The 139469-nt window shown below is 35.8% G+C and overlaps 20 protein-coding genes and 6 pseudogenes across 28 annotated transcripts; 10 read left to right on the top strand and 16 right to left on the bottom strand.

The window, feature by feature from the left end:
• The window catches only part of LOC120178635, a 12832-nt pseudogene extending 10295 nt beyond the window's left edge, over positions 1-2537 (bottom strand).
• Positions 2538-3397: 860 nt separating this feature from the next.
• Positions 3398-11772, top strand: LOC120178634 (secretory carrier-associated membrane protein 1-like). The gene is made up of 12 exons (XM_039184431.1): positions 3398-3436; positions 4528-4632; positions 4741-4803; positions 4986-5019; positions 5110-5232; positions 5468-5530; positions 5626-5719; positions 5960-6005; positions 6099-6166; positions 11334-11382; positions 11529-11598; positions 11690-11772. The coding sequence occupies exons 1-12, from the start codon at positions 3398-3400 to the stop codon at positions 11770-11772; spliced, it is 837 nt and encodes a 278-aa protein (XP_039040362.1).
• A 2233-nt stretch (positions 11773-14005) lies between these two features.
• LOC120178639 lies at positions 14006-29380 on the top strand. Its single transcript, XM_039184433.1, has 5 exons — positions 14006-14242; positions 15475-15485; positions 26508-26518; positions 27661-27665; positions 29365-29380. Exon 1 carries the CDS (start codon positions 14026-14028, stop codon positions 14230-14232), a length of 207 nt encoding a protein of 68 aa, XP_039040364.1. The 5' UTR covers positions 14006-14025; the 3' UTR covers positions 14233-14242; positions 15475-15485; positions 26508-26518; positions 27661-27665; positions 29365-29380.
• Positions 18664-31951, top strand: LOC120178638 (vacuolar sorting protein 18-like). Its single transcript, XM_039184432.1, has 7 exons — positions 18664-18733; positions 19038-19265; positions 19491-19646; positions 19992-20115; positions 20230-20346; positions 20472-20490; positions 31612-31951. The coding sequence occupies exons 1-5, from the start codon at positions 18665-18667 to the stop codon at positions 20253-20255; spliced, it is 603 nt and encodes a 200-aa protein (XP_039040363.1). The 5' UTR covers position 18664; the 3' UTR covers positions 20256-20346; positions 20472-20490; positions 31612-31951.
• Positions 31952-32377: 426 nt separating this feature from the next.
• LOC120178633 (natterin-1-like) lies at positions 32378-33376 on the bottom strand. The gene has a single exon (XM_039184430.1). It carries the CDS (start codon positions 33374-33376, stop codon positions 32378-32380), a length of 999 nt encoding a protein of 332 aa, XP_039040361.1.
• A 2721-nt stretch (positions 33377-36097) lies between these two features.
• LOC120178597 lies at positions 36098-41979 on the top strand (annotated as a pseudogene).
• A 1845-nt stretch (positions 41980-43824) lies between these two features.
• Positions 43825-47302, top strand: LOC120178654 (histone-lysine N-methyltransferase ATXR2-like). 2 transcript variants are annotated; one of them, XM_039184454.1, is made up of 15 exons: positions 43826-44020; positions 44116-44191; positions 44272-44357; positions 44452-44789; positions 44872-44984; positions 45098-45129; positions 45287-45432; positions 45670-45757; positions 45873-45921; positions 46017-46071; positions 46231-46300; positions 46384-46453; positions 46642-46718; positions 46892-46945; positions 47033-47302. In XM_039184454.1, exons 1-15 carry the CDS (start codon positions 43937-43939, stop codon positions 47141-47143), a joined length of 1449 nt encoding a protein of 482 aa, XP_039040385.1. In that variant the 5' UTR covers positions 43826-43936; the 3' UTR covers positions 47144-47302. The 2 variants fall into 2 exon arrangements, 1 of the variants encoding a protein (XP_039040385.1); XR_005521531.1 differs by lacking the exon at positions 46231-46300 and having other exon boundaries at positions 43825-44020; positions 47033-47071.
• A 603-nt stretch (positions 47303-47905) lies between these two features.
• LOC120178656 (MAP3K epsilon protein kinase 1-like) lies at positions 47906-48916 on the bottom strand. The gene is made up of 3 exons (XM_039184455.1): positions 48486-48916; positions 48231-48345; positions 47906-48028 (listed from the first exon to the last, which is right to left on the bottom strand). Exons 1-3 carry the CDS (start codon positions 48701-48703, stop codon positions 47957-47959), a joined length of 405 nt encoding a protein of 134 aa, XP_039040386.1. The 5' UTR covers positions 48704-48916; the 3' UTR covers positions 47906-47956.
• A 1465-nt stretch (positions 48917-50381) lies between these two features.
• Positions 50382-54315, top strand: LOC120178653 (nucleolin 2-like). Of its 3 annotated transcripts, none has more exons than XM_039184451.1 (18): positions 50382-50580; positions 50702-50744; positions 50892-51061; positions 51257-51382; positions 51468-51578; positions 51660-51773; positions 51866-51964; positions 52076-52177; positions 52255-52362; positions 52479-52595; positions 52694-52762; positions 52863-52948; positions 53029-53146; positions 53240-53328; positions 53428-53518; positions 53603-53694; positions 53777-54096; positions 54191-54315. In XM_039184451.1, exons 1-18 carry the CDS (start codon positions 50548-50550, stop codon positions 54220-54222), a joined length of 1920 nt encoding a protein of 639 aa, XP_039040382.1. In that variant the 5' UTR covers positions 50382-50547; the 3' UTR covers positions 54223-54315. The 3 variants fall into 3 exon arrangements, with proteins under 3 accessions (XP_039040382.1, XP_039040383.1, XP_039040384.1); XM_039184452.1 differs by having other exon boundaries at positions 50383-50580; positions 52076-52166; positions 52253-52362; XM_039184453.1 differs by lacking the exons at positions 51660-51773; positions 51866-51964; positions 52076-52177 and having other exon boundaries at positions 50385-50580; positions 51468-51573; positions 52253-52362.
• A 256-nt stretch (positions 54316-54571) lies between these two features.
• LOC120178632 (endoglucanase 5-like) lies at positions 54572-57392 on the bottom strand. Its single transcript, XM_039184429.1, has 10 exons — positions 56973-57392; positions 56685-56885; positions 56512-56598; positions 56265-56429; positions 56031-56154; positions 55755-55918; positions 55248-55581; positions 55104-55148; positions 54952-55005; positions 54572-54861 (listed from the first exon to the last, which is right to left on the bottom strand). Exons 1-10 carry the CDS (start codon positions 57390-57392, stop codon positions 54572-54574), a joined length of 1884 nt encoding a protein of 627 aa, XP_039040360.1.
• Positions 57393-75169: 17777 nt separating this feature from the next.
• Positions 75170-75766, top strand: LOC120178631 (annotated as a pseudogene).
• A 1445-nt stretch (positions 75767-77211) lies between these two features.
• Positions 77212-79271, bottom strand: LOC120178630 (putative clathrin assembly protein At1g03050). Its single transcript, XM_039184428.1, has 2 exons — positions 78386-79271; positions 77212-78293 (listed from the first exon to the last, which is right to left on the bottom strand). Exons 1-2 carry the CDS (start codon positions 79026-79028, stop codon positions 77212-77214), a joined length of 1725 nt encoding a protein of 574 aa, XP_039040359.1. The 5' UTR covers positions 79029-79271.
• A 1507-nt stretch (positions 79272-80778) lies between these two features.
• On the top strand, positions 80779-82419 carry LOC120178660. The gene has a single exon (XM_039184461.1). The coding sequence runs from the start codon at positions 80915-80917 to the stop codon at positions 82193-82195; it is 1281 nt and encodes a 426-aa protein (XP_039040392.1). The 5' UTR covers positions 80779-80914; the 3' UTR covers positions 82196-82419.
• Positions 82420-83591: 1172 nt separating this feature from the next.
• LOC120178629 lies at positions 83592-84880 on the top strand (annotated as a pseudogene).
• Positions 84881-85865: 985 nt separating this feature from the next.
• On the bottom strand, positions 85866-89404 carry LOC120178628 (putative pumilio homolog 7, chloroplastic). Its single transcript, XM_039184426.1, has 6 exons — positions 88389-89404; positions 88024-88287; positions 87788-87950; positions 87303-87466; positions 86535-86793; positions 85866-86165 (listed from the first exon to the last, which is right to left on the bottom strand). The coding sequence occupies exons 1-6, from the start codon at positions 89402-89404 to the stop codon at positions 86058-86060; spliced, it is 1974 nt and encodes a 657-aa protein (XP_039040357.1). The 3' UTR covers positions 85866-86057.
• A 611-nt stretch (positions 89405-90015) lies between these two features.
• Positions 90016-91384, bottom strand: LOC120178627 (annotated as a pseudogene).
• Positions 91385-95074: 3690 nt separating this feature from the next.
• Positions 95075-96875, bottom strand: LOC120178596 (metacaspase-3-like). The gene is made up of 6 exons (XM_039184411.1): positions 96657-96875; positions 96329-96582; positions 95884-96214; positions 95683-95797; positions 95332-95484; positions 95075-95179 (listed from the first exon to the last, which is right to left on the bottom strand). The coding sequence occupies exons 1-6, from the start codon at positions 96788-96790 to the stop codon at positions 95120-95122; spliced, it is 1047 nt and encodes a 348-aa protein (XP_039040342.1). The 5' UTR covers positions 96791-96875; the 3' UTR covers positions 95075-95119.
• Positions 96876-99773: 2898 nt separating this feature from the next.
• LOC120178643 (metacaspase-1-like) lies at positions 99774-101730 on the bottom strand. Its single transcript, XM_039184439.1, has 5 exons — positions 101182-101730; positions 100648-100978; positions 100433-100544; positions 100165-100359; positions 99774-100040 (listed from the first exon to the last, which is right to left on the bottom strand). Exons 1-5 carry the CDS (start codon positions 101627-101629, stop codon positions 99981-99983), a joined length of 1146 nt encoding a protein of 381 aa, XP_039040370.1. The 5' UTR covers positions 101630-101730; the 3' UTR covers positions 99774-99980.
• A 9420-nt stretch (positions 101731-111150) lies between these two features.
• LOC120178625 (ankyrin-1-like) lies at positions 111151-112991 on the bottom strand. Its single transcript, XM_039184425.1, has 3 exons — positions 112490-112991; positions 111925-112412; positions 111151-111672 (listed from the first exon to the last, which is right to left on the bottom strand). Exons 1-3 carry the CDS (start codon positions 112989-112991, stop codon positions 111151-111153), a joined length of 1512 nt encoding a protein of 503 aa, XP_039040356.1.
• An 845-nt stretch (positions 112992-113836) lies between these two features.
• Positions 113837-115911, bottom strand: LOC120178624 (annotated as a pseudogene).
• A 761-nt stretch (positions 115912-116672) lies between these two features.
• LOC120178651 (chromatin-remodeling complex subunit ies6-like) lies at positions 116673-117696 on the bottom strand. The gene is made up of 3 exons (XM_039184449.1): positions 117445-117696; positions 117165-117232; positions 116673-116968 (listed from the first exon to the last, which is right to left on the bottom strand). Exons 1-3 carry the CDS (start codon positions 117614-117616, stop codon positions 116837-116839), a joined length of 372 nt encoding a protein of 123 aa, XP_039040380.1. The 5' UTR covers positions 117617-117696; the 3' UTR covers positions 116673-116836.
• A 1579-nt stretch (positions 117697-119275) lies between these two features.
• On the top strand, positions 119276-121092 carry LOC120178649 (phytolongin Phyl1.1-like). Of its 3 annotated transcripts, none has more exons than XM_039184447.1 (2): positions 119276-119472; positions 119842-121092. In XM_039184447.1, the coding sequence occupies exon 2, from the start codon at positions 120111-120113 to the stop codon at positions 120921-120923; it is 813 nt and encodes a 270-aa protein (XP_039040378.1). In that variant the 5' UTR covers positions 119276-119472; positions 119842-120110; the 3' UTR covers positions 120924-121092. The 3 variants fall into 3 exon arrangements, with proteins under 3 accessions (XP_039040378.1, XP_039040376.1, XP_039040375.1); XM_039184445.1 differs by having other exon boundaries at positions 119729-121092; XM_039184444.1 differs by having other exon boundaries at positions 119725-121092.
• A 194-nt stretch (positions 121093-121286) lies between these two features.
• On the bottom strand, positions 121287-123679 carry LOC120178650. Its single transcript, XM_039184448.1, has 2 exons — positions 121762-123679; positions 121287-121654 (listed from the first exon to the last, which is right to left on the bottom strand). Exon 1 carries the CDS (start codon positions 122390-122392, stop codon positions 121814-121816), a length of 579 nt encoding a protein of 192 aa, XP_039040379.1. The 5' UTR covers positions 122393-123679; the 3' UTR covers positions 121287-121654; positions 121762-121813.
• LOC120178623 lies at positions 122640-123588 on the bottom strand. The gene is made up of 2 exons (XM_039184424.1): positions 123348-123588; positions 122640-123292 (listed from the first exon to the last, which is right to left on the bottom strand). Exons 1-2 carry the CDS (start codon positions 123586-123588, stop codon positions 122640-122642), a joined length of 894 nt encoding a protein of 297 aa, XP_039040355.1.
• A 2157-nt stretch (positions 123680-125836) lies between the features above and the next one.
• LOC120178594 lies at positions 125837-127680 on the bottom strand. The gene has a single exon (XM_039184409.1). The coding sequence runs from the start codon at positions 127563-127565 to the stop codon at positions 126132-126134; it is 1434 nt and encodes a 477-aa protein (XP_039040340.1). The 5' UTR covers positions 127566-127680; the 3' UTR covers positions 125837-126131.
• A 1183-nt stretch (positions 127681-128863) lies between these two features.
• Positions 128864-138692, bottom strand: LOC120178658 (phosphatidylinositol glycan anchor biosynthesis class U protein-like). 4 transcript variants are annotated; one of them, XM_039184457.1, is made up of 14 exons: positions 138350-138692; positions 138208-138255; positions 138040-138100; positions 137907-137939; positions 137610-137734; positions 137332-137466; positions 131344-131420; positions 130980-131203; positions 130514-130570; positions 130266-130434; positions 129984-130041; positions 129818-129903; positions 129473-129529; positions 128864-129286 (listed from the first exon to the last, which is right to left on the bottom strand). In XM_039184457.1, the coding sequence occupies exons 1-14, from the start codon at positions 138501-138503 to the stop codon at positions 129167-129169; spliced, it is 1404 nt and encodes a 467-aa protein (XP_039040388.1). In that variant the 5' UTR covers positions 138504-138692; the 3' UTR covers positions 128864-129166. The 4 variants fall into 4 exon arrangements, with proteins under 4 accessions (XP_039040388.1, XP_039040390.1, XP_039040389.1 ...); XM_039184459.1 differs by having other exon boundaries at positions 137610-137714; positions 138350-138442; XM_039184458.1 differs by lacking the exon at positions 137907-137939.
• Between the last annotated feature and the right edge of the window lie 777 nt (positions 138693-139469).

The raw sequence follows: 139469 nt of genomic DNA, 5'->3' as shown, positions 1-139469 counted from the left end.
CCCGAATCAATGATCCATATATCTGTAAATATTTTTCTGCATTTCACGGTGGTTGACGCTTCACAACATAGAGCATCTCCATCATCTGAAGTGTTTGCGGTATTGCCTTGTGGATTGGAGTTTTTATTTAGACTCTAACAATCCTTCTTCAAGTTACCCTTCTTTCCACAGTTGTAGCACTTTAAATTCTTTTTGCTTATCGACTTCGATCTACCATGTTTGTGACTGCTACTTTGGCCATATTCTGTTGATCTCCCTCTCATCTTTGTCAACGCTTCTGCTTGTTGCAGATTTACTTTTATGTCTTCCTTGTTCTTGCGATGATTTTCTTCTTGTAGAACAGCAGTTGCAACGTCATCGAAGATTAGACTGGTGACATTACTGTTTGTAAAGTTGATGATGAGTTGATCATACGAATCAGGTAGACTTTGAAGTAGAAGTTCAGCCCATTCTTGTTCTCATATTGTACATCTTAAGGATGTAAGCTAAGAAAATAAAGTGTTCAGTGTGTTTAAGTGCTCCGTCACTGAAGTAGATTCTGGCATCCAGAGAGTGTACAATTTCCTCTTAAGAAAAATTTTATTGTGCAACGATGTGGCATCGTACAGTTTAGTGAGATGATCACATATCTCCTTAGTTATATTCTTCTCCTCGATGCTTGACAATACTTTATCTGTTAATGCTAGATGAAAGTTTGTCATAGCATTATCATCCATTTCGATCAAATTGTTATCATCTATAAAATCTATCGGCCTTTCACTGATAGTTGCTAGACAACCGTCTTTCCTCAGGATGGCATTCATCTTCAATTTCCACAATGAAAAATTTCTCCCATTGAACTTTTCAATATCAAATTTTGTTGCCATAGCTTCTATTACGGATAGCTCCCACTATTTCACTATCGTGAATAGTTCTCTGGAACCTTCAAAGAATGAGTAATAACTTCTTACTTTCTTATGTTGGATGATCCACCTTTTGGTGGCAACCACAAAGACAATAAGTAGATATTACACACTCTAATTTGGCTCTGATGCCAATTATTGCAGAAGACGACTATCGAATAGAGCAAAATTGCAACTGATAATTTGAGAAAATAAATATGAAAATAAAATAGACATAAATTTTATGTGGAAAACCCTAAATAGTATAGGGTAAAAACTACGGGCAACGATAGAAGAATTTCACTATGAGAAAATAAGAATTACAACTTCTCTCGATCCACCAAGGAGAAAACAATGATAATTCTCTCTCGATAAAAAGGAGAAAACAACTCTAAAAAAATCTCTAAATTCTCTAGTATTGAGAGAAAGCTAGAATGATTTAAGATGGTTTTGAAGCTAAATGAGCTAGGGTATTTATAGTTAAAGCTTAAGGACTAATCTTATAAATACCCTAAAGTACAATGACTAAATTATGATTTTATCATTATAAAAAAAATCAACAATTACAACCAATTGTTGACTCCACCATTCGGTGGAATTGTTTATTTTGTTTTCAACATTCAGTGGAAATCTTTTCCAACTTTCGGTGCAAGTTGGTTCATCGAAATTCAATTTTCAACAGATCTGAACACTAGTTATACTTCGAAATATAGATTTCCTCGGGCAAACCCTAAAGATAAGAGAATATTCACATAGTTTACCCTTTTTTCAGTTATTGTGATTCTTGATCATATTTTGTTTAATCAATTGATCAAAACTAACAGCATTAGAAGAAAATAACAAAAAAAAATTAAAAACATTAGAGATTAAAAGACCTATTAGAGTATAGGGATTAAATTTATAATTTATGCAAACTATATGGTTAGATAACATAATTTGACCTATCAGAATAACAAACTCCAATTTTTCAAAGAAAAAGGGGGTAAATTGAGTATTTAGTATCGAAGCTATCATTTTTACCCGTTTTAGCACATAAACTTAACGTGTTCAGTAACTAAATTATCAGTTTCGGTCTGTTTTAATATCTAAACTTTCAATCTTTTCAAAGCTTAACGTTAAATTTTGAACGAGGGTACTAAAATGAAATAAAAACTAATGTTTTTGACGATGAAGTACTAAAAAAAACAAATACTAAACTTTAAGTATTATTTTTAAAAATTAAAAGTTTAAATACTAAAAAAATCAAAACTAAAAGTTTAAGTATTAAATATATAATTTATCAAAACGGAAAAGCCATAATTGACTCGGAAATTTGCTTTCTCATAATTCACAAACCGAGTCTCAGTTTGCTATCTTAATAAAAACTCGATAAATTTAAACACTATAGCCGTTTAATTCTCGAAATTCCAAGCAGTACTCGTTCATCTCGGCGGTGTCCATCTCTTCGAGGATCCTCGCCTTTCTCTTCGCCGGGATCGGCGCCGTCAGCCCGAAGCTGATATAATGGCCGGAAACCGCGTTCAACGCCGAGTAAATCTCACGGAATGAAGCTCTCCCCAGCAAAGATTTCCCCCTCCTGTACTTCGCCACCCAGCTGTTCGACGTATCTCTGAGCCCCGCCACCGCCGCCGCCACGTTGGGGTCGTTCTTGTCCATGTTGATCGTGCTCCAAACCTTGCTGATGACGTCGGAGGTTTCTTTCACGTACTCCTCGTCTTCGGCGGCTAACGCTATGCAATAGAGCAAATTTAGTTAGTAATGTAATCCCTAATATTCCAAAATCCATGGAATCATTTAGACTATTTTTTAAATAAAAAAGTTAAAAGACTTAATTCATGAAATTAAAAATATAGAGACTAAAATTTAAAAGCACAAAGATTAAAGGACTGGTGGAATAGTTAAACCAAACAAAGACCAACATATATTCGTGGGTATACTTCGTATTTAGCATCTAAACTATCAATTTTAGTTCATTTTAGTATATAAAATTTTATTTTTTTTAAAAATCATACCTAACGTTTAGTTTTTGTTTCGTCCTAGTACCCGCCGATAAAAACTTAACGTGTTTAGTACTTAAACTATTAATTTTGGTCCGTTTTAGTACCTAAAGTTTCAAATATTTTCAAATTGTAACGTTAAATTTTGAACGGGTACTAAAGTGAAACAAAAACTATACTTTAGGTATAATTTTGAAAAATAAAATATTTAGGTACTAAAAAGGATCAAAATGAATAATTTAGGTTCTAAATGCATAATTTATCCTATATTCATAGCAAAGCAAGAACTAATTGGCCCAAAAATGAAGCCCGTTTCTCAACTATAATTTAAAATACCCAGCCGCGGCCCGCCAAATTTTCTCCGCCATATTTTCTCTACAAACAAAGAGAGACACTCTTCATTTCCAAAAATAAACTTAACATCAACCAATTCCTTCGAATCCGTCTCTCAATTTTTACTTTTTTTGTTTAATATAGTGTATCTGTTTCCAGTGTAAGTAATTTCATCTTTTTTATTCAATGAGCGCTTTCGATGAGGACGCCGTGAATCCTTTCTCAGTAAGCTCCGTAATCTCACGTATTGTTTACGAATCCGTAATCCGTGTATCTCACTTTCTATTAATTGAAACGACTGGTTGTGGATTTGAAAATGTGTTCATCTGTTTCCTTGTTCGAGAGATTTAGACAATCGGTTGGCCTAAGTGTTAGATCTGTTTCATTTCCGATGCCAGTATTTACTTTGTTTCGGGATGGAATTTATTGTGTTCCATGATGTAGTTCTAGTTCTAGTGGCGACTGTGTTTGTTCGGTGATGAGCTACGAATTGAAAGAAACTGAATGTTGAGAATCTCGTATTGCCGTTTTCAGAGCTGTTCGTTTTAAACATAGTCAAGTAATATGAATTTATGACTGAGTTTGTCCTGAGTAGAACAAGATAAATAAGAGTCATGGATCATGGATCGTTTTGGTGAATATTATGTACTTGTTTCCCTTAGGCTTGACTACAAGGAACTTTGACCTGGTATCTCCTGAAAATGGTGATTTAGCTTGTGGAGTTCTTGATTCTTTTTTGGCTCTCGGTCACCTGTGCGTTTCCATTTGGCTTTTTGCAGAATTCATCAGTTAGGAAAAGTGAGGCTGACAATTATGGTACAGTAAGTACATTTCCCTTACAAAAAGTTTGATACTGGTAGATAGAGTGTGGTTAACATATTGAGCTCTTATTTAGTTGTTTATGAGACTACAATGCATAGGTTGGTTGTGATGACTGGTTAAAGGCAATCGTTGGTTAACTCATGATGGTCATGCTTTGACTTGATGCTAATGAATATGGTAATGGAAATGCCTCGAACTTTTAGTGTTCTTACTCTTAGAATCTTAGTGGTGGTTGTTACTCTTAATAGTAACGATAGTAGTACCGAAATTCTTTTCTTACTTTTCAAAATTTGCAAAGGAACGCTTTTGGCGATGTTTCTTGCTGTGTGATTGTTTGACTGATTCTGGTGTGACTTTCTTACTTTCTTATCTGTGAACATACAGTTTTGCATGAGTTGTGTTTCTGTATGCATGATTTGGTGACCCTTTCTAGTGCTAACTATCTTGCTTGATCTTTTCTTATATATATGTATATATTTTTTAAAAAAATCTAGACTCTAGGTAGCGTTCCACCTGCTATATCAAGGCTTTCACCCCTTCCTCCTGAATCGTATGAACGTGGTGCACCAATAGATATTCCTCTTGATACTTCTGCCAAGGTTTCCTAAAATTTTCCAGATATTTAATAGTCTCTTATGCATCATGGTTCTAAACATCCTCTTTAAGCAAAAGAATCCCTTTCATCATTTTTGTCTCATCGGTTGTAGAGTTTAAAAGAAAAGGAGAAGGAACTTCGAGAAAAAGAGGCTGAACTGCAAAGCCTAGAAGAGGTGATTTCTTGTTATTTGTTTATTTATACATGAGCAAGACACTTCTCCAAAATAATTTAATTACTGGCACCTTGGCATTAAAATTCAAAACCATGTTTCTTTATATCAATTTAATTCAATATTTTAGTTTAAGTTATTTCTTTCTATGTGAATACTTGTAAAATATTTTAGTTTTCATGCAGGATCTGAGAAGGAAGGAGGAAGCACTTGCCCGATGTATGTTTTTCCTTTTGCTTTATTATTGAAGACTTAATGTGCTTGTGCATTATCTGAGTTCACCATATATTCTTGCCTTTGTCTTGCCAGCTGGAGTAGAAATAGAGGAGAAAAATTGGCCGCCATTCTTTCCTATTATTCATCACGACATTGCAAAGGAAATACCCATCCACCTGCAACATATGCAATATGTTGCTTTCACGACATTGCTAGGTGAACTAAGATTAAGGATTTCTACTTTGAAATAACTCAAATAAGTTCTGAAATCAATAGTTTAAGTGGGACTTTGCTTGGAATTAGTTTTGGATTCTTTTATTAGTTCAGCCCATCGTTCTCTGTTCTATGTTTTTCCTCTCTGCCTCTCTTTTTTCACATATAAACCTTAGGTGAGCCTTTTAGTTAAAATGACTGAATGCTAAATTGTTACGGTGCTCTATTACATCGACAGGTTTGCTTCTGTGCCTTACATGGAATGTAATAGCTGTTACTACAGCCTGGATCGAAGGACAAGGTGGAACCTGAAAGTCACTCATTTTAGTACCTACTCGTTATTGTTAATTTGGTGTTTCTAATCATATTATGAATGCATATATTCATTCATTCCAGGTCCAATAATTTGGTTACTTGCCATCATTTATTTGATAACTGGGGTTCCCGGAGCCTACTATGAGTGGTATTGGCCTCTATATCGTGCCATGAGGTACCACTTTTCGGTTATTCTATATCAGTTTCATATTTAAAGTTGCATCAATATTTGCTAAAAGAAATCTGTACTATCAGTCTATATTTACAGCAATCTTCTAAGTGTCTATAGCCTGGAACTCTTCAAAGATTTCACTTATGCTTCAGCCAATGTTTTGGAAATGCCACTTGCAGTACACACTTCGCTCACTCAATTTTTAGTATGATTTTATATAGTTATATTTCTGTTCGTTTACAGGACTGATAGTTCATTCAATTTCGGATGGTTTTTCTTGTTTTACTCGGTAAGCATACTGCTTTCTCACTGTAATTGTTGTTAGTAATCGAAAACAAGTCATAAATCCCCTCATTTCCGAATCTTTTGTTTTGATTTGCAGTTCCATGTCGCCTTTTGTGTCTTTTCTGCAGTTGCTCCTCCATTTTTTTTCAGGTGGAACTCTTTAACGTAAGTTAACCTTTTTCCTTCCTATGCAAGTCTGCTCGTCCGAACATTCGGCCACATTTCGTATTCTGTGGTTCTACACTCGTGGACTGATGTCATTATGGTGTGTTATTCTTTGTACATGGTGTTAGGAAAAATAAACCGAGTACAAGTAATTTCCCTATAACCAGATCAGTGAGAATGTGAAATAAAAGCGGAAAAATAATACCCGAAAATTGATAACGGAGTTCAGCCAATTGTGCTTACATCTCCGGGCTGCTGCAGATCTTTTACTAAGAGAGAAAATTTACAGGTGTTTACAAAACACTCACTACTCACAAGAAAGCTCTCTAGTATAGGAAGAAAGAAATGTTTTGGGATGATTTTGAAGCTAAATGGGTAAGGGTATTTATAGTAGAAACTTAGGGACTAATTTTTGAAAATACCCTAAAGTGCAATGACTAAAGTGAATTTACCCATTCCTATTTTCAACAAACATCTACCAAAATTTTACCAAACTTTGAAAAACATTTTTCAAAGAAACATTTACCAAACTTTGAAAAAACATTTTCCAAAGTTGGTTGCCAAACTTTGAAACTTTTAACAATCTCCCACTTGAAGACTGATTTTAATATGTCTTCACACCTCGATCAATGCAGCAGCATGTCTGGTCTTGTTATTCTAGCATGCCAACTGAAGCTGAACACAACTTCAGTTTGTCCGTAGTCACTGTCTTTGTCAACATGTCTGCCGGATTTTGAGCTCCACTAATCTTTTCAAGTTTCAAAATCCCATCTTCCAGAAGAGACCGGATAAAATGATATCTCAATTGTATGTGCTTTGTCCTGGAATGAAAAGACGGATTCTTTGCTAGATGGATAGCACTTTGACTGTCGCAATACAAGATATTGTTTTCTTGTTTCTTGCCTAACTCTTCCAAGAAACTTTGGAGCCAAACCATCTCCTTGCTGGCTTCCGTAACAGCGACATATTCTGCTTCAGTTGTAGAGAGAGCAACTATCTTCTGTAGTTGAGAAACCCAACTCACTGCAGTTCCTCCTAGAGTATAGACATACCATGTAGTGCTCCTTCTGATGTCGACATTTCCGGCTAAGTCAGCATCTACATAGCCTGTCAGTATCATATCTCCACCTTTGAAACAAAGTGCTTTGTTTGTGGTACCCCGAAGATATCTGAGGATCCATTTGACTGCTTCCCAGTGTACCTTGCCCGGATTATTCATGTACCTGCTAACAGCTCCCACTGCATGAGCAATATCTGGTCTGGTACAAACCATGGCATACATCAGACTTCCAATTGCTGAGGCATACGGCACCTTCACCATGTGTGCACGTTCTTCCTCCGTCTTTGGTGATTGGTCTTTGGAGAGTCTGAAATGAACACCTAAAGGTGTACTTACTGGTTTAGCATCTTGCATGTTGAACCTGGAGAGTACTTTGTTGATGTACTCAGCCTGCGATAACATCAAAGTCCCCGACTTTGTGTCTCTCTTGATCCTCATCCCAAGAATCTGCTTTGCAGCGCCCAGATCCTTCATAACAAACTGCTTCGACAATTTTTGCTTCAAGTTTATGATCTCTTGCATGTTTGAGCCTGCAACGAGCATGTCATCAACGTACAACAATAAAATAATGAAACTATTGTCGAACCTCTTGATGTAGCAACAATGATCTGCTTGGCATCTGGTAAAACCACTGCTACTCATGAAACTATCGAACTTCTTGTACCACTGTCTAGGAGCTTGTTTTAAACCATACAAGCTCTTCTTCAACCTGCATACCAGGTTTTTCTTGCCTGCCTCTATGAAGCCTTCTGGCTGCCTCATATAGATATCTTCCTCCAAATCACCATGAAGGAAAGCTGTCTTTACATCTAACTGTTCGAGATGTAAATTCTCCGCAGCTACAATTTTCAACACCAGTCTGATTGTAGACAGTTTTACGACTGGAGAGAAAATTTCATTGTAGTCAATACCTTCTTTTTGCTGAAAACCTTTGACAACCAATCTTGCTTTGTAGCGTTTTCTCCCATCAAGTTCTTCTTTGATCCTGTAAATCCACTTGTTATGGAGCGCTTTCTTGCCTGGTGGTAATTCAGCTAATTCCCACGTCTGATTTGACATAAGCGAGTCCATCTCATCTTTCATGGAAGACTTCCACTTGACTGAATCCTCCACCTGCATTGCTTCATCATAGCACTCTGGTTCACCATTGTCAGTCAGCAACAAATAGTGCAAAGAAGGCGAATACCGTTGGGTTGGTTTAGGAATTCTGGAGGAGCGTCTCAGTTCTGGTGTGTGTGGTTCTTCTTGAACTGCTTCAGGATTGATCTGAACATCATTTCCAGAAATATCCTCGAACTCAGCAAATTCCTTTGTTTCAGCTTCGGTATTACTTGATTCTGCGGTTGACCTATATTTGTACATCACATTTTCATTGAAAATGACGTCTCTGCTTCTGATGATCTTTCGATTTTCGTAGTCCCAAAACCGGTAACCGAACTCATCACCACCGTAACCAACAAAGACGCATTTGTTGGACTTGGCATCAAGTTTACTTCTTTCAGCAGAGTTTATGTGTACATAAGAAATACAACCAAACACTCTTAAGTGTGAAAGGTTTATTTCTTTCTTGCTCCAAGCTTCCTATGGTATTCCGCCATCCAAAGGAACTGAGGGCCCACGGTTGATCAGGTAAGCTGCAGTGTTGATAGCTTCAGCCCATAGAAATTTGGGCAATCCGGCATGTATCCTCATGCTTCTGGCACGTTCATTCAGAGTTCTGTTCATGCGCTCTGCTACGCCATTCTGCTGCGGTGTTATGGGAACTGTTGTCTCCATCTTGATCCCATTGTTTGCGCAGAAATCTCTGAAACTACTGTCTCTGTACTCTCCTCCATTGTCAGACCTCAACCGCTTGACTTTCAAACCAGTCTCATTTTCCACCATGGCCTTCCATTTTCTGAAGGTATCAAAGACTTCTGATTTCTTCTTCAGAAAATAAACCCACACCTTCCTTGTTGAATCATCGATGAAGGTGACATAATATAGTGAGCCTGCAAGAGATGGAACAGGGGATGGTCCCCATACATCAGTATGAACCAATTCTAACCTTTCTGCCTTGGGAGTCTTGCCAATCTTTGTAAAACTGACTTTCTTTTGTTTTCCAAAGATGCAATCCTCGCATAGTCCGACATCTACATTCTTTAGATCCGGCAGCTTCCCTTTTGACAGAAGTATCTTCATTCCTTTCTCGCTCATATGGCCGAGCCTTTGGTGCCATAGGTTTGATTTTCCATCAGCATCTGCTACTGCAATGATATTCTCTAAATTTGAGGTTACATAGAGAGTACCGGTCTTCTTACCACGAGCAATGACGAGTGCTCATTTGGTAATCTTCCATTCACAGCCTGAAAAAGTTGTACTATATCCTTCTCCATCAAGCTGCCCAACAGAAATCAGATTTCTTTTGAGGCCAGGAATATGTCTCACTCCTGTCAGCTTCCAGGTGGTATGGTTTGGCAGCTTTAGTCGGATGTCTCCTTTTCCGACGATCTTCAAGGTTTCATCATCAGCTAGATGAACCTTCCCAAAATCACCACTGACATAGTTCTCCATGATTTCTCGGCATGGGGTGGAGTGGAAAGATGCCCCTGAATCTAAGATCCATGATTCAATCGGACTGTTGACGCTTAAAATCATGGCATCACCTGTCTCCTCCGTCATGTTGGCAGATTCCTGTGCGCCGGTATTTTTCTTCGGTGCTCGGCAATCTCTTTTGAAGTGACCCTTTTTGCCGCAATTATAACAGGTAAAATCTTTATTTCATGTTCTTGATTTGCCCCTTCTAGATTTTGATCTGCCACGATTTGAATTTCTTTCTGAAGTTCTCCCTCTAGACTCCGTGTGTAAGGCTGAGGAGGTTGATGCTTCACCCGATTCTCTTCGTCGAATTTCTTCACTCAATACCAGATCCCGAACATCGTCGAATTTTAATTTGCTGTTTCCCGACGAACTGCTGACTGCTGTAACAGTAGCATTCCAACTGTCTGGTAAAGATAATAAGAGAATTAAAGCTCGAACTTCATCATCGAACTCAATTTCCACTGAACTCAACTGGGTTGTGATTGTGTTGAGTTCATTTAGGTGTTGTGCCACCGATGCCCCTTCCGCCATCCGCAAATTGAATAATCGCCTCATCAAATGAACTTTGTTTGAGGCCGATGGCTTCTCGTACATACTGGAGAGAGCCGCCATAAGACCCGCCGTGGTCTTTTCCTTTGCTATGTTAAAAGCAACATTGCGGGATAACGTCAGTCGGATAACTCCGAGGGCTTGTCTGTCGAGAAGAGCCCAATCTTCATCCTTCATGCCCTCTGGTTGCTTTCCTGAGAGAGGTTGATATAGATTTTTCTGGTACAAAAAATCTTCAATCTGCATCTTCCAAAAGCCAAAGTTTGCACCATCGAACTTTTCAATTTTCACATTCCCTTCGTCTGCAGCCATCGCTCCCACTCGAATCTGGCTTCGTTTGGATCGTTTCTGACAATTCTTGCGAATCACCGTGTATTAGAACACCACCGTCGACAAACTCGTATCGTCGACCGAATTTCACTATTCACGAAATTCACTATTCACATGAATAGTAATGAATAGTAACCTCGCAGAAAATTTGACAAAATTCACAACCAAAAGCTCTGATTACCAATTGTTAGGAAAAATAAACCGAGTACAAGTAATTTCCCTATAACCAGATTAGTGAGAATGCGAAATAAAAGCGGAAAAATAATACCCGAAAATTGATAACGGAGTTCAGCCAATTGTGCTTACGTCTCCGGGCTGCTGCAGATCTTTTACTAAGAGAGAAAATATACAGGTGTTTACAAAACACTCACTACTCACAAGAAAGCTCTATAGTATAGGAAGAAAGAAATGTTTTGGGATGATTTTGAAGCTAAATGGGTAAGGGTATTTATAGTAGAAACTTAGGGACTAATATTTGAAAATACCCTAAAGTGCAATGACTAAAGTGAATTTACCCATTCCTATTTTCAACAAACATCTACCAAAATTTTACCAAACTTTGAAAAACATTTTTCAAAGAAACATTTATCAAACTTTGAAAAAACATTTTCCAAAGTTGGTTGCCAAACTTTAAAACTTTTAACACAGGGGCATTATGCCTGCAATAAGCCTTTTCAGATATAGTGCATCAGCTGGGGTAAGTTCAATGCGGTTACGATGTTACGATGACATAATTTATGTTCAAGATCACGAATTTACAATGCATCCATGTGTAGAATTATACTGGAATACTTGTTCGTTGTATCTCCGAGTAAGGCTTGACATGTTCATGCTTCATTGCAGATATTCTACTTCATCGGTTTCGCATTCTTTTGCCTCGAATCGCTACTTAGTATCTGGTTATTCAGGTTCGGTAATCTGTAATCCCCTTTCTTTGATCACCTTTTTCATTCGAAACCGCTCGTCTTCGCTTATCGGTTCTTCTCTTTCGATTTCTCAGCAAGTTTTAATGTACTTCCGTCGTAGTGGTAAAGCCGCGGAAATAAAGCGCGAGGCTGCAAAGAAAGCCGTCGCGGCATCGCTATGATTCCAATCACCAGCAGCAGGCATTGCAGGTTGGCTTGAGTTTCTTCTACCATCACTTCGTTCACTTATTTGTTTATATTTTTGCACGAATCATCGGTTCCTTAATTGCCTATTCATTTCGTTGATATGTTCTTTGAACATAATATTTGATCAATGCATTGAGAAAAGCCGATTTCTTTTATCATGTTAACTTTTACACATACATACATATATATATATATATATATATATATATATAATTGTACACTTTGAGTGTGTACGGGTAGGGATAACAATTTAACTTTAAACTGACGAGTTTTGACTCGAACCAATTCAATAGGGTTAGATTTTTTTTAGAAAAAATCAGATCGATTCAGTTCAGGTCGAATTTTTTAAGGGAGTGAATCAGGTCGAGTCAGGTTCAGGTATAGGGTGAAAAAACTGCGACTTGACCGGGAGATAATAATGTAATTTTCTTAAAAACTTATTATTTTTAAATTAAGTGTTTATTTTATATCGGGCGAGTCAGGTCGGTTTAGATTTGAACTCTAAAAATTCTAATCGGATAGAAGATATATATTTTCCAGGTGAAGTCGGTTCGAATGGTTAAAGTAATGGTTGTTATTCTTAGATATCACGTGTTCGAACACCAACGACTACAACATAATGATTAAACATTCATTATCAAATTGTTGAAAGTATTTAAAATAAATACTATTTTATAAACACTTTCGCAATAAAAAAACATTATCCTCTTTGAATATTCATTAGTTTAATAAGATTTTATTAGTTTTACATGTATTGTTAAATATTGCTTCTTCTATTAATAGTTACATAAAAAACACCTAGTGTGAATAAATTTGTGCCGCCATTGAAATATATTCATACATGACGATGTATGTATACATTTCGGAATTCATAACTAAATTAAAACATTCCTTGAATTATATAATAGAAAAGTCATGTAGTTGGATGTTGATCGTTGTGACTTTAGATTCACTCTCGAAATTATGAATACATGGAATGTAGCTAATTTTCTATGTATTTGTTCTTGGTCAAAGGCATTTGAGGTATGGCACATTGAAAAAATATTTTTTTTTAAATTTAAATATTGTGTATATTATCCAATAACAACTACAAATTATTAAAAAAAACATATTATAAGTTTATAACCATTATGTTGATTGCAACTCCCAACTTATTGTTTTGTCTTTTCTAGTCACCAGGATCCAGCTACCAGTGTACACGTGTCAGAAACCCACATGAACTGTTCTTTCACACTTAAACATCCACCTATTCATAATATTAAATTCAATTTTATTAAGTTCAATTTGATTTTAATTGGATTGTTATTTAAATAATAGATGAATAAAACGATTTCAGTGATTAAAAAATTTATTATTATCCTTTGAGATTATAGATGACAAATGAGTAGGGTGAGTGCGGGTACCCCTTCCTCCATTCTCATACTCATCGAATATTTTTGTAATCACCACCTACTCATCCTCTAGGATAGGTACAAATTTAAATATCCATTTCTCAAATTCACGCGAGTATATTCTAAAATCCACCTCTACACTTACTACTTAATTGGATACTCATAACTCATTCTGTATCCGTTTCTATATGTCCATACTCGTTGATAGCAACCTCACAAATTACTTCACCAACTAAATATAAAACAAACACATCCATTAAAAATATAATAAAATACTCTATCATTGATTAAATTATAAGTCATGTCATATAAAATTTTAAAATTTAAAATGTGATCTTTAAAATTATACCTAAATTTATTATGGTTCAAATTTATAGGATGAGTAATTAGTGGACGGACGGATATAAAGCAAGTGGATGTGGGGCGTGCGGATGCGAGACGGATAAGGTCTCAAACTCATCAACTATCTACTGCCTACAACAAGTATGACTTTTTACATCAACACTCATCTCAATTAAGACAAGTGCGGTACGAAATCCACGAAGTTGTACATATTAGTCATCCTTATTAAATATCTCAAGTTTAAGTATCATGTATGTAAGAATATAAAAATTCATTGTCAAGATAATATCTTACATTTATTTCAAATTTATTGAAATAAATAATTTTTTAAATCAAATATATTAAAAAAATAAATATATTATATTACAACTGGCCCTTTCCCACGATCCTCTATTAAAAAACCTTCCTTCTTCTTTAAAGCTCCAACTGTTATTCAAAAAACACACACAGATTCACGCCAACTACCGAAACCAGAACTGCAGAACAACAACAGACATGGTGTTCTTTTGTTTTCTCGTTGATCAGACAAGGAAAGTGAGCACCAGTAAGCCGGCGGCGGGGATCTGCTCGCGGTGCGGCGGAGGAGCCAGCGTCGCCGACATGAAGACCGCCACCAGGTTTTGCTACGTCCCGTTTTACTGGAAATCTTGGAGGGCGATTATATGTACCTTCTGTGGAGCCATTCTTCGATCTTATCGGTAAAAAATTCGTAGGAGAAACAATTAAGATTTTGTTAACGGTAAATTACCTTAGTAGGAGAAGTTCGTTATTTGTAACATCTTCATTTTTACGATATTTGGTCTAATTTTTTATTATTTTTTATTTTATGGGATAATGATTTGGGATTAGACAAATTCAAATCAACTATTCAACGATTTATATAGTTGCAATTATGATGTTTAAGTAAATGGTTTCACATAAACTAAAACGATGAATATAATCAAAGATATAACTTCATAAAAGTTTGTAATTTCTATCTTTAAATTAATTTTAAGGATGTCAATTTAATCTGAATTTGACGGTTTCGACTCATTTTAACCCCCCTTGAACATATTTATAAAATATAGATTTGAGCCGGGTCGATATTATAAAAGGTGAGATTGAGTCGAGTTTGAATTAAAGGTAAAAATTCTTTGATAACCTCGAGATAATAATATAATTTTCTTTTATATATTTAAAGATAATTAGTATAATATTTCATTCTCTATAATTTTATTCAACTAGAATATTTTTTGTATTTATATCAGATCGATTCGAATACGTATTTTTATTCTAAAATTAGTAATGAGGTCTAGATTGGGTGAGAATTCTCAACTCAAATCCAATTAAATACAAGTAAATATTATACACCTCTCGAATCAAATTGATTGAAAATTTAACCTAATTCAACTCATTATAACCCCTAATCCACTGTAAATACAATAAGTTAATTTGTCATTGTTTCAGCATCTAACACCATCCTAACAACTGATTGATAATATATAAATATATATCCAAACAATATCATATATAAAGTTTTAAATTTAATAAATTAAAATAGGAGAATTGATTTTTTTTGATGAAATTTACGGGTAAACTTATTTATTTACTTTTACAGTGGTAAATGCTAGCGGTTGAGAAATTGAATACAGCACAACGGAGCCGTACAAAATTAAATAAATATTGGTGCAGGAGAACAGCAACAGAAGCTAAAAGCTTTTGAATTTTTGGAGTTATACAGCTAATTGACAGCGCCAGATTGTGTGTAGAGTAATTTACAGCTATTTATTTATTTATTGGGTTGGCTGTCCTCTCCACCTATTTATTTATTGGCTTGGTTGGTAAGATATTAGATTTTTTAAATAAAGATAAATAACTTAAATATGAACGATTGCGGATGGAACAAATTGGTTTGACATAGTATTTCTCGACTCTATAGTACTTGATCTAGATTAATTAATTAATAGATCAAAAATCAATAGTTATACAAAAAAAGTAATTAATTTAATCGAATCAATTCTATATTAAATGTAAAGTACATAAATGATCCCGAGTATAAGTAATATTTTATTAATTCTCTTAACTATTAAAAGATAAAATAATCACCTAACTACATAATTATGCTTTGTTAAGTAACTCGACTATTAAAATTTATAAAATAGTCACCCAACTATTCGTTATGTTTCAAATTCGCTCTTTCTCGTTAAAAATTGGCGATCTTCTAAGCTGGATGTTAACATGATGATTGGGATATAATAGTAATTTAAGATTATGTGATCATATTTTATTATATTACAGTCAGATACAATCAATTTTTAATCGAAAAATACGAGTTTGAAGCATAATAAATAGTTAGTTGAATGACTCAACAAAGAAACACTCTTTAATCGAATGATCATTTTATAACTTTTAATAGTCGAATAACTTAATATAGTGATATCCTATAATCGAAAGATCATTTGTATACTTTACCCTAATAGTAATTATTTAAATCATTTAATTTACTTTTAAATGTGGATTTTTTAAATATTTATCTAAAGTAGTTAAAAATAATAATATATGTTAAGTTGATGTTTTATTATTTAAAACTATTTTATATAACTCGATATTTATTATTTGAAGTTTATCATTATTCGACCTTTTTAAAAAATTAAAGATATAAAAATTTGTAAATAAAAAACAAATAATTGATTCTAAAAAACCTAGTTTTCTCTTGTTAGGGTATCAATTTTTTTTTTTTGTTAATTGGCAGTGACACCAACTTTAATGTTGGTTGTAGACCATCGATAATCTTTATTGTTTTTTCTTTTCTATACCGTATTTTTATTTTTTTATCTTTTAATTTTCAATAATCTGCCTGTGTTTTATGTTTTTCATCTGCCTTTATGACACGTTTTTTTTATGCTTTTTGGCATATTTTTCAGTTGTTGGCCATTTTTTAAGGGTTGATTTAACATCGTCACAACTGATCAATATACTCTTATATGATATCTTGTTGATATTCTCTGTTTTGGACCCTCAAATTGGATTTGAATACATGATTTATATTCGTAGATAGCTTTTCACGTTGCTCGAATCTGATTTGCAGTTTGTCGATGGTTTTTCAATAGTTTGATCCCCATTTTGTAGTTCGTTTGTTGATGCGATCATATCTGTTTGTATCTATCTTTGTTCAAATTTCTTGGTTATACTTAATTTTTCATTGTATGATCTTAAGTTGTTAGTTTTGTTTAAATGATTATAGAAAATTTTCTTAATTATGTGGTTAATTTACGATTGTGATTATAAATATTTATTATAATTTGAAATATTTCCTATTTAGAGAAAATTAGTTGGTTATATAAAAAAAGCTTATCATTATTCGAATAGTTTAAAAATGCAATGGAGTCAAGACTAGCTTCGAATAATGATAAACTTGAGTTTGTGCTCGATTCAATATTCGAAGCTCGATATTTTATCGGAGCTTCACCTAACATCAAAATATAAATTTGAGTTTGACTCGAATTCGATTAAATATAAATATTTAATTCAGAATATGATGGAGTTGTTTTGGAATCAAATTTGATTAAAATTAATTATTGACAAATTTAGTTATTTGTATTCGATTAAATTCGTTTGTATTTAAACTCAAATTTAAATTTGAATTAAATAGTTTTACATACAAATATTTAAAATATATATGATCTTAGACTGGCGAATTATTTAAATTAATATTATTATTTTTTTTCAAATGGAACTCTAATAACCTTTTGATCTCATTTACAATCTATCTATGGGTTTAGTTGGAGTTATAATTAATTCCTTTAGGCTTGGACCAACTTTTGGAATGGGTTTTGGGCTGCGGGCAATTGGTGGAAAAGTTAATATATATAGGGTAAATTACACGTTTAGTACTTAAATTATTAGTTTTAGCACTTAAACTTTTAAAATTTTTAAAACCATACTTAAAGTTTAGTTTTTGTTTCATTTTAGTACCTATGTTTAAAATTTAATGTTAAGTTTTAAAAAAATTTGAAAGTTCATATACTAAAACGAGCCAAAATTGATAGTTTAGGTACTAAACGCGATAAGTTTTTAACGATGGTGGTACTAAAATGAAACAAAATAAATTTTAGGTTTGATTTTAACAAAAATGAAAGTTTATGTACTAAAATGGATAAAAGTTTATAGTTAGGTAATAAATGGGTAATTTACCCTATGTATATAGCATAAAAATTGATTTTTTTATCTCTGCGTAAATTACAAATTTAGTAAGTGAACTTTACTCGCTTTCTTATTTCACTCATTGTACTTTAAGTCATTTCATTTTCCTCACTGAACTTAATATGTCGGTTTTTTGAGGGCAGAAGTGTAAACTTGCTGAGCTGAGTGATTTTTATTCTTTAATATGGTAACAATTTAGAGTGCTGAACAAACAATAATCTTCAGTCTGTATGCCTATGCATAAAACAAAACCCAACTAAAGCATCTGTAGATTCAAGTTTCTATGTATTAATACGACATACAGGGCAACACTACTCCATTATACACACACTTATCAGGCATTTGCATTTGACATTCATTGATAAACTAGCATGTTATCTGTTTTCAGGATGCTTTGATAACTTTTTTGTTAAGGAAGCTTGACAATCTTTCAAAGGATGACAAATGACAAATGCCAAATAACGATGATTTCCACATGGGTGACAGAACTGTTACCTGGACAAGGTTCCAGTTTTTCTTTTCCATGCATGAATTTAGATGAATATGATAACCTAGTTACTATCTAGCTTTTATATATATATATATATATATACTCTATGATATGCTAGTGGCTTTATAAAACTGAAATGTGGGACTAGCATCAGGTCAGAAGTGTAGAGGCTAGGTTTCTCAAACATTCCATTAATGACAATAAATGTACATGAGATAAGTTCCCAATATAAATGTTTCATATTTGTCATTTTCAGTTGATTATCTGCATTTTCTATTTTGCTCCGCCTTTATGTCATGAACAGTATTATCAATTATTTTTCTGATTTTGAACTTGATTAGTAATGAACAAAGTAACTTTGAAAATGCATCTACTTTTTGGGAAATTAATACTTTCCGTTACTTGCCTTGTGGATTGCACTGTTGTAAGAGGACAAAATTCTCCCCTGTTGTAAGAAAACGGATGCGTGGCTGCGTTCATATATATAACATGATGGCAATGCATGAGGAAGCTGTTGCTCTTGCTCTGCAGGTAATATTTCTGTCAATGTGTCTGATAGTTCCTTCATAACAATTTTTCTCAGACCATTTACATTCGAAATTGTGTTATTACTATGAGAATTTGAGTTAGAAATTATAGCATGCACTCAGACAAGTTAGGTATGTATTTGTTATTAGTATTACTACTATCATTTAATTTGCTATTTCCAAAATAAATGTTTGTAGCTTAAACATGTTATTTATATGTGTGATGTATAATGGTGGTATATTTGATCAAAAATAGTTCATCTGGATTTTACATCACATCGGTATTTATTCTATTTTTGGTTCTCTAGATTGATCCAGAGCTAGCAATGGCTGAAGCTGACAAGGTTGAAGATGACGAAGACTTGAGAAAGAAGCTTTGGCTAATGGTTGCCAAGCATGTTATTGAGCAGGAAAAGGGAACTAAAGGGGAGAATATAAGAAAGGCAATAGCATTTCTCAAGGAAACATATGGCCTACTAAAGATTGAAGACATATTGCCATTCTTTCCCGACTTTGCCTTAATCGATGACTTCAAGGTGGGATTCTGGCATTTTAGTTATATTAGTGCTTATATCTCTCTCTCACCTCAAATGGGGTTAGTTAGGCACAACATAACGCATGAACTTTAATGCCATGTTAAGCATCTGACCTAAAACCAATTGGTAATAGGTGAAGGGGGTTCAACTTTGAATATATGTAGGAGGCAATTAACATTTTCTTATGTACCTGTCAAATAATTTTTCTTTTATGCATGTACGTAGGAGGCAATTTGCTCCTCACTGGATGATTACAACAAGCAAATTGAGCAACTGAAGCAGGAGATGAATGATGCAACACACGGTGCAGACAACATTAGAAATGATATTAGTGCATTAGCTCAGAGATATGTTGTGGTTGACCGCGATGAGGATTGTGGGGTAATTGATTATCCTAATTCTTAGTTTCCTTTGAGAAGTTGATGGCATTCTTAGATTTAATTTTTCTGATATCTTAAATGGATTATGGAGGTAAAGCCTTCCGTGCTTCATTCAGTCTGCTCTAGCATTCTGCATTGTTTTACAAGAAGTCCGTGTAATGTTACGCACAGTGAGAGGGCTTGCTTTTACTTTGAGTGCCAAAAAATATTAATTTTATTGACAATTCCTTGGCTGATAGTTTAATTTACTTTCATGTTGGAAATATTATAATTTATTGGAAAACTCATATTCCTCAGCCTATGAATCAAATACCCCTTGATCAGTCGACTTCATCTGAATTATCAGGTCCGTAGGCGTAAAATTTTGGCCATTGACGGGGACTACAGAATGGCTAGCGGGTATACAGCTGTAGGGACGATGGCTCCTTTCTATGTCTTTCCTTGTGGACATGCATACCAATGTATCTCAAGTAAGTTGTTTGCCTATCATTCTTTCAGTTCTCATATGTTCATGTTTGCATGTTGGCCGAATATATCACGATTTTTGGTTGGTTAACCTTTTACGAGTAAAATTTGTATGGCAGGCGGAATACATACTGGATTTGCATAAGCAACTAACTTTACTTAGCGGCGAAGTCCGAAGGGAATCAAATGGTGGTATGACAAACGAAGCCATTACTAGCGTCAGCCCTACCGATAAGGTATACAGACATCACTTCCCTTGAATCTATAGCTTGTTTTTCGCTGGAAATTCATCCGCAGAATTACCGTAATAGTAGACCAAACTTGGTAGTTTAATTGAGATCTCTGTTTGATTCGTGGGCAGCTCCGATCCCAGTTAGATGATGCTGTTAAACTTGCAATATGAGAGAAATGAAAATTATTTTATTCCACACATGAATAAGTTTACAATCAGTGCTTATATATACATAGCTATTCAACTCTAACTGCTTAACTAACCCAAAACCGTTTCTAACTAATCAATAACAGAAAAAACAGATTACAAACTCAACACTCCCCCTCAAGTTGGATGTTGAAAAACATTTTCAACTCCTAACTTGGATAGCAAATAATTGTGCTGTTGATTTCCCAAAGCCTTTGTCATAATGTCTGCAAGCTGTTCATGTGTGAAAATATGTTCTGTCTGAATCAAACCTTCTTGTATTTTTTCTCTCACGAAATGACAGTCGATTTCAATATGCTTTGTCCTTTCATGATACACAGGGTTAGCTGCTATCTGAATTACAGCTTTGTTATCACAGTAAAGTTTCACAGGTTTCAAGCCTTTTATACTAAACTCTGCAAGTAAACCTTGCAGCCATACCAGCTCAGAAGTAACCACTGCCATAGCTCTATATTATGCTTCTGCTGAAGATCTAGCCACAACATTTTGTTTCTTTGATTTCCATGAAATCAGTGAGTCACAAATCTTGATACAGAAACCTGTCATAGATTTCTTTGACATTGGACATGATCCCCAATCTGAATCACAGTAGGCTGAAATTTGATGGCCTGAAGAAGACTTTAACAAAACTCCCTGTCCTGGTTTTTTCTTAACATACCTTACTACTCTTAAGGCTGCCTCCATGTGTGACCTTTTAGGATGCTGCATAAATTGACTAAGAAGGTTTACTGCATATGTAATGTCAGGTCTAGTATATGTCAAGTAAATCAGCTTTCCAATAAGCCTTTGGTAAACTGACTTTTCAACCTGATTATGTCCATCTTCATTAGTCTGCAGTACAACTCTATCATAATCTACAGTAGTCAGCTTCAGATTCTGCTCTAGAGGAGTATCAGCAGACTTTGCTTTCTCCAAACCAGTTTCCTTGATTAATTGGAGTGCATACTTCCTTTGATTCAAGAATATACCTTCCTTTGACCTCAAAACCTCGATTCCCAAAAAATATTTTAGCTCCCCCAAATCCTTCATCTTAAAATGGCTATTCAACATTTGTTTTAATTCAGCAATCAACTCATTACTATCACCTGTAATAACCAAATCATCAACATATACCAACAACAAAGCCATTTTACCTTGCTGCTTCTTGATGAACAATGAGTAGTCATATTTACTTTGAACATAGCCAGCCGAAACTAATGCTTCTGTTAACTTCAGATTCCACTGCCTGGAGGCCTGCTTAAGACCATATAATGATTTTTGCAGTCTACACACAACCTTCTCCCCCTGACTGCAAAAACCTTCTGGAAGCTGCATATAGACTTCCTCAGAGAGATCTCCTTGCAAAAAAACATTGAATACATCCATTTGCAACAGTGGCCGTTGGAAGATAGAAGCAAGAGCTAAAACGGTTCGAATGGTAACCATTTTGACCACAGGAGAAAAAGTATTAACAAAGTCAATTCCCTCCTTTTGATTATAACCTTTAGCAACCAAGCGAGCTTTATATCTCTCAACCTCACCTGATGCTTTGTACTTAACTCTATAAACCCACTTACATCCAATAGGAACTTTTCCTGGTGGTAATGGAACAAGAGACCAAGTTCTATTAGACTGCAATGCATGGATTTCCTCTTTCATTGCTTGAACCCAAAGTGGATTTTGAATAGCCTCAGAATAAGATTGAGGCTCAGAAATTTGAGAGATGGAAGACAAGAATACTTGAGTATGAATTGGTAAGTGAGAATAAGAAAGTTCACTGAAATTTGAGGAAGAAGACTGACAAGTGCAAACAAAATTGTTTAACCAAGTAGGAGGTTTTGAAACTCTAGAAGATTTCCTAGAAGGGACAGGTGCACTTATTGAAGCAGGAGACTGATCTGGAATTTGAGAAGTGTATTCTTCATCAACAAAACTCAACTCAGTAGGATTACTATGAAGGGAGCTAGAATGTGGAGAACTTGGAGTATTTAGAATCAAGAAGTCATCATCAGAAACAAAGGTAATAGATGGGAACAAAACAGGATCAGAACTATAAAAGGAAGAAGATGGGTGAAAAGGAAAGTGAGTTTCATGAAACTTAACATCCCTGCTAACGAATAATTTTTTAGAATCAAGGTTAAACAGTAAGTAACCCTTTTGGATTGGAGAGTATCCTAAAAAAATAGAAGCAAAAGCTCTAGCATCAAACTTATCATGAGGAGTAAGATTTGTGGCAAAACAGAGGCACCCAAATACTCTAAAATGGTCATAAGAATGAGGTTTATTGTATAGTAATTCAAAAGGAGTTTTCCAAGATAAGACTGAAGATGGCAACCTATTGATAATATAACAGGCAACTAACACACATTCTCCCCAAAACTTAAAAGGGACCCGAGACTGAAACCGAAGAGCCCGAGCAACTTCTAAAAGATGCCTATGTTTACGTTCGGCAACACCATTCTGTTGAGGAGTAAGTACACCCAAGACATCCTAGTGTAGTCATCTACAATAGTCAAGAAAAAACGTTGACCATCATGAGTAGAAATTCGATAAGGCCCCAACAAATCAATGTGAATTAATGTGAAGGGAGTAGTGGTCCTAGAATTGCTAATTGGAAATGAAAGCCTGGACTGTTGAGCTAAAGGACAGATAGAACAGTTTTGAACAGATTCCTGATGCAAATTGGCATTATGAAACATAAGTAATTTTTTTAATTGAGAAGCTGGAACATGTCCTAAACGAGCATGCCAAAGATTTGTTTTATTTGCATCAACAGATTTACAAGTGTTTAAAAAAATTTCAGAATTGACTAAAGGTTTACATGCATCAGCAGAAACAGAAAAAACAGAATTGGGAGGGAACCTGAGCATGTAAAGACCTCTAAATTCTTTACCAATCACTCTTATCATGCCATTGTAAAGATCCTGCAATATGCAAAGATCAGGATAGAAAAAAACAGCACATTTCAACTCATGAGCCAACTTTGAAACAGAAATGAGATTGTGAGTGAAGTGAGGCACATGAAGAACATTAGATAGGTGAAAACCATTAGGAAATCTAACAGATCCTATATGTGTGACAACAAGGGATTTTCCATTAGGTAATTGAATATATTTAACTGTGGATGTACAGGGCACAGGATCAATCATGCAGTTAAAGTCTGATAAAATATGGTCAGTTGCTCCAAAATCCATTCAATTGAATCATAAGCAAGAGAACAGAAAGTACCTGCCAAATTCACAGAGGAATTTGGAATAGAACTCGGAGCTGAAGCCTGATTCAGAAGCCCCAAAAGCTGCTGATATTGTTCAGTAGTGAAGACTGGTGGTGCTGGATTAATCACCTCACGATCAGAGTGAGCCACCATGGCAGCTGGAGAACCCTTCTTCTTGTTGAACTTGAAGTCAGGTGGAAAGCCAATAAGGCGATAGCAATTCTCCTTTTTATGGCCCTTCACCTTGCAGTGATCACAGGTTCCATTGAACCTTCGACGGCTGCCAGGAGCATTGGAGTTGCCAGAAGCATTGGAATATAATGTTGTAGTTTCCATGTAACACCCCCAACCCGTATCCGATCCGGATACGAGTCCGAAGTGTCACATTGACTTTTCAAACATTTATTCGTATAAAATAGTGAGTAATTTAAAAACTTTGATAACATTTAACTTATTCAAAACGTTTACAAAATATATATCAGAGTTCATACAATTTATGTCTTTAGACTACATGCCAACTACACTCTATATACAGTACATATATTTTCTGATCTGATATTTGGTAAGGAAAACTGACCTGTCTTGCTCCGCATTACTCTTTACTCTTCTCGAAACCTACGTGTGAAACAATCACACGCTAAGTCGAAGACTTAGTGAGGCATAACGACTTATAATGCACTTCATAACATATATCAATACATGCATGTTCTGTTCTATCATGTTATACCAATTCCATGCATTCTTCGTATCATATAAAATCATATCAGATTAATTACAGTAAATACATACATACACATAATTCATCATTAACAGTTTATCATGTAATCACATACTTTTATTGTTAACCTTTCAATCAAACACTGTACACACAACATCATATGGTTCACATAACACATTTCAAACCACTTATAGACCCATCGTATACATATCACATTCAGTATGCTTGTTTAATCACTTTATTAGCCCATGTACACTAGTGAGAACTTAAGGTATGTGAGTACATTGAGGTTGTGCACACATATGCTGTCACCACAGCTCGATCAATGTCCCGAAGGACCAGTCCATAGATTCCGAAGAACCTAGGTAATCAGTCCATATGTCCCGAAGGACATAGGTAAACAGTCCATATGTCTCGAAGAACATAGGTAAACAGTCCATATGTCCCGAAGAACATAGGTAAACCCTCGACCCTTGGCATGCCAACTATACCCCTAGCTCTCATATCATATAACATGGGCATTATCATTTATAACAGTTCACATTACTTATTCATATGCTTTCTCTTATAAACACATATCTTTCTTTTCAGTCACGTATCACATGTACGTGTAATCATTGATCTCATAATCACATGTTCCTTCTTTTCTGTCACATACCACATGTATGTGTAAACATATATCTAATATCATGTTGCATGTAATCACATAGATCTTATCTCATAACATATACTTGTTTTCACATATATATTTCATATCATTTCTTATACCATCACATAATCCATTTAACATACATAACATATCATGTAACATTATAATAGAAATACCTATAAGTCATATCACTTAGAGCACATAAAAGAACAGATCAATTCATATAATCAAGCATACATACATGCATATTTCACTCATGCCTTTAATCATGAATTCATGTGTAACACTTTAGGAAATAGACTCATCGCAAGTCTTATTCCCATCGCACATCGTATACTATTGAATATGCACTCACCTGGCCTCACTAGTCAATTCCAATCTCTTATCTTTCCCTTGATCGATCTTACTTGCCAAACGTTCCGGAATTTCTTTATGCGTAGAATCTACATAAATGTACATTTCGAGGTAATCATTAGATACCTGCACCTTTTAATTAGATACTAGCAACTTAAACGAACTTATTAAACCAATATTAACATTTTCCTTTAGGGGGGAATCGGTTCCCTACTAAGGGGGTATCGATTCCCTAATGACATTCTGGAAATGTTGTTCGTTTGAAGGGGTATCGGTTCCCCTTGAATGGGTACCGATTCCCCTTGCCCAGAAATCATATTTTCAACCCGAAAATTACTTCATTTCCACTTAAACACTTCATATATCATCCCCTTTTCATTCTTAACTCTAGTACACATACTTAAACCAATCTATATTCATTTATTTCATCTTAAACCTCAAAATCCTATCTTCCATATGAGATTCAAAAATCATACCAAATTTTCAATGTGTTCTAATTCCAATTCTAACACTTCATACTTCTTAATTTAACCCTTGACAAGTCAAATTCATCCTTAGAATTTCAAAAACCTTTCTATATCAAAATTTCATTTCTAATCTTTTAATAGAAATTCCTTTTTAATTCTCCCTTCTTGATGTTTTAAGTTTATATAAGCTTTCCTTAAGCTTATATAACCCCCAAAGATTCAAAACCAACTTATAAATTCCAGAAATTAACAGTTAAAAATCAAACTTACCTTTAAGCTGGAGCTACGAGAAGAAGAAGAAGAGAGCAAGAAGAAGGCTTCCAGAACTCTCCCAAAACCCACGTATATCACCTGTATTTAAAGGAAATACAAAATATCCTTTAAGCTGAAAAGACTAAATTGCCCCTTTAATTATCCATCTATGCTATTCAATCCATCATCAAAATTCTTTACTTAAATCCCAACACTTTTAACTTATTTCAAAATTGAGCACACAGTTTCCAAAATTTACATTTTAGTCACTGATCCGGCTTTTGGGGATGTTACAAATCTCCCCTCCTTATAAGAAAATTCGCCCTCGAATTTTCACTGAACATCTTAGTAAGAACATATCTTCTAATGTTCTTATGTTGCTTCTCTGACTTATTCTTTCTTGTCATCATCAGAAACTTACTTTTTAATCCTTTAGTTTTCCGACTATCTTTTTCGTTTATACCTTCATCTTCTGTTGTTTATCATATAAACAATAACCAGTAATACCAATCCATTGTTGTCTTTTCTCTCATTCGATTATGCATTTTTCCTTTGACCTTTCTAAAATTCCATATAATGTCACTCATCACGTTGACAGTAACATTCATCTCATCACTCTATATCAAAACTGTCCTCTGTACTTCTATATTTATCGTATCTGATTCTTTTAAATCAATCCCTTTCATTTCTTTACTCCTTATTCCTTATACATAAATCATATATTTCCTTTCATATTCACATACTCTTGTCTTATCACTTATACTCATCTTTATGTACCAATCTTCATTGCATCCTCATTACTCTGATAACCCATTTCTTATACATAACTTCATTCTTTATCATTTCTTATACTTGTATTTTCCTTCCTGAAGGTTCCATGCAAATACTTATCTCTGTTTCTACATCATAGCTATCTGCTCAGAATATACAACTATATTCAAATTCACATCATAATCAATTAACTCCACTATATCTTTCCTCCAATCTTATAACTCTAGCACCTTTACTCTGACAGCTAGATAATAACTTTTGTTCAGTCTAGGGCACAAGCCCTCTTATACCATCATATACATTCTTTCCAATCTAAATTATCTCAACATTCGCTTACTCAACTTATCAATTTCACCTCTATTCTCATACATCCTGAAATTTCTTTTACTCAAACTCAACATTCTGACTTCCTGTGTCCTATAATCTGATCATCGATATACATATTCTCAAACTCTTCTTATCAATCCTCAGCTTTACTTAAATATACAAATTCTTACTTCCTTTTCCTTTACTATACCACATTACTATGATCCAAATATGCAACTGTATCCAGATCCATTGCGGATTTGGTTATCATATCCTGACAATATCTTAAAATCTTATAATTCCAGTACATTTTTATCACATACTCTAGTTAGCCAATGCTAACTCTTTCCATCTTAACTGCAAACCCTTATCATAAACATAATATTGTTCATGCGCAATACTATCACTTCGTTTCAAACTCATAAGCTCTGACTTTATACATCTTATACACTTGTCACTGATGCACTTATCCTTGAGTTCTTCTATACGTACTCATCACGTCATTAGATATTTTTAACATTCTTATGGTGACACCTGTTCACCATATTCTATCTTATCCACATAATAACAAAACTACTCTATATCGTGTTTCCGATTCCAAACGATGAAAACTTTCTATCATTATTCAGATATGATTTCAGCTTTCTGAAATCAACTTTTGATCTTACTAGGCATTTCCTGAGGTGTCCGCTCTTCATCCTGCCTGGCCAGGGCAAGTGAATAACTATCACAATCAGGAATATCACCTTTCACTTACTTCGAAATTATCACGATCGGATTTTTACTGTATTAAACTATTCTTATTTTATTAGCAAGACAACGTATTCCTTACACTATCAGATCAGAAATTTTTCAATCTATGTTGGCATGTACACCTTTTATGACACTTTGGACTTCGGTTTATGCCGAGAATCGGCTAAACCTTAGCTCTGATATCATTAAATGTAACACCCCCAACCCGTATCCGATCCGGATACGAGTCTGAAGTGTCACATTGACTTTTCAAACATTTATTCGTATAAAATAGTGAGTAATTTAAAAACTTTGATAACATTTAACTTATTCAAAACGTTTACAAAATATATATCAGAGTTCATACAATTTATGTCTTTAGACTACATGCCAACTACACTCTATATACAGTACATATATTTTCTGATCTGACATTTGGTAAGGAAAACTGACCTGTCTTGCTCCGCATTACTCTTTACTCTTCTCGAAACCTACGTGTGAAACAATCACACGCTAAGTCGAAGACTTAGTGAGGCATAACGACTTATAATGCACTTCATAACATATATCAATACATGCATGTTCTGTTCTATCATGTTATACCAATTCCATGCATTCTTCGTATCATATAAAATCATATCAGATTAATTACAGTAAATACATACATACACATAATTCATCATTAACAGTTTATCATGTAATCACATACTTTTATTGTTAACCTTTTCAATCAAACACTGTACACACACAACATCATATGGTTCACATAACACATTTCAAACCACTTATAAACCCATCGTATACATATCACATTCAGTATGCTTGTTTAATCACTTATTAGCCCATGTACACTAGTGAGAACTTAAGGTATGTGAGTACATTGAGGTTGTGCACACATATGCTGTCACCACAGCTCGATCAATGTCCCGAAGGACCAGTCCATAGATTCCGAAGAACCTAGGTAATCAGTCCATATGTCCCGAAGGACATAGGTAAACAGTCCATATGTCCCGAAGAACATAGGTAAACAGTCCATATGTCCCGAAGAACATAGGTAAACCCTCGACCCTTGGCATGCCAACTATACCCCTAGCTCTCATATCATATAACATGGGCATTATCATTTATAACAGTTCACATTACTTATTCATATGCTTTCTCTTATAAACACATATCTTTTCTTTTCAGTCACGTATCACATGTACGTGTAATCATTGATCTCATAATCACATGTTCCTTCTTTTCTGTCACATACCACATGTATGTGTAAACATATATCTAATATCATATGTTGCATGTAATCACATAGATCTTATCTCATAACATATACTTGTTTTCACATATATATTTCATATCATTTCTTATACCATCACATAATCCATTTAACATACATAACATATCATGTAACATTATAATAGAAATACCTATAAGTCATATCACTTAGAGCACATAAAAGAACAGATCAATTCATATAATCAAGCATACATACATGCATATTTCACTCATGCCTTTAATCATGAATTCATGTGTAACACTTTAGGAAATAGACTCATCGCAAGTCTTATTTCCATCGCACATCGTATACTATTGAATATGCACTCACCTGGCCTCACTAGTCAATTCCAATCTCTTATCTTTCCCTTGATCGATCTTACTTGCCAAACGTTCCGGAATTTCTTTATGCGTAGAATCTACATAAATGTACATTTCGAGGTAATCATTAGATACCTACACCTTTTAATTAGATACTAGCAACTTAAACGAACTTATTAAACCAATATTAACATTTTCCTTTAGGGGGGAATCGGTTCCCTACTAAGGGGGTATCGATTCCCTAATGACATTCTGGAAATGTTGTTCGTTTGAAGGGGTATCGGTTCCCCTTGAATGGGTACCGATTCCCCTTGCCCAGAAATCATATTTTCAACCCGAAAATTACTCATTTCCACTTAAACACTTCATATATCATCCCCTTTTCATTCTTAACTCTAGTACACATACTTAAACCAATCTATATTCATTTATTTCATCTTAAACCTCAAAATCCTATCTTCCATATGAGATTCAAAAATCATACCAAATTTTCAATGTGTTCTAATTCCAATTCTAACACTTCATACTTCTTAATTTAACCCTTGACAAGTCAAATTCATCCTTAGAATTTCAAAAACCTTTCTATATCAAAATTTCATTTCTAATCTTTTAATAGAAATTCCTTTCTAATTCTCCCTTCTTGATGTTTTAAGTTTATATAAGCTTTCCTTAAGCTTATATAACCCCCAAAGATTCAAAACCAACTTATAAATTCCAGAAATTAACAGTTAAAAATCAAACTTACCTTTAAGCTGGAGCTACGAGAAGAAGAATAAGAGAGCAAGAAGAAGGCTTCCAGAACTCTCCCAAAACCCACGTATATCACCTGTATTTAAAGGAAATACAAAATATCCTTTAAGCTGAAAAGACTAAATTGCCCCTTTAATTATCCATCTATGCTATTCAATCCATCATCAAAATTCTTTACTTAAATCCCAACACTTTTAACTTATTTCAAAATTGAGCACACAGTTTCCAAAATTTACATTTTAGTCACTGATCCGGCTTTTGGGGATGTTACATTCCAGGAGAGGAACGACACCAGATAGCTGAAGGCGATGAGCTTCTTCTTGACTTATCATCGAGTAGGCACTGTTGACTGAAGGTAAGGGCTGCATCAACAACAGTTGGCTTCGAATAGCAGTATACGAATCGTTCAACCCCATCAAGAATTGGAATAACTTCTATTGAGCAACATGCCTTAAATTTGACTGAGCACTTGCACAGGTACAATTCGAAGACGGTACGAGTGCATCATACTCGTCCCATAGAAGCTTCAGCCGCGAGAAATACGCAGAAATGGACAGCTCACCTTGCACCATCGTTGCAATCTCACGATGAAGAAAAAAAATCCGTGAACCGTCGACCTTATCAAATCGTTCCTTGAGATCTGCCCAGACGAACGCGGCGCTTGAAGCGAAGACGATTCCAGCAGACAACTCCTTGCTCACAGAATTGAGGATCCATGAAAGCACAAGAGCGTTGCATCTATCCCATTGTGCTTGTAAAGGAGGTTGGAAATCGTCGCGGCAGCAAATTCCATCGACAAATCCTAATTTGTTTTTGGCGAGGAGCGCGATTCGCATCGATCGACTCCAGATGGTGTAGTTGTCTGGCCCAGAGAGTTGATGCGAAATCAAGATCGTGCCCGGAGTATCCGAAGGGTGAAGATACAGTGGATGATTGAAATCAACAAGCGTTTATTCTGTCATCGGAACCGTCGTTGAAGACATCCTGAAAATGACGAGGCTGTGGAAATGTGAAAGCGACGATGTTGTAGAGACGTGGAATGAGATGGAAAGGGAAAAAAACGAGCCCAAGTAGAAAACAGGCCCAACAGAAACGGACTAGCCTGATACCATGTTAAACTTGCAATATGAGAGAAATGAAAATTATTTTATTCCACACATGAATAAGTTTACAATCAGTGCTTATATATACATAGCTATTCAACTCTAACTGCTTAACTAACCCAAAACCGTTTCTAACTAATCAATAACAGAAAAAATAGATTACAAACTCAACAGATGCAGTGGCCAGTGAATGCCCATTTTGCGGCGAGTTAATGATCCGTGAAATCTCTTTGCCTTTCATCATGCCGGAGGATGCCCAGATGGTCAATTCATGGGAGATAAAACCACAAAACCTTGGAAACCAAAGAAGCTTTTCTTTGCCTGTATGATTGGATTATGTATGTCCATCGACATGTTCCGGTCCATCCGCACCGAGCCATCCTATGGCCGGTTATGTAGTTTTCGAGCCTTCTCAGCATCACTTGAGTCTCAATGGTTTGCTTATCTCGTGTAATTTATTCGTATTTATGTTTTTTCCCTTTCCCTTTTCGTATTTATTGTATTGGTTGCATTTCCTCCCATGGCCCTTTGTTTTCTGTTTTTCTTTGTGTTGCAAGTTTGGCCCTTTTGTTTTTCATTGACACACTATATTTATATCTAGGGTAAACTACTTCAAATACCACTTATTTTAAGTGCGGACTCGAAAATGTCACTGACGTTTTAATTTTGCCAATTTTAACGCTGACGTTTATGCAAAAATTCAAATACTTTTATAGTAAATATAGAGAAGAATAGTTATGGATGACAATTTTTCATTAGAAAGATAGTATTTATTCAAAAGCATAAAACATAAAGGTACTGTGCAGCATAGCACAATCAGGATGAACGAAACACAATGAGGATAAAAAAAGAGAGCAGAATTAAACAGCTGAGAATAACAAAACAGCAGGAAAACAACAAAAGCAAACACAATATCTTTCTTGTCGGAGGCCAATATGGATTAGAGTTTGGTGACCGGAGGAAGGTCCTCTGCTCTGGTCTCAAATTTATGGTTGTAGTAATTAGAACCAAAGTAGGTGCCACCCTGAACTTCAGTTAAGACCGGTCTCCCATCATAAAGAGTGTCCCTTTGCATGAATGAGAAAGGAATATCGCACAGACCTTTGGTTGCCACTAGATTAACCGTCACCTTAGTCATCGGCGGCACAATAACACTGTTCACAACTTCCAGATTGGTGCTTGTTTCGAAGCTCTTTCCCCACTCAACTCCTGATCGAACTTCAGCGGACATTTCGATGCTCCCATCGAAAATTAACGGAACACCAATCTCTATGGATGTCTTCATGCCCAAGGTTAGTGAAAAATCAGTCTTCCAGGAGCTAGTCTTAGTATCTGTATATGCAAGCTTAACGTCCAGAGTAGAGGATTGGTCGGTAAAGTTGGCGGCGGAATTCTGGGCCACAACCAGGACTGTTTGGTCGTAAACCCTGGCATTATTAAAATCATATATGACATCATAAATTTCCCTTGTCAGCACAGGCTCCTCCACCCTGATTCTGGCTGCTGTGGTAACAGAGGTGGCCATTGCACCAAGAGTATCGAGTCCTGGGACCCTCATGCAGAATTGTTTGTTGCCCAAGTTGATTAGGGCTATAGTCTCCTCGTCAACTTTGACAGGGCGAAACACGGTCCAGGAGTCGTCGGTGGTAGTGCCGTCGGAATCTGCCATGATGAACATTATTTCGTTTCTAAGGAATTTCCCTGTTTTAGACGATTTGATGCGAATATTTCCGTCATTGGTAGGGATAATCTCGAATGGCACGCTTGGTTCACCGATGTCATTAGCTCCGAACATCGCGGTAACGTCGTTGCCAAGGAACAGATACTTGTCGTTGTCTCCTTTAAAGGCAACGTGGCTGGGTAGAATCACAAATGATCTCCAATCAATAGTTGTGAAGACATCAGCGCCTTGATTATCAGTCTCCTTGTAGTTACACATCAAGGAGTGATCGAACTTCGGATTCCCCGATCCCCAGGAGCATACGTAGCATCCCCAGGATTGATTCTGAACTTGTTCAACGCAGGGTCCACAGGGATAAACTTGAACAGTGTGCACGACTCCTTGGATTGATCTTCCTCCTTCTCTTTGGCCGTTGCCCAGATCCAGGGTCCATCAGCGACGGAGGAAGATTCGATTCGTTGCCAATACATGTTGCTTTGACAACTTCTTATATGGACCAAACCTTTTGTGCTCGATCTCTCCACTCCAAGCTTTGCGTATGGGCTCGTAACGAGAGCTTCCATGAATCTCACAATCCCATCGGTGTTTCCGCCATCACGAATATAACTCAAGTAACCCACATCCTGGAAAGATTTGATGGCGATGAAATTAAATTCCATTTTGCTACCACCTTTGTTTATGAATGGATAACAAGTAATTTGCTCTCTAATTGCCGCTGTGCTTGCTTACCAAAACCTCCGCTATTTAGCCGTTCCATTTCTATCTTGGTGTAAATTACGTGTTTAGCACTTGAACTATCGGTTACGGTCTGTTTTAATATTTAAATTTTTTATTTTTCAGAACCATACCCAATGTTTAATTCTTATTTTATTTTAGTATATCGTCATTCAAAATTTAACGCGTTTAGCACCTCAAATTTATATTTTGAACATATCGAGTGTTTTCAGTAGTAAAAAATATTGTTCTTCTTTGAAGATTTGAGTTGATGTGTGTGAGTTGTTAATAGACTAAGAAATTATTAAAAAATATTATCTTATAATCGACTTAAATTATTTAAAAATTAATATTTTATATTAAAATTATTTAAATTTAAGAATTCCTGACGAAAGGGGGATTACTTTATTGCAATTGGAAAAGATAACATAAACTTCTAATTATGCAATTGGACAATTAAGAAAAGTGGAACATTATTTTAAGTGAAAGAAAGCGACATACCTTCCACATTCGGCCCAAATAAACAAAGATTAAAGATTTTTTCTCTCAATTGATGTGTAGTTTTTTATCTTTGTTGATCAAAACGATATTAATTTTAATATTGATTATCGATCGGTAATATTTTTTATCGTCGTCTTTTTTATATTTTATCTTTATTTTTTGTTTTTTGATTTTTAATAAGCCTACATATATGACATAGACATTTTCATTTACCTTTATGATATATTTTCTTCTGTATTTTGACATTTTTTGGTGTTGTAGTCGTTTCTTCATTTATCTTTTTTATAAGAATTGATTTGACATCATCACGGTTGATTAATATGACGCTTATCTGATATCTTGTTGATCTTCCCTACTTTGGACCATGAACGGAATAAAAATTTTATGTTATGAGGCGAATTAAAATTTCTGGGGGACAAAATAAATTTTTAATAGAAAATATATAGAAAAAATCTAAAATATATAACAATTTTAAATTTTCAGAGGATAACTGCCCCCACCAGTCCCCTCGGTCCATCCCTACTTTGAGTCGTCAGATTGGATTTGGATACTTGATTTTGCGTTGTGGTTAACTTTTCACGTTGCTCGAGTTTAATTTGTAATTTATTGGTAATCTTTCAGTAGTTTAATCTCTTTTGTGATTCGTTCATCGATGTAATCATATATATTTGTACTATCTTTGTTCAAATAGATAGAGATAATAAAAAAATCATCCTTTCATCACCTCTATAGTTCTTTCGAACTTCGTTCAAGTCTTATCCCATTCACCATCAGTCGATCAACTTGCCCGGCTTGTTATAGGAAACTACTGATTTATTTATTGTATTAGGTAGAAATTAGACGGCCAATGGAAACAAATTAAATGAATTTAATAAACTCATGAAATCAAAATCTAAATTAAAAATCCTCATTTATTAAAATCAAATTTGTTTGGTTGTTAGTGTTTTTGTGTGGAGTAGGAATAAATTTTCCCTGTGTCTTTTTTCATATAATAAATATTTTATTTTATTTTGGTCAACCTAACCTAACCTAACCCAAAAAATATTTATCCTCATCCGAATCCGACCCGATCTAAAAATTTTATATCCTTCATCCGACTCTGATTCGAGCCGAATTTTTAGAGTATATATCATATTCGACCCTACTCGGTATAAAATAAGGACTTAATTAAAAATACTAATAATTTTTTAAGGAAGTTATATTATTATCTTCAGGTCGGGTTAAAGTTTTTTTCACCTTCCACCCGAATATGATTCGACCTGACCTCACCCATTAGAAAACCAAACCTAAACCTGAATTTTAAAAAAAAATCCGACTATATCGAATTGGGTCGGGTCAAAACCCATCGGATTCGAATTATATTACCATCCCTAATGCCAATTCATGTGAGAGGCAAAGTCGGAATTTTAGTGTCAGGAGACCCCCAATGGATTAATAAGGATCAAAATAAAAATGTACGGACTAAATTAAAAAGATTATCAAATTCAAATATTTAAAGTTACTTTATCCCTTTAATTTACCCCCGCATCTAAGTATCTAACCTTTTCAATGGTAAGTAGATGCATGCATGCATTTCATTTTCTTTTCTAAACAAAAATGAAATTCCAATTTGACGTTGCAAATGTACTTTTGATTGATGGAATTAAATCATTAATTGGGGAATTAATTAAATAACAACGACAGATTACAGAATTTAAACATTGTTGATTTTCACAAATTAAATGCTCTCAAATTCTAATTTTTACCTTAAATACGAAACAAATATTTGCCATTTTGCTTCATTTCCCTCGTAATTCTCTCAAACAAACGCAGCTTCTGATTCGGGGATTTCTTGAGATCCCAAAATAGAAAGTCAAACTTTCAATCTCTGTGCACAATATTCAAAGTCATCATTATTTTGGTAGTGATTACTTTGTTTTTCTTTTTGAATAACTTCTGTTCCGGTCAGGTTTTCTTAGACTCTTTGAAACCGAAGAAGGAGAAAAACAAAACTTTCCCGGAAAATTTTTCTAGCGGATATCCTCCCGTGAAACAAACGGGAAGAATTCTTACAGTTTTTTAGGAACTGGGTATTTCTGGGCTCTTTGTTTGCTTTTGGGGCGAGTTTAAACTCCCTTGTACGGGTACACCATTGAAGGGGATTTTGATAGGTAAGGCAAAACATTTTAAACAAGGCTTTCATTTATTTTGTTATTCCTTGATTCCCTTTAGGCTTTATGAATTTAGCATGTTAATGTGTTTGGCTACATGCGTTGGGTGAAGCTGTAGGAATTTTATGTTTATTAATTTAATGTATCTGTTTACATGCGTAAGGTTTTCTGAATTTGATATTTTGTTGCATTAGCATAACCAGTTTATATAATAGCTAGATATTTCTGGTTAACTTGTTCTTGGAATAAATATTGAAGTTAAACTTGGATTTAATATCCTTAAATGGCGTGCTAGTGTCTATTGATTAATCAGGTAATGCTTCTTTTTATTTCTTTGTTTCCTTTCATATTTTGATGCAATATCATGTATTGCAGAACACTAGTGTAGCCTGAGGGGCTCTAATAGGTTTACCATATTCTACATACACCTATGTTTGGAGGTCCGGTTACAGTTCCTATCAATAGTCCGCATTTAAGGAGGTCCGGTAGCAGAGTAGTGATATCTGATCTAGGTACAAGAGCTCCATAAGCTCATGTTCATTGAAATCAAAGGCTATTATCGATTTAATTTTGCTGCATAGACCTAATATTTTGTAGAATAATGGTCAGGTGTAGAACCAGGAAATGTTGTGGAGAATAGTTACTCCCATCCCTTAGAGCTAAATGGATCGAAGAGTGCAAATATACCGTTGGTTACTGCTGCAAGTGTGCCTTCGCCTACGTTATTATGGAGACTCAAGGTTTGTTTTTAATGGTATTGTTGCTGTTAATTATCCATTTACTTTCTTTAAATAAATGTGAAGTGGTTGAATTCAAAGAACAATTTAATCCACAGTTAGAACTTGTAGTTTGTTCTTACTTCTATTTACAAGAAGGCAAAAATACTTGCATCTTTTGGTTATTTCTCAACTTTCTGGGATCCTAATCTATTTAGATATCCAGGTACTATTGTTCTTACTCTGGGGTTTCATCTGTGGTAAGGTTAGTCATAGTTTATATTCTACTCGTTTCAAGATATACAGTTTATATTTAATGTTAATAATGGTTGTATATAAGTGTTACAAGATTCAATCACGTTGCTTGCAAGTTCTCACCATGTACCAAAATATTGCAGACTGGATGGCAATCTGTAATGAGAATGAGTGCAGACTTACGGGACCTATTCCTGTACGAGGCATTTTTGTACTATAATCCTCTTCTTCTTGTGGTTAGTTAAAATAGTCTGACATATAATAAACTATGTTAATATATATATATACTTCATCTTGCACGTGTGTTCAATTGTATGTTTAAGAACCCTGTATAAAAAGTGATTATTTCTTTTGGTTTTGACGATATAGACTATAATGGTATGGCTTTGGGGAATCAATTTATGGGTCTTTTCCCGGTCTAATATCAATTATGCCAAAATTTTCAATCTCGATCAGAATCATCTTACTCATAGAGAAATATGGAAGGTAATTGAATTTGTCAACCTAGCATTAGGCCATCAGATCTTTTAATCAGATTGTCTATATGTGCTGATGGTTCTTATGCCCGTATCAGTTTATGGGTGAAATTTACTTGCTTGCCTTGTTTCGTCATGTCTTGTTTTTCAGCTAATGATATATCTACATAAGCTCAATTGTCTATTGGTACAATCAGTACTAATAGTGCTTCATAATTTTTCCCAAATAACTCTACAATGTTGATTGCAGTGTGCTACATGGATGACTATCATTGTTCCATCCAGTATGACAGCTTATCTTTATCTCTATTCTAATGGAGAAGTATCATTAGCTGCCTCCCAACCAGTGTAATAGATGCATCCTTTCTTTTTTGTATTACCACACGCTCTTGTTCCCAGCATGAATGACAAGTTGATTATCATCTTAGCATTTTCAGCATGAAGACAAATTACAAATAGTGCTTTCTTTGTGCTTTAATCACTATTAATATAGCCTACAAATAAAACTAATCCACATTTAAATGGTCATTCCCTATTTTTCCACCAAGCATGCTTATGAAAGATTTTAAACAAAACCTTTCCCTTTGCCATTTCTATTCTTCACTAAATTTTAAATGTTGTCTACTGCAGGTGCTTTTATATTTTGCAGTCGTTATGCTTTTTATATTCCCTTTCGACATCTTTTATTTTTCATCCCGATACTACTTGCTAAGGACTCTTTGGTGAATAGTTCTTCCATTACAGGTTTGGTATGCTTGTAATCTCTATGGACATTTGTGATAATTTTGCTAATGCCAATAACTTAATGAGCTGTTAATTCTCATGACATTTGGATGCATATACTCTCTATAATTGCTTTCTTCTGTTAAAACCTAACAAGTAATAATGTGATGAAGTTTATGTTCTATCTTTGAACTATATATCACTCATGGGTACTAGTATATAATTTGATGATTCTGATAAGCGAGTCAGGATTCATCTGTTTGAAGTTTAGTTGATTTCTGCATCATGTTTTTTCTTCTAAGAATAGTGATATGACATTCTTGAGTGTCAATCTCCATGTCTGCAACATAAACTCTTATAAGGATCCTTGATTGAACCTAATCTTGTGAAATCTTTTAACCTATTAGCACTTGATTCAGCTCGAATTTTATGTGTGAACTATGTTAATCTTTGTACCTACGAATCTATATCCTCATTGTACTGTACTGGACCATATTTATGAATATTATGAACTAACAGTCTTCTACTTTGGCCTTAGGCCTTATGTTCAGCCATGCATATTCAAACCACTACTAATATAGGGACACAATTCTTTTTTATATTTTATATCTTGCTTTGATACCTGTCTATATCCTGTATTTTAATCTTAATTTGATATGGTGAATGCAGACAATAACTTTTTCCGACTTCTTCTTGGCTGATATTTTGACCTCCATGGCAAAGGTATGGTTCCTAACTGAAGCATCTGTTTAAAACTAGGATGTTTTTATTGATAATATTTTTTCCATTGTCATTTTATCGCTGTTTTGAGCAGTGCTTAGAAATCAATAATGTTGCTTTTTCTGATAATTTTTCTAAACTTACTAAAGATTCAAGTATAATCAAATCGTGCAAAATAGTGCAATATGATACATGCTGTGCACTTGCTTGTAGTGATAAAAGGATTGATATGTTATTGTTGTATTTTCTGATAAGATGATGGCGCACCTTTGAAATTTGTTTCAAACTATGTAATGGTTTATGTTGTACGCATGGATTAATGAATTTTTGGTGGGACACATGACCACCTGTGTATAGAAAGGATGGTTAGCAAATAGATTTCTCTTCTTTTAGATAATTTACGGTTATAAACTTTGTGCAGGTGTTTTCTGATCTAGAGCGTTCCATTTGTAGAATGGTCCATCAACAGGTTTGTATATCAGTTTTAAAACTCAATGGATGCTTCATTCGTATAGATAGAAGTTAATGAGCCTTTAGAACCGTGATTATTTCTAAGCCATCACTCGACTTAACATCGTTGAAAACATGCTTGACCTACCTTTTAATTTGACTCAGAAAAGACTGTTGTTTTTTTGAAGCTTAACCTTCTTGTCTGAGTTGTCTCAGTCTTATCCTTGTACTAGTTGACGGAAACTAGCTGATATATAGGGCACCATTTTGATGGTTCTAATACATCCTAATTTGAAGAGATTTATGGTGACTGTTGGAATTGTACATGGTTTCTTGCAGAACTTACCTGAATTATCCTTTGCCTTATTTTTTTTTAAAAAGAAAAACTTATTTTCGAACTCGGGAAAGAAGCTTGAAAAATATGGTCATTGTAGTTATTTCACTTGTATATTTTCCTTCTGTCATCTTGAGGAATATTTTTCTGTGTGCATGCAGGTTGTCACCATTGCCTGGTTTGAGGCTGATTCTGTTTGCTGTAGTCACTCCATTGCAATCCCTTTGGTTCTTGTTTTGCCTTATCTGTTCCGATTTTTCCAATGTCTTCGACAATATTACAAGGATACCCATGAAAGATCATCACTTCTAAATGGCATGTCTCTTGAAACTTTCAATATAAGATCCTTAAATGTTTTCCCCCTTCACCACTGCTTTCCTCCGTATGTCATTAATTTTTGTTTTGAATTTATCATGTTTTTGGTGAGAATTTTGTTGTGGAACTGTCAAGCCTACACGAATTTGAAATGAAGAGAAGAAACAATGTAAAATGGGATCCCAAATGAAAGGCTGAAACTTTAACTCCCTAAGGAAAAAAGATCATATATACCGCTCAAGTTATGTACTTCTATAATCCTATATTACTGTTCGTTTTGTAGTTTCGGTATCATAGTATCTTCATTTTCTTATGTTGACAGCGTTAAAATATTCGACGGCAGTACCTGTGATTTTTCTTTCTGCCCTTAAATACCATGTCTTGCACGAAAGCTGGACAAATTTTTATCACCCTCTTTGGCTTCTTGCAAGTGTCTTGAACTCATTCTATTATTTTTTATTGGGATGTGGCACGGGATTGGGATTTCAGGTATGTAAATATATCCATGTTCGAAAATAAGTATCGAACACGGATACTTCATCAAAAATGAAGAGGCAGAACGACGTAGATTTGTTTAATGGTAAAATCACTTTACTTGTGTGGCTATTTAACTGATTTTTTCCCTGCTAACAGCTTTGCACGTATTTTCAAGTTCAATAGATCACCTATCTATGTTCATCTTTTACAAGGGCGAACATGGGTAAGCTACTACTATCCTATTAAAGCATTAAACTCAAAGCAATCCATTCATGATCTATGTTACTTCAATTCTTTGTTTTGTTTAAGTATTCGCATCCGGTATTCGTGTCTGATGCATATGTATAGGAATATGTTCTTCAAACATCTCCAAATATATGAAAAAACACCGACTATATCTGTGTCAGACACATGCATGAATCTGATACTCACACGTGAGTCCCGAGTAACATAGTTTATGTCTTAATCTAATCTTTGTAATCGAGCAGTCGAAAAGAGTATGGTTAGTTTATTGCATAACCGATATGGATATGAATACGAGGATATGATCCTCTCATATATAACAGTTGCCGGAGTCTAGATAACATAGATTCGAATTACTTCTGCACTTTACGGATTATCAGCACTTAAAGCTTGTATCTGTCCTGTCTTGACTCGAAATGGTCTAGGGTCGAGGAGCTCTATTCATTTTCGGGTTAGGTTTGGGTGCTTACATTCTGGTTGGAATGTTCTGTCTTGATCCATTGTCATCCCTACTTATACATTTCGAATTGCAGGTATACTTTTGGGTGATCGTAAGCAACTTTGTCCTACGGTGTACATGGACATACAAACTGTCGGCTCACCTCCGCAACAACTACCTCACGGTGTTCACCATTGCCGCGTTGGAGATTTTCCGGCGGTTCCAATGGATTTTCTTCCGCGTCGAAAACGAGTGGAATAAAATCAACTCCAGGCCAAGTATTAAGCTCTCCATGAATGATCCAAGCAATGATGAAGTTAAATTACTTTCTTATGTATAAATTATTGAATGGTTTAATCATTCAAAACACAAAGGTTTGATCGTTTATAATTTTTAAATTATAAAAGATAAAAGAAATTGATATTACTAATAATCATAATATATTTAGAATTGAATGTTGAATTTAAATTATAAATATGATTGACATTTTAAAATAAAATAGTGGATGTAATTCAATTATTTGATACATTAAATTTTAAAGGATAATATTATAAAAATGGGAAATTACAAATTTCATCACTAAATTTTACTCTCTCTCCTATTTTGTTCACTGAACTTTAAAAGTTTTTAATTCCTCATTGAATAGTATAACCGGTTTGAGAAAAAATTGGACGACTAGATTTTTTACCGGATTAAAAACCAGTTTGAAAAAAATCGGATAAAAAACCAGTTTTTATTCGGAAAAAAAATCCGGTTTGGGGTTTAAAAATCCGGTCTGAGGTTTAAAAAATTGGATGACCGGATTTTTTATCGGATTAAAAACCGGTTTTTTTTAAAAACCTGTTTTTTTCAAACCGAAACCGGTTACATCATCCGGCCCTCCAAACCGGTTATGATCCGAACCGATTTTTATATAAACCGGTTTTTTGGCTTTGTGAAAAAATCGGATCGATTTTTATCCGATCCGGATCGGATTTAAATCCGGCTATGTGCATCTCTAATTGAACTTAATACCTTGAGGGTTTTTTTATTGTCATTAAATAGTTAACGGTATTAAAACGATGTCGTTTTAAAAAAGAATTCACCATAACGATATTGTTTTACATCTATATAAAAATTCATTTATAATGCCGTTAGTGAGGAAATGACTAAGTGATCAAAAAAATCTAATGCATTAAGTTAGTGGGGAAATTGAAAAGATTTAAAGTATATTGTGTAAAATAAGTGAGAGAAAAGTTTAGTAACCAAAATTTTAATTTACCTATAAAAATATGAAGTGTTGATTAAATTTACATTTTAAAATATATTGTTTTGGGCTTAATAGTTTATTATCCATTTACTTTAGCCTAAAATTTCTTTTGGTCTCTATTTTTTTTTGTAATTTAGTCATTGAATCATTTTATCGTGAAAAACTAAGAAATAAGATATCTTTAGAAAAAAATAAAAATTCATAAAAATATTAAAAAATATTTAAAAATATATTTTTATGTTCATAATTTCTAGAACATATAATTAAAAGTTTTCAGTTTTTTATATTAGGGGTTGTTTGATAAAATAAAATGATTAAGCACTGAATGATTCAATGGCCTGAATGATTCAATGGCCTGAATGATTCAAAGGCTCTATATGAATTGACTCTGAATGTGATATGCTGTTTGATAATGGTTCTGAATGTACAATATGAATTATGAACATTTTCATTTTTATCTTCATATTGATTTATTATATTATAAGATATGATTGTTTAATAAGACAACATGTGAAAAAATATGTATTATGGTAAAATACCGGGTGCTTAATGGTTCAGAATGTACTTTAATGCTGAATCATTCAACAATGTTTTGCTGTTTCATTCAGCATAGTCTTCATTCAGAGGTGAGAATCAAACACGCTGAATGCTAAATAGTTCAGCCTTCAACGTTGAATGGTTTCATTTAACAGTAAACAAACGACCCCTTAATTTAATTTATAGTACATGAGGAAAGTATTAAGCTTAATTTTTTAGGGTAAATTATATGTTTAATACTTAAAATATCAGTTTTAGTCTATTTTGGTTCTTAAATTTTTAATGATATATATTAAAATGAAACAAAAACTAAATTTATAATTTACCTTTTTTTTTATATAAGATTAATATATTACAAAAATCCAGTTTATGCCCAAGAAAAAATAGCACGCACCGTAGTACCGAGGACATCCCCGCACCTGATTTTTCTGGCGCCGTCAAATATTAATCAGTGAGTCGACTTCTGTATCTCGAGCGGAGGCAGTAAAGCCGCAGCAGCGGCACAGCAAAAGCAAAGCAATGGAACTGATTTGCCCTATCGATCAACGCTGTTCTGATCAAATCGCCTCCCTTCTCCGGCCACCGTCTCCTCCCTTAGTCCAGGCAGTCACTCCACCTTCCCTTCATTTTCTCTTTTTTCCTTCTTCGTTTCTAGCTTATTCAGCTAAGTCCGTTTCTGTACGTTCATCAAAACGCAGGAGTATTTCGAGCAGCTTATTTCGAAACGCCGATGCCAAGGCATCAAAGTGAAACAAAACGGCGAATTTGGAAAAGGTACAATTTTTTATAATTTTTGTTTTGTTTTCCATTAATTACATTTATTCGAAGTTATAATTGCGTAATTTGCTCGGTAGGTGTGTTTGCCGAAACGGACTTTGAAGAAGAAGAACTCATTTTCAAGGATCAAATGCTCGTTGGAGCTCAGCATCCTTCGAACAAGGTTATTTTGATATATTCATTGTGTGTTTTTTCTTTCTTTATCTAATTCATGTTTAATTGCTTACTTTTTTTTTTCTTTCTTGACAAATTTTCAGATTGATTGTTTAGTTTGTAGTCACTGTTTCAAATTTATCGGTTCAATAGAGAAACAAATAGGACGAATACTGTATCTGAAAACACTTGGAATAGGAGTTTCTTCACATAATGGATGTGAAAGCAATTCATCTGATGAAGACGAAGTTGATCGCTTTGCTTATAATCTCCGTAGTGCGCAAAATGGAGCTTCTAGAAGTTCTAGTAGTACTATTCCTTTGCCTACAACGGCTGTTGAGTCCTTAATGAATGGTGAATTGGCATTGCCTTATTCCAACAAATTTCCCTTGCCTTATATCATTTCATGCCCCGGTGGATGTGAAGAAGCATTCTACTGTAGGTTAGTTAAAGTTGCTATATTTTATGTCACTAAAATTTTTAACCTTTTTAAGCTAACATTTCTTTTTCTTTGAATGACATAGCAAGTCGTGTGCGGAGGCTGATTGGGATTCGTTTCATTGCTTACTCTGTACTGGAGAGAAATCAGAGTCTTGTTCTAGAGAGGCACTTTTAAAGTTCATACAACATGCCAATGGTAAGTATTTTACATTATACAATATTAATGTTAATGAGCTTCCTGTTTACATGTGTCATTTCTTACTTAGTTCTATTTTTTACTTATTATAACCTGTATCTTTACTTTCTCAGAAACAAATGACATTTTCCTCCTGGCTGCCAAGGTAATAAAGCTGCTAACTTCTCCATTCTAGCTTTAGTTTTTGGTATGGCTTTAACTTTTCATTGGACTTTGGAGTACAAAGTAGGGTGATTTATATGTTCACTTTATCTTGAGTATCTACTATCTAGGGATATATTTCTTTGATTTCCATGTTGCAGGCAATTTCTTTCACCATATTAAGGTATCGGAAGTTCAAAGCATCTCATCTGAGCAAACAGGAGAAGATTGCATCTATTAACTCAGGAACTGATATGTCCTTACTTTTGGAGGCTTGGAAACCAATATCAATTGGACATAAGAGAAGGTAACTGTCATTGACATCAATTCCTATGTAATGCCTAGGATTCGATTTTCGCCGGTTTTGATACCTTGGATCTATAAATCCAGGAATAGGCATCTCCTCAATCATGTTTCTGTAATTTGAGAATTAAACTCTCCAGTGAATACTTTGTATTTGTATGGAAATAAATATTAGTTTTGGATTGGAAGGTATTTTGATACTTTGTACTTAAAAAGAAAACTACCGACTTTTCTTCCATAGGTGGTGGGACTGTATTTCCTTGCCAGATGACATTGATGTGTCTGATGAAGCGACATTTAGGGGGCAAATTCGGGAGCTTGCATTTACAGTAAGATTTCTTTGTATTGGTGATTCATGTAACATGCACATACTAGGCTGAATTAGTAGTCATTTTTTCTTCTCCTGAAAGTCTTACATTGACTGGTTATTTTGAACATTTTCAGTCACTTCAGCTCCTCAAGGAAGCCATTTTTGACAAGGAATGTGAGCCATGTATCCTATCTCCAAGCATCAATGTAATTAATGTTATTATTTTCTAAGCAATGTTGCTTTTAATTAATGAAAGTATAGTCCTTAATCTTATCAAGTATTCTCCCTTGAAATCTACGGGCAGATTATCGGCATGTTCGAGCTCAATAATCTGTAAGTTCCATTACACCTTTTTTATTTTTCGCATTGAAAGGACTTTGTGCAAGGTAAAAATCATAGTAGCAATTACATGATTTTTCCTTAAAAATAAACATGGAGCACATGTAATTTGCTCGGCTTTCAAGTAGTGATATGGAGTTCCCTCTGTAACAGTGACCTGGTTGTAGCATCTCCAGTGGAAGATTACTTTTTGTACATCGATGATCTTCCACCTCCTGAAAAGGTTAGAACTCATTCCCTTTTGATTGCCTAATAAATTTCTTTGGATTATGAATATCTTGTGTCATTTCCTTTCATTTGTGGCAGAAAGAAGCTGAGAAAATTACACAACCATATCTGGATTCTCTTGGTGAAGATTATTCCATTTGTTGCCAAGGTAAAACCCTCTTTGATTGAGATACTAAATAAAGTTTTCCGTTTTCTTATGCTTCCGGATATACTGAAAGTGTCCACTTTCAGCTGAATTCTATTTTTCCTCGATGCAATCAAGCTATGTTGCTCTGACTCTTCACTTTTCTTGGAGTATCAACGTATGACTCCCGTTTCTGGCTGCATTTTCTTTAGGTACCGCATTCTTTCCTTTACAGAGCTGCATGAACCATTCTTGCTGTCCTAATGCTAAAGCATTCAAGAGAGAAGAAGTACGTCTGTGCTATAATAATCTAATCGACTAGTAGATTGCTTGTTTTGGTTCTTACTAACATATAGGCTATTATATCAATTTTTAGCCTATATGTTTCCCATTTAATCTGCATGATGTCCATATACTATTTAATCTTCATTGGTCAATCTTCATTTATAATTCCGGTTCCAGGACAGAGACGGCCAAGCGACGATTGCCCTCCGACCTATTTGCAAGGGAGAGGAGGTAACTATTCCTTTCTCATCTTGTTTATTAAGAGTTGGCTGTAAAATCTAAATGAGAACCAAGATAACATATGAATGGTTCATTCAGGTGACAATTTCATACATAGACGAGGACCTTTCGTTCAAAGAGAGACAGGCGTTGCTTGCGGATTACGGTTTTAGATGCAGGTGCCCCAGGTGTTTGAATGAAGAATCCTAGACCCTAATCGACGTGTTGCCAAAATGACGAAGTTTACTGCCTTCAGCTTTAAACTAATCAATTTTTATTTGGATTTTGCTCTTGGAGTTGAGTTTTCAGAGGAACAAAATTATATAAATATATTTTCCAGCTAAGTAAAATTGACGTTTTGGATGTTAATATTTAATTGATAAATATTAGTAATTTTTTTTTATCAAACTATAATTTTAAATTTGGAATTTAATACCTATATCCAAATTTACTAATAAAAAGAATTTAGGATATGATCATTTATGTAATGTTCATTTTATATTAAAATTATTATCTAAATTCTTTTTGGTCCAATTTAAAAATGGGTAAAGTATGCAAATGGTCCCCGGTAAGATATTGCTCTTATTAAATTTTTTGTCTACTAGTTATAAGATGATATTCTGATTATAAAATTTTGTTTTATTGAGTCTTTTGACGACTATTAAAAATTAAAAAATAATTGTGATATGATAAAATATGATCTTAAAATTTTAAACAATTATCATATTTTAGTCGTCATGGTTATCCAATTTATTGTTGATTTTTTTAACAATAAAGTTGAGTGACAATTTTATAACTTTTAATAATTGAGAGACTCAACAAAATACCTCTATAGCTAGAAGATTATTTATGAGCCAAAAAGAAAAGGTTAAAAACAAGCCATTGCCTTCCTAAAGAATAGAACATATACATGAGACGGAATGAGTTGTTTTTTTCTACAAGACGGTGTTGATATGAAGGGCTTTGAGCAACGAAGTAGCAACACTTGACCTCCGGACCTCTGCCCGTCTCTCCGTTCCTCGATTAGATTCTGTAACTTATGCGGTAAATCGCCACGATTAATTGCTTCGGCCGCGGGTGGTGCTCGTAAACAGACTGCCAACACCAGAAAAGAATACTAGCCACTTTAATGATTAACAAAGGCAGAGTTTTTTGTTTGTTTAGAGGTCAGGAACGTGAACAATCTTAATGGGACCTCGTGAAACGAATTTATATCGAAGAATATGGAATCCATCGAATGGATGGTAAAGAAAGTAGATGGCAGACGGATTCTGACGAGGGAAAGGAGCGTACTGACCTTTATTAGTTTAAGTAGATTAAGGCGAGCAATGGCATCCTGGTGATCCAACCTTGAGATTAGAAGGGGCGTCAAACCGTTAACGGCTAATGTCGTGTTTATACGGGATGATTTCCTGCAATGCCGATTCGAACAGTAAAACGGATGAGGATGTTCTTGTATTGATACTTAACCATGAACAATCTAATCAACCGATACCGCAAACTCTTAAAAGGACCAAGAAAAGAACCAAAGAAGAGGTGTGGCATCTCGTACGTGGGGATTTTCAAGAATGGCTCCAATATGTGGACGAAGTGTTGCTCCGGACAACATTGGAAAAACCTCACCAATTTCTGGATTGCTTCCTTCTTCAGCAAAGCTTGCTCCACCTTGCGACTGTCATTGTCATGAACCAAGCAAACAGCGAGCGAGTCTAGTGCCGTCACGGACCAAAGCTCGTCATCGAGCAAACTCGTACGCATCCAATCTACCATGGGCCCTCAACTGTTCCCTTGAATTACGTGACGCATGAGCCATGTCGCACAGTAGCGGCAATGCATATTGTTTCAAGGGAGAATCCGACATGATAAAATTCATCAAATGTGGAATGATTCCATTTTATGCTGCTTGTTCCTGTCTCCTCTTATTTATCTTGCACAAGTTGAACAGAGCATTGAAGACCTTCAGAAGATAAAGATATTGTCAGAAAAATGTTGAAAGCAAGATGAATAACATAATTAATGACAAATATAGTATGCAAGTGGATGTTTGGACTGAAAGAGGGCAGCCGAGGATAGAATAATTAATGTTTCATATATATATTTTAAATAATTTGGGATGATTATAAGGTAGTATATGTTCAAAATTTTTCTTAGACATTGATAATACACCCTATAGACGCGGCTACTCGAACTCGGGTCGTCTAGCGAGAACAACACTCTCTTTTATTATTGAGATCACTCAATGAGTTCATAATAGGGCTGAGCAACGAAACCGAGAAAACCAATATGAACCCGACTATTCGGTTCGGGTTTTTCAATTTGTTGTTCGGTTTAAAAAAATAAATATCCAATTCAGTTTGATTTCAGTTTTTCTATATGAAAACCGTTTAAACCGAGTTAAAAATAAAAGAAAATAAGTACCCAAAACACATCTATTTTGAATTTATTATAAGATAAATTTAAATAAATAAAAAATATTAAAACTAACAATATTTTTTAATAAATTTAGATTTATATATTTGCACTCGACTTAAGCTTTAAATTTGAATTTTTTGAGGTTGAGTTGAAAAATAATGAACAATCAAAAACCGTCGAACCAAACCGAAAATCATGGTTTTTACACCATTCGGTTTCGGTTCCCATTTTCAGAAACCAACAAAGGGCGGTTCGATTCATATTTTAGTGAAAAACCGAACCGAAACGAATACACCCCTGGTTCATAATCCATGTTTCATGAATGAGAATAAAGGAACATAATTTGCAGAGTTGCAAGAAACCAGTACTTCAAAAGCAGAGAGCAATTGTTCACTAATTCAGCAAACGGACTTTAATTTGTAGCAGTTATGCACTCTAAAGAAGATCTTGGTAAAAAAGATAAGCTATTACACGAGTTCACATGATTTTTTAAGGCATGACACAAGAACCAGGTCTGTGAAGTCTCAAATAATCATGGTTGATAACTAGCAGACTAGATATACCAAATTTCATGGTAAATGCATCATTAGGCATAATGGCCAAGGGTGAGAAGGCATACTCATGAAATTAACCGATTTGATATTAACTTGACCAGAAACAATTGATCCGATGTTAACCTAATCGAAAATCATTCGATTTGATTTTGAATCGATTTAATATCCGATCTGAATTAAATTTTCATTAACCCATACTATGTTTGATCTGACTTAACCGAACCTAAATCAAATATAAATTAGAATCAGATGATCCAATCTGATCTGATCTGATCCGAATGATCCGAATGACCTGATTGGCATCACTAGATTTTTTGGACAGTCCACCATGAGGGTCTGTTGAAGAGGGTATCGACTGCTGAGGATGTCACACGTGCAAATTCTCCCGCTACAGTTTGCGAACATGCAAAAACCCTAACGCGCGTTCTTTCGCAAATTGCAGAAAGCGTTCTGCGTACCGCTAAACACCAAAACGCTATATTCTCTCAACCGCCTCCTCTCACTCAGAACCCTAAAACCGAACTCTAAAAATATCTCAAGAGTAGGGTTTTGCGAGTCTTCTGCACCAAGCAGCCGTCTCTCTTTAGTATCTCTCAAAGCCCATAAAAGTTCACAACTCACCTCTCAAATCTCTCCTACTCTCATCCTATGGGGAAATCAAGCAAGAAATCAACCCCCAAAGTACTCTTTTTTCTTTCATCATTCTTTTTAAAAATAAAGTTTTGATTTTTATGGATTATTTTTTCCTTTAAGCTCTTTATTTTGGGTTTAATTGTGTTCTTTTTTTCTTTGTCCTTTGCAGGTTGAAGTAGCTGCTGATGCAGTTCCTCAGTCCGGAAAGAAAGGTAGATTTTTTTGTATTATTTTTTGGGTTTTAAATTTTCAATCTTTTTTCATTGTGTGAGAGCTGCTTTTTGTATGGTTTTGTTTTTTCTTTTCTGTTTATGAAACTATGGGTTTTGATTTTTCATCCCTTTTATGGTTCTTTATAGGCAAGAGAGAAGCTGAAGAGACTCCTGAGAAATTAGTGGCTACAAAAAAGCAGAAGAAAAACGATGGGGTAGCACAAGCTGTTGTAAAGGCCAAGGTTGAAGCACAGACCCAGAAGAAGAAGAAAGACGAAACCAGTAGTTCTTCCGATGACTCTTCTGAATCTGAAGATGTATGCTAAAACCAACTACTGTTGTACTTGTGATTCTGCATTTGTTGTTTTTGTTTCGATATGCTGATTGTTCTCTTTTCATTTCATGCTTGATTTTCTGTTGGTTTCTTGTCGTGTTTTGAATATTTCTTGATAGTTAACTGTAAAATAAAGCATCCTCTGTTTTGCCTGATTTTTGTTATTTATTTTCTTTAGGAACCTGCCCCTGCAAAGAAACAGCCGGTTATCGCCAAGAATGGCTCGGTGCCTGCTAAGACAGCAAAACAAGCTAGAAGTTCGGATTCTTCAGACTCTAGTAGCGAGGAAGATTCATCTGCTGAAGTGTGTATTATTCTCTTGCTTGTAACTTATGTATGGTTGCATAGATAATATATGGTTCTTCATGTTCATTGTGTTGTTTTTCCAGGAAGCTCCTGCTCAGAGTAAAAAACCTGCTGTTGCTGAAAAAGCCTCTGCTCCGGCTGCCAAGACGGTGAAAGCTGATAGTAGTTCCGATGAGGATTCTGATGAGGATGATGTGAGTATTGAGGCAAATACTAGATCTAACACTAGAATTACTAGAAAATCTCGACTTTATTGTTGTTAAATTTTGATTTAGGAGCCTGCTGCAAAAACCAATGTGGCCGCAGATGCCAAAAATGGTGCTGCACCTGTTAAAAATGATAAGGCCTCCAGTAGTTCGGATGAAGATAGCAGCTCAGATGAAGATGAAGTAAGTGCTAGATTGTTGAATGATGTTCCTTTTCAATTTGATTTGGAGCTTTCGTGATCGTAAGTTACAAATATACTGTTTTGCATATGCAGGAAAAACCAAAGTCTGCTGCTAAGAAAGCACCTACTGTTGTTATGAAAAAGGAATCCAGTGATAGTTCGGAAAGTGATACCTCTTCGGATGAAGATGATGTGAGTGTTGGGATGTCAGAAATGTTCAAATAAATGATTTCTTTGAACCTTATGACCAAACATGAGAAGATTTGGTTTATAATTTTGCTAACCGGATGTATACAAATGCAGAAACCTGCTCCAAAGGCTGCTTTGCCCACAGCTGCTGCAAAGACTAAAACTGCATCCAGTGATAGCAGCTCTGAGGAGGATTCGGATGACGATTCCGATGAGGTGATACCTTATTCATAAATTTCTCTCTCCATTTTATCTTGTTCATATTTGTTATTGACTCTGTTGATCTGCCCTAGGATGATAAGAAAGCAACTATTGTGAAGAAAGCGGCTCCTCCTCCTGCCAAGAAGGTTGAGGAATCCAGTAGTGATGACTCTGATGATAGCGAGTCTGAGGATGAAGAGGTGTGCTTTAACTTTGAATTCAATAAACTAGCAGTTTCAGTTTATTTGTGGTACTTCTATTTTTTGTATTTGTTTATCAAGGGGTTTCTTTTGTTTTTTTCCTATAAATTTTCCAGCCTAAGGTTGCTTCAAAGGCCAAAGTCCTCAAAAAAGAAAGCAGTGGTGAAGAAGAATCTGAGGAGTCATCATCAGATGATGAGGAAAGTGATGAAGAAAAAGCTCCAAAGAAGAAGGTACATCATCTTAGGAACTGATTTTCTGTACATGCTTTTGGAAGCTTGATGTGATGATTGCCTGATGTAGTTATTTACTTCTATTATGTTAAAATCAGGATACAGATGTGGAAATGGTTGATGCTTCAACACCTGCCAAGCAGGATTTGAAGTCTACTAAGAATGCTGTAAGTTCATTTCCCTTTGACTTTCGTTCGGAAGTCACCTCAATCTTGTTATTTTGATATTTTGTCAAGCTGGTTGGATCTGATCAGAACTTTTCTGCAGCCCCAAACTCCTGCTACTCCTGAAGCTCCAGGATCAAAGACACTGTTTGTGGGAAACTTATCTTTTCAAGTTGAAGAAGCTGATGTGTATGTTTAGGTTCTGTGGTACCCTTTAATTGATTTTTATACATATAAATATTTTCATCTTTTCTGTTCTTATATTGTAGGAAAAATTTCTTCAAAGATGCTGGTGAAGTTGTTGAAGTTCGTTTTTCCTCCGACCATGAAGGTAACTTTAAGGGCTATGGACATGTTGAATTTGCTACTGCTGAGGCTGCACAAAAGGTAGATTTTGTCGACTCAGTTTCTAATCTAACATGGATGTCAGATGGATAAGCTAAATCTTTTATATGTTTTCTGCAATGATCTCTTTTGCAGGCTCTACAATTGAATGGTGAGTATTTGCTGAATCGTGCTGTTAGACTTGATTTGGCTCGTGAAAGGGGTGCATATACACCTTACAGCGGGTAATTTCCCTACCTCACTATGGGAATTGGTGCATATATTTATCTCTTTTGGTCCCTTGATCTAGTTTAGTTGGATTAATGTGTTCAACTGATTTGCAGCAATGAAAACAATTCATTCCAGAAAGGTGGGAAAAGTCGATCTCAAACAATATTTGTCAGAGGATTTGATCAATCTCTCGATGAGTACGAGGTTAGTGGTTTGCTTTAAGTAATTTTTTGTTGCTCTTCCTGTCCTAGTTTTCATTTATATCTATTTTGTCCGAAATGTTTCCAGATTAAGAATTCCTTGCAAGAGCACTTCGGTTCTTGCGGTGAGATTTCTAGAGTGGCTGTACCAACAGATAGAGAAACCGGTGCTATCAAAGGGTTAGTATCTTGGAGTTTTGATACATTGGAAGTATTCTTGTGATTTTTAGTGGTATATCTGATCATATGCAATCTATTGCAGTTTTGCTTACATGGATTTCAAGGATGAGGATAGTTTGAACAAAGCTCTAGAACTTAATGGATCGAAACTTAATGATTATTCCTTGACTGTGGATGAGGCAAAACCGAAAGGTGACTTTGGTGGTGGTCCAGGCAGTGGAAGAGGTGGAAGGAGTGGTGGCTGGAGTGGTGGAAGGGATAGTGGTGGCCGTGGTGGTCGCGGTGGACGTGGAGGAAGGGACGGTGGCCGAGGTGGCAGACGTGGAGGTGGTCGATTTGGTGGTGGCAGAGGCGGACGTGGAACACCTTATAATAAGCCAAACCTTGCTGCTGCTGGCACAGGTACTTTTTTATACTTGTGCTTTCCTTTTTGTATTTATTTCTAGTTTCTTTTTATCTAAGAGATAATTTATTAATTAACTAATTTTGATTGCAGGAAAGAAGACCACTTTTAACAATGATGATTAAGCAAGTGTGGAAGTTGTTCCCAGGGACCCCTATGTTTAAATGTTTTTTGTTTAGATTATTAAACTCTTGATTATCATGTCGAATTTCTCACAATTTTAGAGCCTTGTTTAGTTACCAGTATTTTTTCACAATATTAAGTGCCTTGTTTGTTAAGTTACCAGAATTTTGCCTACGTTTATCAATTTTTGCAAGTGAAAGAAAACTTCAAATTTGTTTGTCTATCTGGAAATGTTGCAATCATCGGTTCTTTCTTTAATCACTTTGAAAATTGTAAATAAAGTATTCTTTGATCTCCCAAAAATTAATAATTTGATCTTGGTCCAATTTTGCCTTTGGCCTCTAGGTAGAATCAAAGGTATTGGTAGCTCAGCAATGAAACCTTGGCTTGGGGTCCCTCCTGAACGTAAACAAAACTGTAGTCGGAGTCCGGTTTCAGCACCCTAAGCCATTGTGGAAGCTCGTAGGTATTTTTAGCTGTTGTCGGCGACAGCCCCCATATTGGCCCCGTCAGTTCTTGAACCATCAATTTAACGTCGGTTATCGGCTTTTGCGAGGTGTTCTTCATCGTCACCTTGTGTCGATAGTATGTCGTCTTCCCCACGTTCCACTTGCTGGTTATGGAGTGAACGAATCGAACTGACTCACCTGAACAATTGCAAACGGATGATTGAGAATAAGAGAGTGTTACGGATGTTAAGATTTGAATATCAAGAGCAAGGGATGGTGCTCGTTTATTACCTGATGATACCGGGCTAGGCACCGGCATTTGCAGGCGATGGTATGCTGCTGGATTTAAAATATGAACTTTGATTAGATGAAATTGGAGAAGAAAAGGGAAATGTTGTTTAGATTAAGAGAAAAAGGAAAATCCTTTTGCGTACTTTGTGTTGGTTGGTTATTTGTTGTTGTTCCTTTATGGTTCAGTTCTGTAAGAATTCAAGTTAAAAACGATGTAGATGAGATATTTTGTGGTCATAAACTATTTGAACTATGTTTGATCCTTGTCGAGTTCATATCGTTCTTACTTGTATTTCCGTGTAGGCTTTCGAGCTTAGATAAGACTCCGACCAGAGGAGCAGAGGCAGAAATTGTAGGCTCGGTTTGCTCATAATTTGAACGTTCATCATCAAAATTATCGTTCCAGTCGGGCCCTCCGACTAAAGCTCCGTGTATTACATTTGAATCCGCTTCAGGACGGCGATACCAGGCATCAAACCCTTGGACGCAGCTCACTGGCGATGGAAGAATCGATATCGAGGCGATGGATGCTCCTCTGTGGTGGACGTGGGTCGGATATTTCTGTCCGTAGCCAACCATGTAGCTCATTGACTTGGGATTTTTGCCTAGAATGTAATCAGCCTGTGCAACAAATACAAGCAATATTAGGGCCTATACATGTAGTTAGTGTATTCGATGTTTCTGGTCATATATATTTGGACATGCGTCAAATATAGTGCCGGATACTCGAACTTGACCGTGTTTTAAGGAAGTCGACGTGAACCAATTGAGTTAAATCTTGGGTTTAGAATTACCTGCGACTTGACGAAATCGAGGATGTCGTGAGATTGAACTTGACCGTCGGGACAAGTGAGTTTGGCATTTGCAGCAGAGAGAGAATCAGAATAAACAGCAAGAAGAAATGAAGCAGCTGAGGCATATTGCATATTGTTCCATTCATGCACATACATCAAACCTCCTGGTAACCAAATACGTGAGCAGTCAAAATTAAGATTACGAGTCTTAGTACAGTTAGCATTGTTGTTATTGCAACATTCGGAAATACGAGTTCTCATCGAACAAATACGAACCAGGGGTCAGTTCGACGTTGTAGCCATTGTTCTTTTGCATGCAAGCACAAGCGAAGTAATCTGCTTTGGCCTGATATTGCTTCAATGTCGATGCGTACGCACTGCCTTTTTTCTCCATTAATACCTGCCATGGCAGCACTGATCTTTAGACGATTGAGTAATCGTTTATATGTTTGGAAGTCTGAGGATAAGGGAACGGTTGTAGATGTTAAGATTCGAATAATCTTATTTTACCTTAGAAAGAAGGATTTGCACACCAGCATACTTGTTGTCCCAAGAGAACTCTTTGACAGCCAAACCAGTTCCACCCATGTATGCACCATTGTCCACAACATACTTCAGATATTGCTCCTCTCCGGTTGCTTGGAATAGCCATGCCGCAGCCCACAATAGTTCATCCTTCAAACAAAAACAAATAAAACTCGATGAGAAAAAACCGATTTTCGTGCCTATAAATGATCATGGATTCTCTATTACTTACCGAATAGCCCGATGATTTATAAAATTGCTTAGCACTCGGGATGGAATCGTCGTATAGACCTCTATATCGATCCGCGAACGAGAAAAGCTGCAAAGTATAAAGATCTAAAAGTCAAAGAAAATCCAGGTTTGTTTCTGGGAATAGAATTGTTAAGATCAATAGATGTTCTTTACCTGTTTGGCATGAACAAGGAGGAGATCAGAGTAAGAAGAGTTGTAAGGCTCGAAAGCCATTGACGATGCAGCCAAAGCAGCAGCAGTTTCACCCGCAAGGTCCGAGCCGGGATGGTCCTGGTCGAGCTTGAAAGCGGTTCTTGGAGTCGTCATGTCCTCGGCTCGCTCCCAACAGTAGTGATCGGAGTTCCCATCGCCAACCTGCTCAAATCGTACAACATAAATTAAATATCCTACGTCGTTTGATTAATTGTACGACATCCGAATCCGAGCAACATAGATTCGAACCTGTCCCCAAAGAACATTAGGCTGAGTGTGAGCCTTGATGAAGTAGTCAGTGCCCCATCTGATTGCCCACAAAGCATGTCCCATCTGGTTTAAACCGGTAATCTCCTTCCTATATTCAATAGTTCCCCATGCAAGCATTGTCACACTATACGCCATTGGCAGCCCAAACTTCACATGATCCCCTGCATCATAGTACCCTCCTACCAAATCCACATTTCGAAGAGACCCGTCTCCGAGGCCGGAATCGCCCCGCCACTTGACACGGCGGTCCGACGGTAGCTTACCGGACCTCTGTGCCTCGAGAAACATGAAGGTCTTGTCGAGAGCTTCACCGTAGTTGGACTCGTCCGTCGCCGTCGCTGTCGTAACGGTAAGTAATCCGACTAGAACAAGGCAAACAGCAAAGTTTAAGGTTTTCATGATTGCCTCAAAATTGAGATGCACAAAGCATAGCTGGGAACATGGGTTGTTTTATAGGAAAATATGTCTGAAAATCTGTGTGAGATTTGGTTACGTGGTGTCGGGTGATAGTGGTAGGCTTCACGTTTTAATTCCTATATTTTCTAACAAATCAAGTAGAGCTTCTCACGTCGAATATTATAGGTTTTTATTTGTTATATTTAAAAGTCGACAAATAATAAATTAGTTTATGATTCATTGGGAACATCCTGAGTCCCTGACCGTCCGATCGTTAGTGATAGTAAAGCCAACATCCGATCATTGTATTTTAATTTGATTTTACTAATAGAAATGAATTACAAATACTAAAATTTAAAATTTAAGATATTGATTGTATTGTAATTGAGGTTGAGTAAATTGGATTGGCTAATTTATTTAAGGATAACTACATATTTTTTTTATCTAAACTATCAGTTTTGGTCAGATTTAATACTTAAATTTTTAATTTAAAAAAAATCATACTTAATGTTTAGTTTCATTTCATTTTAGTACCTGTCACTAAAATTTAACATGTTTAATACCTAAACTATCAATTTTGGTTATTTTACTATTTAAAATTTCATTTTTTTAAACTTAACGTTAAATTTTAAACGGGAATACTAAAATGAAATAAAAATTAACGGCAAACACTAAAATGAAATAAAAACTAAACTTACGTATGATTATGAAAAATTATTAATATAATCGAGAAAAGACATGACATGAGAAAAGAGCAATACACTCATGTAATTTTAGTTGTTTTACATGCCGACCCATAAAAGGATGTTGAAAATACCCTTTTCTTCGTAAAAAAACAATTAATATATACATAAATATAAAAATATATTTGAATTGGCAATATATATATCTGAGTAGAGATCAAATTAAGATCAAAAGAGTGAAAGAAATAAATTATTTATGTTTAAAATAATAATTTTTTTGATATTTAAGATAAAATTTAATAAAATAAAAATATAATTTTATTTAAATTTAAATGGATAGAGACTTTGACATAATTTTTTAAGAAAAATAAGAACCTCCCTCACTCTATATGTACCTTTGTTCATGTATTTGAGATTTCAAATTTAAGTTCCATAAAATATATTCTAGATTTATAGAACTTTTATCATGGTGTTTAGCTACTAAAATGAAATTTCAATAATATTTATCATATTTAGCTTATAGTTTAATGTTAAGTGATTGGAAGTTATTTTTAAATGGTAGATAATATATAGATATAAAATAATATAAACGTAGCAAAAAAGATCAAAATATAATTTAGTAAATGAATTTTTTTATGATTAGAGATTTATAGTCTAGCATGGAAGAATATTTTAAAAAATAGAAATAGTTAGTCCGAATATTTTATTGTTATTAATATAAAAATAATTTAAAATGAAAAATGAAATGGTTCGTCGAAATAACATGTACTTTATACATTGCATATCGGTCTATGGAAATCTTTCAATCTTTCCTATATGGATATCTTATCTGTATCTTATTGTTTCCATTAGTTCCACCATTGTTGATGCAATCAAATATCATGTTATCCCTGCTAGAATAACTTGTGACCATGAGCTATTAACCAATGTTAGTGCCAACGAGCAGCCTACGTGCTCGGTTATTTCTCCGGCCACTATGTCTCTGACATGTAGTCGAACTATAACACCTGCAACCGTTGCAGCCATCATTGGAATTCCCCATGTGTCACCCTTTAGTTGAAAGAAAATAAAGGAAAGTAAATTGGGGAAAATATTTTATTTAAAAGCATTTTATTTTTATTTTCATTTAAAAATATATGTTTTATGTTAAAATTTATTTAAAAATATGACTAAATTGAGAGAATATGTAAATAACAAGGATCAAATGTCTGATTATATCAACTATCACTTCATATATTATGTTAGTTGTTAATATCAGTTAACCCGTAATAACCACGTCTTAATTAAATAAAAACGAAGTGATTATATATTAATTAAATAAATGAAGATGATCATATCTTATCTATTTTGAAATCAGTGACCAAATATACAAAACACAAATGTAAATGATTTTTCATGTAGTTAACCCACTAATTTAATTAAAATAGAATAATAAATAATTTGCGACACGTACACGGTTGTGTTATACCGTTTGAAGCGGGGGGTGCCACCTGTTTTCTCATGCAAATAAGATTGCATGTATGTATATATATATTATACTTTCACTTGTGAACATTATTAAGTAGCAATGGATTTGAAGGAAACAAAGAAGAAAGTGAATATAATGAAACCTAAGGGAAGCGGCGTCGCTTGTGACGAGACTTGCGGCTGCCCTTCGCCATGTCCCGGTAGTGTCGTTTGCCGGTACTCTCTCTCCCCTGTCTTTTCTATTGGTGTACATGTTTTGGATATAAAATGTTCAGAATATATATATATATATATATATATATATATATATATATATATATTTATTTATTTGTGCAGGTGTGCGACGGGTGATACATCGGAAATGGACGGCACACGATCACTGCAGCTGTAACCCTTGCACGTGTGACAACTGTTAGATTTGGCTTGAAATTAAGTTAACACGTTGGAAATTTCATCTTGGTTGGTGGCAAACTTATTGGAAATTTCATCTTGGTTGGTGGTCAAACTTTGAACATGAGAATTTCATATTTGGTGGCCAACTTGTACACATTGGAAAATTCATTGGTAGGTGGCCAACTTATTTTTCATGTTTGATCCCTAAAATATTAGGTTATTTATAAGTTTAGTCCTTAAAACTCAACTGTAAATAGGCCTAAGTATTTCATTAGAAATCATCCCAAAAACAAGTTCTCTCTTCTTCTTGTATTATTCATTCTCCCACTTTGAGAATTCTAAATAATTTCATTTGTTGTAATATTGGCGATATAGTGAAGTTATCATCCGGTGTGGTTCGCGAGGAGTAGACGATATTCTCGTCGAACCTCGTAAATTTGGTGTGTTCTCTCCTTTATTGTTTTTATTCGATTTTTTTCCATTGTGTTTCAATATTCAATAGTTTGACAGGTTTATCCGCTGTGCAACATTTGGTGGTTTTGATCTTGACATTTTAGGTCAATTTTGAAATTACGTTCGTGTGGGAAATAACCCGATTTCCCCAACAATTGACATCAGAGCTTCGGTTGAGGTTATCCTGGTTGTTCCGTTGCTGAAAAGATACAGTTCATGCTTTTGAATATTGTTCGTTGGAATTAAAATGCCAAAATAAAGATCAGTTGAGACATCAAGCTCTTCATCTGGACCGGTGAGGATGATGATGTCAAATGCAAATTTCTCAGTGGAGTTGTTCGATGGATCCGGTCATTTTGGAATGTGGCAAGGCGAGGTGTTAGACGCTTTATTCCAACAAGGTCTAGACATCGCCATTGAGGAAGAAAAACCCGAATATATGGAGGAGAAAGAATGAGGAACAATTAATTGTTTGGCGTGCAACACGATTCAATCTTGTCTTTCCAGGGAGCAGAAGTATGGCTACAAGAACGAGACTTCTACAAGTAAGATGTGGAAAGCATTGGAGGAAAAATTCCTAAAGAAAAGCTCTCAGAATCGTCTCCACATGAAGAAAAGATTGTTCAGATTTGATTATCAACCAGACACCAGTATGAATGAACACATCACTGCATTTAATCAGCTAGTGGCAGACTTATTGGGCATGGATGAAACCTTCAAAGATGAAGATTTGGCCTTGATGTTGTTGTCATCTCTTCCAGATGAATTTGAGCACCTTGAGACAACGCTACTTCATGGTAAGGATAATGTTACCCTTAAAGATGTAACTGCTGCTTTGTATAGTTATGAGCTTAGGAAGAAAACCAAGAAGGAGAGCAAGTACGAAGCAGCGGAGGCTATGGTGGCAAAAGGTCACTCAAAAAGTCAAAAGCCAAAGTGGAGAGGGAGATCAAAGTCGAAGTCCAGACTGGGAAAAGATGAATGTGCCTTTTGTCATGAGAAAGGCCATTGGAAGAAAGATTGTCCGAAGCTGATGAAGAAAGGAAAAGTTGCTCCAGATGCATGTGTTCTGGGAAAGAAGAAGAGAGTGAAGTTTGGCACCACTATACATAAAACAAAAGGTATTGTGGATTATATTCACTCAGATGTATGGGGTCTTTCAAAGACATCGTCTTTGGGAGAAAACCATTATTTTGTAACTTTTGTAGATGACTTTTCCAGAAGAGTTTGGGTGTATCTGATGAAGTCTAAAGATAAAGTGCTTCAAATTTTCCTGAAATGGAAAAATATGATCGAGAACCAGACCGGTACAAAGATCAAATGTCTTAGGACGGACAATGGAGGGGAATATAAAAGTGACCCATTCTTTGACGTTTGCCATGAGTATGGTATTGTTTGACACTTCACTGTTAGAAATACACTACAACAGAATGGGGTGACAGAGCGTATGAATCGAACACTATTGGAGAAAGTTCGATGTATATTGTCTAATGCTGGGTTAGGCAAGACATTTTGGGCTGAGGCTGTGACATATGCTGGCCATCTCATCAATCGTCTGCCATTATCATCGATAGGAGGAAAAACACCATTGGAGGTATGGTCTGGAAAACCTTCTACTGATTATGATTCCTTACATGTATTTGGATCCACTGCTTATTATCATGTGAAGGAATCCAAGCTTGATCCGAGAGAAAAAAAGGCTTTCTTTATGGGAATCACCCATGGAGCGAAGGGATTCCGCCTTTGGTGTTTAGACACCAAGAAGATAATTTGTGGCAGAGATGTTACCTTTGATGAATCTGCCCTAATAAAGAAGGTAACAAATGAAGCTGTCCAGACAAGTAGTACTCCGCAGCAGGTGGAGCATACTCCAAAACAGGTGGAGTTTCAGCAGACGATGATCCCAGAAGTTGATGCAGCTGATTCTTTAACTCCAATAGAAGAATCAGAAGATGAAGAGGTTCAAACCCAAGAACCATTGGAGACACCAGAACCACTTGCAGTTACAAGGCCAAGAAGATAAATTCGTAGACCTGCTCGATTTGTTAATATGGTGGCCTATGCTCTTCCAGTTGTTGATGATGATATCCCTATCAGTTACCAAGAAGCAATACAAAGCTTGGAAAGTGATAAGTGGAAAACTGTCATGGATGAAGAAATGCAATCTCTCCAAAAGAACAACACTTGGAAACTGTCTCAATTACCGAAAGGTAAAAGAGCAATTGGATGTAAGTGGGTATTTGCAAAAAAGATGGATCTCATAGCAAGAAAGATGTTCGCTACAAGGCACGGTTGGTAGCTAAATGCTACTATCAAAAGGAGGGAATCAACTACAATAAAGTATTTTCCCATGTTGTAAAGCATTCATCCATTAGAATATTGTTGGCCTTGGTAGCACAGTTGAATTTGGAGCTAGCTCAACTTGATGTAAAGACGACTTTCTTGCACGGTGATTTAGAAGAGGAGATCTATATGACTCAGCCAGAAGGATATAAAGATAGTGGTTGTGAGAAATGGGTTTGTAAGCTGAACAAATCGCTATATGGATTGAAGCAATCTCCGAGGCAGTGGTACAAACGATTTAATAGCTTTATGAGGAGGCAAAAGTACACTAGAAGCAAATATGATCATTGTGTGTATTTACAAAAGCTCAAAGATGGATCTTTCATTTATCTTCTCTTGTACGTTGACAATATGCTGATCGCTTCGAAGAGTCAAAAGGAGATAGACAAATTAAAGGCTCTGTTGAATCAAGAGTTTGAGATGAAAGATCTAGGTGAGGCCAAGAAGATTCTTGGTATGGAGATATGCAGAGATAGACAGAGAGGGAAGCTTTGTTTAACACAGAAGCAGTATCTGAGAAAGGTATTACAATGTTTTGGCATGAATGAAAATACCAAACATGTAAGTATCCCACTGCTTCTCATTTGAAACTTAGTTCTCAATTATCTCCTAAAACTAACGAAGAACGAGAGTATATGGCAAAAGTTCCATATACTAATGCAGTTGGGAGCTTGATGTATGCAATGGTGTGTACACATCCTGACATTTCACAAGCACTTGAAGTTGTGAGCAGGTACATGCATGATCCTGGAGAAGAACACTGGCGAGCTGTTAAATGGATTCTACGGTATCTCCAACAAACCGTGGATGTTGGTTTAGTTTTTGAACAGGATTAAGCACTTGGTCAATGTGTGGTTGAATATGTTGATTCTGATTATGCTGGTGATTTGGATAAGCGTCGATCAACTACTGGGTATTTGTTTACTCTTGTTAAAGCACAGTAAGTTGGAAGTCTACATTGCAATCTACGGTGGCCCTGTCTACTACAGAGGCATAATACATGGCAGTTGCAGAGGCTGTAAAGGAAGCAATTTGGCTTAACGGGTTGATGGAAGACTTGGGAGTTGTTCAAAGTCACATTAGTCTCTATTGTGACAGTCAGAGCACTATTCACTTAGCAAAAAATCAAGTCTACCATTCAAGGACTAAGCATATCGACGTGAGGTATCACTTTGTGCGGGAGATCTTTGAAGAAAGAAAGATTCTACTTCAGAAAATTGTGACATCAGAAAATCCTGCAGATATGATGACCAAGGTGGTAACAGTAATCAAGTTCAATCATTGTTTGAACTTGATTAACATCCTGAAAGTATGAACACCTTCGGGTGTGTGGCGCTTGTGAGCGCTATTAGAGGCACTACAAATTTGGGGAGTTGAAGAAGTTGAGTAGGCTTGGTAATTTCAAGCCAAGGTGGAGATTTGTTAGATTTGGCTTGAAATTAAGTTGGCAAGTTGGAAATTTCATCTTGGTTGGTGGCCAAACTTTGAAAATGGGTATTTCATATTTGGTGGCTAACTTGTACACATTGGAAAATTCATTGGTAGGTGGCCAACTTATTTTTCATGTTTGATCCCTAAAATATTAGGTTATTTTATAAGTTTAGTTCTTAAAACTCAACTATAAATAGGCCTAAGTATTTCATTAGAAATCATCCCAAAAACAAGTTCTCTCTTTCTCTTGTATTATTCATTCTCCCACTTTGAGAATTCTAAAGAATTTCATTTGTTGTAATATTGGCGATATAGTGAAGTTATCATCCGGTGTAGTGTCCGAGGAGTAGACGATATTCTCGTCGAACCTCGTAAATTTGGTATGTTCTCTCCTTTATTGTTTTTATTCGGTTTTTTCCACTGTGTTTCAATATTCAATAGTTTGACAGGTTTATCCGCTGTGCAATCTTTGGTGGTTTTGATCTTGACATTTTAGGTCAATTTTAAAACTACGTTCGTGTGAGAAATAACCCGATTTCCCCAACAACAACGCCGTAGCTGGTGGCGGTGGCAGTGTTGGCAAGGCGTTTTGCAAGTGTGGGGATGGTTGTACTTGTGCTACTTGCTCCACTTGATGCGTCCATCCTTTTTGTATTCACTTGATGTTTTTATGGTGTAAACTTGGTTTGAGGTTTGTGTTTTCTTGTAAAGTGTAACAAAATGCAAAATCCATGACGATATGATTATAATTTACACTTTTCACTTGACACCTTCCATTCGATCCAAATCTGAATTCTCATTCGATCCAAATCCGGCTTGTCTTTTCAAGATCGAATTCAAATTCGACCACAAATAATTTATTTATTAAAAATATTAGTTTTATTCAATAAAGAAAAGGATTTAATTGAAAATATTTAGATAATTATCTCTAAAAATACAAGGTAAAATTATAATTTTTTGAGTTAAATATAATAATTTTTACTCTAAAACCAAACTCGATACGAACATAGTTTCTAAAAAAATTTCGATTCAATCCAAAGAATTTGATCCGTTCGGATTAAATCAAGTTCAAACCATCGGGTTCGAGTCCGTGCCCGTCCCTAGTTGCAAAATGTAAAAGTTCATTGTTGGTTGCAAAACATGTTGATGCAGCTAAGGACAACTGAATTTGATTATTTTAAAAAATTAATCTTTAAATTTTTAAACGTTTTGTGATTATAATAAAGTTTCATTGAATTTTTAGCTTAACAGATGGCTTTGTACAACTTTAGATGTATCCTTACATTGGAGGTGCATCTTGCAATGTCATTATATCGTACATGTTCTTGGGAAGTGCTTAATAATCCCTTTCTCTAATTCTTCTTCTCTATTAATGCAGCACTGCCATTGCGACCAAGGGGAAGAAACCCATCTCGATAACTTTTTCGTCCTGTTCCGGGGAAAGTGCTACATCGAAAACCTTGTCGAGACCGGCGCTTTGGAAGACTTCTTTCATATGTCCGTCCGTCCTTTTCATCTCATCAATACCGACAGCGGCCGAAGCATGAGCTGACACCTCGAGACTCATGGTAGCATCTCCCGCAGAGATTCTATACTCTTGAACGAATGCAGCAAGCCGCGACATAATCTCGGGGGACGATGCTATTTTCTTCACGACATCCGGCTTTATCAATCTGGCGTTTACCATGGACATCATGGGGAGGAAGAAACTGAATTCGATAGCCTCTTCTTCTTCTCTCGGGGAAAGTGCTACATCGAGAGCTCTCACGTTCAGACTGGCACTTCCAAAGGCTTCCTGGACGTGTTCGCACATCTTCTGTATCGCACCGGCATCTACATCGGCTAATGTAGAAGTTATCCCCTTCGAATTCACCGTAACATCTCCGAAAACGCATTTATACGCTTGAATAGCTCTTGCTAGCCACAACTTGATCTCAAGGGATGATGCTATTCTCTTCACAACATCGGGTTTTACTAATCCCGCCTCAAGAAATCTGGATTCAATAGATTTTTCTTCTTCTTCTTCTTCTTTCGGAGAAAGTGCTACATTGAGAATCTTATTGTTCCGAAGGGCACTTTCGATTGCTGTTTGGATATCTACAGCACCTATGCTTTTTATATCACCAGTATTTATATCGATCAATGTAGAACCTGTCTCCTTCGCACTCTCGACACAATCTCCTATAAAACTTAACCCATTAACCCGTTTATAACGAGATCATCGGTTCGTTCATCGTGTCCTACCACAAATTGGATTGAAAGCACCAGAGCCAATTGACATACAACTAAACTCATATGTGCCATCCTTTTATTTTTTTTTTAAAGGTTAAGCTAAAAAACAATAAGTTTTGGCTGTTGCAGCATATGAATGGGACTGAATCGAAATTTAAAGAGTTTAAAATAAGATATTTGCGGCTAATTTAAGGGTTTGTTAATAAATTTCATAATGGCCATACACTTTATTCTCAGAATAGATAAGAAAATAAATAAGGAACCATAATTCTGTTTATTGGTTTTCTAAACTTCGATAATTTGACTAAAATAATTCTGATGATTTTAAAAAATTAACGACAGTGAATATTAATATGTTGATTGAGATATGATAAAATATGATATTAGAATCTCAAACGACTATCATATTTCAGTCAACATGTTAATATCCAGCTCAGACGATCATTAATTTTTCAATGATAAAGGACAAGTTTGGAACATATGAATAGGCGGGTGATTATTTTTGTAATTTTTAATAGTCGAATGGACTCGACAAAGCAACGCCCTACAGTCGAAGGATCATTTTGTAACTTTTAATAGTCAGATGACTCAAGAAAACAATGCCCTATAGTTATAGGACCATTTGTGTACTTTACCCTTTTGTTTTTATATAATCTTTAAATAAATAAAAGAACTAATATTAATCATCTAATTATTGAATACATGTTTAATAATATTTAAGGTAAATTATATCAATGGTCACTAAACTTTTAAGGCATTTTCACTTTGGTCATTGAACTTTTAAAACTTGTATTACAATCATTAAAATTTTAATTTATTTTCATTATGATCATTGTCACTAGTTGTTGTTAAGAAATACTGACATAATATGTTAAAAATTTATTCTAAAAACCTTAAGATTGAAAGGTTTTTTGACGAGGTTGAACTAGAGAAAAGAGAAAGAATAAGAGTAATAATATAGTGATCTATTCGACTGAAGAAACAACCGAACAACGACATAAACGACGAAAAAAAGGAAGGGGCAGTCATGTTGGAATTGATCGACGACCGCATTTTCTAATAGAAGCTAAACACAATGTAGATAATAAAAGTGAATTAAAAGTTTAGTGATTGTACTACAGGCTTTAAAAGTTCGATGATCAAAATAAAACTTGCTAAAACTCAGTGACTACCAATATAATTTATCCTAACATTTAGTTAAATATATTTGAACAATCCTAACATTATAGATAAATTCATTATCATTTCACTAGTTATCAATTATGAATAAAATTGAAAGAGTATTAGAATATACTTTGTAACAATTTTCATATTTATAGTTTCATATTTTCAATTCAATTTTTATTTAAATTAAATTTTAAATATTTTATGATCATTCCAATAATATTATCACATATAAATAACAAACAATAAAGCCTTCTCTACTATAAAGTCTAATGAGATACTAATGAACTTTCAATTTGATGTTTTTTTATTGAATTTTTAGCTTAAGGGATGGCTTTATACAGCTTTTAGATGTATTTGTACATTGGAGGTGCATCTTGTAATGTCATTATAGTACATGTTGTATAGGAAAGTGCTTCATGATCTCTTTGCTAATTCTTCTCCACTTTTAATCCAACATCTGCCATTGCGACCAAGGGTAAGAAACCAATCTCGATAAGTTTTTCGTCCTGTTCCGGGGAAAGTGCCACATGGGAAACCTTGTCGTCGAGACCGGTGCTCTGGAAGACTTCTTTCATTTGTGCTTCCACCTTTTTCATGTCCTTAATATCGACTTCGACCGAAGTAGGAGCTGCCCCCTCGAGACTCATGGCAGCATCTCCTGCAAAGCTTTTATACTCTTGAACGAATATAGCTAGCCGCGACGTAATCTCGGGGGATGATGCTATTTTCTTCACGACATCGGGCTTTATCAATCTGGCATTTACCATGGACATCATGGGGAGGAAGAAACTGAATTCGATGGCCTCTTCTTCTTCTTCCGGGGAAAGTGCCACATCGAGAGCTTTCGCCTTCAGATTGGCACTTCCGAAGGCTTCCATGACGTGTTCGCACATCTTTTCTATCGCATCGACATCTGCATCTGCTAATGTAGAGACTATACACTTGGAATTCAACGTAACATCTCTGACAACACTTTTATACACATGAATGACTCTAGCGAGCCACAACTGAATCTCGATGGACGATGCTATGTTCTTCACAACATCGGGTCTTACAAATCCCGCCTCAAGAAAACTAAATTCAATAGATTTCTCTTCTTCATCTTCTGGGGAAAGTTCTACACTGTGAATCTTACTTTTCCCAAAGGCTTTTTGGATATCTCTACCTATTCTTTTTAAATCATCAGAATTTATGTTAATCAATGCAGAATATCTCTCCTTCACCTCCCCAATGACATCTGTGTTAAAACCTAGACCATTGTCGTGTCCTATCTGTAACATCCCGAAATTCAGGGTCAGTGACTAAATTGCAAATTTTGAAAACTATGTGCTTGATTTCGAAATAAATTAAAAGTTCATGGATTTAGTAGTAAAGTTGGAAAATAACAAGGTGTTATGGTCTTTTCTAAGAGAAGATTTTTATTTTCCCTTTTTAAGGAAACCACGTGGGAAAGGAGAGAATTATCCAGAGTCTTCTTCTCCAGCTTCTTCTTCTCCCCGTAAGCCTCATTTAAAGGTGAGTTTAATTTCAGCTGTTTAATTCTTGGATTTATAAGTTGATTTTGATTCTTGGAGTATTATATAAGCTTAATGAAAGCTTATATAAGCTTTAAACATCAAGAATAGAGAATTAGAAAGGAAATGATATGAAGGGTGTAGAAATGAAATTTTGTTATAGAAAGGTTTTTGAAGTTCTAAAGATGGATTTGACTTGTCAAGGGTATAATTAAGAAGCTAGAAGCAATAGAATTGAATTTGGAGCATGTTGAAAATTTAGTGTAATTCTTGAATTACATATGGAGAATAGGATTTTGATGTTAAAGAGGTGATTAATGAATAGGAATGAGTTTGAATATGAGTATGTAAGTTAAAAATAAGAAAGGGGATGATATATGAAGTATTAAGTTGAAAAGAGTGGATTTTCGGGCATAAAAGAGGATTCTGGGCAGAGTGCATCGATGCACATTCATAGTGCATCGATGCATCAAGATTAAAACTCAAAAATTGTTTGAAGGTGTATCGATGCATTGGTAATGCATCGATGCACTCTTTTAAAATAGAAACATCGAATGCAATTAGTGCATCGATGCATAAGTCATGCATCGATGCATCCCTATAATAATACAACATCGAATGCATTTTATGCACCGATGCATCAGTAGTGCATCGATGCATACCTTCATTAAAAGATGAAATTGGCTTTTCTCTGAGCCTAAGGAGTGATAGTTTTGAATATATATCAATCAGTATACTGATAAGTATTAATGTATTATTATGTAGATATAGAATGAAAGCTTGTTCCGGAACAAACTAAGGATTAGGATTGATTCAAAACAACGAGGCCCAGGTGAGTGCAATTTAAATTGTACTTATGTACCAAATAAACATTGGCTTGCGATGAGCCATGGAGTCACTATGGTAAGAAAGACTCCTAAAAATGTTATTTGAATTGTGATTCTTATGTTTGCATGAGTGCATGAAAATGGGTACATATGTTATATGTATTGCATATGTTACATGAATTGAATGAATATGTTAGTGTGATAAGCTATGTGAACTGGTTTAAATAGTATATGTGATTATATAAGTTTATAATATAAATATGTGATATAAGACATAAGTAAAGAACTATATGATATTAGATAAGATAAACATATGCTATTATAATTGACTATAGGATCGCGAACTATGTAAAAATAGCAAGGACTTATGTGATAGCAAGAGAAAATGATATAAAATAGATGATATAGATATAAATGATAAGTTAAACGACATAGACATATGTGATTATATGAAAAAGAATATAAGTTATGTGATTATGAACATGTGGATATAGGTCTAGTTGAGGATATAATAACAAGATATAAATTACATGAGTTAAATATATGATAATTAGTATAACCAACTTATGAGATGAAATGAAAAGTGAGACAAGTTAAATAACATTGACCTATAGGACAATATGAAAATAATATATAAATTAGGAGACATTGACAGAAGTGATTATATGAACATGTAAGATAAGATATATGGGAAGAGTTATGGGCTTAAATGAACATATAATATATGAGTCATATAGTAAAGATCTATGAAGCTATAGGAAGATGTTATGGGAGTTATGTGATGATAAGTTATAAGATATATATAGGTAACAAGTTATGTGAAATTGAATTAAGTAAATATGAAACTAGGATATAAATAATGTGAGATAAGTTATAGGGCATTGATATACGAACTATATGAAAGTATGTACATGAATATATGTATAAGTTTATATGTTATTCTATGTGATATATGATGTATATATGAACATATGTGAATAAGATATGACATGTGTGTTTACATGAAAAATGAGAAATGATCTATGTGATTACATGTAATACGTGATTACATGCACTTGAGATAAAGGTTATATGATATGAGATGTATGTTCACACATACATATGGTATGTGAAAGAAGAAAAGGAACAAGTGATATGAAACATAAGAATAATGCCCATAGTATATGATATGAGAGATATAGGTATAGTTGGCATGCCAAGAGTCAAGGGTTCTACGTGGTCCTTCGGGACATGTATGTAATTATGTGGAACCTATATGTAGTACTTCGGTACACTTATTGGAGCCATTGTATTATGTATGTGGTTCTTAAGGAGTAGTCCTTCGGGACATAGTGGTCCTATGGGACATATACAGTGGTCCTTCGAGACATAGTGGTCCTACGGGATGAATATTGAACTAAGGTTCGGTGCCCCATGAGGGAATTGATACGAGCTGTGGTGACAGCATTAGTGCACAACCTCAATGTACTCACATACCTCTATTTTCAATAATATACATGGGCAATTGAAATACAAACTTTAAAGTGAAAGTGGTACAAGAAGGTAAGTTTCGTATGTGCATGATATGATTATATATGTTATCGTGTAATAGATACATGCATATTGAAATGTCATGATCAAATGTTTAGAATACATATCATCGGATGAAATGGGTATTGATTGGAAAAATGTATGATATTATATGATAGATATGTTAATGATAATGATAGTATTTGTACAGGTATGTGTTTTGTTATATGAAATGTTCGATGGTTTTTATTATATGTTTATATGCCTCACTAAGTCAACGACTTAGCGTGTGATTGTTTCACACATAGGTTTCGAGAAGAGTAAAGAGCAATATGGAGTAAGACAGGTCAGTTACTTCTTACCGAAGATCAGATCAGAAAAGATGTTTTGAATTAGATGTATTATGTACATTGAAAATGGTTGGCATGTAAATAAATGTCTGAATTGTATATGCACTGAACGGTTTTGCAAAAACATTTAAGCTCTGAATAGTTCTGGAAATCTTTTGAATAAGCTATATGTATAAAAGTTTTAAATTACTCACTATTTTATACAAGTAAATGTTTTGAAAAAGTCAATGTGACACCTCGGACTCGAATCCATGTCGGGTACGGGTGGGGGTGTTACACTATCACAGACTGGACTAAAAGCACCAGGGCTAATTGAAATACGGCTAAACCCATATGTGCCATCCTTTTATTCTTTAAAGGGTTAAACTAAAAAACAATAAATATTGGCTGGTGCAGCATATGAATGAAAATGAATCGAAATTTAAAGAGTTTAAAATGAGATATTTAAGGCTAATTCAAGGGTTTGTTGATTGGTTTCATGATGACCATACACTTGTATTCTTAAAATATATAAGAAAACGTAATTTCAAGGGTTTGTTGATGGGTTTCATAACTTCCAACTAATGATATGATTTAAGCGATGTTGATAATTTGAACATTTAATTAATTTTTTTTCGAGTATCAACAAAGTGACATTCATGATAAAAGAATTGTTGTTATTTTTTAATATTGGAATTCGAGCATCATAGATATCAGGGGTGTGAGCGTTCAATGTTGAAAGGTTAAGAGTTATCTTAAAACATATATTGCCTTTTACTTACTCAAATTATAAGAAAAAATCGATAATTTAAAATTTAGAATGATTTTAGAATATGAGACATTCAACTATATTATACTTTACGTTCGGTATGGAAATTCATGGAATATTTATAAGAGTAAATTACAATTTTGGTAACAGAACTTTATTCTTTCTTTTGTATCACTAATTGTACATAAAGTCTTTCAAATTTTCTCATTAAACTTAGTACATTGGGCTTTTTGGTCACTCAGTTGTTTTCTCACTAACGGTGTTATAAATGGACTTTTATATAGATGCAAAACACGTCGTTTTGGTGAAAATTTTATTTTTTCTAAAACGGCATCGTTTTAGCTTTGTTAACTATGTAACGCCGGAGTGACTAAAAAAACATAATATTAAATTTAGTGAGAAAATTGAAAACTTTCAAAGTTCAGTAAGCAAAATAGGAGAGAAAGTAAAGTTTAATGATGAAATTTGTAATTTACCTTATTTATAGTTATCGAATAGCTACGAGCCGACGAGACAGACCACGAGCAGTGCTCGTACAGAGAACATTGCGGTAGGTGGGATCGAAAACATACATTACGGACACAGTTTAGGTTGCACTTAGTGATAGATCCAGAAATATTTTTTAGATATATATATATACTGAAGTATTTTTTTTTTGCATGGAATAGGCATCAATAGAATTTTAGGAAGGAAATATCACTCAAATGAACAACAAACATAAAAAAAAATCGGATTTTAGGGTGAGCACGTAACCCTAAAATGTACATGCATCCGCCCGTGGTTGCACAAGCGTCACTTGTGCCTCTTGAATTTGAAATTAAAATCCTCTTATTATAATTAAATATATTGTATATATAATTGTATTAAAATCTAATGCATAAATATGTTAAAATTCATATATTATTACGTAAAATATCATATTAATTTATACTATTTCTTGTAAAAGTAATAAATCATATAAAATGTACGATGATGATATCCCGATATAATTTTTTAATTGAATTTTTATAAAATTACAATACAAAAAAAATATAACATGATATTTATTTTTGATTACATCAACATTTATAAAAATAAATAAATTATTAATACAAAAAAAGTTATATACCTATAGTGCATAGTATACATGTCAAGTATGTTTCAAACCTCATCAAATCAAACGTATAGCTTATAATAGCATGCATACTAATTCACTAAAATTCATGCAATTCACATGCTTTTTATGCAAAAATCACCTATCCATCAGTTGATATTATCTGCTGGTATACGGTGACATTTTTATTAATCCATTAGGTCGTATTTTCATCGATCCAAATTAGTTTATAGTGATCTTTATTGTTACTGTTAGGTATAAGGTCACGATGACTACTCATAAGTTGGCATGCTGAGTAGATATGATCGACTAATAATAGATTTAACTCTGATAGGTTACTATTAGAGATCATGCCAAGAGATCACAACTTTATAAGGAGTGTTAGATATTTAAGATTCTTTTTTTCTATAAATACTATTCTATGATTTTAACTATAAAGGGATTCAATATTGGAGACTTTGATGTTCAAGGATAAGAATGGGTATAGGTCGGGTTTGGGTCAACTCGGTCCAACCCAAAAATTATACATTCTCCATCCGATCCGATTCGACCAAAAAATTTACACTCTTCATTCGACCCGAAATAATATTTATTAAGAATATTATTTTTATTCAATAAAAGTAAGGATTTAATTGAAAAAAATATATATAGGGGTATTATTATAATTATCTTTAAATATATAGGGTAAAATTATATTTTTTTCCGATTGGGTCGGGTAATTTTTACCCCGAACCAGATCCGACCCGAACATTACCTCTAAAAACTCAACCCGACACGCTCCAATTCAAATTAAAAAAACTGACCCGATTGAGTCGGGTCGAGTCAAAACCCGATCAGGTCAGGTCGAGCCAGAACTCGTCGGGTTTGGATCCCGTGCCCATCCCTATACAAGGATGATATGTTAAGGGTGTTCGGCAAAGATACAACGATATCTGATTTGTTAATTAAATTAATTTGTATTTGACTATACAAAAATTTGCTATGAATATGATTTTTTAACTCAATTTTCTTTATTCACAATTATAGAATTCAAATCTTTAAACTTTGTTTAAGAACTTGATATCTTATTCTATTAAATCAACTGATAATCTATACTAACTTTCAAATATTGTATCAACAAAATTCAACCATGGTCAGTAAAGCTAAGTAGCCCGGAAATGGAGAAGAAAAGGATAGCAATTAGCAAGTGAGTGGGAAGTCTAAAAAAATTGGTCACAACTCACAAGTTTCAGCCTTTTGGTTCATTATTTAAGTCTTAAGAGAGTAATAGTGGTGAATATATATGTTCCCATGGATATCAAATGGGCAATGACTTTCGTGTGGAAGCCACGCTTCCATATAATAATCAAACGAAAATGATATCCAACTTAGAAATCCACCTCTAATGGAGACAGAACTAGGATGGACCGACGGATGTTGGATGTTATCGTATTTATGAAAATTTTAATTTCCATTATAATTTGAATCCGAACCCCACTCACCATAGCTACTTTTTTCTGTATAAATACCTCTACATGAAAGCCGTGTCCTCCACAAGCCTTCTCTGAATATCTTGTCGCATATTCTTATCATGGCAATGCCGACTCAACTCGCTGACGGCACTGAGTGTGAGAACGAGTTCGACTACTCTCAGGGAGGACAGTGGCTTCGAGCGGTTGTTTTGGGAGCCAACTATGGGTTAGTTTCAGTAGCTTCGTTGTTAATGGGCGTTGGCTCAGTTAAAAAAGATGTCAAAGCCATGATCCTCGCCGGATTCACCGGCTTAGTGGCCGGTGCAAGCAGCATGGCCATCGGAGAGTTCGTCTAGGTGTATGGCCATAGGGACGTCGAGATGGCTCAGACGAAAAGAGACAAAGAAAAGAGACTGGAGACTCGTGAAAATGATCTGGAATCCGGGACAAGCCACCGTTGCATCTGCCTTGGCTTTCTCGGTTTGTGCGGTGCTTCCGCTGTTGGCGGCGGCTTTAATAGCGGACCATAAGGTGAGGATGGCGGTGGTTGTTGCGGTGGCTACATCGCATTGGTGGTATTCGGGGTGGTGGGGGCTTTGCTTGGGGGAACTCCGGTAGTGAAGTCCGGTGGTAGGGTGCTTGTTGGAGGATGGATTGCCATGGCTATTACTTATGGGCTTACTAAGTTGATCGGCTTGCACGAGATAAAGATTTGAATAATTTTATGTGTTAAACTTAACTAAATGATGCAGTATCATGTTTAAAATATGACGTCATATTTTTAAGTGATATAATATGTTTGTTTAATTTATTGTAGCTTAAAAAACTCGAACCGTGATATTTGATCGGTGAACAAAATATAAATTCAGATCAAATTATATTAAATTGTTCGAGTTTTTTAAGTTACAATAGATCAATTCAACATATCACATTACTTAAAATATTAAACTTTAGACGGTGCACCATTTATATTATTAAACTTTCAATTGTTGCAATAATAATATTGTATTTTAATTTTAACTGTAATTATAACACCATACTATTAAAAAATTTAAACAACACGATGACATGGACAAGATATTGTTGTGCTATAATTATTAATGTCCAAATCAATGTTATTTTAGGCATTGAACGTTAAGAGCGTATTAATTTTATCATTAAATTTTTTAAATGATTCATTTTTAGGCACTAAACTTTTAGTGCTGGTAGTGAATCGTTATCCTTTATTGATCTTCAAGATTTGTATAAAAAAGTATAAATTTCATTTTTTTCTAGGATTGACAATCTAAAAAGATAAAATTAAACAAAATAAATTCAACATGTTTTTGGGATTTAGGCACTTTCTCAAAATTTGAGGGTTTAGAGTATTTGTTTAAAAATTCGAATGGTGATAAGATTATTTAAAGAAGACGTATATCATACCTCAAAATTAATCTCATCAGGCATTCCATTTGAAGATATAAGAGTATTATCACGTCAAAGCATTAGATGAATTTTTTTTGTCGATTTTAATTTAGTTTCGTGAAAAATCAACCCGATGAGAAGATTTTAATATCAATTGGATGTGAGTGACGATTAATGATGGACGGTGATTAATTATGAAGAAGTTTAGTGTCTAAAACTGTTTCTTTTTAAAGTTTAATGAAAAAATTATTACAATATTCATGAAGTTTAATGCCTAAAACATAATCAATTTAAACATCAATAACTAAATTAAAACGATATCATTTTATATACATCATCATAATAAAAAAATTCTTCCACATCATCGTATCATTAAAATTTAATATTAAAATTTATCTTTATATTTAAATTAATCTCATAAAATAAACAACTTTTTAAATTGATACGAAAATGATTGTATTGCTTTTTTTATTTTGGTTTATTTTTCATTCTAAATGATTTTTTATCACTAAAGTTTTTGAAGTTACGTAATAGTCATTTAGTTTTTTAAATAGTTAAATAATGATTATTAAATTTATCGAATTATTATAAAATAATCCTTAAACTTATCAAAACTTATCTATTTTATAATATACAGTGGCCCTTTTATAACATTTTGATTAATTTATTATTATTTTGTAATTTTCAGAACTTCAGTGATCAAACGATCATTTCAATACAGTAAGGTGATTATTTGTGTAGTTTACCCTAAATAGAATTATGATTGACCATGACTATACCACGCACATCTTTGATTGTACGGATACGCTTGTACTTGCTTTCCGTTCATTCTATATTGATCCCACATCACCTGTTCTTCCACGAGGAGTTTCTGCTTCTTTTCCATGTCCGACATCTGCACGTAAGACGGTGGTGCCACAGTGAGAGACACCGCAAATGGATCGACTGGGGTTGGTCCATTATTGTTCTTATCACCATCCGATGATGGTGGTGCCGGCAGTGCCAGCATTGCCGGTTTTCCAGCCGATCCAAATGCGACGCTGCTAGCACTTCCAGTCGTCGCACAGCTTTGCATCGCCGCCATTGTCTGTCCCTGTTGATACATCCCGTCGAGCAACAACTTGTCGAATCCACCGCCGAGTTCCGCTTTTTGATTATTTAAGCTACTCGCGGATTGAACCAGTGCGGTCTCCCAATCGGTCTTGTCTTTCAAATCTTCCCATGTCGGTCCCGACGACAGAACTGCTGGTGCATGGCCGTCGAACAACGCTAATGCCAGTTTATCGGCGTGGTCTTCAAAGGAAATTGCGTCCTCCCCTAACCCGAAGTTTAACAAGTTAGCCTCTTGTTGCACAACTATATCTTTCGAGTTATCATCTTCGTCTTTCTTCTCCGGTTCTTCTTCTTCGATGAGATTTTCCGGTGGCGGCAATGTTTTAACGGCGTTTATATCTTCTTTGGGCTCGTGTTCTTTGATTTCCACAGGTTCATTATTTGGTTCCTCTTTGCTTAGGTTTCCTTGTTCCAACGCCGATTTGTCGCGGATCAACTCGTCGACGAGGTCGAGTTTCTTTTGGGTGATCTTCTCGATCTCCGGAAACTCCGACAGGCGAGCGACACCGACGGTTTTATACCACGAGTAGAAAGCATCGAGCTCGTCGAATTGCTTGCTTTGACGGCAGAAAACTTCGTAGATTTTCATGGCGTCCAGCATGTCGACGTCCATGAAACGGTCGATTAAAGCTGCCATTGTTTCGTTCATATCGTAATGAATCTGGAAACTTTCTCTCACGGTTGGATAAAGCGCCACCGTGACCACCCTGTTGCTTTTGGCTTCACCTGTTGTTTTCAATCATGCAAAGGCAAAGATTAGATCTTTATTATGTATGATAATAATATCATACATTATTTAAAATTTTTCGATTCAAAACCTGTTGGTCGACAAGCTAAGAAACGTTCAAGAAGCTGTTGCAATTGCTGCATTCTTTGAAATAATTGCTCAGTTCTCATCTCGTAAACTGATGTAGGTTTAACGACCATCGCCTTCTCGTCATTTTCTTCCCCAAATTCGTCATCGTATTTATACATGCTATGTTTCGCATTCTTCCCATGCATCTTGAATTCGAGGCTTTCGTCTAGGTACAACGCATAAGTCCTCACGAACGCCGAGAAATCCCACGAGTTCGATCTCCATGTGTCGCGGAAGTCCGACATGTTGAGAATCCGAGTCCCACGCCTCGTCGAAAAGAAGATCTCTTGCTCGTACGCCGGACCGCCGTCGGTGAGAAGACGGTGGATCAACATGAGAGTCTTCAATGCCACGGTCCAGTTCTTGGTCTTGTTGAGACGTCTCGAGAGGGTGTTAACGCATGCGCTAACGTAGGCTCGCGAACTCGAGGTCAACATAAGTATTTCCCGAACGTACTGCTCATCGGCGGGGTATTCTTCGTGTCGCGTCGCCTTGACGATGGCGACGTCGAGGTCGGAAAGCAACGTGCTGCCGCCGACTTTGGCCAGACTAATGCTAGTCTGGTCTTTAACACGGCCGATGGCTCTTTGGAACTTGCTCGTCATGGATAATAATAGCAATAGATAATAATAAGATAAAAGAAATTCCCAGCAACAATGATGGAGAAGATTGTTGATGAGAAAATAAAAGGAAAAGTGAGAGAAAATAAAGGAAAACGGAAGAAAATTTTCTACTTTCCCTTTGTTAAACGTTCTTAAACTTCCCTCCTCAACTAAGTTTTACCTCTGTTATTTTCCTTTTCGTTTTTCCTTGAAACCAAACATAAATAAAACGAGAAGAGAGAAGAAAACAAAGGAAAATGGAAGAAAATTTTCTACTCTTTCCCTTAAACTTCCATCAACTTCCCTCTTCAACTGTGTTTTATCTTTTTTATTTTCTTTTTCATTTTTCGTTGAAACCAAACAGAAATTCGATCTTTGAATCAATCATGCAATGCATGCATTGCCAATTCCATTTGTTACCCGATGTTTTTGCATGAACAAAGAAAAGTGGAAAACTTTTAACGGCAGTCATTTAGCCAAATGGCAGATTCTGATTGGCTATTGCTAAAGAAAACAAGAAGTCTGTTTAATGATGAAAATTTGGCTTTGATTAGTTTGTGTCGTGTCAAAGGAAATTTTGTTTTGATTTCAAACCCTTCTGACAATCAATTCCAACAAAAAAAAATATTCTTTTATTAACATCATGTAATTATAAGTCAATATCTATTCAAATATTTGAGTTTAAAATTTAATTATAAACATAAAAGAATACTTTCAAGTATTATTATAATAATAGAAAAAGTTATTGGAATAAGTATTAGTATTTGTCTAAAGATTTTCAACCATTTGATAATGAGCACTTATATATCCCAAAATTATTAATGTTTGAATTTAAAATCTTTAAAAATAATTATTATTCATTTTAACTACTAACATAACTTAATTCGTGCATGAATACGCTAATTAAACATGAATCTTCATTAAATTCAAGTTTTAAATATAAATAAGTACTCAAACTATATCACTTTTCATAGATAGGTGCTTAAAGTATTTTTTACTCATCTCGGTACCTAATGTTACCATTTAAGGTGCCTTGACCATCAACTCCTTTAATTTCTTCTGTTAGGTGACAAATTTCATAATCTGGTAGTTTTGAAATTTATTTAAAAAAAATTTAAAATATTATTATATTTATAAAAAAACTAACTTTTCTTAAATTATGAAAAAGCCCTCAAATTCCAAATCCTAACCTTAAGTCGCCGTCACTGTCTTTTTCGGGCCACGACCACCGCCACCGACATAGTCATTGCCATCCTCCTAGTCATACACCGCCATAGTTGCCGTCGATTAGTCATCAAAATCGCGTGGGATCGTGATTTTCATCCTATGATTTACGGGGTATAAAAATTGATTTTTCGTCGATTGACCGTCGACCGGTCATGATTTTGTAGGGTTTTGGTCACTGGGGGAGATAAGGTTGGGTAGAGCTCCATCTGCTGTAAAAGTGACAACCGACGTGGGTTTAGGGGTTAAAATGAAAGTTTTTAAAGTTTTAAGGTTATTTCAAATTATTTATTTTTTAAAAAAATATAATTTTAATTGTTTTAATTTTAAATATAATTTTTAAAATTATATATTGTGACACATATCACTTAATAAAAAAATTAACACCGTTAATAACTTAAACACCTAAAATAATAATATTTATAATTTTAAACATCGGTATCCGCAAAAAAAAATACTTTAAACAATTATTTCTGAAAATCAGTAAAGTTTGTGCACTTATTTTATATATATAAGCCTAAACTCAATATAATCTGTACGGGCTCTAGTAAGTCACTAAGTCAAGCCGAGGCGAGATCCGACTTTATCGGTTCCGGATCACCCAATTCCCAAATCCCGCTAATCCCTCCGATTCTCGCCTAGGTCAACCCACCGCCATCTCTGCCATGTATATCCACCGTAACCCTTCCACAAACTCTCCATCTTCCTCCACCTCCTCCTCGTCCACCACCCGCTTCCAACCTCCTCCCTCCACTGCTACCACCGAAAACGATCCGATGCACTCTTGGTGGGAATCCGTTTCCAAACAACGGGCCAGCATCCTTTCCCTTGCCGCTCTCCTCCCTGCCGGTGGAGCCACCATTTCTTCCTTGGCCGATTCCGACCGACCCGCTGTTTCTCTCCTCTCGTCTCCCTCCGCTTACTCTCTGATTACCTCGGCCTTGTCTTCTCCGACCTCGGGCTCTGGCTCCGACCTGCTCTGCCAGTGGCTCTACGAAACTTTCCAATCCTCCGATCCTCAACTCCGCCTTCTCGTCCTCTCTTTTCTACCTCTTCTTTCCGGCATCTACCTTTCCCGTATCCACTCATCGGATTCTTCTTCTCTGACGTCGCTCGCCGGATTTGAAGCTGTTCTACTCGCCGTTTACTCTTCCGAAGTCAAATCCCGGGACGGGAAACCGCTTCTCGTCCAAATTCCCGACCTGTCTCAACCGTCTCTTTACCACACTCCTCGTAACAAGCCCGTTGACGACAGATCTAGACAATCTGTCGGCGTTTTATCAGCTCCACTCGAGCCACATTTAGCCGTTAAGTCAACTAAACGAGCTATCATCGTTGGAACGACGCTTGATTGCTATTACAAGCAAGTTTCGCAAATGCCGGCTTGGTCTAAATTGGATTTCTGCAAATTCGCCGCCGCTTGGGCAGGGCAAGATTGTCCTTGCAGAACAAAATTCGACCGGGATGAGAATGATCAACATGGAAACGGTAACGTAAACGGAAACAGTTATGAGCACATTTCTAGAGAGGATTCTGGGTTTAGCAATGGAGCGAAAAGCCATGAAGAGGACTACGAGAATGATGTGATCAAGGAAGTGGTGGTGGTGGAGATGAACAATTTGGGGATTAATGGAGATGCTGAGAATTTGGAGATAAAGAGTGTGAGGATCCCTTTACCGTGGGAACTTTTAAGGCCGGTGGTGACAATTTTAGGGCATTGTTTGTTCGGTCCTTCAAATTCCCAAGACGTAAAGGACGCCGCATCCTTTGCCATTAGGTGTTTATATGCGAGGGCGTCTCACGATTTGGCGCCGCAAGCGATCTTGGCATTGCAGAGTCTGATAAGGCTTGATAAGAGTGCAAGAGCAGCAGCAACCAATACAACTTCCAATGCTAACACACCTCGCAAGGCGAAGAAACCAGAAATCCTATTGGTTTCCAAGTGATCTCATGGTTTTGCTTGTGCAGGTAATGGATGTGTGCATATTTAAGCTCAGGTATCATTCTGTAGTGTAATTTACAATATGTGGAAAATAAATTTTACTACTATTGGTTTAGTATAATTATCATCTTCGAAATTGTATCCAGTGATTTTTGTCATTTGTAAGGTCTCGAATACGATGCTTGTGGATTGCTCTGATTGCTTAAGATGTGTGGGTTTGTTATGAATCAGTTTGGATTGAGGATTTAAGACATTGTCTTGCAATCTTTACTAGCTAGCTATACTATATGATTGATGCTTTGAGCACTGCATTTGTCATTCAATACTAGTTGTTAAGAAACTCTGAGCCTGTTGAATTTGCAGTTCTGAGTAGGCCGCTATTGTTATGCTTAGCCTGTCCAAGTTCTTTGTATTTGCATTGTCGCCATACCTAGAGAGTTAAAACTCTTGCCGTTCGGCATTAGCGTTATGCTTTGGGGCAACTTCTCATGCATTTGTTACTTGGTTTGCTTATAATCATGTTACATTATAAAGATCTAAAGCATGGTTTCTGTTATGGATCATCTGACGAACAAGAAGAATCAAGACTTCCGCATTATTCTTTCTAGCATGTGACCGAGGGACGGTCTCGATTTTCTTTTTGTGTGGTTCAGCATTAACATTGTGCTTTGGGGCAACCTCTCATGCATTGTTACTCGGTTTGCCTATAATCATGTTACATTATAGAGATCTTACTAGTGCACGACTGACGGACGACCTAGATTTTCTTTTTGCATTTTGTGTGGTTCACCATCGAATCATTACGAATTAGACTTGGTTCCCTATGATTCAGCATAGGGGGTGAGCGTTCGATCGGGTTGAGTAAAAAAAATTCGAGTTATTCGAGTTGATGAGTCATATTTTATAAATCGAAGTTGACTTGAAATTTTTCGAGTCGAATCGAATTTATAAAATTTGAGGCAAGTGGAATTTTCTAATTTCTTTTTTTTTTCCTATTCGCATTTTCCTATGCCACTATATGTTTTATAAACGTGATTTATGCACCAGAACATAACAGATTGTGGACCGATTGATTAAAGTCTCGAGTCCTATTCCCATCGTTTGACCCATCATGTCTGCTTGGGCTTTTGCGTGTTTGTCTTTCTATGTGCGGTTATGATGCTATAGAAAGCTTAATATTGACCCATATGTGTATTTTTATATTCAAATTTGTAATATTTATTGAACATAACATATAGATAAATTAAGTCTACTTGTGAAGTAAATAAATAAAACTCAACCGTTTATAATTATCCAAATTTATTAAACTTTTTATAATAATTAAATAATTTAAGTCAGCCTAATTCATAATAATTCCATGTTTAAAAAATCATTAGAATCGCATCATTGAAGGTTTCCAAATGAAAAGGACAAATAGTAAGGAACAAGAAGATTATGCAGTCAATAGAGGAATTAACACTAAGAAAAACATGTAATTTAGTTATTGAAAGAACACAAACCGATTTGTTTCCCTTTCCTATGATGGCAAAATCAAGTGCCCTTGTTTGTTGCTTGAAATATTTCTCAACTCGGTCAGCTGCCATAACCATCTGCTCCCAGAAAGCCATGTTGCTTTGTTCATCTTTGGGGATTCGATTCTTGATCCTGGAAACAACAATTATCTCAGCACCATCCTGATTTTAAAGCCGCCTTCTGGCCTTACGGTGAGACCTTCGAATACCCTACCGATGGATTCTCTTAAGGCCGTTTGATCCCGGATTTTATCGGTAATATCTTTCGTTTGAGATGATTGTATGAATCAACTGAATTAAGTTTACGAATTCATCGACTCTTGTCACAGCTGAGTTTTCCGGGTTACCATTGATTCCAGAATATTTAAACCCGGGGAACTCCAAGTCTACATATGGGGTGAACTTTGCAACGGCTGGAGCTGGTGCTCTAGTTGAAACTCATCAAGGATTAGTATGTTTATACTATTTCATCATTTTTTTCTTCTTCTTTCTTTATCGTTCAATTACTCTTTGTTTGATTCTATTAGAGGATTTCCAGAAAACAAAGTAATTTAGTTCCATTAAACGCCGGGTAATAGACTTGGAAACACAAATAAAATACTTCAAGAAAGCTGAGAGATCACTGAGGAAAGAACTTGGAGTTGCAGAGATCAAGAAGCTGTTATCCGACGCTGTTTATTTCATAGACATTGGAGGCAATGATTATTTGACCAAAACCTCAACTGTCACAGATGAAGAGTTCGTTTCCATGGTGATCGGCAACCTATCTGCTGCTCTCAAAGTAAGTTTCATAAACCTAAAAAAACCCAGAAATTCTCTCCTCTTTTCATTCAAATTTCTTTGCTCAAATCGCTTAAAAACCTCATGAAATATACAAGGAGGGAGGAAGTGTGGGTTCACTAACATGATGCTGATGCCATTGGGTTGTTTGCCATTTTTTAAAGCACAAACTGGGGGTTCTTGCATTGATGAAGTCAATGCACTGGCAAAGCTGCATAATTTAGAGTTCCCCAAAACCCTAAACAAGCTGATGAACCAGCTCGACGGGTTCAAGTATGGCTATTACGATTTCTTCGGATCCATCACTGAAAGGTTGAACAACCCTTCAAAATACGGTAATGTGAAACCCGATCTTCTCTATACACCTCATTACAATTAACTAAAAACAGCGACGGCATGTTAATGTGGATGATTATGTAAAGGTTTTAAGGAAGCAACGGCTTGTTGCGGCTCGGCGAGGGCCACGTGTCTCGAAGCCGTTGGCCAGAAATTTTACTTATTACGGCCTCCTACTTTCCGTAGGCTTCTAATTACGTGGTCTTGTCAGGTTCATAATTTTAAAACTAATTAATTTTATTATTAATTGCACTTTAATTTCAGTAACTACTTATTATTGTTCGCCGAAATTAGGGAAATGATAAAAAGGGTAAATTACGCGTTTAGTATCTAAGCTATTAGTTTTATTCCGTTTTAGTACTTTAACTTTTCTAAACCATACCTAAAGTTTAATTTTTGTTTCATTTAAGTATCCCGTTAAAACCTTTAGTTTTTATTTCATTTTTGTATCTCGTTCAAAATTTAACATTAAGTTTTAAAAAGACTGAAAGCTTATATACTAAAACAAATCAAAACTGATAGTTTATATACTAAACGCATTAATTTTTTATCAACAAGTACTAATATGAAATGAAAACTAAATGTTGGGTATGATTTTGAAAAATTGAAAATTTAAGTACTAAAACGGATCAAAAATTATAGTTTAGGTACTAAATGCATAATTTACCCAATGAAAAATTAAGGTTTAGAATAGAGAGTAATCAATGGTAACTTTACTAAGCTCGTAAGCAACTACCAACAATTTAGTACTAAGAAGATTCTAAACCAACCCAATCTTATAAGGTCAATTTTTGAAAAGTAAAATCAGATCAAGTTGAATTTAAATTCGAGGTGAAAATAATATAACTGATCTTATATATTTAAGGTTTTGAAATCCGAAAGCCCTTTCTCTGTTTCCGACTCGGATTTCTTCGTTCCGAGGAGAAGGAAACATCCAATACAGAGCAAAATATGCAAAACAAACATTCAATGGCATTGATAGAGACCAACAAGACAACATAGATAACCCAATGTCCAAAATTCGAGCAACTTTGAGTTCAAAATGGCTTTATCTTTTACACTCTTCTGATCACATGGAAGGGGTTTCCATGCCATTTTCGAGAAGACGAATCAATTTAGTCCAGTTTCCATGTATATATGTGTTTTGAGATGATAATTATAATGGACAGAAGAAAAGTAGGATAACAGAGGCACAAAACAGCGAAAGACGGCTTCTTTCGGATATGGGAAGAATGTACATCACTTTTTGAGAAGCTTCTGAGAGAGAATCCTCTTCGAATACGGGCTGTTGCGTGATAGTGCTTTATGGGACTCGATTGCTTCGACGAGAGAATTGTGCAGAGATCCCTAACATCATTGAAAGAAATGAGAAATCAGATACCTTTCCTGATGTTAGTAGGAGGGTTAGAGTAACATGCAAGAAAAGAGGATTTCAGACCAAACAATTTGATTCGAATATGAGGTCTTCTAAGTTTGACTGCAAGTAAGAGCATGCATTTTCGACCGCGGTAATCATTTTCTTCCCCATCGCTGTCAAATATTCTATACCAAGTATTCTCTACCACAACACAAGTGCAGTTCTTTCTGTAACCGATGATTCCCAGACCAATGCATAAAAATGTTACGACGAAGCATACATGTTTTGAGCCACACACACAAAGATAGGTGTTGATTGAGGGAATTCGTAAATAATAGAAAAGTAATCGATTCTCAAACCTCGGACACACGGAGAGCAGTTTGCACAACATAGTTTGCATGTGGATCTTGAAGTAATCGTTCAAAGTGAGTTGTAGAGAGCAATTCCTGAATGATTTTCGATCGGCTCTCGTCATTTAACACCACCAGACATTTTTCGACCACGTGACTGCTGAACTTCTGTGATGAGAGGTGCGCATAATGCCCTTCGAATTGAGATATCAAAGTAGAAGTGGCAGACGGAATCTTTAAGTCAAAAATAAACTGAACAACATAATTTCTGCAAAATCAAAAACAAAAATCTGCGGTTAGAAGAAACACATAAAAGGGAACGTATATCACAAACTTGAATTCAGGGGCACTGGGGAATATCGATTTTGGAATCGACAAGCACCATTAAATAAAGAAAAATTCAAACATTAAACGGTTAACCGGGGGAAAATAGTTGTTTTCGAACAAAATATGAGCACCACACCAGCACGATGACTTATTCAGCATGCTTTCATGCTTGACTTTATTAACAAAATATAAGTCCGTGACACAAAATGAGCCATTAATTCACTTTGTGAAACAAAGTTTTGTCATCACCACATATTGTTATCACAGAAAGGCCAAATATAGAAGACCTAAAACAATCAAATATGCAGAGTTTCCGTGTACTGCACCTTTTCTGCATCACCAGTCAACCTGAAAATCTGGCTACTCGGTAAACCAGAAATTCTTTATTGCATACACAACTATGTTAGATTATGTAAGTCGAGTTTCCTCTGAGTGATGATTGATGCTTACCCAAATGCATCCTGTGCAAGTAGAAGCCCATTGGTGGATATTCGTTCAACCAGTTTTTCCCGATATTCCCCAGAGGAATGACTAATGCATCGTTGCAAAACACAACAGCCGTGTTGATGAGTAGCAATATCGACACAATACTTTGCAGAAGCAAGAAAAATAAACTGTCAAAATGATTGGAAAAAAAGGACATTGTCAATGTCTGCCAAGTAATGACCGAAGAACAAAGATGAACTAACAAAATTCAAAAGCACACACGATCATTTTCTTAGCTAAATTGTAAATGAAACCGCCAAGTTACACAAAACACCCACTACATAAATCACATAGATTGCTAGCAACTGCAAAAGACTGCTAGCAGACAGTGAAATATGTATTGACAGAAAAAAACTAGATTAACACTCCATTATTTTGCATAAAGTTACAATCACTGATTCTTGTTTCAATCTAAATGACATTAACACCTAGAAAGGTGGAAGGCTTACCTTGTTATCTTCACTACGAAGGCATTGCAAGCAACGCTGCACGACATGATTCCCATTCAGGTCCTTGATGAGAGATAGAAACCCAGGCTCAAGAGCTGATATAACTAGTGAAATTTGCTGCCTGGTTTTGAGAGTCTCGATCAACTTTTGGACTACACGGGTGCTGAAACAAGGAAAACAATGTTAGAAATACAACCACATACAAGAAATATACATTTTCAGTGTTTCAAACATACCCGTGTGTGTTTAGAGATATTCTAACAAGCTGCCCCGGTTCCTCGGTAGCCATTAACAAAATCTGCGTTCTCTGTTCTTCACTACACACTTCCAATAACTTCTGCATAAGATAATTCCCAAAAGGGTTCATCATGAGTTCAACTACATGATCAATGATCTCCTTAAATATTACTTCAAGGTCCTCCGGGTTACCCTCATCGAATAGCCGCTGTAAGAACCTACAACCGTGTTGATCTTTTGCTATAAGTATATATGTCCACGAGCTTCGGCCAAAGAGTTACACTTAGTCGCCAAAGAGAATGAGTTACATAACTTGGCATTTCCACAAGTTGCTGCAAAGTGAGACCAATTATCAAGTTGCGACCTTCCATCTTGGCGCTTACTCACACCAATCTCCTGCAGTGAGCCCTTGTTCTGTCCCCTCGAACAATCAAGCCCCTTGTTGATTACAAAGTTTGAACCATCTCCTTGAATAATGAAATTATCCTCATGTGGCATTCCAACAATCGAATGAGCTCCAGGCATCCCACCGGATACTGGCGGACCCTGATTTAACATGTTTCCAACACTGGCATGATGGTTTGCTTGAACAAATAGGGGAGAACCATGGAAATGCAGATGACTTCTTCCATCGTTCCAATTCATACTGTTCCTTTGTCCATAGATTAAACCATCATTCATCATAAGATTACGCTCCTTTTTCTGCCCTGGAGATCTCATTGCACCATTCCAACAATTCATCCGTGGCGAAACCAAAGCATCTGAGCAACCAATAAACATTTGGGGATATTCCTGCTGGGGAAATCCAGAAAATGCCATATTCCTCCCACCATTGACACCCAATGGAACACTCATTGAATCAGGGGACTGGACACCCACAAAATCAGAGAACCCTTTCCTCAGTTCATCACAAGCCCCATGCTTTTGAATTCCATTGGATTCAAGTGAAAAATCTCCAAAACTAGAAACGAAATTCTCTTGATCATTACTAATATACATTTTACTAAGATTTCTACAAAGACCCAGTTCATCAAACAAGCTGTCACTACTAGCCTTTTGCCTAATAGTTGAATCCATGAACAGTCCATTAGACAAGAGTGGCTTAAGGTCCTCTAATGGCGGTGGAGGTGGTGATCCATTAGACAAATTAGAGGAAGAACCATCTGACAGTAAAGAGAAACCGCTCACAGGGGAAACACATGTATGGTTATGGAATGGGTCATCATCATACATAAGACCATACATGCCATTAAATGACTCATTTTGACGATGATGATGATGGCGTGATGTTGCATGAGGGATCTCATCTAATAACATATCAAACTCACCATCATCCTTCATGTCCCCTCCCTTCTTCTTCTCAGCGGTGGATTCCAACATCACAGACAGACAAAAAAAAAAAAAAAACAAAACCAGAACCAGAAACCAAACGGAAACAAATAGGAAAAAAAAGAACGAGAAACAATCAAAGGAAGCACATCAGAAGTAAAACAACAAATACCCAGAACAGATTACCGCTTTTTATCATCTGGGTTTTGCTCATATTCTGAAACCAAACAGAAGAAAAAAAGAACAATCTTTTCGCTTTTTACTTTTCTTTTTCCAAATGGCATTTCATTGATAAGGAAATAAATTCATTTTTTTGGTTTTGGGTTTTCTTTTGTGAAGAGTTTGGTGGAGCATGCAAAGATTGAAGGGACCATAGACGGTTACTTTTAGTCATGATGCTGAAATTTACCGTTTTGACCGATAATTATTTAGTTTTTATTTTTTAAATTATTTTTTTAAATTATTTTTTGAATTGATAGAGATAATTATTTATTTTTTATTTTTTTTAAATAGAAAAAATGCATTAAAATATTTTATTTCAAACAGAGGAAAGGTGAAATACAGACACAATGGACCATAACAACAACATAATGCACAAACACACTTGAACTGCACACAATTCAGACAAAAGCAATAACAAGTAACAGCATATCATATTAATGTCACACAATCGGAGAGCCAAGAACGGCGGTTAACAGGTTATCCAAGTTCCGGGGAGAAGAACCGCCATGATCGGAAGCCTCCTTCGCTTTCTTCTTCAATTCGATGGCCTTTGCTTTCATTTCGATGCCCTTTTCTCCCACCATTTACTCCCTAACAAGCATCTCCACTTGATCCCTCTTTACGTCTGCCAATGCCGAGGTTCGTGCAAGCCAACCAAGTGTTTGTTTGCTGGTCCGCGAAGTTCGGCAAACAAAGCATCGGCACACCGGCGGACACACTCTCGATTGTCGAATTCCATCCCATGTGAGATAAGAACCCTCCTACCGATGGGTGCTTAAGAACTTCTTCTTGTGGACACCAGCTCGCTAATAGCCCTCTGCCTTCGACTTCGGCGACGAATTCGGGTGGTAAAATCACCGCCTTACCCTCAATGAGATCGGGACTAATGATCCACAAAAACGGCTGCTTGCTATTAGCTAGACCCCAAGCAACTTCGATCAAGTGTCGAGGACGCATCACTGCCATACATCCGAAGTTCACGTAGATTACGGTCGGGTTCTTTAGAATCGAGCCACTTGACACATTCGGATTGTTCGACCAACAAATTAGAATCGATGTGTTTCAGTCTATCGTCTTCGATCTGATCAACGAGTAAGTGAAGAGGACCGATGTTGTAAAAAGGAATAGGATCGAGAATCGACGACATAGTATCCGAAATGTCTCGTTCCAACGACTCGAATGTGTTCAAAGCTAAAGCCGAAATCTTAAAGTCGCCGGACGTTAAATTGCGGATAACATCAAGCATCCCGCCGTTCGGGTCCGTTGTTCTAGCATAACTTGGAAGATCCCTAAAACGTAGATCTTCCATTCCAGGCATCCAATCCATCGCAGTATCTAAACATGCCTTTGTCAAACCGCCAGCACCTGCAATATATGTAACATATTCGATACATTGTTAGTTAAATATTTCTTTTCAATTCCATGAACGGATGAATAAGACGTGTGATAATGTGATGAGAGAATGTTACTTGTGACGGGGGTTAGCCCTTCTTCAAACAAACGTGGGAAGTGAGTGTAGCAAACCAATGAAACGGTGCTGGCCGTCCATAAACCCACACAAGGGACCCCAAGCTCTTGAGCCGCATCCATTGGGAACAACAACTGATCGTCCGTGACGATGCAGGTCACTCGGGGTGCACTCGAAACCGCGCCATCGTTGAGCTTGTGAAGGAGATCACGGAAATGTCCCAACCCGTTGGCCGAAAAGGACTGAAACAAGGAGACGTTGTCTCGGGTGACATTGTAGTTATCGGACGGTGGGAGGCCATCGGGGATGGTTTCGAAGCGAAAGTTGGGCAAACCGTTGATCGATTATTTAAAAACTATAAAAGGGTTATTCGACCATGGAGTGTTGCTTTATTGAGTCCCTCAATTATTAAAAGTTACAAAATGGTCACCCGACTATTCATTGTATTCTAGACTCGTCTTTTTGCGTTAAAAAAATGGTGGTTGTTTAAGCTAGATGTTAACATGTTGATAGGGATGTGATAGTCGTTTGAGATTTTGAGATCAAGTTTTATCATATCACAATCAACAAGTTGACGTTCAGTTCTGAATATCGTTCATTTTTTTAACGGAAAAGGACAAATTTGGAATATAATGAATAGTCGAGTGACTATTTTGTAACTTTTAATAGTCGAGGGACTCAACAAAGTAACATTCTGTAGTTAAAGGATCATTTTATAACTTTTAATAGTCCAAAGACTTAATAAAATAATCATCACAAGACCATTTGCGTTCTTTATGCCATAAAATTATATTGGACTTTAGTATTAAAGAGATAAAAATTTATTTTTTTCGCGAAATAAATTATATAACTTTTTTGATTTTTCAAATTCGAGTTGAATTGAATTTATAATTCTAATAATTTGAATAAAATTAAATTTTATATTATTCGATTTTTCATATCGGTTTTTGTAATTTCTGTTACTTTTTAATATGAAAAATACAATTATATTCTAAAAAAACATTTTTTTAAATTAATTAACGATCTTAACATGTATAAATAAGCTGGCTCGTTGCATATATTAAAGATGGTTATTTTTAAATGAGATTACGATCTCAACTAAAGATTGTTATCTCATGGTTTTAATTTTTTTTATTGAACATATTCCCATCATTTATATTAGAATGATTGTTAAGTGGGTAAACTGTGATTTTCATCACTCAACTTTGACAGTTTTCTTATTTTGGCCATTTAACTTTATTTTTCAAAATTTGATCATTTAACTTTAAAGATTGAATTTTTCTTTTTTGATATAATCATCGGGTTTAATTTATTAATCGATTAATCTAGATTGAGTGCTACAAAGGTCCAATATTAGGATAACCCTTCCAACCCAATTTGCTTCATTCGCGAACAACATAATTCGAACACTTGACTTAATTTTAAAAATCTAGTGTCTCATCGTATTAAATCAATCGATTGATGGTATTGATTTTGGCTTAAAGTAAATATAAGTACTCAAATTATGCATTGTTTTTACTTTAAGTACCTAAATTACTTTTTAGTCAAACTAAACACTTAAACTATTATATTTAATATATTAAGTCCTATATTTTTTCAACTAAAAAAATATTTTTCGACCAATAAGATGTTGACACGTCATATAAAATTAGAGTGGTTACCAAAAAAATAGTTTAGGGGCTTAAAGAAAAAAAGTAATAGTTTAGGGACTTATTTTGCAAAAAAATAGTTTAGGTAATTAAAGTGGTTACATATAATAGTTTAAAGATTTAATTTGACCAAAAAATAAATTAGGCATTTAAAGCAAAAAATGACATAGTTTGAGTATCTTATATTAGTTTAAGCCTATTGAATTTAGGGTGAACTATGCATTTAATGCCTAAACTATCGGTTTTAATCTGTTCTAATACATATATTTTCATTTTTTTCAAAACCATACATGACGCTTAGTTTTTGTTTCATTTTAGTACCCACCGTTAAAACCTTAATGCATTTAGTACCTAAACTATCACTTTTGATCCGTTTTAGTACCTAAACTTTCAATTTATTTTAAAATTTAACGTTAAATTTTAAATGAGGTATTAAAATGAAATAAAAACTAAACTTTAGATATGATTTTAAAAATATTAAAAGTTTAAATGCTAAAACGGACCAAAATTGATAATTTTTAAATATTAAATACATAATTTACCCCTGAATTTTTATATGCGACGAGACATCTTATTCATACATGCTAAGATTGTTAATATATTAGAAAAAGTTAATGATTGTATTTTCTCACATTAAAAAAGTTAAATAATACAATCTAAAAATTCGAATAGCTTAAATTTAATTTTTTCTAATCAAATTAAATTTTTATCTTTCTAAGTTTAACGTCTGATGTTATTTTATTTGGTTTAAGGGTCATCTTTGCCCATTTAGTAGACTTAATTTTTTACTTTCTCCCCTATTATGTTTTCACATCAATTTAGCTAACATAATGACATCAATTTTGCCCTCGAAGTTGCTCAAGTGCACCCTTCTATATCTTGCCCTTGACTTAAAACTCTAAATTATAAATCCTAAGTCATGGTTTATGGTTTAGGATTTATAGTTTAGAGTTTATGAGTTAGGTTTTTAAGTTAGGTAGTGTATGGAATGATGCAATTGAGTAACTTCGAGGGTTAAATTGACGTGAAAACAAGATATGAGCGAAAATGATAAATTGAGTCTACTACAAGGGCAAAAGTTATCATTTTACCATTTTATTTTGAATAAAAGCCTTAAAATATATTAATTCTTATTAAAATTTTTGATGAATTTTATTTTAGAAAATGAAACGTGGATTTCAAAGATCAAGTGTTAGGCATCAATATCCAATAATAGTAGTAATGAGATTTTCTTCAGTTTTTTAACACAGAAATGCCCCAGGCATTTCTGTGATCTCCTGCACAAGCTCAACGACGGCGCCGTTCGGTTGTACCCCGAGTGACCTGCATCGTCATGGACGACGAATTATCGTTCCCGATGGAAGCGAATCAAGAGCTTGGGGCCCCTTGTGTGGCTTTGTGGACGGCCAGCACTGTCTCATTGGTTTGCTATGCTCACGTCCCACGTTTGTTTGAAGAAGGGCTAACCCCTAGCACAAGTATGATTCTCTCATAACACTATCGAAATAAAATTCGATACAAATTCGATACGTTAAATGTCATGAACACGTCTTGTTAATCATCGAATTGAAAGAAAATATTTCACTACCCATGTACCGAATGTGTTACATATATTGCAGGGGCTGACGGTTTGACGAAGGAATATTTAGATACTGCGATAGAATGGATGCCTGGAATGAAAGATATATGTTTCAAGGATCTTCCAAGTTATGTTAGAACAACGGACCCGACTGACGGGATGCTTGATGTTATCCTGAAAGCAACATCCGGTGACTTTAAGGCTTCGGCTATGATTTTCAACACATTCGAGTCATTGGAACAATACGCTTTGGATACCATGTCGTCGATCATCGATCCTTTTCCTGTTTACAGCATTGGTCCTCTTCACTTACTCGCTGATCAGATCGATGACGACGTAAAGAGAGATCAAGTGGAGACGCTTGTTAAGGAGTTAATGGAGGGAGAAAAGGGTATCGAAATGAAAGCAAAGGCCATCGAACTGAAGAAGAAAGGGAAGGAAACTCCGGTCTCGGCAGTTCTTCTTCCCGGAACTTGGATAACCTGTTAACTGACGTCCTTGGCACTCCGATTGTGTGACATTAATATGATATGCTGTTACTTGTTATTGCTTTTGTCTGAATTGTGTGCAGGGCAAGTGTGTTTGTGCATTATGTTGCTGTTATGGTCCATTGTATTTGTATTTCAGCTCTCCTCCGTTGGAATTGGTCTTGGGGTTTATTAGGTTGAAAGTAAAACCAAATGTCAGTTCTTAGCATTTATGAAATTATCGATCTTGACATCATAAATTACATCAATTATTAACATAAATATGCAAACATAAACACGATTACGATACGAAAATTACAAAAACAACGCACACGTAAACAAGTATAGTAGTAGGCAGTTCCTCAAGAACAACAGAAATTACTAGAGCACAAATGGCTTCTTGTAGATGTCAAATCTCTCCGATGAAGTTAACTGTGGATCCTGCAAATCAAGAATTTAATTTTTTTTATTCGCATAGTTCGGATACGTTACGTCATGGATACGGTAATATATATTCTTCTTTTACGTATTTGATATGTATTTTATCATGGTAGAACTGTATTCGAGCTTCGTCCCAAGGTTAAGATGAGTACCTGCGTTGCTCCGTCCATAGCTTCGCTAACGCCACGAATCACAGAGCGCATCGCGTTAAGCAAGCTGCCATACGTTAGCCTAGGTTCGTTTTGAACCGCTTGGACGAAGCTGAACGTCATGGCACCAGTTCTCTTTTTGCTTCCGGTGAAGGCCTGCAACATAACAATTCGAAGCTAATGATGTTACTCAAGTTTAATATTCCTTGAAAGGGTAAGAGATGCAGATATTGGGATTCGAATGTAACCCGAACTCGAGTTTTGAAACAAGGTTTTGAATTCGGGTTTCATTTTTAAAGATCGAGCTCGATTTCATATAAAGATCGAATTGCAAAAGCTCGATCGGTTACTTACAGTGGTATCAGCAGAGGTTTGATGATCATCACAAGCACTCACACAGACAGCTAATCCTCCACTCGTACGCTTGTAAAAAAAAGGGTTTGTCTGATCTTCCCACATATACCCTTTCCTACATAGTTGAACACAAAGTGTAGAATAAAAGTTAAATCGAATCAGAGCAGCATGGAATTGAAATTTTATTCATAAATTACTGACTCGTTCATCCGGCAAACAAAAGGAAGATCGAGAACAGTTCCGCTGTAGCAGGCGTCTATGATCCCGTGCAGCGTGGTTCCTCGAGTCAGTGGTTTCACAATGGTGTCGTTGATTTCATCGTCAATTATGTTCCCTTCGGTTTCGTGATCGAGAGGGCACAACGCTTCATCGAATTCGTCGACTTCGTCCTGGTTATAATCCTTTTGCCGAGTGCCATGACCGGAGAAATGAAACACTAGCGAGTCCCCTGGTTGGCATCCGTAGACCAGCCATCTCAAAGCCTTTCGGATGTTCTGTTTCGTCGGGATCTTTAAAGGATCTCTCTCTTCCTCTGCACATTGATTGAAGCAGAGTTAACATATGCATATTCAGTCATAGTGTTTTATGATAATAATAATTTATGTTATTCGAATTCGAGTACGTCTCCGAGTCCAACATGAATTACCTGTGAGCATTAAAATGGACTCATTAGGAAATCCTAGTTTCTCCACAAGTAGGTGTTTCATACACTTGGCATCATTGATACTTCCTCTGAGTTTGTAACTCTTCCCATGGTAATTCACGCCGCAAAGAAGTGCCCGTTTTCTTCCGTGGACCGGAACAGGAGACAAGGAAGGTTGCGGTTGCGGGGGACGTGGTTGCGGACCATTCATATACGAATATCCATGCATCCTTGGCGCCCCGTGATAGCCATCATAACTAAAAACATCCCACAAATTGTCAATAGCCTAATCGAAACAAGAATGATCACGAATTTAATGCTTGAAAAATACCCGATCCGGCCCGGTCGAGCATTGATCATGACAAGATCGGTAACAGCGTGGCACATGGAACAACGAACGGCTCGTGCCTCGGGTGAAACCAACATTTGAACCCCACATCTGCTGCATCTTACTCTTCTAGCCATCGTTTCGAGCAACTCGCTAGCTGTTAAATCAGCAATGACCGGTGGGAGTGGAATCGTGAGAAGGAACAGGGGCGAGTAAGCTACTTTTTATCCTCCGGTTCATCGCTTCAGACTATTAATACTCATTCCGGCCAGAAAATTTTGGTGGAGAACCAGATTCAATTTCTCTTTTCCTTTTGACAATATTCCTTTTTAACAATCAACTTGATTGCTATCCATAAAGTTCTTGAAAAGATAGCCATGCAGGATATCCGAGACGTAACTTTGTCGATCATTCGTATGTTTTATTTCCTCATAAATAATGTTCGTTACGTCTACAATCACGATAAAATACGATGTAACCGGAATATTATTATTGATTGGGATGCTGTGTTCATAACTTGGAAGAGATAAAGAAAATAAAAGAGAACCGAAAGTGGGAATCAGATTCTGGGTTGATTATAAGCAAAAGAGAGCTCTAATCATGAGCCATCCTTTAAAACAATACAATCATATCAGAATACTGAATGGAAGACCAGAATTTGCTACTCGAGCCTATCAATTTATATATATATAATGGATAGGTATCAAGAATTTTAAATAGCGGTCTGCGACTGTGATAGCGCCCGCGATATAGCTGTAGCAGTGTCCTCCGCGGCCGTTATTATATGACCGCGATATCCGCAATAGCAAAAAACGCGACTCGACCACTATTTGAATCCTTGGGTATACTTTTAAGTAGGGATAAGTATTTGATTCTAATTTGATAGCTTTCAATCTAAATTAATTTTATAGATTTTTTTAAATATAGATTCGGTCAGAGCGAGTTAGGTTATTTTTGAAGGATGAGATCAAGTCAAGTTAGGATTTACTATGAAAAACCCATCATTCTATAATTAACTTTTGGGTAAACTATGAAATTAGTACCTAAAATATTAGTTTTGATCTATTTTAATACCTAAACATTTTTAATTTTTTCTAAATCATACCTTACGTTTAGTTCTTGTTTCATTTTAATAATATGCCGTTAAAAACTTAATGTGTTTTGTACCTAAACTATCAAGTTTTGGTCGTTTTAGTACATTTAACTCACTTTTTTTCTTCAAAACTTAATGTTAAATTTTGAACGGGTATTAAAAAAAACAAAAACTAAACTTTAGGTATAATTTTGAAAAAAAATAAAAATTTAGGTACTAAAACGGATCAAAACTGATAATTTAGATACTAAACACGTAATTTACCTTTAACTTTTATATATTTAAAGATAATTACAGTAATACTTTCTATTTATATATAAGTAATACAAATGAAAATATGTGTGCGCGTGTCGAGTCAAATCTAGTCTAATGTAGGATTTTACTTTAAAAGTCAAGTCAAGGTTCATGTCAGTAAGTTCCCTTAAGCGTAGATCATAATCTCGGATCGGATGATAAGTGAAGGAGTATTTCACACAAATCAACTCAGATGAGTTATAAACTTAACTAAACTAGACTCATGACCATCCCTACTTACGAAACTCTAAAATTAGTGTAATTTCACCTAATCTTATATATTTTTCAATGATTTTCTTACTTTATTCTCATGGTTCATTCATATCAATTTTGAATAAATTAAAGAAACGCAAATTACACAGTTAGTTGCTAAACTATTATTGTACTTTTATTTTAGTTATTAAATTGTTTTTATTTAATCATTAACGTTATAAAAATTGATCATTTTAATCACATATCATTAAATCATTAACGAAATTTATGACGTATCACATTTTTAATTGATATAATAACCCTAATCAATTTAATAAGTTTAGTCTTTCATATTTACAAATTCCATCAATTTCATCTTCAAACACATCATCATCGTCCCTATCCAAGCATGACAAAAATGATCAAATTTAATTCAATGATCAAAATGGAAACAAGCTAATAGTTAAGTGACTCTGACAGATGTCGTTTTATTGTCAAAATCATTCTGGCTTCTTAAAAATAAATAAATAATTAAAGAGAGAGAGAAAGAGTAGAGTAGGTAAGAAGGATCGGTCCACAGAGACTTTGGTGTTTCTGATGAAGTGAACTTTCTGATTTAGAGAATGATCAGATAAGGTAGAGTTTTTGATGACATTAAATAGGGGGTTTAAAAGTTGTTTTTAAAATAAAAAATAAGAATAAAATAATTAATTAATTAAATAAATTTAAAGTGATTGAGATAAAGATAAACTTATAGGGAAATTAGTCTCTGACTTCAGCTTTTGCCTCAAATTCCTATTGATCATGAATAAACTTTTGCTTTGGTTATTCGCCGGTTACAGTCTACAGGGTCCATCCACTGTAACTTATTTTTCTCTCTTGTAAATCGATAGCCCAAAATCTATTTTTGGATAGCAGTCCTTTACGGAGACTAACTACGACTATCGTCGTTAGCGCCAAACTGTTTTATAGATCTAGAAAAAACCCAACTCGGATTATGTTGCCTCAATGAGAATCGAACCCGATCTCAATTTCCCTTAATGGACCGCCGCTAAGTGTGTTTACACGAAGTCGAACTTGCTACCAGTCGATTCTTCCTCCCAACTATAAATCAGAACAACTTTCGAGCCAACGTCTACTTTTTGATTAAAAAGCGTTTTGATTTTTAAAAAGATAGGTCGATTGTCAATCTTATTCATCCAGAAAATTGAGAAAATAACTCGAAGTTATTTTACTACTTTTCAATCCTCATAATAGGGATTGAGTCGTCGCTTCAACTGGAGAAATTAGCTAAGTATGAAAATCATAAATAACATATTTAAAAAATAAAAATAAAACAAAGAATAACTTTGAAAAAGAAAAGAAAACTTTTATAAAACCAAAGGAAAGAGAATGAATTCTGAATGTGTTGCTAGGCCTACCCTAAGAGGGTATTTATAGCTTTTAATCTTAAAAATAAGGAAAATATAATTCTTAAAATAAAGAGATAATTCCTAATGAAAATACTTAAACTATTTAAACTAAAATACTAAAAATAAAGATAAGATAAAATATAATATAATATTTAAATTAATATCCTAAAAACATGAGTTTGACTTGTATTCGAATTTCAGAAACGCAGAAGACTCATTCGTCTTTATAGAAGCGCTGACTAGACCTTCTGGAAGATGCTGACTCATTGCCTCGTCATATACGTCATGCCCGAAGTCATGCCCACTAATCCAGCCACAAAAACTAATGATTAACAGCTATAGTTCAAATTCCCTTTCGTAAACTGGAAACTCTTCGGAAGCTGAAAGCAGAGGCTTCTGTATACATTCAAAAGAAAACTCTGTATCAATTATGTTTTGTCGATAGTTTATACTTGTTGAATTATAAAAAATCGAATCGAATTGATATTTTATCTAAAACTCGAGTCTTTTTATATACTACCTGTGTGAGATTAGGGCCAAACAATTTGCTTAATATTCCTGAACCACCCAAGCAACCTTGTTGGTTAGCTTGCTCGATTCGCTTCTCCATTTCCTCAAGTAATTCCCCATATGTTATGCTTCGTTGTTCTCTTGCTCTCACAACTTCTATTAAAACGTATGTCATTGCTCCATTCATCGTCTTCGAATTCAAAGCCTGTAAGTATGTACGAGGTTAATATTCGATACACCGACGGATCGTTATCATGTGTTTCGTAAATCGAACTTACGGATGTGTCGGCGGCAACTTGATCATCTTCGCAAGCACTGATACAATATGCTAGCCCACCACTAGTTTGTTTCCTCACACCTGATGGAGGACGGTTGTCAATCCATTCTCCCCTGCTTAAAATCCGCATTAAGATAAGTAATGGGTATAGATAAATCGATTCGGATTTTGACCCGATTATGAGTTCGTTCGATATCAAGGGTGTCGTATACTTACTTTTGTCGATCGTAGACATGCTCGAGATCGAGAATGGTTCCGCTATGACAAGCGTCGACGATGGCGTGAAGCTTGACACCTGTAGGCAGGGGCTTAACGATGGTGGTGTAGATGTCGTTATCAATTATCATTCCTTCTTTAAGGAAATCAACCGGGCAGATGGTTTCATCGAATCCGTCACGTTCGTCTTGGATGAAATCGGGTTGGCGTAATCCGTGGCCGGAGTAATAGAAAACCAGCGAGTCTCCTGATCGGCTACCTTTCACCAGCCACCCCAAGCAGTTCTCGATGTTCGCCTTTGTCGGAATAAGTCGAGTGTCTAACTGTTCCTCTACAGTTGAATAAATCAAAATCATTATAACGATAACAGATTTAAATAGCGTCGCGACCGTTATTGTATGACCGCGATATCCACAATCACTACAATAACATCAGTTATGTCCATAGTAGCGATATAAACGACGCTATCGCAATCACAATTTGATTCCGTGAAATCTAGCTAAGACTTATTCGTATTTAATTCAAACAACTTACCTGTGAGCACTATAATATTTTGCTCTTCAAACCCATACTTTTGAGTCAGCAAACCCTTCATGTTTTTCACATCGTTAATGGTCCCTTTGAGCTTATACTTCCACTTCTTGTAGCTCACGCCGCAAAGCACCGCACGTTTGTTCGCCGGTACTGCATCGCCGGAGTCATCCAAAGCACAACGCTTAGAGTAACTGGTCACCGTCGTCATCGACGGCGATGTTGAAGGTTTCGGGGCATCACCGTGCAGTAATTTCCTCAGTTTTTCCTTCATAGATTTACCTATCAATCGTGGACTAGTCTTCCCATGCTCTTGGGAAGACGCCGACGACGGTTTCCTAACTGGTCGATTCGGATTGTCCGCACGGCAATGAGGGCAAAAAACTACCTCGGCATTGGCCGTCGCCGTAAACTTTTGCCGGCAACGGTGGCACACGATTCTTGTATCCATGTCAACAGGAGAAAAGCTTATATTCTTTTGAGGTTTAATGGAAACATTGAACGGAGAGAAAAAGGGCCAAGGCGAGGCCAACGTCGCTGGTTCATTCCTGGCTTTCGACTGCCTTACATTATTATTATACGAGCGGATACTAAATAAGGTTAAATTTTATTTTGATATTGTAATTTTTTTATTAATTTAGATTCATTTGAGATTGAACTATCATACTACCGATAATAATGGAACTCGACTATATCTAAAAAAAAAACGACGACTCTTTTACTATCGAGATCGTTTAATTTTTACAACTGATACGGATTTAAATATATTTGATCTTACGTCCTTATGTATAATACACCAACGACAATGTCAATCGTCTTACGAACTTGAATACACGTGCACGTGCTTTTAAATTATTCTCAATATAAGATATGCTAAATATTAAAATAAGTGTAACATTTTAAAGGTTGCTCCAATGAGAGTTTAAGCTCTTAAAACGATTAGATAAGCTGTAGCATTTTTAAATTTTTTGAATAAAACTTTAATCTTTTAAAATAATCGAATAAAAATTTAATATTCTAAAATCTGCTCAAATAAGTAGGGGTGTGTAAAAAGATCTAATCCGGTTATCCGATCTGAAAATTCGGATGCCCGATCTGTTTTTTTATTTTCGGATAATTCGGATCGGATATCAAAAAAAAATCAGATAATCGGATACGAATCGGATAAAATCCATTTTCAGATTATCCGAAAATCTGGAAAAAAAAATAGGCCTTTAAATTTTAGATACATTTAACCCAATAAATGAGTAATCCACTAACTCATTAAAGCTCTAACTCAATAAAAATTAGAGTATTTAATTATTTATTGTGTGTAGTAATTAAATATATATATATATTGGAAGTATAGAATATATAACATTAAATCACAAAATTTAAAATTTTAAATATATTTTGTCAAATTAAATTTTATATTCAGATTCGGATATCCGGATATTCGATCCGAAAAAATAGGATACTCGAATTTCATATCTAGTTTTTTCGGATAAGATACAGATCACTATTTTATGTATCCAAAATTTTTGTATATCTGAATTTTTGAATATGATCAGATCCAATATCCGGTTTTGCACACCCTACAAATAAGAGTAACATTTTTACAACAATTTTAAGAAATTAGACTCTTATTCAACCATTTGAAAAATATTAGACCCCAATTCAGAAAAGGAAAATATTAGACAAGTTATATGTGCAACCGCCATATATTAAATTGTATTTAAAATTAAATTACGTTTAAAATATAATTTTATTCGGATATAAATGAAAATATATTGTTTTAATACAATGGAATTATCAAATTACTTAAATAAAGTAGAATAATTCACAAAATTCCTTTAAGAAACATATTTAAACCTTTATTCTTGTATAGAATAGAATAAAGAGCAAGAATCGGATGCATTTGCCATTGGAAAATCAATGGCCGACTCAGAGATGATCAGTATTTCTACTTTGTCATATAAATATGGATAAAGTAGCATTTAATCCCTGAATTCCACATATTCTTTTAATTTGGTCCATATGAGTTTTCATCCACATTAGTTCTTAAATATTGGTTAAATTAAATCTTACCCTTAATTTTTTAGCTTAAATACTTAATAGATTCATATTTTTTAAGTGTGACAATATGCTCTTTCCCAATATTTGACTTTAATTATTGTTATTTATTATTTGTTTAACATTATTCTCGTTTATTATCGGTTTGTTTATGCATTTTAATAATCGATTCTAATAATTGTTGTCATACAGATATATTAATTTTAATTATGATTGTATTTTAAAACAATAAAAATAATAATAAATTGATTAAAAAAACAATTTAGGAACACCTTAAAGATAGTGCTAGCAAGCTTTCCCCCACTTGAAGAATATTTTTTATGCGCCCAAATGCATCCAATTCATTTCACATTTTAAACCTTTTTTAATTCTCTCTCTCTCTCTCTCTCTCTCTCTTACCAATTAGAATGTTTTGCTAATTCATTCGTGCATTTGATTTCCCTTTAACGTCGCGCAAATAACGTAACTGTTTGTTTCTTACGAAATGGTCTAACCAGTCGATTCTGAGATTTTATGTCACGACCTAATTTGATTTATACGTCCTAACATAATCTCAGTGAGTGAATTCATTCGGTGATTAAATTATTCATCTTTATTTTCTTGTATTCTCGTAAGTCAGGTTTTAGAATCCACTAATATATTCTCGTTCTTTTCTCTATCATTTCTTCGTCTCCCTTCCAAAATTAGAAATAAATTTAAAATTTGTCAAAAAAAATTGTTATACTTTCGGAAACGTCCTCCGAAATTCTTTTATTTCTTTGCCACATCGAATCTATTGGAATTATCAATACTTTATTGATTATTGATTTTTATACAAATCTTCATGTTTGTCGAGTTCTTAAAAGCTAATGTCCACTAAACAAATACTTTTAGATTAATTATAGTGTATAGACAAGACTCCTGACAGATCCATATGATTTACAAGGTGAAATTCAAGGTGTGATCACTAAATATCTCTAACTTAATCACTTATAAATAGTCATCATGACCATATAACTAACACACACTAAAAACCACTGTAAATACTCTCAACTGAAAATATATTGAGGTTGGAACTTATACGCCTCTACCTCTTTTTCTTCTTGTTAGCCTTTATGGTGACTACCAATTTAACTCGTTCCTTCGACCTGAGTGGACAAAGGAATAAATATTTCAATTTCTTTCACAACAAGAGAAGGAAATAGATTGTCCATTTTGAAAGCCAGAGATTGGAGCAATGAAGTTTAAGCACTAAAGTTAGTCTACCAACTTTCTGAATTCGAAGAATACATCTTTGTAACAGAAAATTAAATCTTAATTAAAAAAATAAAAGCTTATCCTAATTCATATATATATCCTATTTTAATTATTTAAATCTTAAAAATAATCCTGGATACGTACGTGAAGATCAAATATCGTGCCTGATACGTCCTCGAAAATCTCTATAGTGTACTCAATTAATTTCAGTCGTACACCTTAAACATGGGATGTCCCTGACACATACCTAAGTTGTATCCGTCCTGTACCCATGTTTGGGATGTATCGGGTACGGAATTGAGTTGTCGTAGCCATGCTACGTAGCTAAATACAAGGGATAAAAAAGCCAAAAATGTTCCGATAAACAAAGGGAAGGATGGAACTATTTTCTTTTAGTTTTGAAAACAGAAAAAATAACGATGAGCAGAATGATTACCTGGACCTGAGGCCATAGCCGCTTCGTGCAAGGGTGTTCTACCGTGGGGACCGACGTGAGCGTCTGATTTCAATTTTTGAAAAATCATATTCAAAATGCGTCCATCTCCTATCCTAGCCGCTATGTAAAGCGGAGCCTCTTGCTTTGTATTGATGGAATATGAAAAATCTGGATCTTCAAACTCCAGCAATTCTTGCACCACCCTTCCACGACAATATTGAGCTGCTACATGCAAAGCGTTGTTAGATTCAATATCTGTCTTCCTAAGCATCCTCCTCACTGCCCCCACTGCAGTTTTCTTTTGTTCTACGATCCCACGGGCAGTTTTTGCCAGAAACTCGGTGAGACATTTCACAACAGTAGAATGGCCCTGGCTTGCTGCAACGTGCAATGGAGTTTGACCTTTAGTATTGGCTTGTAGCAGCATTGAAGGACACCTACTTAGAATCTGTTGTACAAAATTTTCAGTCTGGGCTTTGACTACCACTGGATCAGTTTGAAAAAAAAGTCTTTCCAGGATCTGAACCACTGATGGACGTGCCTCATCAACATCCGACTCTGAACTGGCCAAGTTAACGTGAAGCACAGTGTTGTTGTCCGGGGTCCGTAGCGACTCAAGTTCAGACCCTTGATACTTTTCGAATACTTCAATCTTGCCTCTTGCTTCAGCCTCATACAAATCGGCGTCCATATAATTGATGTGCTCGACGGGGTGAGCAGGTTGAATATCACAAGACATGGTGCTGTATAAGAAGGGATGAGATTCACAAGCCTCATACCCATGTTCTTTGCGTGCATGTTGTATAATTCTTTTTTTTCTTTTATTTAGATTCCACATTATAAATTTCCTTTTCTATCATGTGAATTTAGATATTTAATATTTTTCCCCATTATTCAGGATCTCTTATACTAATATTATCCATATATAACCTTTCCCATCATTTATAATAATATTGTCTTACCCGTGGTGTGATGAAATTTTAAAGAAAGTAACTGCACGTTAAGAATAGAATAAGGGAAAAAGGAGAGCAGAGAACAAAGTTAGGCTCAAAGTAAGAGGGAAAAGAACCAAAGGAGTTTACCCGAGAAACAAGGAAAGAAGAAAACGAGTTCTCCATCATTCAAGTGTTTAACGTGGTGTATGTACTTTGAAAAAGAAATATCAGATGTGATACTTGAACCATCATTATATGTATTAGGGTAATGATCACCCAACTATTGTTCTAGTTCACTTTGACCATTAATGTTTGGATTCGATCAATCAAATCACTCAACTATTTTTTTTAAATGGTTATTTTGTATTGTAATGAAAGAAGGCCATACAATACAAGGTACAATTCATGTGTCTCATTAAAATACCTTCCTAAGCCTAAATGGAGGAAAAAAGTGTGCCATGAAAGTCCAACGGGAGATACTCAATATTACAACAACACAAACAAATCAAATTAGCATACGCCAACGAAACACACGTGCAAAAATAGTCACACAAGACAACAGAGCAGGCCTCTCAGTGAACCAAAATTACAAAACAAGCCTTACATCATTAGGGCACAACCGACTCGAGCACCTCAGTTTTGTATCAGCACTCTCCACACAAACTTAAGCAAACCAGAAATACCCCATTACCAAAGTGAACAAGGTAGTAACTTTACTCTTGGATCTTTGGCTTCAAAACATTATACCAATCAAATGGGGTACCATTCATCAAATCAACATAACACACAGTAGCAACCTTCCTCTATCAAAGACTCAAATTTGCAGATGGATGCTCCCACCGAGAAGATAAAACACGCTTACTAGCAAAATAATAAAACGTCCTACCCAACCAACAAGTAGCAGCAAACTCAACGACGATCCTCTCCTTCCACATGCCCTGAAATAGCAAGAACTCCTCCAAAGAAACACCCAAACACGCTCTAAAACTTTCTAACAACCAATCCACCCATTAAAAAAAGAACACAGCATGACCACTATTCCTTACGTCCCACACTAAACATATGAACACAACAACTAAGCCGAACGAACCTAAATGAGCAACACCACCCCTAAAACCCTTTACCCGCCACGCGCTCGAATTGTTGCATTTGGAAGATTTGTAAAATTAGAAATCGAGAAGTTCATGCTCGGGCACTTGTATTTGCACCAGAATCCTATCCGCACCCCTGCTGCATCAAACACTCTGTTTTCATTCTAGTTCTTTTGTTTAAAAACAGCTTCGTTTCTACACAGCCAGATCGTCCAGATAAACCTAAACATTGCCATAACCCACACTTATGATCCGCAGAAATCGGTATATGTGAGAACAAACGACTTTATATTATTCAGACATACAAAATTTAGGTTACACAACACACACCACCTACTCCAAATTCTCCACACAGAGTTGCAGTGACAGAGAAGATGAACAACTGTCTCTTCCTCCATATCACAAATACTATAATGGTGCGGAATGAGGTTCGACATTCCTCTTCTCGCTAACTCTGTGAACGTGGGGATCCTTTGGTTTACGGCCTTCCACACGAATGCATGCACTTTCTCAGGTACAAGTTTAGATAATATTATATTCCACACCTTATCTTTATCATTCCAGTCACTTATTGTGACGTTACAATAACTGCTTGCCATAAAAACGCTGTTAGGTTCACCATGCCACCTTAAGTAATCTCTCATCGAAAGGTTTTGAACAACCCTGTTTAGGGTGTTGATGAAATCCTCCCAAATAGTAACTTCCCACTAAAGTAACACTCTTCTCAACTCAATATTCCATACCCAACAACCATTCTTAAAATAACCAAAATCCAACTCTTTACCCAACTTCCTAATAGCAACACCAAAAATTCTCAAGAAAGTCCATTTTAGTGAACCCACATCCGTTCAAGGATCATTCCAAAAGTCGATATTGGTCACATCCCCAACAACCAAACACGTATTTTTCGTATAGATATCCTCCGCCATTAACAACGGAGTTGTGATGTTGTTCCAGATTTTAGAAGAATTTCTCGGCTGAGGAGGAGATGAAATCAGTAGTTTTCGATCCAATACATACTTTGCATCTACCACATTTCTCCATAACGTCTGTAGCTTGCACCCATAACGCCACAACTACTTATTTAATAACGACCAATTCTGAACTCGTACGTTATAGAAGCCCAAACCTCCATTGTCCTTTGGCTTGCAAACGTTATCCCACTTTACCCAATGAATCGTTGTTCAACTTAGCCCCCAAGGGAAGTGTCGGAACCGTATTTTGGTTGGGCCCCGAAATTGGGCTTCGACTTAGGAAAAACGAATTGGAGTCGCCATCGATCATTTTAATACAAAAGTTAGGTAGATCAGACACCATCTTACCTGATCCGCGTTTCACCATAGTTAAGTAGGGTTCGGGAGTCGATTACGGTCAAGGAATGATTAACACCCTTGAATCGCCATTTCAGTACCAATTAATTTGTTGGTTGTCTTGATTGCGAAAATTAAAAATTTAAATAAAAAATTAAAAACTCGATTCAAATTACTTAACTTTGATTGGTTAAAAGTATCCCTAAAAAGTATTGAATAAGAAATAATAAAAAAATATTAAAAAAATTAAAAAATAATAATAAAATTAAATTAAACAAATACCATCTTCATGAAGATTACGAATTGTATGATTAAAAATGAATCGACTACTGTTGGTGTCTTGATAGTGCGAATGAAAAATTAGCTGGCATTGGTGTTTGGGCCAGCATTTGCCATACTAACAACTCCGGGTCCAACGTGGGTCAACTTGAAGTTTTTATCTTTGAAGGTACACGTCCATATATACTTTTGCCTCCAGTTCCATTTCCTTTATCAAAATCCCGAAGCATGAAATCTTTAATGACACGATGGAAAGCAGAACCTTTATAACCAAAGCCAGGACACGATGGAAAGCATAACCTTTATAACCAAAGCCTTTCTCCCTTGTTTGTAATCTTTGATTGTACAGGTGCCACCTCAGTACTGGACCGAATATGGCGGAGAACACGGGGATTAGTCTGGGTTGAATTAAGAGAGGGAAGACAAAATGACCCAGAGAAGAAGCGTGATGAAGATGAAGACGAAACCGAGAGCTTTCGAGGAAGCTTAAGGGCATTGCTCATTGGCGATGGCGTTTGATTCTTTGACAGGGTTTTTGGACTTGAAAGCCAACCTACATTTGACAGGGACACGAAAGGAGCCGCCATGGGAAATATCTGGAGTTGAATGGTGTTTGAATCAATGCCAAAGAGACTGGTAAGGATCTGGGAACTGATTTTGGGGATTTGGATTTTGGGGTTTGTTTGCTGAGCTCGATGATGGCCATTTTACCGACCATTTTCTTTTGAAGAGTAGAGAAAATCGAGAAGATTTGCTTTCGAGTTATGAAGAGAGGAAGAAGCGTCATTTGGGATTGGATTTGGTCGGTGACTATTGCATCCAACCCTCTCGTTTCCTTGTTTTGATTTCGTTTATGAACTACGAATATACCACTTTGCTCATCATTTTGTTTCCTTTTCTTTTTTCCGAAATGATTCCCCCTCCCCTGCCTCCTCTTCGTTTGTAACCCCCTGTGATTTAAATAATAAGAAAGGCACATGTGGGGTTAGTTGAACTGAACGTGCAAGGTGGAGATAGTGGGGTTAATGGGATAGTGAGGTTGTTACACATGTGGCCTACAAAAATAAAAAATAAAAAATATTATTAACAATAATAATAAAATAAAATAAAATAAAAATAAATAAATAAATAATTATATGATAAAATGTTTTTTAGATTCGGACAAAAACGGGTGTCTACATAAAGTTTTTCATTTTCTTATTTAGAGTTTTAACAATCGTTTCGGACATTTTGAAGAGGGGTATAAAATAGAGAAAATAATCTCAGTGACCAAAAATCCCAGATAATATACGATTTTGACCAACTTTTTTTGTATTTGCGAAAATAACCAATAAAATCGCAATGCGATCTCTAATTCGCATTGCAATCTCCACTATCGCAAATTCGCGTTGCATTTCGCGTTGCGATAGTTGAAAATCGTGTTGCGATTTTCCAATTCGCGTTGCGATAGTTGAAAATCGCGTTGCGATTTTTCATTTCGCGTTGCGATAGTTTACAGTTGTCGTTGCTAGTTGAAAATCGCATTGCGATTTTCATTTCGCGTTGCGATAGTCTACAGTTGTCGTTGCGATTTTCCAAATTCGTTGTGATAGTTAAAAAAAAAGATTTTGTTTCTTAAGAATTTTCTCTAAAAAGATAGTATCCGCGCGGACGTGTCGAAGACACGTACGACCACGACCCGAGACGAGACGAGACGGCGGCGGCGACGGCGTGCGAGAGTCCCCTTGTTCTCTATCACTCAACAAGAAAGTGGGAAAGCCAAGTCTTAAATACCATTCCCAATAGTGTTTCTAATACTATGTGAGATTTGAGCATTACCAACACTTGTTTCCAATACTATGTGGGATTGAACCTTAAATAGTGATATTATTTTTGAATGTTTTGCTTAAAATTGCAATAATCGCGATTGATTGTAGATTGACTTTTAATTATGACATATTTAATTGTATAATACTAATGCAATTAGTATATTAAAAATTCTCAATATAATTGTATAATACATATTTATTAAGAATTATTTTTATTAAATTACATTGATAATTTATATATTAAAAATTAAGAATTTATATTAAATTAAGACCCACAGCACGGGGAAAGGAACCAATGGAGTTTACCCGAGAAGCAAAAGAATAAGAAAAGGAATAAAAAAGGATAAATTAAGCATTTAGTAAGTAAACTATCAGTTTTTGTTGTTTTAGTACCTAAATTTCAATTTTTTTAAACCATGCCTAAAGTTTAGCTTCTATTTTATTTTAGTATCCCGCCGTTAAAATTTTTAGCTATTGTTTCATTTTAGTATTCCGTTCAAAATGTGATGTTAAGTTTTGAAATAATTAAAATTGTATGTATTAAAGCAAGCCAAAAATGATAGTTTAGATACTGAATGTGTTAAATTTTTAACTGCATGTACTAAAATGAAATGAAAACTAACCATTAGACATAGTTTTAAAAAAATTAAAAGTTTAGGTACTAAAACAAATTAAAACTGATAATTTAGATATTTAATGCATAATTTACCCTAAAAAAGTTCCCATCGTTTAAATGATACAATTTTTATTAATAGTATTAATTACCATAATAATACGTATAATGATAGTTCAAGTATCATATTACAATACTTCTCATGTCACAAATTAATCAAATAAAGCGTACAAAGCTCTAGGGAAAAGAAAGCTAACGCCGATGATACATGAAGTAATAGCAAGCCAAGGGAATGGTTTCAACACCACATAAGTGCCGGTGCTGAAAGCCACCGTGGTCGCCACCATTGCATAATAAAGGTTCCTTGCGGCCACCACAAGTGACGGCGGATCACGCGTACTCGAGGAAACAGGAGGTAGCGTGTCGAAGTGTGTGGCGACGGCACAAAGAGAGAAAACAAAGGCCAATGCGTTTGATACAACAAATGCTTGAAAGGCGGAATCACGAATCAGTAAAGGAGTGCCCTGGTCTTCACCTTCGTCACTGTTGTAACCACCCGGGACAGTTATTGCAGCTGCAAATGTGACGGTGGCTATAAGTGCCGCCACCACTAAATGAGCATCTCTTGCCTTCTCAAGCCTGTCTGCAGACACATTTCGCAGGACAATTGGACGAACCGGTCTCTCTGCCACTACTTCTTTTCCAATATCTTCCGACAATCTCCCGATTTCTTCCTACCACGTTAGCCAATTATGTTGTGTGAACAGACAACTTATAAATGATAATCGTGACCCTACATCTAACACTAATATTAAAAGTCACTATAAATAGTTTAATCAAGATCGAGATAAAAAGAGGCAAACTACTTCCTCACTTGTCCCTCATCTCCTGTATCACAGCTGCTCAGACTAAAAAGAATGAATCATCTACCACCCCGATAGCCCAAATGTTACAATGAACATGATGAAATTAGAGTTGGGACTTACCATATTCTTGCTAGGCGTATTGTTATAGACCTTCCACACAGCAAAGACATTGAAAGGAGATGCATCGTAAACTTGTTGAGGTGTGATTCCATGGACATCTTTCGCACCCACCAAATTTCTGACTGATCGGGATTGACCGGCAACAATGCCGTATTTGAAAATGGAACGACTCAAGTAAAAAGGAGAATTTCTAAGCGCCACAAAATGCAGTAAATTCCAACCTATTTTGTCTACTTTTTCACAACAATCCGGACAAACAGAGAGAATCTTGGTTACTATTTGCCCATGCCCTTGCCTAGCTGCCATGAGGAGAGGTGTCATCTCCCATTTTTTATCAGTCACATAGGCAGCAGATTTGTCCCATTCTAACAGCTCTTCCACTACACAAGAGTGACCCAAATGTGCTGCATAATGGAGAGGAGTGTGACCATCTTCATCTCTTTCCTTTGTCAAGTTACCTCTCCTCTCTAATATCACTCTTGCTGCCTCTAGATACAAGAAAATAACCCTATAAACAAAAGGAAGGGTGAAAAACAAAGACAACGACGATGAGTGAAAGAATTACCTGCATCTCCGGCCATAGCCGCTGCGTGCAAGGCTGTTCTACCGTGAGGACCGCCATGAGCGACGGATTTCAGTTTTTGTAACATCATATCCAGCAGTGGACCATCTCCTCTCCTGGACGCAATGTAAAGTGGACTCTCTTGCTTTCCATTGACCGAATATGGGAAATCAGGATGTTCAGGCTCCAGCAATTCTTGCACCACTCCTCGATGACCATACTGAACTGCTATATGTAAAGCCGTATTAGATTCATGATCTGTCCTTCTAAGCATCGTCCTCACTGCATCCTCTCCAGTTTCCTGCTGTTCTGGGTCGCACCGGACAGTCCCTGCCTGATACTCGATGAGAAATTTCACGACAGTGGAATGTCCATGCCTTGCTGCAACGTGCAATAGAGTTTGACCTTTAGTATTGATCCGAAGCGGCTCGAGCTCAAACCTCGCACGGTTGTGGAATCCTTCAATGTCGCCTCTTTCAGCTGCTTCATACAAAGGAGCGTCCATATAATCGATGCTCTCTACGGGGTGACTATCACAAGACATAATGATTTCCTTGTACCGAGTGAAGATCACACTTGCTGCTCTTTTTTATATTACTATTTTATGCTTATAATACTCATTTTTTATTTCATATTTTTTGAAAATTTTAATCGGATATCAAGAGAACAAGCGTATGCAGTTTTCTACTCAAAATCTTCAAAAATTTCATTTTATTTATTTTTAATAATTAAGGGTAAATTATGCGTTTAGTACCTAAACTATCAGTTTTGATTTGTTTTAATACCTAAACTTGTAATTTTTTTAAAACCATATCTCGCCATTTAAAACTTTAGTTTTGTTTCATTCTAGTACTCTCATTCAAAATTTAACGTTAAGTTTTTAACGACGGGTACTAAAATGAAATAAAAACTAAACATTAGGTATGATTTCAAAAAAACTGAAAGTTTAGATATTAAAACAACCAAAATTGATAGTCTATGTACTAAATGTGTAGTTTAACCAAAATTTAATTGAAGTTTTTAGAATGTTCCTAATATAAATTATTCGTGGTCACCAGAGCTCCAGGGTACAAAAAGAATAAAGGAAGAAGAACAAGGGCAGACCCACGGGAAGGGAAAAAGAAGCAAAGGAGGTTATGAGTAAAAAGAAAAAGGAAAAGTATGATATCTCGAGATTATGCGTATAAGATGATATATTTTTTTATTTGAACCAACGGCTAGCGATTGTGCTTTAGAATTTTAATGAAGTTTCTAGTACTAACGTACTGAATTAAAACTTATAATGTAAAAAATTAAATATACATCACACAATTTTAATTATAATCAATATTGTAAAATTAGACAGAAGATCGAATCAGCTAGTTAGACCTTCAATACACAATCAGTTGGTTCTCTCTCTTGGATGGAAGGACCCAACCAGGCATAAAACAGACGGTAACTGTAAGAACAAAACCAGTGGCAACTCCAAATCCGAACTGAGGACCGGACACTGTCATTCCTTCATGGCCTGTAGATTCATCGATGGTGCCATGTCGAACCGGACATGGAACATTTGCTCCACCACAAAGTCCACTGTTCCCTTCGATGCTGAATGTGGAAAAGTCATGAACTGACCTCCCCATGGGAATTTCCCCTTGAAGCTCATTATACGCCACGTTAAACTTCGACAGAAAACTCAGCTCCGCGAGCGAAACCGGTATGCTTCCGGACAATCTGTTATGCGACAAATCCAGAACTTCCAAGCTTTTCATCCCCGGCAGACTCTCCGGTATTGATCCTGTCAACCGGTTCTAGTTGAGGTTCAACACATGGAGCCTGATCAAATCCCCGAAACTCAGCCGAACAGGTCCGGTTATCGTGTTGTAACTCAGGTCCAATGTTGGTGGGAAGCTCCAAATGTTGTTGTAACGAAACGTTGCACCATCTGAACTAGTTCTGAATAAAGGGAACCCTAATGAAGGCCCTTCCAATGAGATGTTCATGTCAATGAGTGCTTGTATAACTCTTTCGGTATCTCAACTGTGAATGAATTATTCGACAAATCGACATAGAAAAGGTACTTGAACTCGTTGAACCATGATGGAATGGTTCTGGCTAGATGGTTCCTCGACAGATCCAAGAATTGTAACCCGGTGCAGCCGAGAAACCACGGTGGGATTGATCCCTTTAGTTCGCAATAGGCAATGCTAAATACCCTGAGTCTCCTAAATCGAAAACCAGGATCACTGGGAATCTCTTCCTCCTGAAAATTTTCACTAAGTAGCAAAACAGTTAAGTTTTTGCAGTGCTGCAGAATGTTGAGTGTAGATGAGAGATTCACAAGGCTGGTCCTTGAGAGTGAGAGCACTGTGAGGGCCTTAAGATTCTTAAAATTTACAGGGAGTTGACTGTCGAGGTTGTTGCGGCCAAGGTTCAATGGTCAAGTTCTTGCAAGAGGAAAGGCTCTGAAGGATTGAACCATTGACATTGTTAGAGCCGAGGTGAAGCGACTTGAGATGGACCATGGCTGAACAGTTGAGGTTAACTGGACCGTTCAAGCTGTTGTTGTGAAGATCAAGGCTCGTAATCGATGGAGAGTTGAGCAACGAGACCGGCAAAGTTTGAACTTGCAGAGAATTTCTCTAGCTTTCCTAGGTCGCAAAACACATCCGGGAGAGCCCCCGAAAACGAATTGGCCGAGATGTCCAATTCAACAAGGCTAGAAAGATGGCCGAGATGATCGAAGATACCCTTTGGTAAGCTCCTAAAATTATTCCCATTGAGCCTGAGGCACTGCAATGAAGTATAGTTTCCCACACCTTGTGGAACTTCCCCATAGAAGTTGTTCACTGATATGTCAAGGATCTTGATATGGTATGAGTTCTTGCATAGATTTCCACCTGTAGAACCAAAGAAACCATTCTTCGAAACATTAACATACCAGATACCTGATAAATGTTCTTCTGGGATTCTTCCGACGAAACCATTGTCGCTTACGTCGAGGACTTCCAGGTTCTTCAAGCAAAACAGAACAGTCGGAAGGGTACCACGGAGGTAATTATGAGAAAGGTTCAGAATTCTAAGCTGGTCCAAGCCTGAAATGGAATCACAGACTGTTCCATACAGATTCTTCTCACCGAGTTCTAAAGCTACCACTCTTTTGCTCGAGCAATCGTCACAGGTGACACAGGTCCAAGTGCTGCAATCTGGAACAGAGCTGTTGTTCCATCCAAGAACATGTGGTTTCAGACAGCTTGAGAATCGCTTTCAAATCATTGGGGTTGCATGTAATTTCTTGACATCTTAAGATCCATAAATGGAAACCGAACACCGATGAGACGGGGAAGATCAAATAGAGGTTTGGGGAAGACATGGTAATCGACTGTCCGAACAAAAACAATATCCCAACAATCATTAATGCCTTGGCCAAGTTGATGATGAATCATTGTTTGTTTCTTTTGGAATTATTGATCAATTTCCCTCGAGAAAACGACTGTTTTTGACTTTTGGGTTCGACAGAAGAGGAAATTCTTGGGCATTGAAGAAATAACTTTATCCTATGATACGTGTCACCTATATAGCTCGAGATTTTCATTTTGCTCAAGATATTTATATACAATTTCTGTAAAGGATACATATTCAAACATGATCTTACAAAACAGTAATTATGTACAATGAAACCTATTTTGATGAGTGAGCTATAAATGTTTTAAATTGGGTTAAAGCCTCGAAGACCTTCAAAACACGACGCGAAATCTATCGAAACTCAACAACTCAAGGAGTTCTATAAGATATCGGATTCGAGTCTTGTGGACCAAGGAAACAACATTAGGAGAATTTGCCCCTCCCCTCTCGGTTTAGGGTCTCAGCTCAATCTAGGATTTAGTCATAGCCCAACGTGACTACCGGATATCAGACACTCGAACCAAAAAAAAAAAAGAAGAGTATAAGCAATTGCATTGCACAGATATCTGGAGCAAAATCTCATGGATGAACTTCTGATAAGAACAAGAGAGCGAGAGAGATCAAAACTACATTGGTAGGTGTTCATATATGCAAAATCCATATCCGCAATCTCAATTGTCATCACTAATGGAGATTTGCCTCCAAGATGCTCTCAATATCAAAGCAAATAAGTTTCAAACAGAGCTTTCTCATTTCTCATAGGCCATATAAAAGTACCCAAAGTTCGGTTTCCAGGGACGAAATGGAACAGAATACATGGTTCGGCATTCCTTACATCCATCAATAAAACATATTGTAAATGAAACATCATGAGAATCTACCATGATTCATATAGGTAAAGACTGACCTAACTGTAAACTAAATCATTCAATTCAAGACCAAAGTCCATCTCCAAATTTTTGAACTTCACCTCAAAAAAACTGCCGCCTTCCTTAGAGCCAGATACCTTTGCACATATTCATTTGGAAGAGATCTCACAAGCTTAAAAACATCGGCATTGGCATAGCGGAGATTCGTCCTTGGATCGTGGTATGGTGCCTGCACAGCAATTATGAGTTAATTGTTATTTATCATGTTCCAAAAGTTGAAATGATCTATTCAAGTTACAATTAGCTAGAATACAACTCAGCAAAACGAGTAAGTTGGGGATCAAATTGCAAGTGTTCAGCATGGATACTTAAAAAAATAATCAAAGGTTTCAACTTTCAAGTGATTAATTCAGTTAGCCACAAACCTCAAATCCTGTAATATCACAAATTCTTTTGCACGGCTGCATCGAAGGCGGTGATTCGATATTAACATCTGAAAAATACAAATTTATAAAAGAGGAAATAGCTTTATCACCGTTGATCATTACAAAAAGAATATTAGAACAAAAGCATAAGCTTCTAAACATGGAATTCCTCTTAAAAGACACCGTATAGAGATTTCAAGCAAGGCTTTCAACTAAGCAAATTCGTAGGAATTTCAATGAAACAACTCAAAAACAGCATATTCATCCGATAGAGTTTTACAATTTGGTTCATCGGGATCGTAATTCTGGTAATTTTCAGCTTGGATGATCTGCTTGAGCTGCTTCCACCTAACTTTCGATTGGCCCTTTGGGTATTTCTCATACGTTTGTACCCTCTTGAAACTCATATGCGTTGGCAATACCAACTCTGCTTTTATCACCTCAGCCTCCATTGATTTTCCCAATATTCTCAAATCCCTAAATGAACCCAAAGCTCCCCAAATGAAATTGGGGAAGAGGAAGTTGAGATTTTGGTCTTTGAATCTGAATGTAAAACCCCATAATCAAATTTTTTTTTATCCGGGAGACATAAAACGATGCCGTATTGCCAATTTAAGACCAATATAAAACCAATAAAACAAAAAAGAGTTAACTACACGTATGATCACTTTTGTTTATATTTTATCTATTTTTTGTCATTTCAAAAATAAAATATATGATCACTTTCGTTTTTATTTAATTAAGATGTGGTCATTATTTGTTAACTTTTGTTAATAATTAACAGAAAATGTGATGTAATAGTTAGTATAATCACATATTATTTACATATGCTCTCAATTTAGTCATGCTTTTAAATAAATTTTAACATAAAATACATAGTTTAAAAACTAAAATATTTTTAATTCAAGTTAATAAAAAAATATATTTAATAAGTTAATATGAAAATTTTAAGTTAATATATATATAATATTATGAATTTAAGTATTTATATACTAAGATACAAAATATATGCATAGTATTGTTTACTTTAGACCAAATAACAGTCTTTGTTTAATGGTTGGATACATGTTTAATTTCTTAAGCGATTAAGATTTGAATCTTTTTTTTCCTAATTTATTTTTTTTTGTATTTTTTCATCCAGAGGGTGACATAAGTCGATGAAAATAAATATATTAAATTAATAAAGTTAGTTCTCTAAACGAATTGTGACACCTGACATGATATGTGAAATCATTCGATTGAATGATTAAATTTATTTTAATGTATTAAAAATAAGACCAAATTGAGAGAATATGTAAATAATAGATACCAAATGTGTGATTATATCAAAACATTTAACTACTATTAATGACAATTAACTTAGAGTGATCACATCTTAATTAAATAAAAACAAAAGCGATCATATCTCATGTTATTTGAAATTAGTGACGAAAAGTAAACAAAATAAAAAATATAAGTTATCATCCGTGTAATTAACCCAAAAAATTATACAGATTTATATCTATACTACTATTCATATCAATTATTTAATTCTTCTAATTAAAATTCTACATGTAGATATTTTTTTAAGCTAAATATTAGACAAAATCTGATTACTTTCGTTAACTAAATAATTTAAAGAGTTTAAAGTGTTTATTTAAAAATTTGAATTTTTTGACGTATTTTTTTAAAAATAAGAAGAATATATCTTAAAGTTAAGTCCAACAAATAAATATAAGCGGATATTTGAAATTTTTATTTTTTTTTAATCTAGAGTTAAGGCATGCCTAAGATCTTAGATATTAGAATTTAATAAAATAATAGACTTTAGATGAATCATTTTGTTGACTTTAAATAAATTAGTCTAAATAAAAAAATAGATGAAATATGAATATTTTATTATTGATCTTATCACGAATGATATTTGGTAATATAATAATTAATATATAAAATTAATATTTAAAATAAAATATTTTAAGATTTGTGATCAAACAACAAACAAAATAATTCAAAAACTAATTGATAGTTATCAAAAAATAATTAAACATATTCCTTGTGCATGAGTAGACGACGTCGGATCTTTCCAAGGATTTTTTTTTTAAAGTCGTAAAGAAACACGACATTGTTTGAAGCAGTCAAGAAGAGAGAGATCATCAAATCACAATCCATTACTTCACTCGTACAAGTTTAAAATACGTGGTTTTCTCTTTTTCAGTTTCGGGTTAAACCAATAGGCTTCTTTCTCTTTCGTTATGGTTCAACTCCCTCAAGCCCAGATTCTATAGTTTTTCCAGATTGTTTGAAGATCATCCAGAGATCTTGTTCTCAGGTAATTGAATTATGATTTTGATCGCTAAAGGAAAGAACCCTTTCAATGATTTTGCTTGATTGTTGCTTAGAAGAGAAAAAATGACTGAAAAGTTCAAAACTTCTTTCAGTTTGATTGTTCTATTGTGCTTGGAGTTAAGGATTTTAAGTTGATCTTTTGATTGTGATTGAGAATTATTTATGGGTTTTCCTTGTATTTTAACTTTTTGTGTGAATTTTACTGAATTTATTGGTTAATTGTGATTGTATTTAGGAAGTTACAGGCATGAGGAGCTTAATTCTTCAATTTGAGTACTTTGAAGAAGATCTGTGTTGGTATTTTCTCGAGGCTTTTGACATTGTTGCTGAGGACTTGATTGTGTTCTTCCAGGTGTTAATTTCGATCCTTGAGAACTTGATTCATCTCTTGTTTTGCCTCATCTTTATTGCCTAGATCATTGACAACTTTGGATTCGATATCGAAAGCTTTATTCGAGTTAGAAATCGAAGTTTCGAGTTATTTTCAATCATTTTAAAAGCTCGCTCTGAGAGCTTTGTATATCTCTTGTTTGGCCACATCTTGATTGCCTATAGTGTTGATAACTTTCGGATTCAAAACCGAAACCTTATTCGAGTTGGAAGTTGAAGATTTGAGCTCCGATGGGATCGATTCGGAATACAGTTCAGTATTGTTGTGTTTCAAAGGATAATAGGATTCTATATGAATTCAGCGGGGGAGATCACGAGGTTGAAAGGATGGCTGCCTTGTGTTTGGAAAGGACTCCCTCGTTCCACAAATGGTATTTCGAGACGATAGGTAAACAGACTTTCGGGTTTTTGCTCGAAGACGGATGTGTTTATTTCGCGATTGCCGATGAAGCTGTTGAAAACCATGGTGTGCTTCGGTTTCTAGAGCACATAAGAGATGAATTTAGAAATGTAACTAGGAAGGGTTCGAGAAGTAGTTTTTCGAGTATGAGTTCGATGGGAGTCGAAGAGCAGCTAGTGCCGGTTATCCGGCGATTAATAGCTTCGTTGGAACAAGTTTCGAATAGTGGCAATGATTGGAACACTGAGATTCCGTCATCTCCAAGCAATGCAAATGCCCAACTCGAAGCTGCTAGTTCCACAAAAGCCCCTTTGTTGGGAAAACCGAGTAAGCAAGAGAAGAAGAATAAGGATCATGTGATTGCGGTGAGAGATATTGAGTTGGAGGAGCATCGGAAATCGACTGATAGAGGAGTGAAAACCGATCCAACTGCATCAGATTCGAATAACCAAAACAAAGCAAGTTCGCCCAACACATCACAGAAGGACTTGGATTCGACGAGGATCAGACCTGGATCTCAGAACATCCGTAAAAAGTGGTGCCGCCAAGTCCGGATCATTCTTGCTGTGGATGCAGCTTTTTGTTTATTACTGCTAGTGGTTTGGTTGTCAATCTGTAAGGGCTTATCGTGCACCGGCCGATAATGATTCTGATTCAATGCTAACATTCGAAGTTTCATTCTACAGACCAGAGATCGAGAGCCAGTCCGAATTTCGAGGTAATGGCATTAGCTTTTGAAAATCCTCTGGATGGTTTCATAGTTTTAGTAGTGCTTACGTACATCATATAATCATATTGCTATGAGTGTCTCTTACATCATGTTCTTGTACCATATCGCAGATTCAAATGATGTGGTTATGCTTTGACATGATATACTCTTTCAGTTTTTCTTAGTTTTTAGGATATGATCATACTTGATATCTGAATATTTGTCAAACACAAACATTTTTAAAAAATTGAGAGGCTAAGTGATATTACCATTTGCTCTAAAGTAAAATTGTGGAACATTTACAACAGGCACATATGTTATATTCCGATCTTTCGTATATTTCCTACAAGTACCTAATCCGATACTCATATATAAAATGTATTTGAATTCGAAAACCGAGAAATGTTGGGTGTACTTGTGTCGGACACATCCATACTCGACAGTCAGCTCGCTCCCAAATCCGAGCAACATAACTCTCCAAGAGAGTGGGATTACCTTCTCTCACCAATGTGTGCACTGCTGGTTCTGAAGAAGCAAAAAGATGGATCAAAATGCTCAAAACAAATAAGAGAAGTTGTTTTTCTAACTAACCTTGAATCTACTTCTTCCCGAGTGCTCTTGAGGGCGCAAACATAGCAATGGCCGATGATTAAAAACGTATTCAACCTGCAAAAGAAATTTCTGATTTATAGATAAGGTCTTGTTTACTGAACGCAATGAAGAATGCCAGAAATGCACCTTCGAAGCTAATTCCGGGTTAGTAATATTATTACCGGGTATCCAGTCGAGCAAAGAACTCTGAAGCTGCTGCTGAAGGATCTGAATTCACTCAGTAGTCTTCACTTTATCATCCCAGACAACCGAGAGTAAAGGCAAACTACTGAAAAATTCATCAAGACCCTCTAAAAAGCCATTCCCTTCATTGTTATTCTCCTTGATTCCGGCGTTATTCCCCTTACTCCTCCCTCCGACCGGCTCTTCCGCCTCGTTCCTAAACTCCACATTCAAATCCAACTTCTCCGAGACCTTCATTCCTCGTTTAATCTTCTTTTCGCTATTTGTCACCTCCCTTCTGCTCGACTCGGCACTTGGCACACCCTCCGGTGCCATAGACACACCACTCAGGTTCCCACCATGATCCGAATTAACTTGTTCACTACTCCCCTGCTTCACTCTCTCACTCTGCTGTTTCTTCGCACTTCTCCCCCGAGATCCTTTCCCTTTGGTATTGCTCACCTTTTTCTCCCTCTTTTCATTTCTCCAGTCATCATCGTCGTCATCAGAACTCACACTCGAATCAGATATCTCCACATATGTATCTTGTTCATCATAAAATACTCTCGGAGCAGACTTCTGGGGAATCTTTTGTTTTCCAGCACTCTTGTTGTCAGGGCAAGCAAACATGGTCGAAATAAGTGACCAACTTGGAAAATTACCGTTGTACTCTATCGGAAAAAAGCAACAGAAGCGGAAGTTCGTGTCGTTTCCATTCACTGGTGGTGATGGTATCACAACTGCGTGGTAAGCTCTCCTGCAGTTCTTAGCCTGACACCTTAGCGTGTAATCCTCGAACACCTTCGGATACTCATAGAGAACATAACAGTAAGGACAAGCAGTCCAGAAAGTTGGTCCCGCCGACTCGGTAGATTGACTAGCTTGAGTCGAAAAGGTATTCCGAGTCAGACCACTTGGCTCTGTCTGAACTGGTGGAGACGGTATCAACCGCCTGAAAAGATTTCCTGCAGTCCTTAGTCTGGCACCTTAGTGGACGATTCTCGTACACTTTCGGATACTCAAATCGAGAGTAACAGTGTGGACAAGCAGTCCAGAAAGTCGATCCTTCTGACTGAGTAGATTGACTAGCCGGAGTCGAATTGTTCTCCGGTACCTCGGACTGAGTAGCTTGACTAGCCCGAGTGGCACCAGTTGGTTCTGTCTGAGTCCGACTATCCTCCTTGGTAGGAGCAGGAGTTGCCGAGTGATTAATCTGACCTGATTGAGTTGGCTCAATCCGACTATACTCTGTCTGATCAATCTGGCTGGACCCGATAGGCTCAGATCGATTGGTCTGGCTCGACCGTGTCGGCTCCGGCCAGCTAATATGGTTGGCACGAACTGATCCTGTCTGGATAATCTGACTCGGATGAGTTAAACCTGTCTGATTAATCTGCCTCGTCCAATTTGACCCAGCAGAATAATTCACATGACCAAACTGCAGGAACCTCAACTCGTCATCATAGACAAGCTTCTTAGAAGGATTCAACAACACATTCCACGCTTCCGAAACGAACCAAAACGCGTGATCTGCGAAAGAGAGCGTGTTCTTCCCAGAGCAGAATCGCGAGTTTCCTATACCGACTCTCAACGACTTCCACGGACTGAGTTAACGGAACCAGTTGGAGGATGCCGTACCAGTCCCGAGGGTTAGCTTGGGCGGTTAACAGAGTGTCGGTGACAGCAAGGATTTGGTGGGCGAGGACGGGTGCCGACTCTCGAGCTCGGATCACGAAGGTTCTGGTTCCGTGGAAGTCACCAGAAGAGAAGAGCTCCGCCGCTGCGTTCAGCCATCGCTCCGCCTCGGTGTTGCTGCCGTCGTCCATCTTCTTACCAGTCTTTCTCTCTCGAGGGTTTCCATTTCTCTTTTTTTTTTTCTTTGAATGGTGGGATCTATTTGTCTTCTTGACAAAAAAAAAATAAAGCTCGTGTCTGGTATCCGGTATGACGGAGGACAGTTGTTTCTGTTGAAATGGATGGGGTATGAATAACTAACCATATACGGGTATTATTGTCATTTAAAAGTTCCAATGTTTTAATATGGGAATGAGTGATAGTAGGCAAGGACAAGTTAAAATGGTGAGAGACACTTGTTTGAACTTTGAATTTACAGTCAATTATATCAGAGGATATTGAATTATATTTAAATGATAAAAATAATTATCAAATTATTTAAAAACACATCACCATATCAATTATGATCGATGTGATGTTATTTGAAATCAAAATAAAGATGAGATCTCCCGTACATGTTAACATTATCAATACTGCTTTCTACAAGCCTGGGTAATTTGTGATCTTAAATTTAACAAGCTGCACGTGTCTTCAGTTGTGGCCGGACAAGGATGCTCTAAACCACTGAAACTTGCATAGTCCTCCTTAAATAAAACAATTATGTCGTTCGCATTCAAGAATAAGCATCGGATACAGATATTTGTCCAACATACATTTTTATATAAAGGTTTTGCACATTCTGTCCCAAAATAATTAGAACACAAATGCTGCACACATATGAACCCAACAAAAAGTGAAGCAACAAAGTGTTGAGTCATAATTCACCTTTATGTGATCAATCTTTCAGACCATTCTTCTGACCATCTTGCGAAATCCCAAATCTAGATCATTGATGCACCCTAAGATGTACATGCCTTAAATACTATATCCATAGGACCATAGTCCAAGATAAAAGATCTTATTTTGATCCAGAAAGATACAAGGTCTTCAAGCCACCATTGTTACTCCAACTCTTCAGTTAATGAAGATATGGTCCTCTAAATATACAACATAGACCGCGCACACACACCTGAGACTCATCTCGAGTAACATAGAACCCCACATTTATAAGACAATCAGCATCGTTCCAAGCAATCAACAATGACCAGAAAAACCAGATAATACTAGATAGTCACTTTTCTAGAAGCCAAAGAGTCCATCTTGTTGGAGGATCTCCCGATACCATCCCAACAATTGGAAGGTATTGTGTTCTCGAGATTCCCTACGATGCCGTTTTAGCCCCGGAATTTTGTCTCCCAACACCCCAGAAGCACCTCGGTTGAATAGAATACAGTTCGTAGATCATGTTGTACTTACCATAGTCCCCCGCACAGGAGTGCTCAACAATTCACCCCAACACATTTCGACACCAAATGCGCCATTCAATGGCAATTGGTCCTCCAAGGTTCACTATCTCTCCAATTTGGTCCTCCAAGTCTACAAACACTTCAATTGGGTCCTCGTGGCTCTCCACCCAAATAAACCAGGATGAACCACATGCAATAGCTTAACACCCGATATAAGCCATGTAAGTACAGTATGATCTAAGGACCGTGCTCTCCCCATCCGAGGCACTTCTTGGATCCTCCTAAGGGTCAGGAAATAAAATCTAGAGGCTAAAACGGTAGCGTGTAGCACCCCGATAACACAATACCTTCCAATTGTTGGGGGTTTCGACCAAGCAATTGAGAGATACTCCAACACATTATCAACATTTTTGAAACAATAACTTCTTAAAGCAATGAACCCTCTCGACAAAAGAAAGAAGTTTAAACAAATACAATGCCAAGAAAACAACTCACTGTTCCACGAAAAATCAATCAGCTCACACTGATCATAAACATTAAACTGAGATACAATAAACCACCCATAAAACATTGCATTAAAAACCATTTCAACAAGCCGATAGCCAAAAAGTCATACTATAACCTCCTTCTCGTCGGCAAAAACTACATAGAATAGACATTGTATAAAACTCAATCAAAATCATACACCACCCCACCTCAAATTGATCATGATTCATGATCAACCAGATAGAAAAGAGAACAGATTATACATTATAAAGAAGCTCTTACCATTGCAAACAAAGTACAGCACAACCGAACAATAAAACCATTACACCAGTAAAATACTGAAAATAACAATTCAAATTGCAATACAAGGCCAATACCAACAGAATAACAGTGAACATAAGAACCTGAAGTAATACCCTTGCTATACAACTATCTCAATTTCTTCTTATCATCAAAACAACATAGAATAAAGACATTAAATAAAATTCAAAATCATAGAGAACAGAACATATACAATAAGGAAGCTTTTACTAGGGCAAATGAACTACAGTACAACCAAATAATAAAACCACTAAACAAGCAAAACATCACTTCAGATTACAGTACAAGGCCAAAACCAACAGAAAGCATTCAACCTAAAAACCTGAAGCGATTAGGAGTTTCTGTCATCCATGGCCTCAAATGTCCATCAACATCAAGTTTTCAATTTCCCATTATTCACTCTATCACTCTATGGTTTCTTTGCATTTCTCCCACAAATCCTTCACCTCTTCGCCGTTTTACTCCTCTTTCATATTTTTTGGTCATTCATCACCCTCAGAATTCATACTCGAATCTGAAATCTCTACATATACATCATGATCATCATAGAACACTCTAGGCGCAGATATTTTGGGATTCTTTTCTTTTCCTGCATTCTTGTTGTCAGAGCAAGTAAACATGGGAGAAATAGGTGACCAAGAGGGAAAATTACCGCCCGTATTCTTACCATTCCCCGAAAATCCTAAGGGATAAAACCCCCAACTGCAGAAATATGTGTCCTTTCCATTCAAAGGAGGTGAAGGTATCACCACCGCATGGAAAGCTCTCCGGCATTCTTTTGTTTGACACCTCAGTGTATAGTCCTCGTACGCCTTTGGATACTCATAGAGAACGTAACAGTAAGGACAAGCCGTCCAGAAAGTCAGTCCCTCTGACCCAGAAACCTGATTCGGCCGAGTTGAATCGGTCTTCTGAGTCACATCAGCTGGCTCTGCCCAACTATGCTCCTTAGTGGTAGTAGTGGTAGCTGCAGGAGGAGGAGGTGCAGGTGCTGGTGCTGTGTGATTAACTTGACTCGTCCGAGTCGGCTCAGTCAGATTAAAGTGACCAGAACTAGGTGTTCCTGACTGATTAACCTGGCTAGCTCGAATAGGCTCAGGCCGATTAATCTGGGCCGCCCGTGTAGTCTCCGGCCAATTAATATGGCTTGAACTAACTGATCCTGTCTGATTCATCTGATTCGGCTCAGCTAAACCTAGCTGATAAATCTGCCTCGTCCAAGCTGACTCACCCGGCCGAGTTGATTCCGGAGGAGTATTATTTAAACCCAACTGCCCTGCTCGTTCTAATTCGTTATTCCCATCTTTATTATTACTCCTAGGGCTTCTCACAAATAGTGATTGCGTAACTTGCGTTTGCGTTTCTTTCTGCGGCGTTTGCATAAATAGCGTTTGTGTTTCTTTGGGCGGAGGAGGCTGCGGTTGCATGAACAGCATCTGCGTTTGCGGTTGCTGAAGTTCCGGTTGCTGCTGATAATGCTGTTGGCCAAGCTGACCGAGTTGATTGAATTGACTCACCTGACCAAACTGAAGGAACCTCAGCTCGTTATCGTAAATGAGCTTCTTGGATGAATTCGAAAGCACGTTCCAAGCTTCGGAGACGAACCGAAACGCCTGATCTGCGAAAGGGAGCGTGTTCTCGGCGGGATTCAAAAGAATGGCGAGTTTCCTGTACTGACTCCCCACCACTTCCATGGACTGAGTTAACGGAACGAGCTGGAGTATGCCGTACCAGTCGTGAGGGTTGGCTTGGGCGGTCAAGAGAGTGTCTGTCACTGCGAGGATTTGATCGGCGAGGACGGGGGCCGATTCTCGAACTCGAATGGCGAAGGTTCTCGTCCCGTGGAAGTCACGTGACGCGAGGAGCTTCTCTGCTATGGTCAGCCACCGCTCCGCCTCCGTGGAGTTACTGTCCATTCCTCTGTCTTTCTCTCTCTAGGGTTTTCCGATTTTCTCTCCTTGCTTTTTTTCTGTATGTGCGGGCCGGGAATTATTTTGCTGGTCTGACGGAAGGATACAGACGAAAGTGGGAAATCTTTTCGCGTGGACGATGGAGGACAGTTATTTTCCTCAAATCACAAGTGGCTTCAAATGGTTTGAATGCGAATATCAAATCCTACTATGGATATTATCGCCATTTAAGATTAGGATGGCTATTTGACCTAAACTCCAATAAAAACAATAGCAAAAGAGTTGTTATTTTTACGGATTTAGGTTTGAATATTAAAAATGTGAGAATGTGAACATTTAGTGATAAATAATAAAGAGTTATAGTAGTAGAATTCGAATTTAATCTTTTAAATTTAAATTTTTAAACTTCAACCTCTTGTATCAACACTCGATCACATGCTAATCTCTATATTCTTTAAATTAGATCTTTATTTTATCAAATAAATTATATATATATACATATATCGAATTAGATATAGATTCTAAAAATATGTCATATTTTGAGTAAGATAAAAGAATTTAAATTAAATTAAATTAAATTAGATGAGGAATGGTGGATCAAATTTAAAGAAATCAAATCTTAACTTGACCTATGATTACTGGCGGAACGGGTATATGACGAGAGGTGTCAAATGACACCTCAAAATTTTTAAAAGAAAAAAAGTCAATTAATTTTTATATTTCCAAAATGACACCACTTTAAAAAGATTTTGACTCCCTTAACAAAAGAAATCGGTCTTGTATATATTTTTTAAAATTATATAATTTTATTTAAATGTTATAACTTAAATTTATAACATAATTTTGAATTTCTTACTCCACTGTTTATGATCCCTAAATATATCAAATCACACGAAATATAGAATTACTTCAAAAATATAGTTCTTGAAATGTGATATTAACTGATACAATATTTCAGTGAAAATGTTATATTAATTTATTTACAAAATTGATCCAAATGGTAAATAGTTTGATATCACTTAAACATGTCTCGAGTTCGAGTTTATGTATGCAGAAAATCTCTGTCAAGATAATTGTCCACCACAATCATATGCGCGACCCATGTCGGTCTAAATTAATCAAGACAAAACCATAATAATCTGAAAGACAACCAAAAAAAATACTATATTAATTTATTTGATTTATTTAGATAGAATATATAATTCGGATCATGACTCAATCCGACCCTTTGACAGGTTCTGGATCCAACCAACAAATTCTAATGAGTTAAAATTTTAAAAATGGAATGGAATGATTCACTTATATTCTCTGAACACAACTTGAAATATTTCATGTAATGTGAAAAAGCCTCCACTTTCTATTGAAAACTTTAAGGTTTTAAAAACAATTTTTAACGAATTTTTGACAACTTCAATGGTGATGGAAGGTTCTAAGGAACTTTTAGGTTATGGAAAACCATTCATGTGAAACAAACATCGAATGAACGATCATTTCCGAAGAATTCCATGGGGTGAAGGCAAGCATGATCTCGATACAATGGAACAGTGGTGAGAGCAAAGATATGGTGGCACCAACCTGCCCGGAAGGATCTTTCTGGTAGTGCCGAATTAAGGTGAAGAATCGGAAAGAAGTCCGGATTTGGAGTCTTGGGTCTTGCCGGTGATTAGGCGTCTCAACTTTCTTTCATGGTTTAACATGGCACTCACACCCTCGACGACCAATACAATCTGCAAAACAAGGCCAAAGTAAAAGATAGAATCAATTATCAAATTTCTTTCAAAGCTCTCGAAAATAATAAGTTCAAATATTCGGAAAATCATCCACAAATACCAAGGAAGCTAATTTGTTTACATTGGAGTTATATTTGCGACGACCTGATATCAAGTTATAAATATTTTAAAAAAATAACTCACCTGCAAGCAAGCATAAACCATAGCTGTTGCGAAGTAGAAGTTTGCATTGCCAGTGCCCTGTAAATTTCAGCTAGTCAATAGCAGTACTAAACTACATTATTCGGACTCGTATGTGAGTGTAAGATTCGGGTGCATGTCCAATATGGGAATATTCATCTTTCAGAAGGTTTTCCATGTATTTGGAGAGTCTTTGGAAGGTCATATCTCCCATGCACATGTCTAAATATAGGTCGGACACAGGTTTTGAACATGGGTACTTCAACAAAAATGAAGAGTCGGAGCAACATAGGTACTAATGAATGATAGACTTCTACTCGTTCGACATTAAAAAAGGAAGAGATGTACCCTCCATATCCATAGGTTGTGCATGACAGGGCTTAGAAGAGAAACCCCGACATATCCACAGAAGAGGAATAGAGAGAATTGCATATCTGTAAGGCAGAAATAAGGCTTAAAATATCAAACAATTATAAATTCCATTCAATGTTGAAAAAAGATTCCATTAACTTGCCTGAAAATTCGTTAACAAACCAACCCAACAAACCCAAGTACAGTGCTGAATCTCCAACCTAATTGATAATAAAGCACAGGTTAGGAGAATGAACAATCTGATCTGTAATATTAAGTTGGTCCAGAAACCACTACATTATCGTAGATAGCAGGTATGTGATTGATTTAGCTCATGTCACATATATAAAGTTGATGGTGTTGCATCTCAAATTTTTTACAAATTAGTTACGAAGAAAAAAATGGTAAAAAATGGAACAACCAAAAAGATATAGTGAGAACGTACTGATGGATAGGACTTGAGCATGGAAAATATGGCAACGTATACAAAAGCCAAGTAACAGGGTCGGTGATGAAGCCGTATGGCTAATGGCAATATCATAAATAATATATTGACATGAAAAACTATCAAAAAGAAGCTCCTGAAAAATTCAAAAACTTCCGCAAAGAAGTACCTGCCATAACATATCAGGGACATGAAACTGTCAGTGAAGATCAACTTAAGATGTATGGCAAAGATAAATTTGAACTCACCATAAGACACCTATATTTGGAGACAAATCTTCCACAGTGAGGATGAATCCATATGTACTACAATACAAAACCAGCCACATAGAATGAACAATCAAAATCTTTAATACTACAATCTTGTAAGATAAAATATGGCTTAACTCAAATGCCAAATGACCTAATATTCTGCTCTTAGTTCTGGAAAATCATTGAGGATAAATTTATCAAGCTCCACAAAACTTCATAGTTTGGTTTCAAATTAAAAGGTTGTTGCCATTTGCCAGCATTCATGATAAATTGTTTCCAGCTACTTCATATAAAGTTGATATAAGTCCTAGGCCTAGAAAATAAAGAGTCAACTATTCCTAAGATGTTTATAATATTGAAAATAAAAAATAAAACTTGAGAAAATTAATCCTTGGGTTAATCGTCAAATTTTACCCAAGCTCAATACAATAAGAAAGAGAAACATATGGCATTTGATCGTTACCTTTTAAACATCTCCCATAAACCACCAAACTGTTTCAAGGAAATGCCACAAAGAACCAACACATAGACTGACCACACAAGAGACCAAAATGCAAAACGAATGATGGGTCCCCAGGAGAAGCCAGGAGGGAGCTTCGACTGATTCAACATTCCATTTTGTTGGTGCCTTTGCAAAAACAATTTCCAAGGAGGAGCATCTGGACCACGTCCTAACAAAAAGATCACCTGTGAGAAAACTGCACAATGATTCTACTTCTTGGCGATTGACTTAAGTTGAGGAAACTGAACAAGGAAATTTGAAAACTATTTTGCGCATGTTAAGCAATTCTATGGATACGGATAGATAAAACAAAAGAGAGGTATACCGGAATGATCAAAATAGCAGGATAAAGAGACAAATGAGTTGCAATGACCCACCCAAAAGCGGCCAAGGGAATTAGCCCTGCAATCCAGAAAGATAATTATTGAGTAGCAAATTATGCGAGAAAGGTATAAAATACACACTAAATCCATATATATGTTGGTACCTGCTAATAATCCCAATAGACAAATCCATAGGAAAAAAATTACCATATGGTGATCCAAAAGTAACAATATCTAAAAATTTAAATTTATAGCAACACTAAAATGTAGCAGCACTGTCAAAACTGGTATTTTATTTACTGTAAAATTGATTGACATTGGTAGAGAATACATAATTTTAAATATACACACTGCTGCCTTATCTTAGGAAACTGCTAAAGTAGTTAAGTAACTGATTCTAGGAGTGATTCTAGTCCCTTAAAGTTAGGGATTCTAACTAGTAGAATATATTTACAAAGATCCTACATAATCTTCCTAATTTGGGAAGTTAATCTCTGACACTCCCCCTCAAGCTGGGGCATGGATGTCTTCCATCCTCAGCTTGTCTGTCAACTTCTGAAAATACTTACCAGGTAGACCCTTGGTAAGTATATCTACAACTTGATCTCCATTTGTCAAATAGGGAGTATAGATCAGACCACTTTCAAGTTTTTCTTTTATAAAATGTCTATCCACTTCAACATGTTTTGTTCTGTCATGTTGAACTGGATTATGGGCAATATTAATTGCTGACTTGTTATCAGAATATAGCTTCACTGGCCCATCCTATTTGACCTTCAAATCTTCCAAAATGATCTTCAGCCATAGTAATTCACAAATTCCCAAAGCCATAGCTCGAAATTCAGCTTCTGCACTTGATCTAGCAACAACATTCTGCTTTTTGCTCCTCCAAGTAACTAAATTACCTCCAAAGAAAGTATAGTACCCAAAAATTGATCATTTATCAACTATGGATCCAACATAGCCTGCATCAGTGTATGCTTCTAGAGTCAAACTTCCCCCCTCTTTTAAACATAATTCCTTTACCTGGTGTGCCTTTCAGATACTGTAGAATTTGAGTTACAACCTTTAGATGTGACTCTTAGGATTGTGCATGAATTGACTTACAACTCCAACAACATATGCTATATCTGGTTTAGTGTGTGACAAATACATAAGCCGTCCACAAGTCTCTGAAATGAGCTCCTATCAACTGTTGCATCATCATCCCTTAAATTTCCAAGCTTATGATTGACCTCTATGGACGACTCTGCTAGCTTACACCCCAATTTTCCAATTTCCTTCAATAAATCCAGAGTGTATTTTTGCTGAGATATAAAAATCCCCTGTTGTGAATCTGCTACTTCAATTCCAAGAAAATATTTCAATCTTCCAAGTTCCTTAACTTAAAATTCTTTTATCAAACACTTCCTTAAACTATCAATTCCTTCAATATCATTTCCTGTGACAATTATGTCATCTACATACACCAAGAGTGCAGTCACTCCCCCCTGAAGAAGAGTGTTTCACAAAAAGAGTATAGTCACCTTGGCTCTGCTTAAATCCTTGTTTTAGCGTCACTTTAACAAATCTTACAAACCAAACTCTAAGTGATTGTTTTTGTCCATATAGAGCCTTCTTCAACCTGCAAACTGTCTGTCCAGTACTTGGTCCAAATCCAGGTGGTATATCCATGTACACTTCCTTTTCAAGATCTCCATGCAATAAGGCATTCTTATTGTCAAACTGCTGCAAATTTTATCCTTAAGTAGTTGCTAGGGACAATAGAATTCTTATTGTGTTCATTTTTGCAACAAGAGCAAAAGTTTCAAGATAATCTATTCCATAAGTTTGAGAATATCCCTTTGCCACCAACCTTGCTTTGTACCTTTCTAAAGAGCCATCTGACTTATATTTAACTGTAAACACCCATCTACACCCCCACTGTTTTCTTCCCATTTGGCAGCTTCACTAAATCCCAGGTTTTATTCTTTTCCAGTGCATCCATTTCCTCTTTCATAGCCTTTTTCCAATTTTCATTTTCTAATGCTTCAAAAATTGTTTTGGTAATTGTAGTGGTGTTTAGGCTGGTAAGGAAAGCTTTATGATTAGGGGATAGGTGTTTGTAGGTCATAAATAAGTAGGAAGGATGTTTAGTGGTACAAGTTCTTTTTCCTTTCCTAATAGCAATGGGAAACTCAAAATTAGAATCAGACATAACATTTGCAGTATTTTGATCAGGAAGAGTTTCATATTGTACCTCAGATTGAACAGGAGCAGGAAAAGGGGATGATTGAATCTACATAGGTGCCTTCCTCCTTGAATAGACCAGTAGGGGACAAGTAGTGTCTTGGACGGCTGGCTGTGGTGTATTAGATTCTGTTTGTGAAGAAATTGGAGTGGTGGTAGGCTGAGCAGACTGTGTTTGTTGTATTTGGTCAGGCTGTATAGGTTTAGGAAATCAATAAGGGGTTGAAGTAGGAAAAAATCAGCATCCTTATCTTCCTTAAATGACATCTCCCCCTGAAGATAAGGAACTGTAAAATAGCTCTCTTTTTCAACAAAAGTTATATCAACAGAGGAGTAGTACTTTCTTGTAGGTGGGTGATAGAATTTATAGCCTTTTTGGGTGGAAGAGTAGCCAATAAATATGCATTTTAGTGCCCTTGGATCAAGTTTACCCCTTCCCTGAGAATGTACATGAGCAAAAGCAACATAGCCAAATATTCTGGATTTTAGGTTTAGAGAGACTAAAATTTGGATAGAACTTTGTGAGGACTTGGAGGGGACTTTGGGATTCAAGGACTTTAGTGGGTAGTCTATTTATCATGTATGTGGTAGTTAACACAACTCTCCCTAATAGTGTTTAGGGACTTTTTTTTTAAATAAAAAGGCTCTTGTTGTGGCAAGGATATGGCCATTCTTCCTTTCAGCTACACCATTCTGTTGTGGGGTGTTAACACAAGATGATTCATGGATGATACCTTTCTCTAGAAAGTAAGGGGATAGGACTTGGTTAAAATAGTCTTTGACATTGTCTGACCTGAATCTTTTAATTTCAGTCTCAAATTGATTTTTAATCATAGTGTAGAAGGTTTTAAATGTGGAGGTAACATCTGACTTTTGCTTTAGAAGAAAGATCCAAGTAACCAGAGTACAAACATATATAAATGACAAACCATCTAGCCCCAGTTATGTTAGAAATAGTGGAAGGCCCCCAAACATCACTATAAATAAGAGTAAATAGACGAGTAATCCTTTTATTGCTTGCTAAAAATAGGATCGTTTATGTTTTGCAAGTTCACACACTTCACAATGAAAATGTTCAGTACTTGAGGAATTAAACAAGGAGGTAAACATAGTCTTTAAAACGTTAAAAGATGGATGACCAAGGCGAAAATGGTTTAGCCAGATTTGGTCTTTATTGGCTATAGATTCTGATAAGAAAGATAAAGGTTGGGTATCTAAGACTCTAACGGGTCCACTTGGTTCTTCAAGGTAGTATAAACCATTTATTTCTCTAGCACACCCAATCATCCTCTTCTTTTCTTGCTCCTGAAAAACATTTTTAGGATAAAACATAATATTGCAATTAGTATCTTTGATAAGTTTCTGGATAAATATAAGGTTGGTATACAATTTTGGTACATGTAGGACATTTTTTAGCAAAAGCGTTTTACTTATGGCAATATCTCCCTTACCAGCAACTGTTATGATAGTGTCATCTGCCATTGTGATTTTCTTACTGATAGGACACGGTGAGTAGGTAAGGAATTTGAGTGAGGAGTTAGTCATATGGTTTGTGGCTCCAAAGTTAATTATTCAGGAATTTTGGGTAGGCGTGTGGGTGGACAGTTTCGAAACATTAGAATCATGTGAAGAGGAAGAAGAAGAGGAAGAGGATATACCTGAGAAAACTATGTTACATTTACCTGTAGAGGCAGGTTTCTCCAGAGATTCCAATAGGTTTTTTAATTTTTCAACTTCTTTGTTGAGCTCGGCAGATTGTTCCTCAACCTAACAACTTGTTTAGTTGTATAGGCTCTACTTTTTCCTATGGATAAACCTCCTTTTTCTGTAAAATTCTTGCTTGGTGATTGGGAATTTCCATGTAACCTCCAACACTTATCTTTAGTATGACAAGGCTTCTTGCAATAAGTGCACTATAGGGAGTCTTTGTTAACTGTTCTTGTTGCTTCTAGCCTTCCTTCAAAAGTATGTTGTTTCAGGCGTGTTGATTCCTCAATTGTTGCCCTAGTGATCAAGGTTGAACTCTCAATTTGGCTATTTTCAACTACCATCACCCCTCTTCTTCCTTCTTCAGCTCGAATAATAGCAATGATCTCATTTAGTGAAGGCAAATCTTCTTTTCCTAGGATTTGAAACCTCACTGCATCAAACTCCATGTTCAATCCAGCCAGAAAATCATAAATCCTTTCTTTCTCAACAAACCTTTTTAGAATTGCATCCTCACTACACTTCATTTGAATGCATTGATAATGATCCATTTCCTACCAACGATTTTGCAACATGTTCGAATATTCTATAATTGACTTGCTTACCTGTTTAGTAGATGAAATCTTGCTCTTGATTTCATAAATCTGGACAACATCTCGGACCTTTGAATAGGTTTATTTCATATCCTCCCATATCTCTTACGTTGTCCTAAGAAACATACAAGTATCACGAATCTCAGATATCATTGAATTCCATAGCCAAGACCTAACTAATGAGTCTTGCTCATCCCAAAAATCAAACCTAGGGTCTCCTTCTTTAGGATTTGTTCCTAGAAGGTGACTTAGCTTACCTCTTCCTTTCAGGAATGTTCGAACCAACTGTGACCATTTGAGGTAGTTTTTACCATTCAATCTATAGGCGGCTTGAATGTTTTGTAAGTCACTATCTGAGTTAGGATGACTTCCTTTACTCATTGTGCTCCTTGAATAGTTTTTGCCCTACTAGACTGTTTCATCACCACCATTTCCGTTGGGCATATCTACTCTTTAAAAGGATGGTAAGAACTAGGTTGGACGATTTAGAGGAAGATGACTGGTCTCGAAAAAGAGCTATAAAGAGGCTCTGATACCATGTCAAAATTGGTATTTTATTTATTGTAAATTTGATTGATATTTGTAGAGAATACATAATTTTAAATATACACACTGATGTCTTATCTTAGGAAACTGCTAGACTAGGTAAGTAATTGATTTCAGGAGTGATTCTAGTCCCTTAAAGTTAGATTCTAATTAGTAGAACATATTTACAAAGATCCTACATAATCTTCCTAATTTGAGAAGTTAATCTCTGACAAGCACACATATAAACACTTCAACTAATGGCTACAAAACCTATCCAAAAAAAAGTAACATTTTGCCCATTTTTAAGATATAAAGAAAAAATTGTAAACCTATGTTTCTCAAGTAACAATTAACAATGAGATGTCTCTCAATTCAGACACTTTTGTTCATTTTAATTTACCCTGGTGGAAACTTTGGGAACCTTAATTAAATCAAATAATTACCCTAAAAAACTATAAGACTTGAGAATCTTATTGTGAAAGACATGTTATCATAAAAAGCGTAAATATGTATGATGCATGAGCATCTATCCTGGATGCAAAATGTTCTAAGGATACTTATGTCAATCTGACAGACACTCCAAATATATGTAGATGCTCAACATCCATATCATTTTAACTCCAAATTGAAGTCTAACGCTTAACAAGCAGAATAAGGATATGATATAGAAACAATGAACATAAGTTATAGCAGAATCAGATACTAAGGGTTTGATTCACCAGAAGCATGAATTTCAATTCTTTGGTTTATAAGCATTCTAAAGATTATTAGAGAATGCTGCTCTCAAGAATAAAGTGGTGAATCTCACCCAAGAATTGGAAGAAATCAAGACAAATAGAATTGTCTTCAAAGAAAATTAACATACACACGTACACATAAAAGCACAGCAATCAACTATCAGGAGGGATATTGCAGCTTTTAAAAGTCTCTTACGTGAACATGCTCCATAAAGGCACAAAATAACAGCCATATTTTCAATTGGCGATGTTGACAAGCCCACACATGCAACTATTGTGAAAGGATTACATAAGTAGATAAGGGCGGCAACATCCCCCGAAGGGTGGATTTCTGGTTGAAAAACAATAAATAAGTTCATCAGCTTCGGACAAGAAAAAGAGAGGAATTAACAAGCAATTAACTATAACTACATGAAGAATGCATACAAGTCTGTTATTTTCCCTCTTACTAAAAATTCCGAGTAAAGAATTTACCTGAACCTTCTATTTGCTTAACAAGGTCTAATGATCCCAAAGTACGGAGATAGGCAAGCTGAAGATTCTGCCCAGTAGCACGAATAAGCATTGCACTAACAAGATCTGCAATCACAGAAACCAAACTGTATCCAAAAATATGTAGGTATTAACTGCATGAGCAAGCAAATACACAATCTTTTAAGAAAATAGAATGCCATGCTCTAAAGTCCATAGAAGAATATATTCTAAGTTTCGCCTCAAATAGAATTTTAAAGTTTAGACACATCAAAATTAGTAAAAAAGAAAAGATTCTACCTGTACAAAATATGATTAGGTTGTCCTTCAATTCTGAACCAACCAAAAAAAACCCAAATTATTAAATCATTAAGAACTGTAAATTAAAAAAAAACAATTATAGGTTAATGTCTATCAAGGAGCTGAATGGCACCTCTTAACGGTAAGAGGTCCGAGAAGCAACAATAACAAAGGTGAACCATGGTACATAGATCCTGATAAACATGAAACCAGAGAGAAATCAAGTACTTTATATTTTATCGAATTCATACGAAGACTTCTAAAAAATGCAAATGTTGGGCAAAGAAAAAAAGAGAAAAACCTGCATAAGGAGACATAGACGACTGCTTTAACCAGTAACCTTCAGCCACTGCACCCAAGAAAAATCAATAAGGGAAATTAAGCTAAAAAAACAAGTAAAAAGAAGAGGGAAATTGATTCTATACTGAAGGAACGGAGATTACAGCGGCGGAAGCTGGTGAGCGGAGTGGAAACTTCGGGACGAGAGGACAGATTGAGGTTTTGGGGGAAGTAAATTAGAATCAATCTGAAGATGACTGAAGCTATAACCCATTTCCAAAACGAAATCGATCCTATTTTCTTCTTCAGCTTTTCCATTTCTCTGGGTTTTTCTTCTTCTTCGTCCTCGAAGATTGATTGAGTTTGAGCGTAATGGAGAACTGGGCCTGAAGCTAAAAACTTGGAGATGAAAAATCACGACAAAAGTACTGGGAATTGCCCGATTTGGGTGAAAACTTGGTTTAGATCCGCCATTGATTAGGAATAAGCTTCCTTAGTGTAAACGGCAGACTAGATTTTTAGATCTTTGTATCAAATTAACGTAAAGGCTTAATTCACAACTTGGCCCTTTATTTATGTCTGTTTCTCGTTTTGATATAAAAACTTTTTCACCCTATATTATAGGGTGAGCATGGTGATGGCAAACGGTAGGGCGATTGCATATATTCCCTTTCCTTATCTCATAGTCACCTAATATTTTTATATCTATAACCATCACTTATGATGAGTAAAATTTTTAAATTCACACTAGTCACACGAATATATTCTCAAATATATATTCACACTCACTATCCAATTGGATAATTATCACTCATCTCATACTTATTAATTTGAGATAGGAGAAACAATTGTCTTCAATTATAAAAAAAATTTATACATGACATTTGGTTAAATTATTAGTCATATCTTATAAAATCTTAAGATTTATAAAATTGTATTTATGATATATCAAAATACATAATGATCCAAAATTTATATGGCGAATAGTTAGTGGCCGAACAGATGTAGAGTGGATAAGGTCTCAAATCCATTACTTGCCCACAACCCAAGGCAGATACGAATTTTTACTTCCACACTCACTCACAATTCACTAAATTTATATATCCCCATCCTCAATTAGAACGATATTGTACAGAACTTACGAAATTATACCCATCTGTTTCCCAAGTGAGCACACGGTCTGTTAAATTCATTAGTTGAATTAATTCAACGGAATTGTTTGCTAATTCGATTTTTTTTTTTGAAAATATAAACCTAATAAATTTTATGCATATATTTAATTGA

Source organism: Hibiscus syriacus, unplaced genomic scaffold, assembly GCF_006381635.1.
Source record: "Hibiscus syriacus cultivar Baekdansim isolate YM2019G1 unplaced genomic scaffold, ASM638163v2 tig00112354_pilon, whole genome shotgun sequence".
Taxonomy (NCBI): domain Eukaryota; kingdom Viridiplantae; phylum Streptophyta; class Magnoliopsida; order Malvales; family Malvaceae; genus Hibiscus; species Hibiscus syriacus.
This window is presented reverse-complemented; position numbering and strand designations above follow the sequence as displayed.

Excerpts from the sequence above, each read along its gene's own strand:
- LOC120178634 (XM_039184431.1), top strand. The coding sequence starts at position 3,398 with ATGAGCGCTTTCGATGAGGACGCCGTGAATCCTTTCTCA. Across the intron at positions 5,531-5,625 it reads AGCCTGGATCGAAGGACAAG|GTCCAATAATTTGGTTACTT; the intron begins GTGGAACCTGAA and ends CATTCATTCCAG. Across the intron at positions 6,167-11,333 it reads TTCAGGTGGAACTCTTTAAC|GGGCATTATGCCTGCAATAA; the intron begins GTAAGTTAACCT and ends CTTTTAACACAG.
- LOC120178639 (XM_039184433.1), top strand. The coding sequence starts at position 14,026 with ATGGTGTTCTTTTGTTTTCTCGTTGATCAGACAAGGAAAGTGAGCACC.
- LOC120178638 (XM_039184432.1), top strand. The coding sequence starts at position 18,665 with ATGCGTGGCTGCGTTCATATATATAACATGATGGCAATGCATGAGGAA. Across the intron at positions 19,266-19,490 it reads CCTTAATCGATGACTTCAAG|GAGGCAATTTGCTCCTCACT; the intron begins GTGGGATTCTGG and ends GCATGTACGTAG. Across the intron at positions 20,116-20,229 it reads TGCATACCAATGTATCTCAA|GCGGAATACATACTGGATTT; the intron begins GTAAGTTGTTTG and ends TTTGTATGGCAG.
- LOC120178633 (XM_039184430.1), bottom strand. The coding sequence starts at position 33,376 with ATGTGTAACTACAAGGAGACTGATAATCAAGGCGCTGATGTCTTCACA.
- LOC120178654 (XM_039184454.1), top strand. The coding sequence starts at position 43,937 with ATGGAACTGATTTGCCCTATCGATCAACGCTGTTCTGATCAAATCGCC. Across the intron at positions 44,985-45,097 it reads GTTCATACAACATGCCAATG|AAACAAATGACATTTTCCTC; the intron begins GTAAGTATTTTA and ends TTACTTTCTCAG. Across the intron at positions 46,946-47,032 it reads CTATTTGCAAGGGAGAGGAG|GTGACAATTTCATACATAGA; the intron begins GTAACTATTCCT and ends TGGTTCATTCAG.
- LOC120178656 (XM_039184455.1), bottom strand. The coding sequence starts at position 48,703 with ATGGTAGATTGGATGCGTACGAGTTTGCTCGATGACGAGCTTTGGTCC. Across the intron at positions 48,346-48,485 it reads CCATTCTTGAAAATCCCCAC|GAAATCATCCCGTATAAACA; the intron begins GTACGAGATGCC and ends TCGGCATTGCAG. Across the intron at positions 48,029-48,230 it reads ATCTACTTAAACTAATAAAG|TCTGTTTACGAGCACCACCC; the intron begins GTCAGTACGCTC and ends TGGTGTTGGCAG.
- LOC120178653 (XM_039184451.1), top strand. The coding sequence starts at position 50,548 with ATGGGGAAATCAAGCAAGAAATCAACCCCCAAA. Across the intron at positions 50,581-50,701 it reads GCAAGAAATCAACCCCCAAA|GTTGAAGTAGCTGCTGATGC; the intron begins GTACTCTTTTTT and ends TGTCCTTTGCAG. Across the intron at positions 52,763-52,862 it reads TGAAGTCTACTAAGAATGCT|CCCCAAACTCCTGCTACTCC; the intron begins GTAAGTTCATTT and ends ACTTTTCTGCAG.
- LOC120178632 (XM_039184429.1), bottom strand. The coding sequence starts at position 57,392 with ATGAAAACCTTAAACTTTGCTGTTTGCCTTGTTCTAGTCGGATTACTT. Across the intron at positions 56,430-56,511 it reads ATAAATCATCGGGCTATTCG|GATGAACTATTGTGGGCTGC; the intron begins GTAAGTAATAGA and ends TTTTGTTTGAAG. Across the intron at positions 56,155-56,264 it reads TGCAAATCCTTCTTTCTAAG|GTATTAATGGAGAAAAAAGG; the intron begins GTAAAATAAGAT and ends CTGCCATGGCAG.
- LOC120178630 (XM_039184428.1), bottom strand. The coding sequence starts at position 79,028 with ATGACGAGCAAGTTCCAAAGAGCCATCGGCCGTGTTAAAGACCAGACT. Across the intron at positions 78,294-78,385 it reads CTTAGCTTGTCGACCAACAG|GTGAAGCCAAAAGCAACAGG; the intron begins GTTTTGAATCGA and ends TGAAAACAACAG.
- LOC120178660 (XM_039184461.1), top strand. The coding sequence starts at position 80,915 with ATGTATATCCACCGTAACCCTTCCACAAACTCTCCATCTTCCTCCACC.
- LOC120178628 (XM_039184426.1), bottom strand. The coding sequence starts at position 89,404 with ATGTTGGAATCCACCGCTGAGAAGAAGAAGGGAGGGGACATGAAGGAT. Across the intron at positions 88,288-88,388 it reads AGTAAGCGCCAAGATGGAAG|CTCGTGGACATATATACTTA; the intron begins GTCGCAACTTGA and ends CTTTGGCCGAAG. Across the intron at positions 86,166-86,534 it reads CTGCTCTCCGTGTGTCCGAG|GGATCTCTGCACAATTCTCT; the intron begins GTTTGAGAATCG and ends CAATGATGTTAG.
- LOC120178596 (XM_039184411.1), bottom strand. The coding sequence starts at position 96,790 with ATGGCTAGAAGAGTAAGATGCAGCAGATGTGGGGTTCAAATGTTGGTT. Across the intron at positions 96,583-96,656 it reads GCTCGACCGGGCCGGATCGG|TTATGATGGCTATCACGGGG; the intron begins GTATTTTTCAAG and ends GGATGTTTTTAG. Across the intron at positions 95,180-95,331 it reads CTATGGACGGAGCAACGCAG|GATCCACAGTTAACTTCATC; the intron begins GTACTCATCTTA and ends CTTGATTTGCAG.
- LOC120178643 (XM_039184439.1), bottom strand. The coding sequence starts at position 101,629 with ATGGATACAAGAATCGTGTGCCACCGTTGCCGGCAAAAGTTTACGGCG. Across the intron at positions 100,979-101,181 it reads AAATATTATAGTGCTCACAG|AGGAACAGTTAGACACTCGA; the intron begins GTAAGTTGTTTG and ends ATTCAACTGTAG. Across the intron at positions 100,545-100,647 it reads CATGTCTACGATCGACAAAA|GGGAGAATGGATTGACAACC; the intron begins GTAAGTATACGA and ends GATTTTAAGCAG.
- LOC120178625 (XM_039184425.1), bottom strand. The coding sequence starts at position 112,991 with ATGGACGCTCCTTTGTATGAAGCAGCTGAAAGAGGCGACATTGAAGGA. Across the intron at positions 112,413-112,489 it reads GGCTATGGCCGGAGATGCAG|AGGCAGCAAGAGTGATATTA; the intron begins GTAATTCTTTCA and ends TCTTGTATCTAG. Across the intron at positions 111,673-111,924 it reads ATACGCCTAGCAAGAATATG|GAAGAAATCGGGAGATTGTC; the intron begins GTAAGTCCCAAC and ends CTAACGTGGTAG.
- LOC120178651 (XM_039184449.1), bottom strand. The coding sequence starts at position 117,616 with ATGGAGGCTGAGGTGATAAAAGCAGAGTTGGTATTGCCAACGCATATG. Across the intron at positions 117,233-117,444 it reads CGATCCCGATGAACCAAATT|ATGTTAATATCGAATCACCG; the intron begins GTAAAACTCTAT and ends TGTATTTTTCAG. Across the intron at positions 116,969-117,164 it reads GTGATATTACAGGATTTGAG|GCACCATACCACGATCCAAG; the intron begins GTTTGTGGCTAA and ends ATTGCTGTGCAG.
- LOC120178649 (XM_039184447.1), top strand. The coding sequence starts at position 120,111 with ATGGGATCGATTCGGAATACAGTTCAGTATTGTTGTGTTTCAAAGGAT.
- LOC120178650 (XM_039184448.1), bottom strand. The coding sequence starts at position 122,392 with ATGTTTGCTTGCCCTGACAACAAGAGTGCTGGAAAACAAAAGATTCCC.
- LOC120178623 (XM_039184424.1), bottom strand. The coding sequence starts at position 123,588 with ATGGACGACGGCAGCAACACCGAGGCGGAGCGATGGCTGAACGCAGCG. Across the intron at positions 123,293-123,347 it reads GTCCGTGGAAGTCGTTGAGA|ATCACGCGTTTTGGTTCGTT; the intron begins GTCGGTATAGGA and ends TCTCTTTCGCAG.
- LOC120178594 (XM_039184409.1), bottom strand. The coding sequence starts at position 127,565 with ATGGACAGTAACTCCACGGAGGCGGAGCGGTGGCTGACCATAGCAGAG.
- LOC120178658 (XM_039184457.1), bottom strand. The coding sequence starts at position 138,503 with ATGGAAAAGCTGAAGAAGAAAATAGGATCGATTTCGTTTTGGAAATGG. Across the intron at positions 137,467-137,609 it reads TAAGCAAATAGAAGGTTCAG|AAATCCACCCTTCGGGGGAT; the intron begins GTAAATTCTTTA and ends TTTTTCAACCAG. Across the intron at positions 130,571-130,979 it reads TTATGGGAGATGTTTAAAAG|TACATATGGATTCATCCTCA; the intron begins GTAACGATCAAA and ends TTTGTATTGTAG.